Source organism: Xenopus laevis, chromosome 9_10L (assembly GCF_017654675.1).
Source record: "Xenopus laevis strain J_2021 chromosome 9_10L, Xenopus_laevis_v10.1, whole genome shotgun sequence".
NCBI lineage: Eukaryota > Metazoa > Chordata > Amphibia > Anura > Pipidae > Xenopus > Xenopus laevis.
In genome coordinates, this window is record NC_054387.1 from 116,557,469 (window position 1) to 116,660,676 (window position 103,208).

Consider the following 103,208-nt stretch of genomic DNA (forward strand, 5'->3'; position numbering starts at 1 on the left):
ATTATATATATATATATATATATATATATATATATATATATATATATATATATATATATATATATATATATATATATATATATATTGAATAAAGTACCCCCTATTGTAAAATATAAGGATATTATAAGTCACTGAGAAGTTCCATAACCATATAAAAGCACGAGGCCGAGAGCCATGGACCATGAAACTCCGAGGTTACTTCTAATATCCTCATATTTTGCTTTATTTATTATAATACACAAGTTTTATTGAGTCATGTGACAGAAATGACATCAGAACTCACCGTTTATAACTGATGACATCAGAACTCACCATTTATAAGGATATAATTTACAAGATATTCATGGCTTTTGTGTATTATATATATATATATATATATATATATATATATATATAACACTAACAGGTGCAACTAAGATACTTTGTAACAATTTTGAGACACAAAAACACAGTTTAGATAAGGAGAAATATTTTTTCATAACCTGCCAAATTTTGTAAAACAAACATGGTAATTAGGGGGTGTGGTCACAGAAAGGGGTGTGGTCAAAAAAATTGCTGCGCTACGTGCGGGAAAAAATATTTTGCCCCTCTTTTTACTTCCAAAATGTTGGGAGGTATGACTTGATTGGCTGGGAGAAATACAATAGCTACAAATCTGGTGCATTTATACTGCTTTATATTAGTTATCTTGCTGGTTGGTCTCTCGGCACAGATCCAGAGCTAAAACATTACATTACTGACTCTCAGGCCCAAACTGGCATTTAAAATATGCCCAGGCATTTACACAGAGGCCCAAACAGCCCCTCCACCAGCCCAATAAATAATGACTGTCTGTTGCATCTTACAGTTGCCCCTCTGGCATTTGCCAGAAGCTACAAATTGTCAGTTGAGATCTGCTGCCTCTGTGTCTTTCTCTAATGGAAAAAAAAAGACTTTTAAATGTGATACTGAATAGACCTCTGATGTTCATTTCCTGTTTCATTTTATCAGTCATCATCTTTTATTGCTGATCAATCCTACAGACGTGACAAGCCTTGACTTATAAAGATTTCCACAACTATATGTTTGATTGTATATGCCGTTTTGTTACACTTTGCTGTTCATTCATTTAATAAATGATTGGTATTGGAATAGATCTTCCTGCATCAGACACATCATTATATTTCTTTGCTGTCCTGGAATAATCTCAAGTCAAAGACACTATATGGGCAAAAGTATCCGGACAAACCCAACATTACCATGTTCCATGGGCAGTATGAGCAGGAGCGTGTAAAGATCACTGTCATGGGGTCTCGAAGTATTAAATTAGCCAGTGCTTTTAATAATAATTTTCCAATTATTGGTCCTGGACTTTACAAAAAACTCTCTGCATTCAGACCTCTTCCATTCTGTCAGTGCGGTGCCCAACTGATTACTGAGTTACTGCTCTGAATAAACTGTATCCGCTGGACTGGTATAAAACGCGATGCTCTTAAGATGTTTGTGTTAGAAAACCTTGCAGGTCTAACACCATGAAATCAAAAACCCTGGAAAGATTTTTTTTTTGAGTAGCGTTCTTGTGAAATCCTCAGCCATCTTGTTCTTGTCTGTACAAGCTCCTCAGAGGCAAAGGGCCGGGAGCCATCATGGTTTCTCTGCACAGCACCGTGTTTTTGGGTAAGTGGGGGAATATTATCATTTCCAGAAATTGCCAATTGGACAGTGCAGCCTCATTACAATCTTAATTCGACTCTATCCCCATAATTAAGATACAATCCATTGCTCCTTGACAAACTCCCATCAGCCATGTAGACCACTTCCAGTCTTCTCCTGTATTACACTCCTGTAACGGATCTAAATGTCCACCTTACAGTGCGGAGCACCATTTCTAATAGTGTCAGAGATGACCTTGGCTCCTGATTGGCCAATATGGTTCCCCTGCAAGCTGAAAGAGACAAACAATATGTTATTAACCATTGGAAAATGTCCAAACACAGTGTTTTGGAATGTTCTGTCTCATTAAAGGTTCTCATCCCCCTTGCTATATGCAGTTCAAATAAGGGTGAAACGTATGATATTAAAGGGCACTTCTATTTGCTGCAATGTGCTAAATGTCAGATCCAATATGTGGGACGTACCACCTGGAGATTGAGTCAGGGAGCACATTTATTCTATTATGAGAATGCTAACAATGGAAGCCCGGTGGGAAGACATTTTTTACATTGGTGCAGTAGTAATACAAGGTACCTACGAGGACAAATAATAGAGACTTGCTGACAATTATTAATCGGCGTGAAGCTTTTTGGATTATTATTTTTTAGGTCTCAACAAACGATGGGAAATAAACTGTTTTATTTAAGCCTGACAACAACATCAACATGTACATTTAAAATGACTGTGCTTTATATTTACACTAAAAATTAATATAAAATAATATTAACTAAATACAGGTATTGAAATAAATCTGGAATTGCTTTTCACTTTCCTTTCCCTTTAATAATCCTTTTAGGGGGAGTGTTTGAGTATAAATGTTTTTGGCTTTTGATTGGTCAAAGGCTGTCATGTGGTTTTATCATTGTGTATTTAAAGGGATTCTGTCATGATTTTCATGATGTAGTTTTTATTTCTGAATTACACTTTTAACACTGCAAATAATTCACTCCACAAAATAAAATTGCATTCCTGAACCAGCAAGTGTATTTTAGTTGTAATATTGGTGTGTAGGTGCATCTCAGGTCATTTTGCCTGGTCATGTGCTTTCAGAAAGAGCCAGCACTTTAGGATAAAAATGCTTTCTGTCAGGCTGTTGTTTCTCCTACTCAATGGAACTGAATGTGTCTCAGTGGGACCTGGATTTTACTACTGAGTGTTGTTCTTAGATCTACCAGGCAGCTGTTATCTTGTGTTAGGGAGCTGCTATCTGGTTACCTTCCCATTGTTCTGTTGTTAGGCTGCTGGAGGGGGAAAGGGAGGGGTAATATCACTCCAACTTGCAGTACAGCAGTAAAGAGTGACTGAAGTTTATCAGAGCACAAGTTACATGACTGGGGGCAGCTGGGAAACTGACAATATGTCTAGCCCCATGTCAGACTTCAAAATTAAATATAAAAGAAATCAGTTTGCTCTTTTGAGAAACGGATTTCAGTGCAGAATTCTGCTGGAGCAGCATTATTAACTGATGTGAATTGAAAAAAAAAATTCCCCATGACAGTATCCCTTTCAGTGTTTTTGAAATATACATCATTTAGCCTATGACTAAAGGACTAGTTGAGACTGAAACGCGTCAGGCAGCGATGCGTCTTATGTAATTTTTCTAATAATCAACAATAAAGGAGAATGTTTTTAATGGAGGTGCTGTCTATAGCCTTTTGAACTCAGATTAGGGATGCACCGAATCTACTATTTGGATTCTTTCACGAAGGATTCGGGTGAATACGAACCGAATCCGATTTTGCAAGTGCAAATTAGGGAGAGAAAGGAAAACGTGGAAAAAAATGTTTACTTCCTTGTTTTGCGACAAAAAGCCTCTTGATTTCCCTTCCTGACCTTAATTTGCATATGCAAAATAGGATTTGGATTCAGTTTGGCCAGGCACAAGGATTCGGCCGAATCCTACTGAAATAGGCTGAATCCTGGATTTGGTGCACCCCTAGTTCAGATATATATTGGCAAGGTCCCCTAGAGCCCACTAGAGAACCTGGCACTTAGGGCCCACTCACAGCATTTACATAGAAACAGTTGCAAATGGTGTATGTTTTATATAGGCCCTTAATGTACGTAAGGATGGGCCGATGGAAATTGGCTTAGGCTGGAGCTAGGGTTGCCATCTTTTCATAAAATTTCTACCGGCCGGTGGTGGGGGCGGGAACAAAAGGGGCGGGCTGTGACATAAAAGTCACGGGCTGTGATGTAAAAGGGGGTGGAGTCACATTGCATGATGGGCAAAAGGCAGAGAAATGTTATGTTTCCAGTGGATTGGGGGCGGGCCAAGGACTTTTGTTAAGAGTATTACGAATTTACCGGCAACTAGTAGTTGCTGGTAAATTTGTAAAACCAGCCCCAGCCTTGGCAGGAGTTATACCTGCTAGGCCAGTAAAATACCAGCCGGATGGCAACCCTAGCTGAAGGGGTAAGAAATCACTGGCACTCAAAGGGCAGGTGCAAGCAGGGACAAGCCCTTGTGTTTATTCACAGAAAAAGCAACGTTTCGGGGTCAGACCCCTTTATCAAGCATAAAGGGGTCTGACCCCGAAACGTTGCTTTTTCTGTGAATAAACGCAAGGGCTTGTCCCTGCTTGCACCTGCCCTTTGAGTGCCAGTGATTTCTTACCCATTTGATGTTGGAGGGTGCCGACCCCCCATCACCGTGCACCGGGCAATCAACACGAAGGCCAGGGAGTGCGAGAAGAGCTTTTCATCTGAACCCCAGCTGAAGCCCACTAGGAGATCATCTGCTACTCTGATAGGTCAGTCCAACCCTGAGGCTGCCTATAATTGATTCACTGGTAGCCTTATGCAAAAATACTCAAGGGCACAAACCTGAGTGAAGTCAGAGAACGGTTCCCAGACACTGCATTAGCGAGGCATATGGCTCCGTCCAGACCAATGGAGTTTTCTTGCAGACTGCGAACATATACAGTTGTTGGTTAAATGGTGGCAAATCCATGAGAATTACTCACTGTTTATTTTCATGAAACTATTGGGACTCCCTGTGCCAGTGTTGGGCATATGAACAAGGAATTCCATTGTAAACAACAGGCACAGTGATCTCAGCCATTACTTACTTGAGACTCTGCAAAGTGCTGTTAATCTTTAAAGCTCCAGCCAAAGCTTTGGCTCCCCGCAGGCCCATGTTGTTACCTCGTAGGCTGTGGAAATACCATAATGACTATGGTTAAATGCATTTGTCATATTATATATCTCTGTACAGAAGTTTGGGACCTGTTATCCAGAATGCTCTGGACTTGGGGTTTTCCGGATAATGGATCTTTCTGTAATTTGGATATTCATACCTTAAGTCTACTAGAAAATCATGTAAACATTACATAAACCCAATAGTCTGGTTTTGCTTCCAATAAGGATTAATTATATCTTAGTTGGGATCAAGTACAAGCTATTGTTTTATTATTACAGAGAAAAGGAAATCATTTTTAAAAATTTGGATTATTTGGATAAAATGGAGTCTATGGGAGACAGACTTTCTGTAATTCAGAGCTTTCTGGATAATGGGTTTCCGGATAACGTATCCCATACCTGTAGCTGATGATAAGAATTGGGCACTTGTTTACTAGGGCAGCATTTCACATACGTTAGCAAAGGATATAATTAGAAAATCTAAAACAAATGGGTGATCCAACGACTCTAAACCAGTGAACTGAAACGGGCACATTCCCCAGCCTACAGAAACCCTATATAAAGGACTATTCTACATAGAAGTACAAGGGCAATCAGCACTAAACGGGTTGTTCACCTTTAAATTACCTTTTAGTACGACGTAGATAGTGATATTCTGAGACAATTTGCAATTGGTTTTCATTTATTATTATTTGTGGTTTTTGAGTTATTTAGCTTTTTATTCAGCAGCTCTCCAGTTTGCAGTGGGGTTGCTAGGGTCCCAATTACCCTAGCAACAATGCACTGATTTGAATAAGAGACTGGAATAGATGGATGAGAAAGAGCATTTGTTTTTTTTTAGATGGGGTCAGTGACCCGACCCCTATTTGAAAGCTACAAAGACAAGGCAAATAATTTAAAAACTATAAAAGAAAAAATGAAGGCCAATAGAAAAGTTGCTTAGAATTAGCCATTCTATAACGTACTAAAAGTTAACTAAAAGACGACCCTTAGTTTAGCTTTTCTGTTACTGCAACTCTACTGAATAGGATCTTCCCCCTTGGAAATGACATTAGCATAAGAGAGTGGTATAAGTAATAGATTTATTTGCTATAAGGCACAAATCAATGGTTAGAGGTAAGAGCATCAACACAATAGCGTAACCTGTTAGTACATACTCGAGCATCTTCAAGCTTCTGTTGACAGTCAGTGCACTGGCGAGGGACTGGGTGCCACTTGCTCCTATCATTGTTCCCTGCAGGCTGCAAGACATTCAAATAAAGAAGAATTATTATCATGGATTTCTTTGTAAAGACCATCAAAATTCTGTCGGTATAACACTGAAGAAGCCTAATAGCCCCTGATTCAGAAATCATTATCCCAATTGCTGGAACTGATCCCTTAAAGGGGTTGTTCACCTTTGAGCTTACTTTTAGTATGATGTAGAGAGTGATATTCTGAGACCATTTGCAATTGGTTTTAATTTTTTATTATTTGTGGTTTTTGAGTTATTTAGTTTTTTATTCAGCTCTCCAGTTTGCAATTTCAGCCATCTGGTTACTAGGATCCAAATTACCCTAGCAACCATGCATTGTAGTCATGTGTGGGTGGGGTAAAACCCGACCTGAACCCGCCTTCCCTCCACCCACGCCTGCCCAAGCCCCACTTCCGGGTTCCTTTTATAGACCTGCGCCGACCCGCCCATGATGTCACCAAAGGGGGCAGGCGAGCAGGCACACGGCTATAAAATCGGAAGTCTGAAGCTGGCAGTTTAAGGTGGCGGTGGGGAGAACAGGAAGAAGAGCTCGACCTGGACCCATACGCCACATGCAAATGGGGATGCGAGGTCGGCCCAAACACGACCCACACGCGGGTATCGGGTGGGCCCGCACATCACATAGGCTATGATTAAGTGTTGTGAGAACACGAAACGCGTAAGGCTGTAATCCACACTTGTACTTCAATAAAGAAGTTTTTTTTACTACTTCGGCCTGGAGGAAGTACGGAGCTCTAGGACAATAACGAGTTACTGAATGCTTGTGGGGCCCAACAAAGTTGCCTGGCCTATCAAATGGCTTTAAAGGATAAGTAAACCTTTTAAATAAGTGAATGTAAAATGAATGAGGGGGCTATTCTAAGCACTTTTGCAGTGTACATTCATTATTTATTTATTTATGTTAATTCCAAGATATTAAGAGATACATGTACTGTTAATATGAATGAATTTTGATACAACAGCGCCACCTGCTGGTCATTTTTCGACTTGTCTGACCACCAAGTAGTCAAGGAAGTTGTGAGGAAAAAGAAAGAGGCTGCTCTGATGTTCTTCTGTTTAGAAAAAAAATTTGAAATCTTTCTCAAATCCTAAGCAGAAGAACATCTTGGAATTAAAGAAAAATAAATAATAAATGTACATCTGAAACGTGCTTAGAATAGCACTCTCATTAATTTTACATTCACTTATTTTAAAGGTTTACTTATCCTTTAAGAGTTCAGATTTGACTTGGCTGAGGACTCTGGATTAGCCTGTACCCAAATCCTGCAAAAAGTGCTGGAACTTATCCTGAACCAAAATTCACAGCTATTGCTATTCCACATACATGCCATTTCTAATGACCAATTAATTAATTTTATTGCTCGTCATAGAAAAAACCGAGGCCACGTGTTAATAGTCACGTGCGATACGTGTCTCAGGAGTGGGAAACTTACTAGAGCGCTGAGAGGGTGGAGTTCTCCTGCAGAGCATCCGAGAGCACGGCTGCTCCTTCATCTCCCAGAGAGTTCTCCTGCAAGCTAATTGGGAAACGTGTCAGTAGGGAGATACTGTACCTGCTGATCAACGCTTGAGTTTGTTGTCAATTTCAGGCACATAAAAACCTAATTCTATAGAAATTTATAGAGACTCAATTCCTTTTTCAACATTTCAACATCCTTTCTCGAAGACCTCCTGACACTGACTACCAGGGTCGAACTGGAGCCCACCGGGACAATGACTTCAAGGGCCCTCCGCCTTACGTTCAACAAGTCACCACTACCTAGGGTTGCCACCTGGCCAGTATTTTACCAGCCTGGCCGGTAAAAATGATGGTTGATCCCAATGTTATTAATAGGGAAAAAACATAAATATATAGGAAGGCCGGTATTTTTTTCCAGAAAAGGTGGCGTAAAGCTTTGTATTTATCTATTTTGTGGCCTAAATAAAGTTCTCAGTTCTTTTACAAGCCAGTTTGTGGGATCTGTGAGTTGCCATTTCTCTTCTTTGGCCATGAAGGCAAGGGCCCACCTGTTTTTTTTTTATTCTTCCAGTGTCCTGCCAGCTCAGTCTGGGCCACTGACATCATGGACCCACCCTTGAAATGGTGCCACCCCACCCCCTGAAATCATATGCCTGCCCTGACTCCTAAGCAGCAGAAGGTGGCAACTAGGGATGCACCGAATCCCCAATCCTTTGTGAAAGATTTGGTCGAATACCGAACCGAATACTAATTTGCAAATTAGAAGCAGGAAAGGAAACAGTGGGAAAAGAATGTTTTACTTTCTTGTTTTGAGACGAAAAGCCACGATTTCCCTTCCCACGCCTAATTTACATATGCAAATTAGGATTCGGATTAGGTTCGGCCACACACAAGGATTCGGCCGAATTCGAATCCTGCTGAAAAAGGCCAAATCCCGAGCTGAATCCTGGATTTGGTGCATCCCTAGTGGCAACCCTAACTGGAAGTCCTTATGCAACTTAATGGAAGTCTTAAGTCTGGTATCACTTATTAATATAAGAGAGAGACCTGCAGTCTAAACACAAACTTACTCTAAGCAGCGAAGAGCCTTGTTCACACGTAGAGCAGCGGCCAGAGACCGGGCAGACGCCACACGTAAGAAATTCCACTGGAGACTAAAAGAGGACAAACAGGACGTGTAACAATCACCATGGAGACCGTTCTCTAGCATAAACTGTATAAGCTCACGGAACTCCTCAGTGTCTTCTAATATCCTTATATATGACATAAGAGGGGAACAGAATTCCCTATATAACATAGACAGGTACATAATAAATATAAAAGTGCATTAGAAGGACTCACTGTAGGGACTCTAAGCTTTGGTTCTCTCTCAGTGCTCCGGCCAGAGCCTCCATGCCCTCGTCATGAAGAAGATTCGCTGTCAGGCTGTAGGGACACAAACAACATGGGACAGACCATTGGGAATATTGTATCTTGTTATGCTGGTTAATATCGTGTCAGCCATATTAAGTCTTATTCTATATCCCATTACTCACTCCAAATGCAGCAAAGTGTTGTTTCTCCTGAGAGATTCTGCCAAGGCCTGGGCTCCCTCGATGCCAATGGAATTTTCCCTCAAGCTGGAAAAGAATCACAGAAAGAGGAGGTAAATGGAGCAGCCGTGCCAGAGAGAGTGAAGGACTCTCACAGCAAACATCTATAGAAGTTGGGTTACAGCAATCTAATATTATTATTATTATTATGTATTTTTAGAGCGCCAACATATTGCGCAGATAAACGTGTTTATACAAAGAAATCCCATGAATTAAATACATGTTACATACAGAGTTACATACATAATGACCAGTACCAGTACAAAAGGTGAGGAAGGCCCTGTGCAAAAGAGCTTACAATCTAAAGGGGAAGGGAATGAGACAGAAGGTGTGCGAGTGGGCAATATCAGAAATAAGCAGGTGAGAGAGTCGGACAGACTATGGGAGAGAATTCCAGAGGAGGGGTGCAAAGTCTTGAATGCAAGTGTGTGAGGAGTTAATGTCGGATTTTCAAATAAGATGATTATTAACTATAAGAATATTCAGATTTATTAATGATAACGTATGAGAGAAGAGTTGAGGAGCAGGTTAGTAAAGGAGAGTAGTAAGCTGTTGGGTGAGTATATAGAGATGAGATCAGAGATGTAGGGTGGGGCAGAGTTATGAAGTGCTTTGAATGTCAGGGTCATTAATTTGAATTTTATTCTGAAAGGTAGTGGAAGCCAGTGCAGGCATTGGCAGAGGAGGAGCGGTTGCTGAGGTGTATAAGCCTGCCGGCAGTGTTCATTATGGACTAGAGAGGTGACAGTCTCTGGAGGGGGAGGCCAATTAATAAAGAGTTACAGTAGTCTAGACGTGATGTGATGAGAGAGTGAATAAGAAGTTTGGCAGCATCTTGGGTGATAAATGATTGTATTTTGGATATGTTCCTTAGGAGGAAGTGACAAGATTTAAAAAGTGACTGGATATGAGGAGTGAAGGACAGGGCAGAATCTAGGAGAACCCCAAGGCCTGGGGAGATGGGGTTATAGTGGAATTATTAACTACGATAGATAATTATATATCTGATATGTTCAACTGTTAATTAAGACCCAGAAAACGAAGGACTCACTTAAGGTGCTTCAGGCTGCGGTTCTGGCTCAGGCCGCGGGTCAACAAGCTCAGGCCACGGTCACTGATAGAATTACTTTGTAGGCTGAAACAGAAGTGAGAACCGTGAATGAACTGATCCAAGAACCAGCTGATCTCCAAAGTTTATCAGAAGAAGTTGGTCCTGCCCAGCCACCATACATGTGCTGAAAGTGCACAAAACTGATCATTCATCATTACTTACTGTATATGGCCATGTTTACTAATGGGAGTGCTCTAATGGGAGAGCAATTTAGCAGATTTTACTCTTATATATATCATGAAATTGTAATAGGAGACCCTCCCCTGCTGATCAGCCCAGGCATGGGCCACGCAGAATGATAAAGGTTTCTTTGCTTAGTTCTGTCGCTCCTACACATTTTGCTTTAGCAGTGAGCAGGGAAGTGCAAGAGATGCTTCCTGCTTTAGAACAATTAGCTTTTGCTGTATTGCCTGGGACCTGCGCCTGGATGAACAGCAGGGGCCACTCATCTAAAAAGAAAAAATACTGTAAATTATTCATAAGTGGCTCACCTTTAAGTTAACTTTTAGTATGTTATAGCTAATTCTCAGCAACTTTTCAATTGGTCTTCATTTTTTTTTTTATACTCTTTGAATTATTTGCTTTCTTCTTCTGACTATTTCCAGCTTTCAAATGTAACAACAAATTCTCTGTAAGGCTACAAATGTATTGTTATTGCTACTTTTTATTACTCATCTTTCTATTCAGCCAATCTCATATTAAAGATGCACCGAATTCAGGATTCGGTTCGGGATATGGCCTTTTTTCACCAGGATTTGGCCGAATCTTCTGCCCGGCCGAACCAAATCTGCATATGGAAATTAGGGGCGGGGAGGGAAATCGCATGACTGTTTGACACAAAACAAGAAAGTAAAAATGTTTTCCCCTTTCCACCCCTAATTTCGCAAAGGATTCTGGGGTTCGGTCAATCCAAAATAGTGGATTTGGTGCATCCCTAGCTCCTATTCATATTCCAGTCTCTTATTCAAATCAGTTCATGGTTGCTAGGGTTATTTGGACTCTAGCAACCAGACTGTTGAAACTGGAGAGCTGCTGAATAAAAAGCTAAATAACTCAAAAACCACAAATAATAAAAAATGAAAACCAATTGCAAATTGTCTCAGAATATCCCTCCCTACAGATCACATCAACGATTCATTTAAAGGTAAACAACCCTTTTAAGCATACATCTCTTTTGGACTTTTAAAATGAGCAAATATTGATCTCTGGGCTCTAATGGAAGATAAAAGTTGCGCTGATAAAACTTGTGTGAAAATGGAGCTATAAAGACTTTTCCACCCAACAAACAGAGAGAGATGGTCGCAATCAGTAAATGTTCTACCTCACTGAGTTACCTCCAACCACACACACACACACACGGGGACAAGTCAGACCTCACCACAGGAAACCTGCTGACATGTAGCTCTTACTGCCTAACCTCCTCCCCACAGTCACTGGCGTTTACCCATAACGACACAAGCCATTTCTCACAGTCACATACGTCCTCATTTAGTTTCCAGTGCAGCTGAGGTTGTGACCGTCAGGGTGCCAGGCCAAGGTCATGCTGGATTCACCTGAATCGACGTACACACAAAACACCAGGAGAATGCACTGAGCTTGTAAATAAAGTTGAAAGTGTGTATCCATGGCACCTCCCTGAATTTATTCATGTAAACTGGTGCTACCCTGTTTTAAATAGGATTTCTGTCCCTGGTGCATCGTGAAGTGTTGCCATATCATGTGCCAGCAGAATCCATGGTGGACCTTGTCAATGGTGTAGGCCCAAGGTCATGGCTGAGACTGGGCCCCAGGCTTAGGTTATGTGGCAAGTTAGATATACCACTGACCATGGACTAATTTGTACTTTTGCTCCTGATGATTCTCACTTTGCGTGTATTTAATCCCAATGTTTTCCTCTTGCCGCTGCCTTGGAGAACCTTCTTGTGTAGAATAAAGTTCCAACATTATGGCAAGTCCCTCTTCACAGTACTCATTCCTCGGCTGTGCGACCAGCTACCCATATTCAGAGGATTGTTCGGCCCAGTGCACTGCTCAGCCATGTAGTGACTCAATAATAGATTCATCTCTGCCAGGGCTATGCACAAAGATGGCCGTCACCACACCAACCAATTGCCTTTTGGCGATGTTTGAGCACCACTCCATGAGCTCTTGCAAGTGCAAAACAAAAGGGAAGGTAGAAGCACACTTTGTCCAAAGATTTAGAGGCCATATTAGTTAAACCCTTCCTGACAATCAAGTACCTCTACTTACTCCAAGGTGCTCAGATTAGAGTTCGACTTCAGAACTTCGGCCAGAGCTGCAGCCCCCCGGTCCCCAACACTGTTACCCGATAACCTGGAGCCAAGCAACAACAATAAAAATATAATGAGGAGATTAGTGGAGGGACCAGACGTGTACATCAGCTCTATACAATACTTAATTCACACTTCAGCATGAGGCTTTCATTTTCTAAAGGTACCGTACACTATAAGATACACTCGTTTGGCGAGGTTGCCAAATGAGCGTATCTTTTCCCGATATGCACACCAAAGGCATATCAGGTTAATCCTAGGACCAAACGATCTGATTATAATGATGGCAATGGGCGCAGACAGGTTGTAGGACTGCATCAACTAACCAATGTGGTCCTCAATAGCTGGAAAATTCAAAACTGAAAGATCGGCCTTAAGATATGGCTGCTTAAAAGCAGTTTTGAGGTCAATAAGCTGAACATCCCTGGGATAGTCATTCAGTAATGGAAATCGCAGATAAACAGTTTCACTGGCTCTCTGCTTATGGACATATAAATAACTCTGTGGACCAATGCTTCTTTAATATTCACCACAGCTCCTGCAGAACCTGGTTCTGTTTCAGACTCCCAGAAAGGCTCTCAACTCCCTCCGCTCCAATGTTGTTCTTCTGAATGCTGCAAAGACATGGACAACTTGTTAAGTCCTGGCTTGTGCTTTCCAGCAATAGTGCAAAGTCCCTCCTAATACAGGGTCAATAGTTTGCTGCACTGTCACTTCCCACCAGTGGGCCACAGCCCTAGTAGACCTCAGCCAATGTCTATTCTCAAAGTTTTCCTATTACCACTATAAGTATACATATGACACCCCTCTTGATGCCAAGTTCTGTAGTGGGCTCTAGGAGGCCCAGTCCAACACTGCTATGGTAACTGGACAAACTTTCAGATAAAGCCTACTGTACAAGATGTAGACTTTTTGAATTCAAAACCTCTTTGTGGTGGAATTTTTTTGGACTCACTGCAATATCTGGGGTGAAAATGGGACATCAGGGAAGTCCTACAAAAGAGGACATTTGAGTGAAATGTATTAGCAAATCACTGCAGTGCACAACGTTTTGGGGAACATGAACCTTCATCAGGAAGTGTCAGCACTGCTCAGAATTATTGTATTTTCATTTATAGGTGTGCCAAAAGTTGTACATTGTAGTCAAAGCTCAGACATTAAGACAGGCTTCCTGGGCACAGGTGTTTGAAGCTTTCAATAGGTATGCCATGGAACAGCAAGCTCTCAACAAGTGTCCCATTATTTAGTGCCTCCTAAACAACAGCTGTGAGTATAGTACCCCAGTTCCAGCAAGCAGCAGACCAAGCTTAATGCTCCATAAAACGTTGTCTTTTCCCTACTTCCTGCAACAAACACCACTTAAAAGAAATGTATCTGCCAGGTGTGCAGAGGGGTATAGTTTGTAGTCAAATAAATCCCCACCCCATATCTCAGTGGGCTGGTGTTCTTTCCATATAAGATGTACAATTATCAGTAAAAAGCCCCAACAAACACATGACTTTCAGCTGACAATAACCCACTGCCCCAGTCCAAAAACCAATCTCAGCAAATGTTGTTGATGGGCTTAAACGCTGATACTTACTTCAAGGACCTCAGTTTACGATTGGCCAGCAGTGACTGCGCCAGAAACCGGGCACCTTCTGATTTAATCTGATTGTTCTGCAGGCTGTTATGGGGAGATGGACAAAATGGGTGTTAGACCTAGCACAGGGGAAGGGGTCGTATGGAGTCACGGTGCTAATTTGTTCCACCCTACATTAACACAGTGATTCAACTGGATACCCTTCGTGGTTTCTCCATGTGGGCGTGACTAGGACTTCATGTATCAGGTCAAGTCACTGCACAAAATGGTAGATGGGAAAGCTGCAAGGGACAGGGAATGGGTAATGTTTTAGCTGTGGTTCTCAACCATTTTTTTTGTTCAAGTCCCACTTGAAGGTCCAACCTTTGACCAGGCACCACTTGAAGGTATAACCTTTATTTCCAAGTATATCTAGAACAGTAAATACATATTTATCCCAAATTTCACCCTAACTGAGTTCAAGATGTGCTTTCAGGTATATCGAGGAGAGCAAATGTCCACTCTCTCAAATTGTCACCCTGACTGGTCTTCAAAACTGAAGCCATTATTCCATTTCCCCCCAGGGCTGTAACCCCACAATTTCCCAGAGACAGGGAGACTTTAGCTACACAGGGTACACAAGGAAGCTACAATGCACTCACTTCAAGCTGAGCAAGACTTGATTGCTGCGCAGAACTTCCCCCAGGGCCATGGCACCACTGGGTCCGATTTTGTTGCTGTGGAGGCTATATTAAGGCAAACAAGATATTTAGCAAAAGCATATCCATAGACATAAACTTACATGGCATCAAATACAGAAAGTACTTACTCGAGTACAGTAAGTGTGTGATTCACCATTAGCGCTCGCCCTAATGCCTTTACACCTCGGTTACTCAAGTGGTTCTCTGCCAAGCTGAAATAAGACACCAAAAGAAGAGGATTTGGTCTAAGGGACTAAGAAAGGATTCACTTGGGTGACAAAAGCAATATAATATGGAGTGTGATGTGTAAATCCTGACCTATCTGGTCTACATCACGTAAAGATTAAGTGGCCTCCTCTGGGACTCACCTGATCCTCTGAATGGCACAGTCCTTAGCACGCAGGATACTGGCTAGAAGTTCCATTACCACATCTTGGAAACCATTGTTCTCCATCCTGAATAAAAAACAGGTTGTACAATCATAAGTACAGAAGTTCTGTCAATAGTTTTAGGGAGCACCTCAAAAACCTTAAAAGGTCACCCTACCGTCATTTTACGTTCCATATTCATTTTGTACCTACCTGAGGTTTGTACAGTATTGTAACTGTGGTAGAAGTCTTTGCACAAGGTTGAAGCTCAGACATTGAGACAGATTGGCTTCCTGGGCACAGATGTTTGAAGCCTGCAATAGGTATGCCAAGGCACAACATGCCAGTGGATTCAACCTCCCCCCAAGTGTCCCATTCTTTAGTGCCTCCTCAACAACACCTGTGAGTTCAGTGTACCCCAACTCCAGCAAGCAGCACACCAAGTTTACTGCTCCACAAGACACTGTCCTTTCAGTGTTTAGATGGTTCTGCAAGTAGTCTGCTGCTGGCCCACGGTACCCACCAGGTTCCTCCTTTCCCAGAAGACACCCTGCCAGCACCCGCTGTACCTGAGGGGAGAGGAAGCCAGAGAGGAATCGCAGGAAGATGGTCAACTGCACTCCGTCTCCTTGAAGAGTCCGCTGCACTGCACTCTTGTAATGATTGAGAAAGCCCAATTTGGGCCAGGTCATGCCCCCATCAGCAAATAGGTCAAAGATCGCACGCTTAGCAGCAGAGTGGTAGTGGGCAGCAGCCAAGAATTCCTGAAGTGACAGATGACAGAAAGAAAATCCTGGGCATGAGAGAGAATGTTGGCATGGCAGCAGCCGGGCACAGAGACTGCCTGGGGCCAATGGGGTATCGATTCCACAGGATTTTAGGTCGGACTCATAGAAAACCAACCTTCTCCGAATGATACCCTGAAAAGCCAACTTTCCTAAATTGGCAATTGCCCTTCTCACACTTGCAGTTTGCTCTGACCCATCCTTTTCACCCAGATGGGCTTTTAGAAACCATGAGAATATGGAAGTCAATGTTCTTGGTAGAGTTGTATGTGAGTGATCTTGACTGTGTAGCAGAAATCCTAAAGAGAATCCCATTATGTGACACAAAGTAGGAACTGAGCACAGAGCTATCAAGGTACGATGGCCCTGCAGGTGACTCCATACCCGCTCAGCTATACCTTTGGGTTCTGGTAGCAACTGTTTCAAAAACACTTTAATCTCACCTGTCCCCAACCCTGGAATTTCAGTCATCCGGTCAATAAGACCTGCAGGAATCTTGGCAGCTGCACCTGGCCTTGAGGTCACCCACACGGAACAGTCTGGTAGTAGGTTTCCCCGAAGTATGTTAGTGATCAGACATTCAGGTGTGAGCTCCTTCTGGGTGTCAGTGCAAGCTACAGAGTCTGAAAAGTCCAGAGGTGCTCGCAATTTATCCAGTCCATCCAAGATCAGAAGGGTCCCAGGAGGAGACACAAGGTAACGTGGGCAGCATAGATGAACCAGCCGCTCTGCAGATAGTCTATCATGGGCATTCAGCTCCCAGAGACCTAGTGAAAGCACACATGAAATGTTTGAATACACCTCCTTCCGTGCCCACCTCTCAACAAATAGTCTTACTAGGGTGCTTTTGCCAGCTCCTGCCACACCCAGTGTAAGGGTGATCCGAGGGGGCAGGCTGACCCGTGACAGGGGCATCAACAGTTTCTCCAAAGGAAGTTTCTTGAGAGTGCTCCTTCCTCCTTGTCCTAACTCCAGCTGCACAAAATCATGTTCCTGCACTTGGGCATCTGTAAGGCCCTCTACCAGCCACAGGTAATCCAACTGTGTCAACAATGGCGGCTGATTTATGCTTCCAACACTGTCCAAATGCTTCAGAACCAATGGATCTGTGGACATCAGGAAAGAGGTTACATGAGCCATTGCAGTCCTAACTACTTCCAGTTACTAATAGTTTTTATTGGACTATAATGCCGTGAACATTGTCTTACCATAATGACGCATGCGCAGGTACAAGGAACTGGAGCTGTTCTCTATGCAGTTTTGAAGTGTCTGAACTCCACTCTTGCCTTTCCCTTCCAATGCATCCAGTAGGGCTTCTGCTTGGCTGGGGAGATATGAAATGTCTTGCAGGTGCTGGATCTCCTCCTCATTCAGTACCTTGAGGTCCTTCAATTTAACGAATATCTCCTGCAAGGAGTCCGGACAGATGCATTGCACCAACAGCCTCCTATATCGGAGGACCCACAGGCCTGTGACAGTGAGGTCAAATAGTTACAATAACATAATAATATTGTTTGTTCTGCCAAGAGAGCAGGATTCCAACTTACCTTCCATATCATTATTTCACAATGAACTGTCTCTGAGCCAGACCCGAGTCTGTGACACACCTCTGTGGGTTCTGGGCAAAGACGTCATCTTCTTATCATCACCTACAACGTAGAACAAGAAGTCTCAACCTTAATGACCATATCTTTATGTTCAGCATTAATAAATGCCTAGCACCAGCCACACAGGCCGTAATCTGGTGTGTTCAATCTCTCCAACTGGATCAGTTGCCAATGTTGCCATACACGGGACACAACCTTGTTGCAAGCAGATAAAGGGGATTCAACATTGATATCAAACCCCATATTTTTCAGATGAATTTAAGGCCCACAACCTGTACCGTGTCCCACAGATTAGGACATCTATTCAACAACTAATAGTGTTTTGTGCAACTAAGGGCACAAGGATACAGGAGACTTAGTTGGAGACTACTATCATGGAAACAAAAGTCAAAAAAGAATAACATTTGCAAAAGTGCTCAGAAAAGCAATTTTAAGTTGTCTCATAGGGTATACGACCCCCTTTAATGTTGGTTACATTATTTTAAGACACAGCTATGCCCAATTTGTAGGATATCTGTCTATGCAAGGACAAAAATCCCAAAGGACACCAAAATCCCCTATACTGGCCTAAATCAGATGTTGGTAACATTTGGATCTCCAATGTCTTGGGGACCCAGGAAATATAAGGTGCCCAGTGGGACATTTAGTAATAATTAGTGTATCTGATTATGAAAAATTATTTAGTTGGGCCATAAAAAGACAACGGTGTTGTAACTCTCCAGAACCCTATCTCTGCTCAGCAGTGGAACCAGTTCTGTGAATTGTACTTCTGCAACCAAAAGTTGACTATCCCTGATCTAAATCATGTGCCAATGAGCACGGCAGTATGTGGACAGTATGAGTGTAGGACTAGTGTTACAACTCTTGTGTTCAACCTGTGGCTCTTTAACCTTTGCTCGAATACAGTTCCCACTATCCTTCAGCATCCTGAGCAGAACTGCATGGATCTCACAGCCTTCAGCAGAACCCCAACAAGAACTGAAGGACCACAAGTTTGGAGACACCACTAAAATATGTTACTTTTGCCATCTTTACTATTCTGTCTCCACTGTAGCCTACTATAAGAATGGTCTCATGCTCTACTTATCTTTCACTGCTGGTCTGTGGGGCCCCACTATGTGCAGAGCCATGGGCAGCTTCTCCCTATTTAAAAACCCTAAAGTGATCTACTGCTACGATTACATGATAGGGCTTCCATTCCTTCCGGGGGACAAAGAACAGGCCCTAAACAGGCCTGGTTGTATAAAGAAAAGGAGAGGCGCAGGGACAATTATATGATAAATAAAGCGGTATTAGGGTTAGAAAGGAGTAGCACAGGGGGTTACAATATGGAGTACATGGGATTAGAGATACAGTACATGGGAGAGGAGAGAGACACAGGGGCTGTAACAGACATACAGGAATGAAGAGCAGATCTAAATAAGAGAAGAAGGGATTTGCATGGTAAGAATAGATAGGAAAGGAACACAGGCTGTAACAGGAAGAAAGTGCAGGAGATATAAACATATAAATATGAGAAAGATGTTCAGAAACAAACAAACTCACAACAAAAAAGCTGAAATGAAAACCAGCGAGATCGGTCCCATCTTCTCCCTTGTCCTCTATTGGTCTGATCCATTTCTCTACTAAGTTCTCTCTCACTCCATCTCCCGTTCTGTTCCCAGTACCCCAGCACCCTGTTCTTCTCTGCTGATGGTCTTTTCCTCCGACTCCCACTGCACTGTCTGTGTTCAGCCGCCCGCCTCCCCTTTGGTCCAGTGATCTCAGCATCTCACCTCTTCCTGCTCAGCGCTGCACCCTGTAACTTCCTGCTCTGTCTGTCTGTCTGTGCAGTGGGCCATGTGGGTGGGGGAGCCAACAGGTACTACTCAACTCTTCTGTGCCATAAACCCCTATAAATACTGCACTCCAACATCATCACACACCTGAGATTTGGCATAACCACATTATAAACAGTTTATAGGAAAGTGCCTACTGAGTACAGTTATTTCTGGAAAAATATTATTAAACATCCACTACAGTTTTGATACAGAGCTATAATCCCCACTGTTACTATAGGCACCATCTCTCCCTACTATACCTGCTATCCCACAATCACACTCCCTTCCCAGAGACTATTATCCCACTGTTACTATAGGCACCATCTCTCCCTACTATACCTGCTATCCCACAGTCACACTCCCTTCCCACAGACTATTATCCACTGTTACTATAGGCACCATCTCTCCCTACTATACCTGCTATCCCACAGTCACACTCCCTTCCCAGAGACTATTATCCCACTTTTACTATAGGTATCATCTCTCCCTACTATACCTGCTATCCCACAGTCACACTCCCTTCCCAGAGACTATTATCCCACTGTTACTATAGGTATCATCTCTCCCTACTATACCTGCTATCCCACAGTCACACTCCCTTCCCAGAGACTATTATCCCACTGTTACTATAGACACCATCTCTCCCTACTATACCTGCTATCCCACAATCACACTCCCTTCCCAGAGACTATTATCCCACTGTTACTATAGACACCATCTCTCCCTACTATACCTGCTATCCCACAGTCACACTCCCTTCCCAGAGACTATTATCCCACTGTTACTATAGGTATCATCTCTCCCTACTATACCTGCTATCCCACAGTCACACTCCCTTCCCAGAGACTATTATCCCACTGTTACTATAGGTATCATCTCTCCCTACTATACCTGCTATCCCACAGTCACACTCCCTTCCCAGAGACTATTATCCCACTGTTACTATAGACACCATCTCTCCCTACTATACCTGCTATCCCACAATCACACTCCCTTCCCAGAGACTATTATCCCACTGTTACTATAGACACCATCTCTCCCTACTATACCTGCTATCCCACAGTCACACTCCCTTCCCAGAGACTATTATCCCACTGTTACTATAGGTATCATCTCTCCCTACTATACCTGCTATCCCACAGTCACACTCCCTTCCCAGAGACTATTATCCCACTGTTACTATAGGTATCATCTCTCCCTACTATACCTGCTATCCCACAGTCACAGTCCCTTCCCAGAGACTATTATCCACTGTTACTATAGACACCATCTCTTCCTACTATACCTGCTATCCCACAGTCACACTCCCTTCCAAGAGACTATTATCCCACTGTTACTATAGACACCATCTCTCCCTACTATACCTGCTATCCCACAGTCACACTCCCTTCCCAGAGACTATTATCACTGTTACTATAGGCACCATCTCTCCCTACTATACCTGCTATCCCACAGTTATACTCCCTTCCCAGAGACTATTATCCCACTGTTACTATAGGCACCATCTCTCCCTACTATACCTGCTATCCCACAGTTACACTCCCTTCCCAGAGACTATTATCCCACTGTTACTATAGGCACCATCTCTCCCTACTATCCCACAGTCACACTCCCTTCCCAGAGACTATTATCCCACTGTTACTATAGGCACCACCCCTCCCTACTATACCTGCTATCCCACAGTCACACTCCCTTCCCAGAGACTATTATCCACTGTTACTATAGACACCATCTCTCCCTACTATACCTGCTATCCCACAGTCACACTCCCTTCCCGGAGACTATTATCCCACTGTTACTATAGGCACCATCTCTCCCTACTATACCTGCTATCCTACAGTCACACTCCCTTCCCAGAGACTATTATCCCACTGTTACTATAGACACCATCTCTCCCTACTATACCTGCTATCCCACAGTCACACTCCCTTCCCAGAGACTATTATCCACTGTTACTATAGACACCATCTCTCCCTACTATACCTGCTATCCCACAGTCACACTCCCTTCCTGGAGACTATTATCCCACTGTTACTATAGACACCATCTCTCCCTACTATACCTGCTATACTATCCCACAGTCACAGTCCCTTCCCAGAGACTATTATCCCACTGTTACTATAGACACCATCTCTCCCTACTATACCTGCTATCCCACAGTCACACTCCCTTCCCAGAGACTATTATCCACTGTTACTATAGACACCATCTCTCCCTACTATACCTGCTATCCCACAGTCACACTCCCTTCCCGGAGACTATTATCCCACTGTTACTATAGGCACCATCTCTCCCTACTATACCTGCTATCCTACAGTCACACTCCCTTCCCAGAGACTATTATCCCACTGTTACTATAGACACCATCTCTCCCTACTATACCTGCTATCCCACAGTCACACTCCCTTCCCAGAGACTATTATCCACTGTTACTATAGACACCATCTCTCCCTACTATACCTGCTATCCCACAGTCACACTCGCTTCCTGGAGACTATTATCCCACTGTTACTATAGACACCATCTCTCCCTACTATACCTGCTATACTATCCCACAGTCACAGTCCCTTCCCAGAGACTATTATCCCACTGTTACTATAGGCACCATCTCTCCCTACTATACCTGCTATACTATCCCACAGTCACACTCCCTTCCCAGAGACTATTATCCCACTGTTACTATAGACACCATCTCTCCCTACTATACCTGCTATCCCACAGTCACACTCCCTTCCCAGAGACTATTATCCCACTGTTACTATAGACACCATCTCTCCCTACTATACCTGCTATCCCACAGTCACACTCCCTTCCCAGAGACTATTATCCCATTGCTACTTTAAGCACTGCTATGTTTTTTGTACAGGCAAGTGTTTTTGAGCATTGCTATCATCTTGCTCTGTAAAACCCCTTTAGTTCTGAAGAGAGCTCAGCTAAGCTTTAGTGAGTTTTAGCACTGTCTGAATGTGAGGATTGCTTATGCATTTTGCCACCGGTGTATAGCTGTATAAGTGTATAATGTTTGAGTTAGAGTGCTACGGAAGTCATTGCTAGTACTAGTCTGATCTAGTTCAATGTCTGTGGGTTTTCTCTGTATCCCCAGGAAGTGTACGTATGTCTGGTAACTGTGCAGCTCTGCGTCTATGAACAGCACCTACAGTACAGACATCATTAACACATTCAGCCCATGAGGGTTTATCTTTGCATTCTGATGAATAAAAGGTGGTGAGAGGGGAGGTTGAGGTTTTACCAACACCTTTACTTTCCATTGGCAGTGACTGAGATGCGCTTTACAGCAGGGTGAAAACAGCCCCAACTGGTTGTAAAAATAGCTAATGACAAATACCTGTTGCAAGTCTGAAAAGTGCCAATCGTCTCTATGTGAATTGGACTTAACCACCTTGAAGGACAGTTTGGACTCAATACATTCAACAAACCTTCTTTTGATCAGGTAAATATTAATCTATAATTTAGCTCTGAGGCCTTGGAGGATCCGGGGACCAGGAGGAAAATAAAACAATAAAAAGTTGTCCATAATCTGTTATATCCTTTTTATTTCAGAATAAAATGACCCCAGAGTTAGGAGATAGGCCCAACTCTCAGGACTGGTCACTTTACGTCATGGCTTTGGTTCTACTCCTGCAAAGATAGCGCTCTAATATCTCCAACTTCTTCCATGCTGTGTTCTATTGATCCAAAGTGTTCATGTGGAGAGGAGGTCAGAGAGCTGGTTGGAGGAGCCCTTAAGAAGCTCTTTCATTACTATACAACATGGACTGATTGACCCCTGGGCCAAAGAGACAGATATAAAGACAGGGGCCATATTTGTGTGGTACATGTTCAATCACATCAGTAGGAATTGAAGAGTGAGCCGTGCTCAATCAATGAACCAACCGATGTCCATGGCACATACATGTTGGTCAGGATTGTTTGATCAGTTTGATACGTGTATGGTCAGGTTGATGGCGCTAAAACCTGACAGCACCAGTGGCCCTTAAATATCACCTAGAAATCGAATACTGGTATGGAAACTTGCTGCTTCTGAACTAGCCTGAAGCACATCGTAAACCCTTGAAAACCCCATGTTTTCTTTTTTTGTCTTTTAGAAGTCAGTGTATAAAATAGAATCATGGTGACCCAGTGCAGATTCCAGGCCAATCAAAAAGAGCTTTACTGCGGGTCAGAACACCATCTCACTAAAGCAACCGCCTTTTAAACCTCCGATGCATTGAACTGATCTACCTATTAAAAGCCATACAATACTTTTGTCTTCTAAATACATGAGTTTAGTAACATAAAAGACTTAATTAAACATGTACAGTGATTGTCTAGTGAATTAAGTTTAGGGTCCTCACCCCCATAAAGCTCTTCTAGGAGCAGGTGCAGGTAGGAGGCTGGGAGAGCACAGCGGAAGCCTGGCACCTAATTATAGAGAACCAGCAGGCTGACACAGGTCACACTCAGGATGTTACAAACCACTATTCTACAAGAGGAAAGAGACACACAGTTATTGTGCACAAAAGCTACACTGCCTGTGGTAGACTTGCTTGGCCCTATTCAGTTCTCTATTCCTATTTAGTTGCATAGGTTTTCCTTGTACATAGCATGGGGAACATCTCTTGTACTGTACCAGCTGTTACCAATAATACATTGCAAAAGCAACGCCAGATCGTACCAATAGTACAAACACAGGCAACACTATCAGCACACGTGCCTTATGTAGAGCATTCACCTTTAGATATATATCCTGAGACACACACATCATACAGGCCTATGGCTCAAGGCATTTGGAGAACCGCTTCATGCAGACATGATCAGATATCATAGGCCACTTATCCCCAATGCCCTTTAACTAACTCAGACCTTCACAGTTGCCCACAGCAGCTTCCCGTCTTATCAGGCCATCTTGTGAGTGTCAGTGGCACTGCACATGCTCAGTGTGCTCTGGGCTAATGTTGAGAAGATAAGCTTAGGGGCGTCAGAAATCAAGACAATAGTAGAAAGTGAGGTTACATCTGTCATACAAGCTGATGCTTCTATGGCTGTCGTAATGTGAAATGAATTACTAAGATGCCGATGTGAGGCACAGACACGGTTGTGGTGACTTTTGGCTGGTGCTTTGTTGAGCTTTAGTTCAACCCACTAGTATGAAGCAAGCCACAACAGCTTTGACACTTCTACTCAAAGAATGGGTTCTAGGCGTAACACAATCCATTTGCATTTGCATCACTTGCAGGTTTCTGTCCTTAAAGCACCAGGCAAATCCTAGACAAGGGATTCCAATAAGAGAGATGAAGTCTCTTGGACTGACTAACCAATCTTCCATTTCATTATTTATTACATATAAAATACAAGCACAATGCATAGTTTCTCATTTACAAATGTATCATTTTCTGTTATATTTACACCATGATACTACCAATGTATTTGGCCTATTGTCATGTTTATGAACGGCTCATGGCCACTGATGAGTTAGTAACGCTTCCCCGCTTTCCGCCTCCCTCTGGTTTTCTTCTCCTTGCGTGCGGCCGCGGTAGTGAACGTAACACAGTGCGCATCCAGGAAATCCAGCAGTTTCCCTGCCGCCATCTTGATCCCAGCCTGCTTGAGCTCTGCATGCAGTGCCGCCAACTCTAACGGCTGGTACAACAAGATGCGCTTATATAAATCAGGTCGGCTCTCGATGAACCTCTTCACTGCTTCAGCTGTGGCTGCTTCTCGTCCGACCTCCTGTGAAGCCGGCACTGACTCGTCCTCCTCTTCATCTGCAAATGCCCTCTCAAACTCATTGGCAGCAGAGCTAGCGAGAGCAATGGAAAGATGGGTTATAGTTCCTGATAGATGACAAGTGCAATGATACTATAAAAAAAATCTGATCTGTCCTTCTGCTCACTGACTGACTGTACATATATATATATTAGGGATGCACCGAATCCACTATTTTGGATTCGGCAAACCCCCGAATCCTTCACAAAAGATTTGGCCGAATACCGAACCGAATCCTAATTTGCATATGTAAATTAGGGGTGGGAATGGGAAAAACATTTTTTACTTCTGTTTTGTGACAAAAAGTCACAGGATTTCCCTCCCTGCCCTAATTTGCATATGCAAATTAGGATTCGGTTTGGCCGGGCAGAAGGATTTGGCTGAATCCGCATCCTGCTGAAAAAGGCCAAATCCCGAACCGAATCCTGGATTTGGCGCATCCCTAATATATATATATATATTCCAAAACACATCCCTCTGTAGCTCCAATGATCATATATGGCCTTTGTCTAATGGATCTTGTTGGCCAGAGTTAGCCATAGAGCTTTGGGTTCAAAAAGCAGCACATAAATTGGAGTCGTTATGCTGGGTTTCTGGGCTCATGGGGGGAAGGGAAAGCATTTGAAACTGAAACAAACTTTTAAATTGTTATAAAGGTCCTACCAAGCGTATATGTCCAAAAGGTGAAATCAGAAACCACAGGTCCCCACACCTCTTTCCAATCACAACCCCACGCTCCCTAAACCCCACCCATTCTCAATTTAGCCCCTGCCCATCATTCAGGGCTGTTGCAGATTTTCTGGCCCATTATACCAGGGATCCTGACTAGACCCACCCCTCAGTGACCTGGGTACTTCACACGAGTTGTTTTGACCATCATGGATTTCTCAGAGACGATTAATCAGTCTAAACTTAATTTCCTGCTTGCAGCCATTTCCCACTGACAAGAATGACTAGCGAATCGCCTGTGCCAAAAGCCACTACCCTCAATGCTCCTCATCATTAGTATGTTCTCAATAAATGTTTCCTTTCCAGTCTTGTACTAGCCAGGGACATCTGCTATCTGAAGTGGAAGCAGAACTAATGCAGACCCAACCCCTCTGCACTTACCACGAGCAGGTTGAGGTAAGTTGTATCACCAGACCACTAAATGAGCCACATTTCCAGGTTGATTAACGTTATGAGGCTTTTCAGCAACCCTGGTAAAGTGCCACTTTAGTCAATGATCTTGACTACTCTTATGGCTAAAACGTCACTGTACTAGAACAAATTTGGCTGCAGCTGAATTGGATGAGGTGCACCCCTTTAGGGCAAAGGCACACAAAGCGTATCCAACTCTGCTCTCCGTGTAGCCGCAAGCAGGCGGAAGCTATACTTTCAGTGCAGATTGAGGAAGCTGCTGATTAGAGTGCGTCCTCTTCTCTCCACTTGATTAAAATCTGCAAGTCAAGAGAAGACCTGGATACACTTTGTGTGCCCTCCGAGTACTTTGTTGCCTCTCCTTACCTTTGAGATAAGGAAGAGGTGTCACCAGAGGATGATGTTGATTCTTGGGATGCGGTCAGTCGCTGTTCCTTTTCCATTGTATCCTCTTCTGTAGAGTTCTTTGCATTGCAGACAGATGCCGGCTTCCTTGGTTTGTGAGCCTGGGAACTGGCAGGACCCTGTGCACTAACCGAAGGTTTTGGTTTATGGGCCACAGAAGGCTTCTGAATCTGTGCTTTGTCGCCATTGTCTCTTCTGTTCAGCTGCGAAGATGGAACTTCATCTTCAGAATCTGAGCTCATTACTTGGTGAGTGTAACTGAAGATTTCTTTCAGCTTCAGCACCATCTGTTTCTTAGGAAGCGCCCGAACACCGTATCTGTGTATGGCAACAGTAAAACACTTACAATCACATTTATGGCCTGTCCATTTTATGTTTAGCTGCAGCACACCTGTTCTGTCTTGGGAAAAATCCATAAACCCGTGTGCCAGGAAGGTGCCGACATACTTGGGTGCCAAAATGTTGTACCGTAATATAAAATATAAGAGAGTAAAGATATACAATATAACATTTGTTGTCAGGCTCACTTAAAGCGGAACTATCGCGAAGATGAAAATGTAATATAAGTTTCATTATACTGAAAAAAGAAACTTATTCTGCAACGTTTCTGAAATAATCAAGTTTGTCTTCACTATCCCTCTCTCAGGATCTGTTTTTCTTCCTTCTGTCTTCATGCAGCAGTTGGGTGTCAGATATTCATTAACTGTTAGATCCAATATATGTTATAGGAGGGCTCCTTTTCCTAGAGGATGTATTAGAGCTCACTCAAATAACTGATTCCAGTACAAACAAAATCTAACAAAATAACTGCCTTTTGCACAAATCCTGCATGTAGAGAGACATGATGTCTGATGATTTTAATAGAGTGAGCTCTAATACATCTGCTAGAAAAGGAAGCCCTCCCAATAACGGTCAATGACTATCTGACACCCAACTGTTACATGAAGACAGAATGAGGAGAAACAGATGCTGAGAGAGGAATAGTGAAGATAAACTTGATTATTTCAGAAACAATGCAGAATTTTTTATTGATTGTATTTACAAAGTATCTTATTTCAGTGTGATGAAGCTTATATTAAATTGTCATTTTTGCAATAGTTCCCCTTCACGTTTTTCTGCCAGCTTTTTGAAGCCAGCAGAGAAGCAACTAAACCCTGCCATGCAACATGTATGTAATATATTACACAAATTAAATTGGGTCATAATCCTCCTGTCACTAGCAGTGACAGGCATTGAAAGCTAATGACAGGCTGCACAGACTGATTTTGGTGTTTCTCCACCAGCTGAAAATCACCAGTGGAGAATATACTACATGTGGCCTGAGCAGAAATACATGTACTTACCGGTTTAACTCTTTCTTTAGATTTGGAGTGTCCATGTCAGAGTAAGCAGGTAATGGTGTTATAGGGACCTTTGGGGCCAGTTCTCTTTTGCGCACAATAGAAACTGTCAGAAAGAAGATGTGTGACTTGTTACAGGATAATTACATATCACAGTATGTACCAGTGTGGGACTGGGCCTTAATTACATGAGACTGGGTAAGATCCAGTTATATTCACTTTCTATAAAACATGAGAGAGACTAGGCTCTCTACTTTATAATAAGATCTAAGTGGAAGGTATTTGGTGTACACTGTGTGGATGGGGATATTGTACTAAGACTACACAGAGCCACAATGTATGTGTTTCATGTGATGAGAGGATAACTCACCTGGTGTTTTTAACTGCTTCTGCCTCTCCGGGGCTTTGCCCAGTCGTTCTGATAAAGGAAGTATAGCAGGTATATCTTCATCCTCTTCCTCCCATTCTTCCCATGGCTGAGCATTAAGGAAGCTCAAGTGATTCCTGTGTGGAAGGGTACTATCCTCTCTCACTTGTGCTGGACTCCCTCGAAGTGGAGTACTGCTGTTCTGGACTACCGTTTCCTTTTTAGGGGTTCTCTCTATGCTAGGAGGGGTACAAGTCTTGGGAGAGGGATTAGGTCTTTTTGGTGTCTCCTCTCTGTGAAACCACATTTCATCTTCCACAGGAATAGGGGGCTCATAGTCCATTTGAAAGCTGTAGTCAAAGGTGCCCATGTGAGCCTCTGTTTGTGGGCTACCATCCTCGATATTTTCAATCTCAAACACACTGCTACTAGCAGGGGATGCTGGGAGTGAGTGAGAAACAGAAGTCTTAGTATCTACATTGTCACAATTTTCTGGGAGTAATACAGGACCTTGAGTGGGCCTTGTGATTGAGCAGAGCTGGGGGATCATAGGTTCACTAGGGGACTGTGAAAGCAAAAGCTTATTCGAAAAAGTACTGAAATGGGAAGGTGATTGATGGGAGTCACTAGCAGACAGACTGCCTAGCTGACCCTCTGGTACTGGACTTTCATCCTCACTGTCTCTAACCGCAAACACACTACTATTAGCAGGAGATGTTGGGAGCGAGTGGCAAACAGAAGTCATAGTATCTAGATTGACACAAGGTTCTGGGAGTCGTAAAGCACCCTGAGAGAGCCTTGTGGTTGAACAGAGCTGAGGGATCATCGGTTCATTCGAGGATTCTGAAAGCAAAAGCTTATTAGATAAAGTCCCCAAATGGTAAGGGGGTTGATGGGAGACACTTGTGGTCGGACTGCCTAGCTGATCTTCTGGTACTAGACATTCATCCTCACTGTCTCCAACCTCAAACACGCTGATGTTGGCAGGAGAAGTGGGGAGTGAAGAAGGTGCAATGGAGGTCTTGCTACCTAAACTACTGCAAACATCTGGAACTTGTGCAGATCCTTGGGTGAGCCGCAACGTTGGAGATGCTTGAGGGCTTGGAGGTTTGGCTGGGGACTTTTGTGACAACAGAGGAGGAGACATAAAGCTGTAATGGAAAACAGACTGGATAGTGGAGACCTGAGGTGCTTCAGGTAGGCAAGAAGTCTGAAGGCGGGATGCAACTGACATTACTGTTTGTGGCAAAGGTGTAGCGGGTATTAACCATGAGGTCTCTGTGCTGCTGCTCATATCAAGATGAGAATAACCCTCACTGTTTCTTTTTATACTGAAGCTGACGGGAGACTCTTTTATGCCGGCTGAGTTGCAAATCTTGCTCTCGTGTTGACTACTGGGTGATAATAAGCCTTCTGTGTTGGGCTCTGTTTCTTCATCTGATGACAGAATCAGAATGACGCCTGGTTCCTGATATTTGGCAAAGGAAGATGAAATGGATTGGTTGGTGGGATTGTGACCTAAATCTGAATCATGAGAATTCCTGGAATTATTTTGACTACAAAGTGGAAAATATCTTGGCTCTGCAGCAGTAGCATATTTTATCTTGCAGGGAGAGTTTACTAATGAGTGCTGGAGGTTAGGAGAGGATCCAAGCTCAGGAAGAGTTGGCACCACAGTAATGGAAGGAGGGCTAATAAGCATTTCTTCTTGATTCTGTGTTGGTATCACTGTGTCGGATGTCTCTACATATTCTCCGCAAGTCTCAGAAAACATGCGGTCATAACTGTCATCCAAGGGACAGGGGCTGTGTTGGACAAACAAATCCTGCTTGGCTTCATTCACTCTGCTTGGAGATACGGGAGCAATAGATCCAGCAGCTGCATCAGGGCCTGCAGATTCTGCAGAAGTTGGGGAAGGATACTGTGTAAGGCCAGAATTAGCAAACACAATCCCAGCAGGAGACTCACTGCAGCCAAGAGATGGCTTAAAAGAGGAACGTGAAACTAAAGGGGAACAACTAGGATGAGATTTAAGGATGCCAGTAATGGTAGTAACTGGCGAGACCTTAACAAGACAAGGCTGCTGTGTTTCAGGTGTGGTAACATTCTGTACAGAATCAAAGGTGTGTGTTTCTTTGTTATACTCTGTGTTTGTGCCGGTTGGCACCAGTCCGTCAGGCTTACTTCTATCTCCTAGAACACTGTCTTCAGACTCTGGGTTCTGAATATCTAGTTCACTACTGCTTTCATCCTGCTTTTCTGTAATCCTGCGCTGTGTGGCCACAAACTCATAGATCTCTTCCAGTTCACATTCTCCCACAGCTTCAGCCTCCAATTTATTTTCCCCTTGCCCTTCCGTCTCCAGCTCTGCAATACCCTCTTCATCTTCATCCACCCACATGGACTTTAACAGCTCCTGGAATGTTTCTGCACGCATGCCACCATCATCTTCTTCTTCAGCAGCAGCAGCAGCATCAAGGGTTACAGAGTTTTCAGGCTCAGAAACAAGATGCTCACAGATTTCTATTAAACTGCTCACCCCAAACCTGCAGCACGGAACAAGCATAGGCAAAGTCATAAAAACCATAGTGCTTAACTAAGCATAAAAGAAGGAGAAAGTAAAAGATTGAAAAAACAATTAACCCCTTAACTAAAGTGCAATCATAAGCATCACCAGAAGGCACAGAACAAAGAAGAATTCCATAGGGAACATCCAGTAGCTGTATTCTTTGTAAAGATCATTTGTATAAATGAAGGTGGAAAGTTGCTGAAAAGGTTGTTAAAACTTGTGCTCGAGGCTTGTTTTAGGTACCTACCTGCGTGCCAGCTCACAAACATGAGTAAGGCAGCGCATGGGGATAGTAATGGAGGCAGAGTAGAGGAAGCGCAGGAAGCAAAGGGCAGCTTCAGCAGATACGTCATTTAAGAGAAGTCGTCGTACACGCCCTGTGCTGGCCTCGTTGACCCAAAAACCTTCAGAGTGCACCTAATGGGGACAGGCAAAGTACACTATAGAACAGCATGCTACAGATTTTGCATGTAGAATAAATATAATCAGTGCTTAAAGGATAGAACACCTTTAAGTCAACTTTTAGTATATTATAGAATGCCCTGTTTTTAGAAACTTTTCAATTGGACTCTATTTAATTGCCTTCCAATTCTTCCTTGATTCAGAATGCAGTTTGAAGTTTCCGTGACCCCAGCAGTCAAAAAACGATTGCTCTGTGAAGATACAATGCTATTGTTGCCTTTTATTTTTTTTCAAACCCTCTCATTTCTACCAATCTGGCACTAAAATCTCCACCTAGTTGCTGGAGTCATTTGGACCCTAGTAAATAGATAACTGCTGGAATTGCAAACTGGAGGGCTGTGGAATAAAAAGCTAAATAACTCAACTTTTGGCTGGAGGCCTTTCCCTTAATACACTCCTTCATTCTTCATTGAAAGATATTCCCTGAGATATGCACGAGCATCCCCTATTTATAGACACAAACAAAACCTGGAACTCAGTAAGGCACAACATTTTCAATGGGGAAAAACAACAAGACAGTGTTGGACTGGCAAATCCAAAATTTACGACTAGTTAAAGACATCATAAGTGAAAATCTTATCCGAAAATTCCTGTTTCTGTCTAATGACTATCTGCTCTCTATTCAAATTATTCATTTTGCTACAAAAGTTCTACAAAACCTCTCTCAGGTAGATAAAGACAATCCAATAAATACATTATGGGCCAAAAGTAACATATATAAAACCACATCCCAAATATATTGTATAATCCGGACCACGTTACCAATAGAAACATCAGATACCTTTCTAATTAAATTAAGAAGGCAGACGCTTCTCAGATACTTCAATACTTCAGTACCTTAAGCAAGGACAATTGTCTGAGATGTCACCAACCCCGAGCTGACCTTGTGCACTGTCTCTGGCTATGTCCCTGTATTCAACAATTTTGGGGTGAAGTTCAGGAATATTGGAAATCTTTAACACAACAGACAGGTCCTTTCACTCTATCGTGGGCACTTTTTGGAATAGGTAGAAGATTTGTAGATTTGTAGGCCGCGCACTCCTGGGACACCAACACGAACCGCTCGTCTCCAAATGTTTAAAAGGTAAACTCTTTATTATTAAGACATACAGTCAATCAAATAACAATAGCGTCTGAGGTCTGACGCGTTTCGTGACAATACACTTCCTCAGAGACCTCTCTGAGGAAATGTATTGTCACGAAACGCGTCAGACCTCAGACGCTATTGTTATTTGATTGACTGTATGTCTTAATAATAAAGAGTTTACCTTTTAAACATTTGGAGACGAGCGGTTCGTGTTGGTGTCCCAGGAGTGCGCGGCCTACAAATCTGCAAATCTTCTACCTGACCTTTGGCGTTCCTTCCTAGTGACGGACTCGGGGCTGGCTGCACCCGGGTCACCATCCCTGCAGGGTAAGATTCGTAGCTCAGCTTTCACTGTTTAACTACTTGCACAGCAGACTTGAAGAACCCGGTGTTTATATTCAGGAGTGGGGTCCGGGGCAATGTGCACCCGGACCAACCAATGTCTACGGTGAGCAGGGTTTAGTCAGCTCTTAAGTTTATTAGCTGGAATCTATACCTGCACTTTTGTCGTGTTTAGTAAGATTTTAAAAATCTCAGAGCCGGATCTGTTTTCTTTGTAAAGTCACTTTTTGGAATACCCCCACCACAATTGAAACTCACACGTTCTCAAAGACATCTAGCAGATTAAGTTTTATAATTTGATCATTCTTATTATTTGCTAAGATTGTATCAATTATGGAATTTATTTTATGTACCTCCAAACTCCTTAAAATTGGTTATTTTATATTGTTATGAAAACTAAATAAAAACATATGTTAAAAAAAAAAGCTAAATAACTGAAAAACAAAAAATGAAATCCAGACCAATTGCAAATTGTCTCAGAATACCATATTAAAAATTCATCTTAAGGTGAACTTTATATGAATTTATCAATTTCAAATGTGTGCATTACAATGGAAAGCTGCACAGGGGACAAGGAACACATGGGCAATATGTAAGTTATTGATATTTCTGACCGTTAGGCTCACAGTGTAGGGGGTCAGGGTTTTAGATATAGGGTTCAACAACAAGAAAGTAGGAGAATTGTGTTTTGGTCTTAGATTGCAAGCTCCACTGGGGCAGGGACTTATATGAGCCGTGTATAATCTCTGTAAATAATGGAGAATGTCTATAAAGCTTTCTATATAAAATAATTTGGATAATAATTATCTGCTCAAGAATTAACACTTACAGCCTCAACCAGAAGGGGGCAGCGTGTGTACAAAACAAACATATGCACGCTCAGCACTTCTCCACAGTCTGTCTGCAGCTGAGCATCACTCAAATGTGGGTTATTCACCATCTCCATAAAATCAGCAGCGAGTGAAACTAGAGGAGCCTGCAGAAACAAGAGCAGATACTTCAATTCGTAGGAAAATGTCTGTTAAGCAGCCAATAGTTTGCTGAGTATAATGCAAGTAATAGGACAGCCTTTTCTCCGCGTCTTATCCCCCACCAAAGTATATTACACAGTATAAATTATGACTAGGGGATGCACCGAATCCACTATCTTGGATTCAGCCGAACCCCCGAATCCATTGCGAAAGATTCGGCCGAATTCAAATCCTAATTTGCATATGCAAATTGGGAAAACGGTTTTACTTGTTTTGTGACAAAAAGTCACGCGGCTTCCCTCGCCGCTCCTAATTTCATATGCAAATTAGAATTCGGATTCGGTTCGGCCGGGCAGAAGGATTCGGCTGAATCCTGCTGAAAAAGGCCAAATTCCGAACCAAATCCTGGATTTGGTGCATCCCTAATAGTGACCATAGGCAAAGACTTCTGACTGTAATAGGAAGCAGGTCTAGACTGAGATTAAAAATATCATGTATACTGAGGCCCAAACAGACCTAATAAATAGTAACTGTGTTTGGCATTAGCCAGAATCTACAGATTGCAAGTCCAGGCCTGCTGGGAAGACATTAAAAAATGATATGGACTTCAGTATTCTGTTCAGCTCTATGTCCAAATTCCAAGCAGGAGGTGCTACACCCCATATGTTCCCTCCTCCTATTTTACTAGATCTTTATGGTGAGCACTCTTTCCATAAACATAAAGGCAAGAGAGCCAATGAATGCTTACAGAGAGCTGTGGGTGGTCACTCTGCTTACAGATCTCCTCTTGCAGCGAGGGAACAAATCCACTGGCCGGGACACTGCTCACAGATTCTCTTTCTATGAGAACAAAACACTGATTAATGACTGCAAACTACACTTACGTATATTATCAGATTTTATCTGCCCAGGGTTACCTGTCCTGTCCATTGCATGGCAGCTACCGAGCTTCCACTGGGTCAATGTCATGCCCTCTCCTGCAAGCTCTGCCAGATCCAGTAATGCCTGTCTGTCCTTCTGACTGTGGGACAGATGTCCTTCTTGGCTGCAGGTTTCAGTAGACTGTTCCTCGTCACCTGAAGCTGGACACAGAGAGATTGCTGCCGGCTGCACAGGTGTCACTGTACGTTGCTGTGAATTGTGATGGTTGAGCTGGGAGAAAGAGTGTAGCAATGTCTTAAGGGCATATTTATCAAGGGTCGGATTAAACATTCGAATTTTCGAGTTTTTTATGGCCAAAACTGTCAAATTAGACTATGGAATTATTCAAATTCGATTCGAGTTTTTATAAAATCGAATTTCCAGATTTATTATACACTGACCTTTTAAAAACTTACATTCTACTATTTGCCACCTAAAACCTGCCAAATTGCTGTTTTAATCAATGGGAGACGTCCAGGGATCAATTTGGAGTTCTTTGCTGCCTTCCTGACATTTGAGGTTTCTTTCAGAGAAAAAACTGAAATTGAGTTTTTAAAATTCAAATCGAATTTGATTTGAGCTTTCGGGTCAATTACATTCAGTTAAAATTATTATTCAGTTAAAATAATAAAAAAAAAGATTGACGCTGCCCTTCCTACTACATTTGTTTATACATAAACAAGGAAAAGATTCCGCCTCTGTAGCTCCTACCGACCCATCTCTCGAATAGACACAGTTGCCAAAATCCAAGATCCAAGGCAAGGAGGCTGCAAAGGGTCATTACGGATTTGATACATCCAAATCAATCAGGCTTCATGCCAGGCAGATCAACCAACATCAACTTATTCCTATGGGAACCAGGGCTGTGGCATCGCTAGATTCGACCAAAGCCTTCGATTCAATCGAATGGACTTACCTCTGGGAGGCACTTCGAAAATTCAATCTAGGTGAGCAATTCATAACGTGGATTAAGCTACTCTATCAAAGACCCTCTGCACAGATAAGGGTTAATGGGATCACATATACACCTTTTCTCCTCCACAGAGGCACGCAGCAGGGATGCCCCCTAACTCCCCTATTATTTGCTCTAGCCATTGAACCCCTAGTTGCCCTAATCCGAGATACTCCTTTTATTCGAGGCCTCTCTGTAAATGGGAAAATCATGGAGAAGATTTCACTATACGCAGACGACCTATTGGTTCACCTAGCAGACAGATCTTTAACAAATCTCCTTGACCTGGTTAACCATTTTGGTGGATTCTCAGGCCTCCGTATCAACTGGGACAAATCGATCCTATTCCCATTAGATGGAGACATATGGAGACCCCTACACTCCTCAACACCTCTCTGTTGGGCCTCCTCCTCCAAATACTTGAGAATTACAATCCACGCTAACCCAGCACAATTCATAAACCACAATCAAAGACCCTCTGCACAGATAAGGGTTAATGGGATCACATATACACCTTTTCTCCTCCACAGAGGCACGCAGCAGGGATGCCCCCTAACTCCCCTATTATTTGCTCTAGCCATTGAACCCCTAGTTGCCCTAATCCGAGATACTCCTTTTATTCGAGGCCTCTCTGTAAATGGGAAAATCATGGAGAAGATTTCACTATACGCAGACGACCTATTGGTTCACCTAGCAGACAGATCTTTAACAAATCTCCTTGACCTGGTTAACCATTTTGGTGGATTCTCAGGCCTCCGTATCAACTGGGACAAATCGATCCTATTCCCATTAGATGGAGACATATGGAGACCCCTACACTCCTCAACACCTCTCTGTTGGGCCTCCTCCTCCAAATACTTGAGAATTACAATCCACGCTAACCCAGCACAATTCATAAACCACAATTTAGAACCGTTGATCTCTCGCTTCTCGTCCGATCTCAAAACATGGGCGAATCTGCCATTAACACTATGGGGCCGTATTAATCTCATCAAGATCATATACCAAGATTCCTATATCTCTTCCACAATGCCCCAATCTACATTCCCAAAACTTGGTTTAAAAAAAAACAAAAAGCACCTACTACCATTTGGAACAAGAAAGTCCCTAGAATCGCATGGGAGAAACTGACCGCACCATACAATGAGGGTGGCTTAGCCCTGCCTAACTTCTACCTATTTTTTTTGGCATCACAAATATACTACTTACACTGGTGGTTTCACCCGGATCCCTATAACCCCAATATGACTCTCCAATCTCTACTAATAGGATCCTTGGAAGGCATGAGAAACATTCCAGGCCGCTCTCCGGCAGATCTGGACAATCTCCCACCCATCATGACTGCCCCCCACACCTCCTGGTTACAAGCCCTAAAATACCTCAAAAAGAAACCCCCTCTACTTACCATGTCTCTCCCTCTATGGGGCAACTCAAATCCCCCCCCTCAATACCATGTATGAGAAGACCTTTTGTACTAGCCCTCCCAAAGCATCAAATATCTAAGAGTTCTCATCCAGGACTCCAGCTTTGCCTCTTATACTACCCTACAACAGAGAACCAGCACACAATTACCATTATTCTAGATGATGTTACCACCACCAATCAGGCCCGCTTGAGAACCAGGGTATTATTATATGAGGTGTTGCACTGGATGAACCCTAATCCACCCACTAGAGACTCCTGGATCCGCCTGGTAAACTCCACAATCCCTCTCATTAAACTTACCTATGAGGCCAGAGGTATTTACAAAAAATTCGATAAAATCTGGAGCCCCTGGTGGGAATGTGGGCTGGGAGCCTCAACAACTTTCAATCTTGCTGAAGTAAGGACTGTCAATGCCCTCTGAGACTCGCATGGGAATTCTCAGACCTCTACAGTAAACCAAGCCTAACTTTCCTTTTGATCCTTAACGTTAATTCAATGACCAAAACCTTATAGGTTACATAACACACTGTATCTACTGTTTTACCTGAACCCTTTTTTGTTTCTTTTTCTATTATGGTTTTACTTGGAAATAAAAACAATAAACGTTTCCTTTAATAAAAATTTTTTTTTCTTCGATTGGTCGAATTTCGAATTTATGGGAGTTTAGTTGAGTTTTTAAAACGTTAAAACGATGCCAAGCTTTCAGGATAACATTTGTTTGCTATAATATTCAATTACTGTACATTATAATAAAACAATAAAATAATGATGCTGATACAGGAGTGATTTAACCTGGTGAATGCTGGTGGCTCTTTGATCTGCAACACTGAGCAGTTCCACATTATCAACAATGTAGCACTGATGATAGAGCCAATCAGAAAGTAAAACCTTTGGCGCTTTGGAGATTATACTGCCCACCGAACTTGAAAGTTAGGTTTAACCACTAATGTGACATTTTGGTGCAAACCTTAACCCAACCAATGGTCTCAGTTGAGACTTCAGCATTGCTCTTGTGTGCTACAGTTGTTGAGCTTCTTTCAGTTTAAAGACATAAGATTGGAGTCCTACCTGTGAATCCCTCCATGGAGTTATAGGAGGATTCAGCTCCTGGATGTAATAGCTCAGGAAATCTCTATTGTCCATCATTTTGCTGCCTTCCCACAGAGTACATATCTTCTCATCCCGCAATGGCCTGCACCAAGCATAATTTTCCCTCTCCTCTATATTGCATAACCGGCTTAGGGGCAACGCTGTATTACCGATAAGCTCAAGCTCTTCACTCAGGAGAAGGGCCACTCTTTGCTGCAGTCTCTGCAAGGCAGCCTCGGGGGCTTGAACCAGTAATAGCGGAGGAGCAGCATTCTTCTGTTTTCTGCGACTTTTCTTTTCTGAAACAATAAAGACTTGACTCTAAAATTAACCAACAAATAACTATGGAAATCCACTTTTACTGAAGTCAATGGTCATCTCAAGTCACAATTACAACTCTGCCTTCCTTTATGTATTATAAGAAAGTATGCTCCGCCCTTACAATACTTTATTGGAACAAGCCCAAGTTTCAGTCCACCCGCTGGTGCATAAATGCAACTGTCTCTATCCTCTGAATAATCAAATGTATTTGTGTGTTCAAAACTACCATTTATGTATTATAAATTAAAGGGGACCCGGCACCCAAAAAAATTATTCTATTTTATCACATTAGTCAAGCAAAAATCAACTTTAATGACACTATATAAATTATTTGAATCTTGTTTCCTTCAGTCTGGGAATTCATAATTATAGCAAGCAGGCAGGAGCCATTTTGTGGACATTGTTATTAAGACAAGCCTTGTATCATCTCAGAATCTTGTTTGTGCGCCTGATGTCCATCCCCATGCCCTGGCATTAAACACTGAAGAGAACTGGGGGAATGTGTGGAGAGCAGTGACATCTAGGAAGTGCTGAATGGAAAGTGAAAGTAATTGCTTGCCCCGCCTCTATGCCTAAGGCATAGAGGAGGGGCAGACAATATTTGATTGACAGCTGAGATTTTTAAACGAGTTTACAACAGCTATGGATGCTTTAATAAAAAATAGAAATTGGATTTCATGTTTAATTTGAAAAGGACATTTATTATTCAGATTTGTGTCTCTGGGTGACAGGTCCACTTTAGGGTGCAGATTTATCAAGGGTTGAATAGTAAATTAGAATTTTCAAGTTTCAAAAGTCACACATTTAAATGTAATCTGTTATTTGAGTGTAAATTAGAATGTGAGAAACAATCATAATTCGAATATTCGCCACCTAAAACCTGCCGAGTTCATGTACAAGTCAAGCCCTTGATAAAGGGCCTGGTTGGCTCGAAACGTTGCCTTTGTATGCTGTGGGCTAAATAAATTATGCACTTGAGCACTTTTGCAACTTAACAGTGTGCTGCTATTTTTGTCTATGCATGTACAAGTCAATGGGCAGAGGTTTGGTTTGGCATTTGGATATGTTAATAGCCTTCCTGACATTCAAGGTTTTTTTCGGGAGAAAAATTTGATTTGTACAATTCGAATTTGTATCGAATTTTCGGGTTGGAGCCATTCGATCGAATATTAGCCATTTTTATATGGTTATAGCAATTTTTTCTTAAATAACCTCCAAGTCGAATTGCGAGTATATTCGAATTTAAAAAAATTAACATGAATTCAAAATTCGACCTTTGATAAATGGGCCTCTATATGTACCTGACTGATTAAATTTAAAATATTAGGTCAACTCATGGTTGTGTCTTATATAAAAACACTAATAGGTCTGTAGACAAACCTACCTCAAACTATAGAGTTCAGTTAGTGTGAGTAGATGGGATTATGGGTGAAGGATTGCGTTCTTGAATATCCTTGGAACTATAAATCATGGACGACCCCTATTGTGTACAGAGGTAATCACAGAGACCAATACACCCCTGGCTAAAAGTGTAAATGGTTCTATTTTTGGTAGAGGTCATAAAGTGATTTTTTTCTTTGTGTACACTTGAAGGAAATTTATATGTGATACTGTCATTTTTCTAGAGTTGCAACAGGTAGAAACAATAGCAATTTGTTCCGGATATGAGCTGGAAGCCCCCCCACTACATTATACCTGGAACTGAGCTCTTAGTAGCAGGTGCTGCCTTCTGAGCTATATCACACTTTGTTGGATCCTCTTGCAGAGAACGTGACAATGCCATGGCAACTAGCAGGTCCTCCACTTCTGAGCTTGGTTGTACCATTTTCTTCTTTTTGGGGGGCTCCTTTTTCTTGGGCCCTGCTTTCCGCTTGGAATTAGCCGGAACAACACTACAGTAGATGATTTGTATTTATTACAGATTAACCAACTGAGAATACAAGTTAACAAAATGGGACAAAAATCCCTATAAATCGATGTCTAGAAAACACAGGGCTCGGTGTAAATATATCCTTTGAGGTAAAAAATAAATAATTCTTGCCCCTCGCTGCGCACTGCTTGCGCAATGTTGATTTCAAGTAGCACTCTGCTGAATGAATGAACGAGCAGTGTGATTGAGAATATATAAATATGACAATTTAATTGGCTGGGGGGTGTGTATTAAGGTCAAGATTGATGCGCATGCAAATGTAACAAGTAGCACTCCAATGAAGAAGGGAGTAAAGCTTCATATTTTAAGTATGCGCAGAGACCAAATTTCTCCTGTTGCGGATTAAGGCTGCCGCGGGCAGCCGGCGGGAAGTGCAGTGAGATTTGTGTGACGTAACTGGAGTAGTGTACTTGCCCTTGGCTCAGAGCGCCATTCCTTCTAAATGACACCAGGGACATTGGAATTACTATGGGCTGTGAGTGATTACAAACTAGGCCTTTTGAATGAGATTATTTTTTATTAACCTTTCATTGTCCTTTAAGGTAGGCACACAAATAAAGTGACAGTTACACACCATTTAAAGGAGAAGGAAACCCTTTTGGGGCAAACCCCCTCCCGGCAAATGCCCCTAACTTGTTAGTCACCCCTCCGTGCAGGTCTTCTCTTGCCGAGTTCACGGGCCCATCTTCGTCCGAGCGCTCTTCTTGCTGTACTGATTGGCGTTTGGCGGCGCATGCGCAATAGGAGGCATTTGCCGGTTGGATCTACTGCGCATACGCCTGAATTTCACGATTCTTTATCTCTGAAACTTTGTGACTTTCGGCGCATACGCAGTAGATCCAAACGGCAAATGCCTCCTACTGCGCATACGTCGCCAAATACAGGAAGAAGATCGATCAGACAAAGATGGTGCCCATGAACTCGTCAAGAGAGGACCTGCACGGAGGGGTTACTAACAAGTTAGGGGCATTTGCCCGGGGGGAGGAGTTTTGCGCCGATAGGGGAAATTCTCCTTTAAAAGAGTGCATTTGCACATTAGTTACAGCAAAGAGCAGTTAGGGCAACATAAAATCAGTGAACACAACATAGGAGCAACTGCTTGTATGAGTAGTTAGAGCCATCCCCTCTGAGACAGCTCTGGGGTGGTGATCCCTACATAAATCTGAAAAACAGGGCTCAGTCACTGGCAACAGGTTGATTTCGAAGCAGTGTGTTTGTTCTTTGAAAGGTGTGCTTGAACTCTTCCCAAGCCAAACAAGATATGTGAGCTAAGATGTGGCTTGATTTGAATATACAGCACAATTAAAAGTACAAGCACTGGTTTTCCTACCTGTAAGCTTCCAAACCTGAAGCTGACTGTAAGTGGAAAGTCGTTCAAAATGAGTGGAGCAGTCACAACACAAAAAGTGGGAATCTCCAACTAGCAGCTTAGCCAGCAACACCTTTGCTGTGTCAGTTCATTTTTGTATTACCCTGAGAACTGTTTTAAGGAGCACCTTTAAAGGAGAACTAAAGCTTAACTAAAGAAGTAGCTAGAAATGTCGTACATGATGTTTTGGGTTTCTATACCTGCCCAAGACAACCACAGTCCTTTAGCAGAAAAGATCTGTGTCTCCAAAGATGCCCCAGTAGCTCTCCGTCTTCTTTTCTGCTGATTCACTGCACATGCTCTGTGCTGCTGTCACTTACTGAGCTTAGGGACCCACTCACAATATACAGTACACATAGAATAGAAATGTCACAATATAAGGCTGATCAGTAATTAATACAGATAATTACTACATGGCAGCACAGAAACCAGTGCAACTAGCATCAGAATTTAGTAATCAGCCCTGTAGCATCAGCTTATATTACGAGACAAACCTTTATTTTCTGCTTGATAATCAGTGACGACCCCTAAGCTTAGCTTCTCAACAGCTGCTCAGAGCCCACTGAGCATGTGAGTGTCACAGACACTTTCCAAGATGGTGACCCCCTGTGACAAGTTTGAAGTCCTGGATCATTGCTGCTATTGACAAGCTGAAACTTTAGGCTGGTGCAATAAGTTCAGTACATAAAATATGGCATTTTAACCATATTCATTTTAGGGTTTAGTTCTCCTTTAAATGCATTATGAACTGTGCATACTTCTTTCGAGTGTCTGGATCACTTTAAAACAGACCAGGAACCTTTATTGGCAAACCGTGCTTTACCTGTACTTACTGCAGCCCCAGAGCACTAGTCCTTCATCTGATATAGAAACATTTCAGTAGCCAAAGTATAACATAGTCTTCCTTGCACATTCTGCAGTTAATGAGTTGTACAAATAGTGAACACCAGTATAGAGTTCTGTGCCCAAACTCACCAGGTTGGTGCCTCTGTGACTGACTCAGATGTTTGCCTCTGGACTGCCTGCAACAGGGTATGTGCAGGTACTTCCAACTTGGCAGCACAGCGCTTCAGGTGTGAGGCACGGCTCTTTTCTGAATTAAACGGCTTTCCACACAAAGGGCAGCTTGGAACAGTGGGCCTGGATGCTTCTCCTAAACTTTCACTCTGATCCAGGCACCTGTGTGATAAAGGGATATATGAGAAGGAAGCTGTAAGTGTAATGTAACTACGTTGCACCTTTGTGGCAGGACTAAAAAGAGAGAATTAATAGGCTAACAGAAAGAAAGACACACAGCTAACACTACAAACAGAAGGAAATATAAGGTAACACTGTTGCCAAATCTACAGCAAGATCCAAACACCTACCTGTTGACATGCTGCTCCCTCATTGCAGAGTTCATGGCAGTCAGGTCCTTTTGGCAGAGCTGACAGAAGAAGAGTCCAACATCTTCTAGGCTTTTCTGCTGCTCCCGTATGTCCATTTGCAGAGCCGCTGCTAAAGCACTGTCACTTTGTAGATTGTCATTCACTGATGGCAGCAATGATGAGGAGGCAGAGAGAGGCAGTGAATGTAAGAAAATAAATATGTGTTTGTCTGTCTAGGTGAGTGTATAATCAACAAAACATGCACAGTACCTCACTTGAGACATTTAGTTGTGCAAAAAAATCACCAAATTGCTGTGGTGATTTTTTTTGCACAAATAAATGTCTGCATGTTTTGTTGATTATTTACCGAGTGCTGTTGGACTCTTGCAGAGTGCTCACTTGTAGATGGCTCATATCCATAATAATACATTGCATATGTCTAGATGAGAGTATCTGAGAATGTCACTCACCAGCAGGGTCACTTGCTTCAGCATCATTTATTTTCATACGGTTAGGACAGGCCCTCTTGAACTGCTGCATTCGTTCCAAGACAAGATCCTTTGTGCAAAGCTGGGTCTGGGGTCTAACTGGATCTGCAAGGGCTGGGGGTTCATTTTCACCTGAACAACAATGATTGGGTCACGAAAATAAAAAAGAATTCTATTAAAATAAGTATATGGCATGACTTGCACACAAACTGACAATCTGTTACTCACCCATGACTAAAAAAAATGTAGTTTATAAAATGAAAGAATATTAATAATGAATGCCCTTTCTAGAATCTTAGCTCTCTTTTGGACCTTCCCCCTGAAATGTATTAAGACATGATGGAAAATCTTTACAACGGGCTATGGATCAATTTATTCAGTAAAAGAGTCAGAATTAATGAGTGGAAATCTAAAAATAATGGAGCTCTTGGACTCCCAGACCTTTATACCGATTACACAGTGGCCCAATTTGCAAAAACCTCCAAGCCTGGCACTTTACAGTTGGTCAACCAAGGTAGATCAAAATAGAACGGTCCCTCTCCCCAAGCTTTAATCTAACTGATATATTATGAAAACCCATACCCCACCAAACAAGCCTCTCCATGTGTAGCACATTCACTACACATCTGGCTTGCACAGAAATTCAAGGACAAGTTAAGTAAGAAATATACACGAATGACTATTTTTTAATAATTGCCCCCCAGGAATTACCATCTCCCAGTTCCAATGATGGACCCAGAAGGGTAGGCAACATTTTGGTACAAAATAGGATTCAGTTGTTCACCAACTACAGGAGAAACAAAATATCTCAGCCCAAGAGAATTTCCGGTTTTAGCAACTATCACATTGGCTGAAAGCATTCAAAAATGGTGATGAAGTTGGTAACTACCCAAGCTTTGAATCAGAGTGCAATCAAGGGGCTAGGCTGCGAGGTTCTATATCTAGAATGTACCACCATTTCATACATGGAGTTGATAACACCCCACCTAAACTCCAAGCCTAATGGGAGCAGGATCAGAGGAGCCTACTAGAGGAGGATGAATGTTGGGAAATATACGAGAATAGTACCAATATTACCTATATTACACTATTACTTGGCTGAAAATAAGGGTGCTACAGTTAGACCCATAAATATTTGGACAGAGACAACTTTTTTTTCTAATTTTGGTTCCTTACATTACCACAATTAATTTTAAATGAAACAACTCAGAGGCAGTTGTACTGCAGATGTTTTGCTTTAATTCAGTGGGTTGAACCTCTACCAGAATGATGGCAATAAAAAATTATGGAGAAGGTGTGGAACAGCTCATGATCCAAAGCATACCACATGATGTATAAAACATTTGGGAGGCAGTGTGATGGCTTGGACGTGCATGGCTGCCAGTGGCACTGGGACACTAGTGTTTATCCATAATGTGACACAGGACAGAAGCAGCCGAATGAATTCTGAGGTGTTCAGAGACATACTGTCTGCTCAAATCCAGCTAAATGCAGTCAATTGATTGGGAGGCGTTTCCTAATGACCCAAAACATACAGCCAACGCAACCCAGGAGTTTATTAAAGCAAAGAAGTGGAATATTCTTGAATGGCCAAGTCAGTCACCTGATCTGAACCCATTGAGCTGCATTTCACTTGAAGACTAAACTTCGGACAGAAAGGCCCACAAACAAACAGCAACTGAAAGCTAAAATTCAACTGCATCTGAGTTGTTTCATTTAAAATTCATTGCGGTAATGTACAGAACCAAAGTTAGAAAAAAGTTGTCTCTGTCCAAATATTTATGGACCTGACTGTATAAGTCCATAGCCAGATGATACAAGATTTCTCTGAAACTCAATAAAATGAGAGGTGACATAGACACAACATGCTTCAGAGGCTGCAGGGAGACAGGCACATATATGCACTTGTGGTGGGACTGCCCAGATGTAAAGAATGTGTGGGATCTTTCATTTCAAGATAAATATAAATAAATAATAAGAAACCTCTGGACCCATACCCCCAATATAGCATAGCTTAATATATTTCCCTCCGGAGCATAACTATAATGCTTCCCAAATGGTTCTCAGAATATGTTCAGCTACAAATAAGGTTATTGCCAGACACTGGAGGGGTCCTATAGCCCAATCCTGGTTGCCAATTAATTTTAAAATATGTGAAATTATGGTCATGGGACAGCTTATGGCACCGTTTAATAATACAGTTTAAAAAATGCAGAAAGGTCTGGGAATTCTGGCTACTTATCTGCCTTGAGACTCTGTGGGCCAGGCTCACTGAATAGTTGGGATAAAAACTGCCTTTGAGCCACCCAAATAACTGATTATATAGTGAATAAAGTACCCCCTATTGTAAAATATAAGGATATTATAAGTTACCGAGGAGTTTCATGACCATATAAAAGTACGAGGCCGAAGGCAGAGTGTTTTTAGGTTACTTATAATATCCTCATATTTTGAAACTGGGGGTACTTTATTTATTATAATAGACACGTTTCAGTGAGTCATGTGACAGAAACGACATCAGAATTCACCGTTTATAACTGATGACATCAGAACTCGCCGTTTATAAGGATATAATTTACAGGATATTCATAGCTTTTGTGTATTATACCACAATAAATTCTGAGAACAGCCAGAATTGCTTTAGAGAATTTTCTATTTACTGAAATATACTCAGTACCTCACATTCCAGAGCAGGCAAGGCTTTATGCCCCACTCAGCAGAGCCTTGAGTACGTACCAAACCAATATCCCAGACTAAGTTAGAAATGAAGTTATACGTACAAAGAAATCAGACACCTTTCATACCTGTGTGTGTTGTTCCACTTGAAACATCAGACAGATGGGTCTCTGTTTTTCTTTTTCTCTCTGTATCATTGCGGTAACATTGGTCTGTCTGTGCCACTGCTTTCTCCAAGTTCCCTTTTGTTGGGATGCTCTCATCTCCCACCTTAGCACCATCATTGCCAACCTGCTTCTTGCTGGTCGGTTTGCTTCTTTTCAACCTGCTTTTGGCTGTGATGCTGGTCTTTGGGACACCCTGCTCTGCTGGCTTATTCTTTTTCACTCTCTTAAGGAGCTTGGAGCAGAGTTCAGTAAATTCCTCATCAGACTCAACCATTAGTGCGCCGTTACAAGAACAAGGTGTTAGACAAGGGTGTCAGGGCATTCAGGGAACAAAGTGGGTGCTTGTGGTCCTCGTACTCATCTCACCTCCTCATAGTATTCCCTGGGCATCCAATGAGTGTTACCGAGTGAGCTAAAACAAAAATTATTTTTTTATCAACTTGAATTACATAATAAATCTGGATACGTTTAATGAAGTGCTCATTCCTATGGATCAATACTTTTGCAGTGCGATGCACCGAAATGACATTCGGCAAGGTCGCTAACTACCAACTGATCTATATGAAACGCTGGGTTGAACAGCTGACAAGTTATGAACAAGTTATGATACAGCTAACATAGGAAAACATAAAGTCAAAGTTATTTCTTCTGTAACAGTTATTCTTTAAAGGAGACATTTTGTGTAAAAAACATGAATGTACCAGTGTGTTATACTCATTTAGATATAGAAGAATTGTGCTTCAGGCTGATTTATTGAATATTTCTGCAAAAAACCCTAATAATCCCTCCCTTCTCTTCCACTTCCTGCTCCCTGAATTCCCAGGCTGTGCAGGGGAGCTGGCGGCTCTCAGCTCACTGCACTGTAGGACAGGAACCAATCAGCAGCTAGCAGGACCTGATAGGGAACTGAAGTCTGTCTGTGCTTGTGTGACTGCAGGGCTGTGATTGGCTGTCCCCTCCTACTGTGCTTCTGGCAGGGACCGTTAGGACACACCCACCCCTCATTTGAAACATGGACAGGGACCTTTTAACCCCTTTTAATAAAGGGGTTATTTTTAAAGATGATATTAATGTTTAGCACCATGTAAAAGCAATACCATATATTAATTATAATTGCCAACAAAATTAGGGTTTTTTTTCATTTATCCTATATGTTTCCTAAAAAAGTTTTATTTTTTTTATTTTTTTTTACAGTGAAAGGAACACCAAAACATCATGATGTCCTTTTTAAACCAAGGAAACAGAGTAGAGCATGCCTGGATGGAAGCTTCCCAGAAATCATATTGGAATATAACTATTTGTTTATTGGTTGATCCAGTGAATTAATATAACTAAAAATATTCATACAAGCCTGACAGCTTTCTAACACCTTGAAAGTAAGGTGGCTGGGCCACCATAGGAAGGTCAGTCAAACAGTTTTGGAATCATTGGTGTCATGTCACAATTAAAAATGCAGTAACATGTTCAAGCACTAGATGGCAGCCTTGTGAGAATTTCAGCGCCACAAAGAACAGCATAGATATACTTATTACTCACATATATAGGTGTCAAACCCCACTGCAACCCTAGCCAATAGTTTAGAAATGACCAACCACCTATGCACCACTGTATTAGTCAAAAAAAAAAAACACTATGTTAGTATGGACAATTATTTTATTAACATTTAACAATTATATAGTGAATAAAGTACCCCCTCTTTTAAAATACAAGGATATTATAAGTTACCGAGGAGTTCCATAACCATATAAATGTTATGCAGGTGATGGAACTCCGAGGTGACTTCTAATAGCCTCATATTTTGCACAAGTTTCAGCGAGTCTTGTGACTGATGACATCAGTAAGTGCAGATTATAACCCATGACATCACTAAGCACCGTTTATAAGGATATCATTTAAAGGATATTCATGGCTCTTGTGTGTTATAGGCATGTTATAAAGGTAAGAAGAGGCTGCAATACTTCTGCTCATTAGGTCTGAAGCATAGTGGGATACGGTAAGGGTCTTGTATGATCCATAGGGCCCCTGAGGAGACTGGGAGACATACAACTCTTTCAAAACTTTTTTATTGTATATACATACAGTATTTGTTTTCAACCAACTCTGATTTTTGCTTTCAGGTTACAGATACTATCCTATGCAGAGGGGAGCGCTTTCAGCGCATACAAATAAACTGTATATGCAAAAATATTTTGACATTGTTTCATCACATTTCTATACACAACAATAAAACATGTAACCCATATGCCAATAAAAGTTGTCCATTGAACTGTACTGCCTATCTCCTTATTTTCTTTTGTCTTTGTTTATTGGTTTTTCCTTTTATAGCAGTTTACATTTACTTAAGGGTTCCTTTATAGGTTTAATTTGAAGGTTTCAAAACTCTATAACATTTCTTGAAAAGTGATTTCACCCTATATTTCTTTGTGTGTATAGACGGAGACAAACAATTTTTAAAAAAGTGGTTCGCCTTTAATTTAACTTTTAGTATGTTATAGAATGGCTAATTTGAAGCAACTTTTCAATTGGTCAATTTATTTATCGTTTTTGAATTACTTGCCTCCTTTCTTCTCAATCATCCCAGCTTTTGGATGGGGGTCACTGACTCCGTCCAAAAACAAATGCTCTGTGATGTATTGTTGATCTTTCTATTCAGGCCTCTCCTATTCATATTCCAGTCTCTTATTCAAATCAATGCATGGTTGCTAGGGTAATTTCTTTGGACCATAGAAACCAGATTGCTGAAATTGCTAGCTGGAAAGCGGCTGAATTAAAAAATAACTCAAAAAACACAAATAATAAAAAATTAAAACCAATTGCAAATGGTCTCAGAATATCACTCTCTACATCATACTAAAAGTTAACTCAAAGGTGAACAACCCCTCTAAAGGTACCCATATAGTCCACAAGTGTCCAGTTAGACATCCTTCATGTATGGATACTCAGGCCCCTCTCCAATACTGTCCAATGGCAACAAATATCTTTTACTATGATTTGGAATATTGTATTTTTGGCCCACTATTTGGCAAAGGTTGAAAGAATTGCCCGCATCCTAAGAGGGCTCCATAGGCACAAATAACTTTAACCTCACCACCGGAAGGGGCTAATTCACATGCAGATGTTAGAGCACAGATTAGGAGCACTATCGGTGGATAGAAGGGTGCAATACAATTACTAAAGTGCTTAAAGGAGAGATTTTGTGTAAAAAATAAGAATGTACCAGTGCGTTATACTCATTTAGCTATAGAAGAATTGTGCTAAAAAAAAAGTAGTTTTTCAGGCTGATTTATTGAATATTTCTGCAAAAACCCAAATAGTCCCTCCCTTCCACTTCCTGCTCCCTGAATTCCCAGGCTGTGCAGGGGAGCCGGCGGCTCTCAGTTCACTGCACTGTAGGACAGGAACCAATCAGCAGCTAGCAGGACCTGATAGGGAACTGAAGCCTGTCTGTGCTTGTGTGACTGCAGGGCTGTGATTGGCTGTCCCCTTCCTACTGTGCTTCTCCCACCCCTCATTAGAAACCCAGACAGGGACCAGAGAACATCTATAGGGAGCTCTAATAAAGGGGCTATTTTTAAAGATAATATGAATTTTTAGCACCATGTAAAAGCAACACCATATCTTACTTATAATTGCCTACAAAATTAGAGTTTTTTATTTATCCTATATGTCTCATTTAAATGAACAGTAACACCAAAAAATGAAAGTGTTTAAACTCAATGACAATATAATTTACTGTTGCCCTGCACTGGTAAAACTGGTGTGTTTGCTTCAGAAGCACTACTATAGTTTATATAAACAAGCTGCTGTGCAGCCATGGGGGCAGCCATTGAAGCACAGGATAGACAGTAGATAACTGATCAGCTCTGAAGAATCCCATTGTATACTACAGAGCTTATCTATTATCTGCTGTGTATCCTGAGCCTTTTCGCCTTTTTCAGCTTTGATGGCTGCCCCCATGGCTACACAGAGGCATATTTATATAAACTACTGTAGCGCAGTTAGGTGTAATCAGTACATTATTATATTTTCATTATTAATTTTTTGGTGTTACTGTAAGAATAATCAGGGAGAGGGGTTGATCAAGCAGGATCCTTCAGCTGACACTACACATCCCCTAATATGCTTCATTCAAGCACTAAGCAGATTTGCCTCAGCAAAGCAACTCACAGCAGATCAAATTGATCAACACTGATTGGTGCTGCACTAAGGCCTTGTTAGTAAATGAGCCCGAATGTCTAGTGTGCAGGCACCAAAAGGATCACCCATATAATGAACGCTGTTCATTCTCCTGTCAAACTACAGGCAAAGCCACATACATGTAATGTTGTCGCTTCCTGGGCTCCTTTTCCACAATGGAACAACCAGCCCACGTTCAACGCTGTGTTTACATAACGCATTCACTAAAGCCATAAACACCGCTCACCTTAGTACTACAGAATCGCACGAGCCGCCCCGGAACTGCCGCATCATGACGTCAGCACGTTGGCGCGTAGCTGTGACCGTTGGAACGGCGTCTCCACGGTAACAACTGGAATTACCGGAACTAGACTGCCGCGTGACGCTATCACGCCGGAAGTATTTCAGATTGTAAATAAAGAGCCGCTTCAGTAATGTGCTTTTCAATAAAAAGATGGAATTATTAAATGCTGCCCTTGAATAGATGGCAGCTATCCCTAATGTCTGATACCTTTTTAGTTATGACTGAATTCAGGGATTACTTGCTATAAACATTCCTCCCTACATTTGGAAAATGGAAAGAGGGATAAAAACATTTGGCGCCAGTAAATGTTTTATACCACGCCCATTTTATGTCCACACCCCTACATATTGCATCCTGTTTACAAAATATGGCAGGTTATGGAACGTTTGAAACATTTCTGGGGGATTTAGGGTCAGGTTTTATGTGTTGTTACAGTTTTGCTAATGAAGGTGAAATTGCCCTTTAAGCTGCAAGTCAGTTTCCCCAAGAGACCGGCTAATCTTAAATTGTTGCAATTGTTTCTTTGCTTATCTTAAAGTCCTAAGTGCACCTGCCATGCTGAGCTCTCTGCTAAAAGCCTCTGTTTTAGAAGTTTGTATCTTTTTCTGGCTGTTCAGTGCAGGAGATCAAAGAGAAAAGTGGGACATTTCAGTAACAATCCGGGTTGAGCTGTGAAAATCGGGACTGTTGGGAGGTATGGGGATACCACCCTCCGGGGTCAATAGACCAGTCGCTCTTCAGGTGTTCTCAATATGAAACTCCTGAATAGCAGAGATGTAGTTCAACTAGTTTAACTAGAACTAAAAGCTGATAAGTCTGAGATTAACTTTATTTATGGAACATTGCTAGGGTTGCCACCTGGCCGGTATTTTACTGGCCTAGCCAGTAAAACACCTGGCAAGGCCGGGGCCGGTATAACAAAATTGCCAGCAATGTAGCTGCCGGTTAATTTGTAATACACCTAACAAAAGCCAGTGGCCTGCCCCCAGTCTGGTAAAAACTTGTGTCGTGGCTCCGCCCACTTTGGCGCACAATCCACCCATCCAATTGCGTACTATGGCTCCGCCCCATTTGACATCACGGTCCACCCCATTGTTCCCGCCCCCTCCACCAGCCGGTGGAAAGTTTATTAAAAGGTGGCAACCCTAAAAACTGCAAATGCTGTATTTTATTATTTGTGGCTTTTGAGTTATTTAGCTTTTTATTCAGCAGCTCTCCAGTTTGCAATCTCAGTTATTTGGTTGCTAGGATCCAAAAATCCTAGCAACCATGCACTGATTTAAATGAGAGACTGGAATATGAATAGGAGAGACCTGAATAGAAAGATGAGTAATAAAAAAAATTGCAGTAACAATATTTTTGTAGCCTTTCAGAGCATCTGTTGTTTAAATTGGGTCATTTGAAAGCTGGAGAGAGTCAGAAGAAGAAAGCAAAATATTCAAAAACTATAAAAAAAGAAACAATGAAGACCAATGGAAAAGTTGCTTAGAATTGGCCATTCCATAAATACTAAAAACTGGTGAACCACCCCTTTAATATCCCTGTCCTCCACCCAAGCTCCAAGAAAATGTCATTCGATGCAACTTTGCAATAAACAGTCACTGCACATTTTCACTGGTTTTAAAGCTGTTGATTGTGGAATTTGTTTTATATTTATATTCTGTGCACTCCGGCCTGTGTCTCCTAAAAAAACATTGCAGCAGGAGCCAGCTGATTAACAGACCTGGAGAACTGACTTCTGCAACACTGTTTCCACAGTCAGAGCCAGGTGTGCTGATAAAACCTCACAATTACATTTGAAAAGAACTTTCCTTATGCAAGTGCAATATTTGGGTGGAGTTCACCATAGGCATATGTACAGGATTATTATATATTATAACATTATGACGAATTAATTTTTCGGTGTGTGTTGTCGCTGTGTCACTAGTTTATAAAGAAAAAATCCAGATCTGTCGATCATCATTGTTTTCTGGGGGGGGGGGATCCTGCAGCGCAGCAAATGCTCTACTGAAGCCAATGAATGCTACCCCCGCATGCACATATGCTTCCTATGACATCACCCAATGCTTACAGCGCATGCACGCCGGTGGATTCTTGCAAACGCCAGAGAGAGGCTGATGTAAGATGCCATAGACAGTCACTATATAATTTATTGGGCTTGTGGGGGGGACTGTTTGGGCCTATGTGTACTTGAAAATGCCAGGGCCTATTTTCTCAATCTGGGCCTGACTAAAACCACCTTTTTTTCATTTAACGCATGTCATGTGCATTTTCTAAGTTAAAGATGCATTTCTCTGCTTTAATAGTCAGGTATGGGATGTATTATCTGTAATGCTTTGGAACCTGAGGTTTTCCAGATAAGGGATCTTTGCTTAATAAGGATCACTATACTTTAAAAAAACGTTTAAACATTAAACGCAATATCCTCAAGTATAAGATACTGTTTTATTATTACAGAAAAAAATATTTGCTTAAAATGCAATCTATGGAAGATGGCCTTGATTCAGAACGCTCTGGATATCAGAAATCCCAACTCCTGTGTTATGAATGTACATTGCATAAAAAGCTTGCATGTTGCCTTTAAAAAAGATGCTGATTGTTTTGACATGGGTAGAACCAGTCAGAATAAAAAGGAATCAATAAGCTCATACTTTATGTACTATATGTGCTTCCAAACATGAAAAAATTAAAACATTTAAAAAATGTAAAATTGCATGAACATAATCCAAGTAGATGTAATTAGGCCAGAGGTGTGTGTTGGATTTTCAGGAACTCAGATGATAACTCCACTTGCTTCAATGCAGTAGGCTACACTGTACTACCTATCTCTGAGGCTTATCAGGACAGTTAGGTTGAAAAAAAGACACACATCCATCAAGTTCAACCTTGTAAGTCTATTTATAACCTAACTGCCAGTTGATCCAGGGGAAGGCAAAAAAAAGCCCCATCTGAAGCCTCAACAATTTGCCTCAAAGGGAGAAAAATCAATTCCTGACTCCAACATGGCAACCGGACTAGTCCCTGTATCAACTTGTACTAGGAGTTATCTTCCATAACCCTGTAAGCGTCCCTTCTCCAGCATGAACACCACCAACTTGGCCAGTCTTTCCTCATAGCTGATTTTTTTTTTTACAAGCGTTGCCCTTTTTCGGACCCTCTCTAATTAAATAATGTCCTGTTTTGAGTGATGGGAGACCAAAACTGAACGGCATATTCTAGATGGGGCCTTACCAGCTCTCTGTACAGTGAATCTACGCTCCTTTTAATACAGCTCAAGACCTTATTTGCCCTTGATGCTGCTGACTGGCATTGCTTGCTACAGCCAAATTTATCATCTACAAGGTCCAAGGTCCTTTTCCATAATGGATTTGCCTAGTGCAGTCCCATTAACTGTATAAGTCGCTTGCATATTATACATCCCAGGTGACTTTACATTTACAAATTTACTGGCCTATAATTGCCAGGCTGAGATCATAATCCCTTTTTAAATATAAAAATGACATCAGCTTTCCTCCAATTCATAATTACCGTACCAGATGAAAGCAAGGCTGGTCTTAAACTGAACTAAGCTCTCTTAGGGCTCTTACACACGGCCGTTCCGACCTGCGCTCCCCTGCGTTCCGTTTGTTGGCGTTCAGCCGCAGGGGAGCGCAGGAATAGACGCAAGTAATGATTTGAAATGGGGCTGTACTCACTCAGGCGTGTGTAGGCGCCGAACGCAGGTTCAGACGCAACATGCTGCATTTTTCCTGCGTTCGGCGCCTACACGCGCCTGAGTGAGTACAGCCCCATTTCAAATCATTACTTGCGTCTATTCCTGCGCTCCCCTGCGGCTGAACGCCAACAAACGGAACGCAGGGGAGCGCAGGTCGGAACGGCCGTGTGTAAGAGCCCTTAATTTGAGGGTCTGGCCCTGGCGCCTTGTTCACATTAATTTTTACTAAAGCTTTATGAACCATATCCTGACTCAGTCACTGACTAGATTGAGATAAACCAACAGTGCAGCTATGAGGTTGGTCTGGAAACTCTTGACTCCTCTATTGTATACACTGAAGAAAATAACTGATTTAGCACATTTGCCTTTTCTGTATCTGTGAAAAACATACTGGTACCATTATTGAAAGGAGCATCTTTTTACTATTAATTTAAATACTTGAAAAAACATGTTGTTGTTAGTCTTAGCCTCTGCTGCAATGTGCTCCTCATTTCCAATCTGCCTTCCGGATTGCTGTTTTACAACATTTATTATAGTGTTTATATTCGTTACTTTTACTATATTAAGCCACATAGGGTGTATTGGTGCCTCCACATTTACCTCTTAAGGAAATAAATTGAGAACAGTAACGATTTAATATCATTTTAAATGACAATCATTGCTGTTCTGTGTTTTTAGCAGAAAAAAATAATGCCCTGATGCTCTGAGCTAAAATTTGCTTTTCTGAAATTCATGTTTTTTGCACCAGACATTAAATTAGATCACATTATACAGGCTGGCACAAATATACCAAGGGTATCCTGACCTGTGTTTTAAATGTAATACTGATACTTATATGCATGTATTTTGGGAGTGCCCTAAAATTCAACAATACTGGACTGCAGTTCTTCTCTGGGACTTCCAGCTATACGGACACCTGCATTTTGTCTTTAGGGACATTTTGAGGAACTCACTATTTCAACCAGTGACAGATTGTGTCTACAGCAACTTTTACACTATGCAGAGAAAGCTTTTTTGCTCACATGGAAAGCCCTGGAACCTCCTACCTTAGCATTCTGGATAAAAATTATCAATGACATTCTTCCGAGCCACAAATTGATTTATAAAAGGCGTGGATGCCCTAGACAAATTCAAAATAATCTGGGATAGGTGGATTAAAGAAACACAAACCAATACTACTGGCATTTGACTTAGTGGTAACGAAAAGCTCCTAACCTGGTTCTTTACCGCATTATACACTCTATAACATAAAGGGAATGCCCACCCTTCTATCTATCTCTCTCTCTTCTTTCTTACTTTGTGTTATGTTTATAAAATCAATAAAGATAATCTTTCAAAAAAAAAAAAAAAAAAAAAAAAATTAGATCACATTATGGTCACTATTGCCCAGGGGTTCAATTACTTGCACATTTGCTATAAATTCTGGGTCATTAGAGATCACTAGATCCAGTATAGCATTTTCTCTGGTTGGCTCCTCAACAACCTGTACCATAAAACGATCATGTAACAAGTTTATAAACGTGTTCCCTTTAACTGTCCTGGCAGTAATGATGCTATAGTTAATTAAATGGTTAATTATGGTTAATTAAAATCCCCCATGATCATTAATTTCCCTAAACTAGCAGCCTTTTCTATTTGCATCAGGAGCTTAGCCTCCTCCTCTTCACTTACACTTTTGAAAAGTAGTTTGAGCATAATGTTGGGGATAGTGCAGTTTAGCCCTTTCCCCAGCTATATATAAAAGATCAAATGATTTAAATAAAAACACTAGTGTAAACTACATGCAGTAAGTCTAACACTGGAAATAGAGCTTCAGTATGGCAAAAGGGCATCTCTGAGCTTGTCCTTTAATTCACTGCTCACATTTACAAGTTTTAAAACATACAATAAATACAAAAAGAGGGTCTACAGCAAGCAATGACTTTATATTTGCACACGCAATATTTTCTGTTCTTCCGTTAACATTCTCCATTTCATAGATTATTTTTTTTTTTACTGCTATTATCACAGACAGGCTTTGGCATCCCTCTCCTGCATTCCTATTTGGGCCAAATAACTTTATAGCAGTTTAAAGATGGCCCTTTTCACCTTCTACTCCGAGTCATTGCCACATCACATAAAGTAGCAACCCTCAGAGGCGCTCCGACAATGAGGCGAGTTGAGCAACTTGCCTCAGGCGGTAGCGCCAGATAGGTTTCCAGGGGCGGCAAAAAGCCACTCCTGGCACCTCTGAGAGCCGAATTTTCGGTTTTGAAACAGGGAATGCTGCTTTACTAGAGCAAGAGAGAGCAATTGCGATCTCCGTACTAATGTTCCTGCCTCCCCTCCCGATAGGTAAGCCAGTAAGGGGGGGCATTTGAGAAGCCTCAGGCAGCTTCTTCATCAGAATCGGCACTGACAACCCTCATGCTTTACCCTTGGACCTCTATTAATGGTGCTATATCGTTGCCTATCAGGAGACCACTCTCTCCCCCCCTGATCTAACTACTGTGCCTGTCCTAACTGTCAGGGGACCTCCTGGGATACTAACCACATTGTCGACTCCTTGTTGGGGCTCCATTCTGCCCTATCCGGTTACATTCTAACCCAGGCTCCCGACAACCATCTGGGGAAGTGAAAAATACACATTATCCTTATATAACTTATTGGGCCCACCCCCTTCTCAGAAAAACTGCTATGGGTTCGGCTCTGAATCTCCTTCCTGTGGTCCAACATAGAGTAAGTATTAAGTCGTCTCTCAAACTTAAGGCTCTATATTAGAAAACACTAAATCACACATGGTAGTGCCTGTGACAGTAAAACACAGAACATGCTACAAACTGTGACAAATAAAATTTTGACAATTACAACACAAATTACATTTAAAAAAATGGACAGCTGACTTTATATTTGCCTTCAGGGTACTCCAAACAAAAAATATTTCCACTCTTTCATCCCTCGTTGGTTTCTGTGGGGAACTCATATTATAGACAAATCCACCAGTGAAAAAAAAAAAGCAGAGGTTATGGCATCAGTACAATTCAGAGTTGCAGATTGTTTAGATTGCTTTCCATAGGAAACATGGCAAATACTTAAAAGCAAATGTGATGTGATTGGACAGATGAGCATCCCTTTATCCTCAGCTTTGCTTTGCACAGGGCAAGAAAGAAAGTTCCTTAGGTGGGGGGTCAGTATATAAAAAGGCATGTTAGTGTTTGTCGAATGCTTTAGTCAGAAGCTCATTAAGACGACCAATCATCGGCCGGGGATCTTCATTAAGCCCAGCAGCTATCATTGCATTTTCATATATCTGCAAGAAATTTCAAGGAGTTTAAGCGCCAGATATTGGTGATCCACAATATAGATGAATCATATAGCTGGCTTTTAAAATCTTCTGGTGCAATTCATATGTGTCGCTTATTAAACAGCTGGATGTTGGTAACTGTAACTTTGAGAACACGAATGATACATTTAGGCAAACTATGCAAGAAGGTTTAAGACCAGTAAGGATTTCTAAACGTAGCGAGTGAATTTGCATACATCTGTTAAAGTGGGAGATCCAGTATTGCTTACGTTGGCATTGCCCCGTCACTGAGGAAGGGCCATGCGGCCCCGAACCGTTTGAACATTGAAGTGCTGTGAGCACCATGGAATAAAGTTTGGGATTCACCCATTTATTTTTGACTATTTCACTGGCGAGTGGCTAGGCCAGAGCCTCTACCCAATTCCCCTATCTGGACTTTAATGAATTGCCCCACAATCACATCTTAAAATAAATAGGTTTTTATGCTATACTTGTGCTGAAGCAAGCAATATGGCAGCACCGATGCATGCAAATAAGCAAGCAAATATGCAAAGAAATGTTGCTCTGCACAATAAGGTGTGTCATTATAACAGACTGTCTATGTAAAGGCAAATAAATGGAAGACAAGTATTCAACTGGATATGGCTTTCCTTTAGTAAAATGTAATTCTTGGATCCACAGTTTTCTAGGGGGCTCCCAAAGGCTCAACCCACGAATGTACAGTTTCTTTACCTGATCCAGAAGTAACTTTGCCAGCTCCTGCTCACCATCCTTTAGCTGCCATAACTTCTTAATAAGAGGGTGCCTAAAAACAAAACAACACCCAGCACCATTCATTTGACAGTATGATTGATAAAGTTAAGGAGTAAAAAAAAAAAAAAAAAAAAAAACAGCAACAAAGGCAAGAAAACAGTGAATTTATTAAACTCACCCGGTGTTGATTTCCAGTGTGGGCTGTAGGATCTGTGCTCGTTCTTCACTAGTTTTGGCAAGCTGTTGTGTGCGCAGGAAGTGTCGAGCTGCTCCCATTTCCAACACTGTGATCATAGCTGGGTGCGTATCCAGTCGTGGTGTAACCTGCAGGCAGAAAGTTTAAACTGCTCAAAACCCTCCATTGAGGAATGATAGTTAGGAACTTAATAGTCCTGTCATATCTGTAAAATGTTTTATTCAGCTTTGATAGACTTATCACCTGCACTACAACTGTTCACCCGTTTTATAATTTCCATACTTTGCAACGTAATTGTGCCACAAACCATGGTTCATTTCTGCAGACAAATATGATGTTTAAATGGAATAACTTTAAAAATGATGGCTCTGCAATTGCTGAGGGGTTCTGCATATTAATCAACTCAACATATATCTTTGTTTATGAAAAGCAGGGGGCGCCAACTGGAGGCCGGTGGACTGGAGGTAGCCTCTTGGCCCTAAGAGCTTCAGAAACATCTTGGAACAACAATTCTACTTTAATTCAGTCCCAAATGTGTATTTTAGAATACATTCTGTCCTCTGCACTGGTAAAGTTAACTGTACTGTCGCAGAGGAGTCGGAAATACAACCTAAAATATTAAAAAACAGTAACACCAACAAATAAAGTGTTTTAAAGTAATAAATGTTACTGTTCCTTTAAAGGACAAGGAAAAGAGGAGGATGCAGATTTGTTGGGATCCCCCAGTGATTTAAATCACCAACTTATTTCTCAGTGCATGTTAGTCTATTGGGTCAGTGCAATATTTGCCCCCAAATATAGAGCCTAGCAACAGAGAAGCAAATGAGACAGACAGAGAAACAATGTGAAGACAGAGATAGAACTCTGCAACCAAGTACGGAGTCATTCTATAATTATAGTTATTTCTTCTTCCAAGTATAAACACAAACAAATAATACAGGAAGTGACCCGTCCACATCATTCTGCTTCTTACCTTTACATTGGTTATTCGAGTTCCTAAACCATTCCTCATCCAAGCCATAAGATCCTCAGCCTCTTTCTCAGACAGGCGCTCTGATGCTGGCGGTGGGATCAAGACAAAAAGGTGTCAACTAATGAATGTAATACTTTTCCCGCTCTAACCCAGGGAGTAACAAGATACCTGGTATACTCTCTTCAAATTTCTCCTCTTTGTAATGATCCACCACAATGTCCGTCTCCACAGAGATGAGTTTTTTCTTGTCGAACTCTCGCAGGTGCAGCATGGTGAGCTCATCGAATTGCTCGTAACAGAAAAGGACCTGGAGAGATTAGGAAAGAAAAACTAAATGAGCAATGTTCCTAGCCCTCCACAAAGGAGCTCAACAAGAAGTTCAAATAATAAAGAACAAAAGGGTTTCTGGTTTCACACCTCTGTTTGCTTCTTTTTCATAGCCTCATAATATGGACTGTGCTCTGCAAGGTGGCGGTTGGGTGCACACAAGTAGTAGATATTTCGCGTTCCTGGCTGCATGCGGCTGGCGTATTCGGTCAAACTGGTTTGCTGGCCTTCGGGCAATGATGAAGACTCAAAGCGGAGCAATTTTGCAATATCCTCCTAAAACAGTAGTCAATAAAGAAGTTTAATTATACACAGAAATATCATTTTTGAAAACTTGTTGGCAGTAAAAGGGTCTTTAACTCCCTGGTCTTTACAAATACACATGCACAGAAACAGAGTAACACTACTTGGGGTGCAGGAGGTAATAAATACTAAAATACTATTCTTGGAACCTGATGTAGGACCATGTTTCAAGCAGACATTATGTAATAATGGCCCACAATATTAAAAGAGCAGATAGTATCAGTATGGACTTCATATTGTGGATAGACAGCTGTAGCCACGGTTTTGCCACCCATCCTTATTTCATCACTGCACACGAATACAAATTGATTTTTCTGTTTCTCAGGGGACCCAAAATGTAAAAAGACTGAGGGATAATGTGCCATAGTGAATAAGCACAAGGGTGAACGAAAACAAACCCCAGTATCAAGGGGATACTTTAACTATATCAAAGTGCCATTTGGGTTGGTGCATATATTATACCCAGAATTTAAGTTAAGTTTTGTGACCCAAAAAAGGGGTTTACAATGAGTAAAACATCTCCTCTGTATAGCATAGAGGTCCTGACCCAGAGGTTAGGAATCACAACCCTACGTGGCATCTCACCTTGACTTCTTGCTCTGCTGTGGTCACTATTCCTTCTCGCATGAAAAGCCCGTAGTCCTCAAAGAATTTGCCATATTTCTCTGGATCCTTCTTACTCCGATCAATGAAGAATTTAATCAGCCGCTTCTGTAAAACATCACGTAGTTTCCTGGTGGAGACGGTGCAGAAGGTGAAGAATGAAATCAAAGTGAAAGACTAATGGGATCAAAGTCTCACAAGGTCCTGTTTGACTGAACTGATCTCTCTGTTGTACCTGAATACCCCCATTAACTGAAGCACTATTAACTGGCTGAAAGGTCTACCGGTTGAAATATGGCGTTTTATTTGCAGATTTTGGCCTAAAAACGATGCATTTATGAACTAAGTGTGTGCACTAAGAGAAGGCTGCTCACAGAACCTGGGTAGATTGTCTTATTCTCCTTCGGCAGAGAAAACACCTGTGTGTCTTTAGCCTTAGGTTGGAGTTGTAAAAATGGTGGAACTCTGCTCCTAAATTACTATGTGCCATATTGCATCCTCTTTATTCAGGGTAATGTAATAAAAAGATGCAACGTTTGCACAAGTCTAGTCACACACAGCAATCAGATGTTTGTAGGTGACCAGTAAATGCTATCTGCTGATTGGTTCCTGTGGAAAACTTTTCACTGTTTATTATATTAGCCCACCCGTTTTTTTCCTCACCGAATTAGGACACTTTCCTGAAGCAGCTCACGGCTCAAATTAAGTGGGATATCTTCACTATCCACAATGCCTGGAAGGGAAGAATGGATAGAGGTAGTTGGAAAAAGTGGTGTTAGGAGTCAACTTTTAGCAATAAAAGGAAAACCATAAGCATTGATAGATATGTAAATATTCTTAGCTATATTTGTAAATGTAGCTCATTATTGTAATCAATTGACAGACCTCGTACCAACTAGGGATGCACTGAACCCCCTATTTGGGATCTGGCTGATTCCCTGACTGAATCAAATCCTAATTTTTATATGCAAATCAGGGGCAGGAAAGGAAATGTGGAAAAAAAAAAAATCTTCTTTTGTGACTTTCCTACCCACCCTTAATTTACATATGCAAATTAGGATTTGGTTCGGCCAGGCACAAGGATTCAGCCAATTCCGAATCCTGCTGAAAAAGACCGAATCCCGAACCGAATACGGGATTCGGTGCATCCCTAGTACCAACGTAGTTTTATAACTGGCAAGACTTGTATAGGTTAGACATAACAGTACATGCATAACATTCAGGTAATCGGTTCCCTAAATGCAGGAGCATATTTCTTACTTACCTCTCAGAAAGCGCAGCCATTTGGGTAATATATCTGCAGCTTTGGTTTGGATCAGAACCTTGCGGCTGTAAAGAGACACGCTGGAACCCATTTCTCTGCTTACATCAAACATGGATGGTTTCTGTAAAGGTGAAAAAAAAAAAAGCATCAGTTTATTGACTTGATCCAGTGATCCCCACTAGGCGGATCTAAAGCACTGGAACGAGGGACCAAGGCCAAAGCCAACTAGTGTTCAACTAACACTTTAACAGACTGTAAAAATGTCCAGCAACCACCTCCAGTCTAGTTATTCATCTATAAGCCAATGCGACTAGCTCATTCATATAGCTACAGAACTACAATACTCAACATGTTCAGATTATTAGTTATAGCTGGAGAGCTGAGCATTTTAACTGTACTATGACTCTCTGATTGCAGGTGCAGTACATTCCCAGCCCACACCAAAGCCTCAGTTTCTAATTCTATTTACGGAGCCAGTGCAAACACACACTCACCATCTCTGGAACATAGAAAATACTGCGGATATTGAGAGGTGCATCTGCCTTGTAGTGAAGCATGTAACGTGGCTTGTCATACGCCTGAGCGATGAACCGGTAGAACTCTTCATGCTGCCATTCCCCAATCTCCTTGGGATCCATCATCCAGAGAGCCTGATAACCAAACATTAAAGAAAATAAACTATTAACCATGCCGAGTGTGCAGCGGAGTGTAAAAGTTGGGCGGCTATTCAGTGATGGCAAAGGTGTTGCTGCCACTGCTCCTACCTGCAGAGTGTTGATTCGCTTGCCATTCAGATACAGGGGAAAACTGACAAAATTGCTGTACTTGGTTATTACTTCTGTAGGTTGATAAAAGAGAAGAATTATGCTAGCATCACTGCATGTTCAACAAATATTCCTACTATTAGACAAGCAGAACTATATAAATATACAGTGTAGTATATCCCAGCCTCTCACCTTTTACTCTGTCCTCATTGGCAAATTCTTTACAGTCATCCTTGAGATGGATCACAACCTTTGTCCCTGGGCGCACGCCGTTGGCCTCTACAATTTCAAAGACACCAGATCTGCAATGGAAAGAGATTTAACATCCGTGTGAAGATCTGCAGCCCTTACCCAAGTGACATAGCATATGAATTATCTGCCAGTGTTCAATATGAGACCAATATCTAAAAGAAAGCAAAATAAATTGGGCAGAGGAGTCTGGTGGGTGCTGGGTCTGGTATTTAGAGCAGATGAAAAGACAAGACAAATGCAGATTATATGCGCATATGTTCTTCTCACCCATCTGAACTCCAGCAGTATCCAGGGCTCCCTGCCTCCGATGATTGAGAGTAAACAACCACTTTGTCTGCCACCATAAAGGCCGAGTAGAAGCCCACACCAAACTGACCAATGATCTTAGAAGAGCTGTCTGCCTGGTTCTGTAAAGCATCCAGAAAGGCCTGCAGGAAAAAATCAGGGAACAATGGATCCAAGGCAGAACTATAACATATAGAACATGCTGATAAAGCAGAGGATCATCAAAGCCCCCCCGATTATGTTATAATCTTAGAAAATAGACTGACAGCAATATGGAGTCGTCATATAGCCAGACAGAGCTGCAGACTGAATTTCTCCATATCAGGTAGGTGTTTTATAGCCTGTACAGATACCGTATTTCTATGCCATGATAGGTATTACAAAGTACTAATTATAATTACACAGAAAAATGTATGTAATGCATGTCAAGGAGGTACAGAGAATTCATGTGCTAAAAATGTTCTGGCTGCTCTAATAAATGCTTCTCATAAACAATATCACAATGGTGAATTTACAGACGATTTTTGCAACAGCGCCTTAAAGACTAAGGGTTACGGTGCACTAATTAATTTAGTATTTATATAGAGTGCCAGCATATACATTTGTACAATAGAAAGGTATACTCATCAAAAATAACATAGTAACCAAAATAGAAGGTATAAAGAGTACTGCTCATTTTATGCACACGTCATGTTACCTTGGATCCTGAGCGAGCAATAGTGCCCAAATTGGAGATAAGTTCATCCATATTCATGCCCACCCCTGTATCCTAAAGTGAAAGGGATAAAATTACAGTCAAGCAAGGCTGCATTTGAAAAGAATTTTCCAATTCAAACACACTAGCAAACATCCCTTGTGTCAATGCAAAGGAAGACAGGTCACAGAGCATAGCACATTGGAACCCATTGGCAATGGACTTGATAAGAACATTAGAACATGCTATTTTGCTTCCATGCTCTCTGCTCACCTGGATTGTGAGTGTTCCTTTGTCGCCGTCAGTCTGCAGGTGGATTTCCATCTCGGCAAGGGAGCTTCCTTGTGCCAGATGTTTGTGTCGCAGCTTCTCCAAAGCATCGCTTCCATTTGAGATTAGCTCTCTGATGAAGACCTAAAGCAGTAGAAGCAAGGGAAGCGGTATAAAGAACACGATAGGCAAACCTGCGGGCAATGAACCATCAAAACGACAACTAGGAAAGCTACTTAACAATAGGGCGACAATGTACCTGCCACCAACAAAGGACCTCAATAGGCAAGGACCTACCTCTTTCTCAGAGTACAGTGAACGGGCAACAATGTCCAGAAGCTTTTTGGTCTCAGCTTGGAACTCATGCTTGGAGGCAGCACCTAGAAACACAACATTAAAAAGCAGCCTGGATTGAGGTTTAGGGGAACAACGGATATGGGGAGTTGCAAATACTGACGTCCCATAATACGTTTTAAGCAAAGTACAAGTGCGCTCACCTTGCACATTCTCAGTATCACAGATGATTGTATGCAGAAGCTCCTCCTCCTTGGTCTCAGAGGCCTGCGTGGTGTAGCTTCTCCTATCTGCAGCACACAGTGTAGGTGGCCCTGTTCTGGAGACAGTCAGAGGATGCCAGGCGGCAGTTGGACCTCTGGAGCTGCACACTGAAGAAGCAGGGAATCACAGAATGATTATTACTTCTACTACTGTTCTAACAATATAGACAAAATATCCATAAGGCCAAGCAGGCCTGGACTAGGAGTCAAAAATAGGCCCTGCCATTCCAAGTACACAGAGGCCCAAACAGCCCCCTACCAGTCCTACCAGCCCACCATATGGTAACTTTCTATGGAACCATATAGCAGCCCCTCTGGCATTTGCCAGAACCCACAGAATGCCAGTCGGGCCTGAGGCCAAGCTCTGTGGCATGAAATGCACAATAACACTCATACGAAGAAGATAATTATAGGGTTGCAAGTCCCGATAACTAAATTACCGTAATTTGGTGCAGCCTATTTTTTATGCACATAACCAATATCTGCATTTAGCAAGAAATGGTTTACAGGCTGCTCAGTACAGCAAGGGGCACCCTATGAGCATACTACTGCTTTACAGTTCTGCCACACTTGCCCCAACAGGACAAATGAGTTTAAAAAAAAAAAAGAAAAAAAAAAGAAATCCGATTTTCCGAGCCACTAGTGACGGACAGGCTGCCCTAAAACTCGTGGACCAGACAGTTTGTGGTTGAACGGAGCCACATGACTGAGGATATAATTAATTGGGATGCAGAATGCATTACGAAGCAATATATATATCCATATACATCTTGTTCACCAAACCCTTTGGATGTTGCTCCCAGTGGCCTCAAAGCAGGTGCTTATTCTTGAATTCCAGACTTGGAGGCAAGTGTACCGTCAAACAGAGTCTTCTGTAGGCTTCCACTCAGTATAGGGGCTACCAAATAGCCAATTACAGCCCTTGTTTGTCACCCTTGTGTTGATCCCCAACTCTTTTTACAATTGATTGTGGCTCACAGGTAAAAAGATTGGGGACCCCTGGTTTAGAGGATGCCAATCCCTTTTCACTATACACCAGGCTAAATTGCTCTGAAAGGCCAGGGTTTGTGAGAAAGGTCTTCCGTGCCCAAGTTCTTTATGCCAGGGTCAGAATAAAGGGGTGGCTCAGCTTTGAATTAACTTTTAGTATGATGTAGAGAGTGATATTCTGAGAAGGTTTGCAACTGGTTTTCACTTTTTATTATTTGTGGTTTATTTAGATTTTTATTCAGCAGCTCTCCAGTGTGCAGTTTCAGCAATCCGATTGCTAGGGTCCACATTACAGTAGTAACCATGCACTGATATGAATGAGAGACTGGAATATGAATAGGAGAGGCCTGAATAGAAAGTAGTAACGACAATAATTGTGTAGCATTACAGAGCATTCGTTTTTAGATGGGGTCAGTGACCCCCATCTGAGAGCTGGGAAGAGTCAGACGAAGAAGGCAAATAATTCAAAAACTATTTAAAAAAATGAAAGCCAATTGAATGTTGCTTAGAATTAACCTTTGTTCACCTTCCAACCACTTTTTTTAGATTATTCCCCAGAAATAAAAGACTTTTTTCAATTACTTTTCAATTTTTTTTTTTCTGTTTTTCCAAAATCTAAGTTTAAAGTTGAATGTTCCGGTATTTTGAGTCTGGCGGCTCAGTGATTTAGGTGCAGACTCTGAATTGTTTCAATGTTGCAACATTTAGTTGATACATTTCTCAGCAGCATCTCTGTAGTATTAGCAACTATTGTATCAAGTCTAACAGCTGCCTGTAATGAAACTCAGGGATTCTGCTCAGCAGGGACAAAGATAAGAAATGTATCAACTAAATGTATCAATTTAGAACAGTTTACATTGTCGGCGACCCCCTTCCCATAGCTGCTTTAGGCTAAGGCCACACTAGGCGATAGCGCCGCGATTTGACTCGCGGCGACTTTTCGCCGCAATCGCTGGGGAAACTTTTGCGCTGGCGTCTATGGGGAATCGCGAAAAATCGCCAGCGTAAAAACACACGCGGCGATCTTTTCTCTACTGTCGCTCGAAATTGCCTCGCTAGGCGATTTCGAGCGACAATAGAAAAAAGATCGCCGTGTGTGTTTTTACGCTGGATTCCCCATAGACGCCAGCGCAAAAGTTTCCCCAGCGATTGCGGCTGAAAAGTCGCGGCGCGGCGCTATCGCCTAGTGTGGCCTTAGCCTTAGAAGGCGAAAAAAAAACGACACTTTACACATCAATATTAGAAAAAACTGTCAAACATAGAAAATAGAAAGTAATTGGAAAACGTCGTTATTTCTGGTGAACTATGACACCAACTAGTTGTTTGAAGGTGAACTACCCCTTTAACAATGTGGTGGATGAAGCCGCGGCTCTAGGCCTTTTGCAAATATAGTCATAGGAGTTTTATTCAGCAGCTCTCCAGTTTGCAATTTCAGCCATCTGGGAGACTGGGATATGAATAGGAGAGGCTTAAAGGACCAGTAATGTCAAAAAAGAAATACCAAGACATATTTATCATTAAAATCGCAAAGTCTTTATTAAAAATAACTTTGCTTACACTCCTCTTCAGAAAAGGCGGCGATCCATCATGCGGCGCTCGATTTTGCCTCCCTGGCTATCTCCTATAGAAGCAGGGGAGGAGAAATCGAGCGCCGCACTGTGGATAGTCGCCCTGTTGCCTTTTCTGAAGAGGAGCACAAGCAGAGTTATTTTTTGATAAAGACTTTGCGATTTTAAAGTTAAATATGTCTTGGTGTTTTTTTCCCCCCTGTTATATACAAACAAATTTTTAAAAAATGTTTTTGAAGTTACTGGTCCTTTAAATAATAAGATGAGAAATAACAAGTAGCAATAACAATAAATATGTAGCCTTTACAGAGCATTTGTTTTTTTCAATGTGGTCAGCGACCCCCCTTTGAAAGCTGGAAAGATTCAGAAGGCAAATAACTTAAAAGCGATTTAAAAGAAAAAATGAAGACCAATTGAAAAGTTGCTTAGGATAAGCCATTATAGACATACTAAGTGTTAACCTGAAGGTGAACCACCCCTTTCAGGTTTTTGAGTTATTTAGCTTTTTATTCAGCAGCTCTTCAATTTGCATGTTAAGCATTCTGGTAGCTAGGGACCAAATTGCCCTAGCAACGGTGCACTGATGTGAATATGAATAGGAGAGGACCTGAATAGAAAGATGAATAATAAAAAGTAATAATTTATTTGTAGCCTTACAGACCATTTGTTTTTTTTTTTTGAAGGGGCCCCATTTGAAAGCTGGAAATATTGAGAAGAAAAAGGCAAATCATTTAAAAACTATAAAAAATAAATAATGAAGACCAAATGAAAGGTTGCTTAGAATTGGCCATTCTATAACATACTAAAAGTTACCTTAAAGGTGAACCGCCCCTTTAAGGTCATACCATACCCCCTCCAGAGTGCCATGTAACCCAAGGACCAACAACAAAACCCCATCAGTCCCTGGCCACAAACAACTCACCGCTCACGCTCCTCCCCTGTTTGCGTGACAGTGGCAGGCAACGGCCTCTCAATGCCCGACTCACAACTCCTCTCAGCAGAGCTCCGGTGGCCATGCTTCTCTCTTGCGCTTATGCCGACTGAGTGACGTAGAAACTGTGCGCCGGCAAGGACAGTAACGTGACCGGAAGTGTCCTGCTGAAGAGTGTTTGACCCCCAAAGAGAACGCTCCAATGTCACAGAAATTTTCTGTGTATGTGAAACGAGTGGGTCCCACGTGTCTCGGGAGAGAGTTATTTTTCTTTTCCTTTGCGGCATAATAGACAGTAGACTAATGAAAGCGATTCTGCGGCAGCAGTAGCAATACGAGTTGCTGCTTTGGGACTTGGCTGATTTAATTTACCTCTAAGAAGACTGTTGTGCGATCATCACAGATACCAATAGTCATTCAGATTGGGAACAAACCAATAGCCATATGTCAATCCAAACAAATAAACGTTAGGGAGATTAGTCACCCAGCAACAAATCTCTTCTGGCAACTAATCTCCCTGAAATGCTTTCCTGTGGCACGAATGTAAGTTGCCGGTGGGCTGGCACTCGGAACGCTTCATTTTCTGAAGTCGCCCGAAGTTGCCTCATAAATAAACTTCAGGTGACTACGGAAAAGAGTGCCATCCCGCTGGCGATTCACATTCATGCCACAGGAAAGCGTTTCAGGGAGATTAGTCGCTTGAAGAAAAGGAATCAACTTGTGCCACCACCCTAAGGGGTCAGGGCACACAGGCAGATTCGGAGAGATTAGTCACCCGGCAACAAATCTCTTCGGGGCGACTAATCTCCCCGAACTGCGTCCCACCGGATAAAATGTAAATCGCTGGCAGGATGGCACTCGGAACGCTTCATTTTCTGAAGTCGCCCAAAGTTGCCTCACAAATAAACTTCAGGCGACTACGGAAAAGAGTGCCATCCCGCTGTCGATTCACATTCGTGCCACAGGAAAGCATTTCAGGAAGATTAGTCGCCGGAAGAAAAGGAATCTTAGCCACCCTAAGGGGTCAGGGCACACAGGCAGATTCGGAGAGCTTAGTCGCCCGGAGACTAATCTCCCCAAACTGCCTCCCGCCGGCGAAGATGTAAATCGCCAGTGGGATGGCTCTCAGAACGCTTCGTTTTCCGAGCCAGCAAAAGTTGCCTCATGAGTAAACTTCAAACGACTACGGAAAAGAGTGCCAACCCGCCAGCGGTTCACATTCATGCCGCAGGAATGCACTACAGGGAGATTAGTCGCTGGAAGAAAATGAATCTTAGCATGTGCCACCACCCTAAGGCTCAGGGCATAAGGCAGATTTGGGGAGATTAGTCACCCAGCGACAAATCTCCTCTTCAAGTCTACTATTCTCCCTGAACTGCCTTCCCACCAGCTAAAATATAAATCGCCAACAGGATGGCACTTGGAGTGATTCGTTTTCCGACGTTGCATCACGAGGAAACTTCAGAAAACAATCGCTCCGAGTGCCATCCCGCCTGAAGCCGAGCGTGTCTCTGCCTTAATAGGCATTTTTTTATTTTGGGGTTCACTCCCCCTTTAAGAATTAGGTTGACCAATGTATGGTGCACTTTGGATTGCCTGGGTCGTCACCAGATAATTTCGATTCTTGCACCAAACGTTTCAATTACAATGGCAGGTTATCAATTTCAATCACTATTGTGGTAAGGTGTAAATAAATCATTTAAATCCCTTTTTGATCTGATCTGTGTAGAAGTGCTAGTTGCTCTGGCCTTATCTCCAGGAGAGTGACTGGCAGACCTTTCCTCCTGCCTACATACCCCTGGCTGCTGAGATTAGTGTACCTGCCTCCATGTGCATGATGGATAACAAAAGGGGCCCTGTTCAGACTGAGATCACCACACCGTTGGCACTGGTCTATGAAGTTCAGTTCTAGCACAATCTGCACCTTGGCGAGTTCCATAACAAGACATCAGCAAGTGTTACCCCACCAAAAGCAGTGCAACCAGGCTGCTTAGCATAGTTACAAATGGGAGTGTTTTGCACCCTGGTGCCCTAAAAAGTAGATCTGTAGTACAATTAAGAAAATGCTCATCTTGACCAACTGTAGCACCACAGGTGTTTATATCTTGTATAATACACAAAAGCTATGAATATCCTGTAAATTATATCCTTATAAACGGTGAGTTCTGATGTCATCAGTTATAAACGGTGAGTTCTGATGTCATTTCTGTCACATGACTCATTGAAATTTGTGTATTATAATAAATAAAGTACCCCCAGTTGTAAAATATGAGGATATTAGTAGTTACCTTGGAGTTCCATGACCTGTATAAAAACACTCGGCCTTCGGCCTCGTGTTTTTATATGGTCATGAAACTCCTCGGTAACTTATAATATCCTTATATTTTACAAAAGGGGGTACTTTATTCACTATATCTTGAGGCATGTGACACAGATAATGGCAGTCAAGGGAATGATAAGCTGCTCATCCCTAAAACTGGCAAAGGCCATGAAGGAGAGCTGCTGTGTTGGCGAACACTTACCTCATTTACTGCACTGCTGAAGTTGTTTTTTGGTGTAAAGGAGGAGGTTGGTAATGCTGGGCTGCTGGCACCATAAGCTTCAGTTGTACCTCTGCACCACATGACAGATTTAAGTGTCGAATTGAAAATTAAATATTTTTTTTTTGGTAAAAACTGTCAGATTCGACTAGGGAATTAACCAAACTCAATTAGTTTTTTAAAAAAAAATAGATTTTCGAGATTTATCATATTCTGGCCCTTTAAGAATTCGACTATTTGCCACCTAAGGGCAGATCCTCTACCTTCATGCCCCAGGTGTCGTTACTCTAATTTACGAAGGGTGCACGAGAGCCATAGTAGACACACATGGAGATTCTAATCGCCCAAAAAAGAGGAGATTTGTTGCCTGGCTACTAATCTCCCCGAACTGCCTTCCTGCTGGCTACAATCTAAATCACTAAGTCTCTGCCCTAAAATCTGCCGAATTCATGTACAAGTCAATGGGAGAGGTCCAGGGATCAATTTGGAGATGTTTGTAGCCTCTTACACAAGTTTTTTTTTCAGAGAAAAAACTCAAACTCGTTTTGTATAATTCGAATCATATTTGATTCAAGTTTTCAGATGGGTAAAATTTGTCTGAGTTTTAACAATTCGATTTTTTAAATACCTTTCCCCCAATCGACTGAAATACGACCCATGATAAAATGTGCCTCCAGGACTACTAAAAATCATTTAAACCGAATAGGATTGTTTTGACACCAACAAGGAGTCAGCTTAGTTAGAATTGAGTACAAGGTACAGATATGGGACCTGTTATCCAGAATGCTCGGGACTAGGGGTTTTTCCAGATGAGATCGTCTGTAATTTGGTTCTCCATACTTTATCTACTAATAAATCATTTAAACTTTAAACCCAACAGGATTTTTTGCCACCAATATGGATTTCATGCAGCTTAATTACCATCAAGTACAAGGTATTGTTTAATTATTACAGAGAAAAAAAACGAAATAATTTGAAAAAAATGTGAATTATTTAAATAAAATGGAGTCTATGGGACATGGCCTTCACGTAATTTGGTGCTTTCTGGATTCCAGTTTCTGGATAAGGATTCCTATACCTTTTCTAATTTAGTAAAAAGAGAAAAATTAAATATTAAAATATATAACTTGCTTTAATTCAAAGCTTTCTGGAGAACAGGTTTCAAAATGAGGGATCCCGTCCCTGTAAATATAAACTAAGGAATATTCTGAGTAAATTTTTTTGTAAAGGGAACATGCACTAAAAATAACCCCTCAATAACTGGTTAAATTTCACATTTAAAAGCAATTCTGGACAATGAGATATATATATATCTATATATATCTATATAGATATATAGATAGATGCGTGAAAGATTCGGCCGAATACCGAACTGAATGCGAACCCTAATTTGCATATGTAAATAAGGGGTAGGAAAGGAAAAAGTGGAAAAAATTATTTTTGGGCGAAAAGTTGTGATTTCCCTACCCGCAACTAATTTACATATGCAAATTAGGATTCAGATTGGCCAGGCACAAGGATTCGGCCGAATCCTGGATTCGGTGCATATATATATATATATATATATATATTATTTTTTGCATCTTCATCATATTGTCTTTACTAGCAAGTGTGAATCCAGACACAACACTGACAGCATTCTGAAAGTGCATCTTCTATCTGACTGTTGCCTGCTATAAATGTGTATTGAATAAACCCTGTTCAGTTACCGGGTACTTTATTTATTTCATTTTTAATTCATCAGATTTGAGGAATAACAGAAAGGAGCAGATTTTCATGGTTTAGGCAATTTATACAGAATCTCAGTGCGCCCTTGCAGTTAGAGTTGCACACGTTTTCATGTCATATTCCCAACCCGCATCTATCCCCGCACCTGAAAATCTCACCCTCATTCCGCAGGTTTTTTGCTGGTACCCGACACGCTGCAGGACTCCTCTGTAAGTGCCTTAATCTTGTATACTCATATTTTGTGTGTCCTGGAGACTATTGTGTCCGACTAACGCCTGACTACCTGGGCATGTATGTAAAGTCTGGGGGGTTTCCATAAATAATCATGAAATTAGAACACATCAAACATTTCCGTGGTTTGGCTAAAAGGAATTGAAATGGAGTCACAGTTCCTCTCACATAGTTCTTCTGGCCATAACTCATTAGATTCACACTGCAATAATTCCAAGAATATCCAGAAGGCAAAGAGGTGTTCAAGTCTTTCCCTAATTAAATATTAGGCTGACCTGCCAGCAGCATTAAGGCGTTCATTCTCACCACAGCTTTGGCCCCCCCCCGGCACAGCCAATTTGGAATCTTCTGATATAGACGGTGAGGGGGGAAATCAAGAAAGTTTAAAGGGGAACTCCATCTTTCAAACCAAAATTTGATAAAGAGGTCCACATAACACAGAAACCACTAATATACCCATTACAGTTACCGGTTTCTTCAAAAAGTATGACTAAATGGCATTTTCTATGCGGAAATCCAGCGGTTTAACAGTTCTTCTCTTTCTACAGCATTTGAAATCCTGGCAGGGAAGGAGAATTGTGGGGTTTGGAGGATGCAGACTGAGGACAGCTGGCTGTTAATACAAAGTAGTCAGACAGATCAGCAGGAGAGCAGGGGGCTAGGCTTAGGGAACTGTTCTAAATCGTATATTGCAAAGTTGCTTGATATTAGGTTTACTTTTCAAAAAGCTTAAGTTATGCTTGTGTGGAGTTCCCCTTTAAAGGGGTTGTTCACCTTTAAACTACCTTTTAGTTTGATATACAGTGAAATTCTGAGACAATTTGCATTTGGTTTTCAATCGTGTGTTTTGAGTTATTCAGGTTTTTATTCAGCAGGGCTATTGAAGCAATCTGGCTGCTAGGGTCCAAAATTACCCTAGCAACACTGCATTGATTTGAATAAGAGACAAATATAAATAAGAGAGGCCTGAATAAAAAGATAAGCAATAACAATACATTTGTAGCCTTACAGAGCAGTTGTTTGTAGATGGGGTCAGTGACCCCCATTTGAAAGTTGCAAAGAGTCAGAAGGCAAATAGTTCAAGAAAAATGAAGACAAATTGAAAAGCTGCTTAGAATTGGCCATTCTTTAGCATACTAAAAGTTTAATTCAAAGATGAACAACCCCTTTAACATTTACTTTCATAAGGTCATGGTACAGCAAGACAGAATCTCACTATTAAAATAAATAAATGTAGCTAAGTGATAAGCTCCCCTTAACAGATGTGGCATCCATAAGCTGAGCATCAATGAAGTCCTCTTGCACCCATGGATGAAGCCACAATGCTAGTTCACAGAACCCCTGAACTGACTGACTGCGTGTCTTGTTTCTGATAGGATCACTCTTACAATACAAGCATTCCCAAGTCATATGCAAGTTCCATGTAGCTGCAGAGATCACACTAGTGATTTCTAGTTCTCTCTTTACAGAAGGGTATATTATAAATATATAACAGTGAAGGGTGCTCCTCTAATTGAATTTAACCAGCACCTGAGCCGATCTCTTGATAGTTGGTTCATCACCCGGTAAACCAATTGGTTTAGGTGTACAGGTATGGGAGCGGTTATCCAGGATGCTCGGAACTTGGGGTTTCCCGGACAATGTATCTGTCCGTAATTTAGATCTTCATACCTTACATCTACTAGAAAATCACGTAGACATTAAATAAACCCAATAGGCTGGTTTTGCCTCCAATAAGGATTAATTATATCTTAGTTGGGCTGAAGTACAATGTACAGGTAGGGGAGCTGTTATCCAGAATGCTCGGGACCCGAGGTTTTCCGGATAATGGATCTTTCTGTAATTTGGATCTTCATACCTTAAGGCTACTAGAAAATCATACATTAAATAAACCCAATAATATTGATTATATTAGTTAATTACTGTATATCTTAGTTGGGCTGAAATACAAAGTACAGGTATGGGAGTGGTTATCCAGAATGCTCGGGACTGGAGGTCTTCCGGATAACGGACCTTTATGTAATTTGGATCTTCATACCTTAAGGCTACTAGAAAATCATGTAAACATTAAATAAACCCAATAGGCTGGTTTTGCTTCCAATAAGGATTAATTATATCTTAGTTGGGCTGAAGTACAATGTACAGGTAGGGGAGCCGTTATCCAGAATGCTCGGGACCGGAGGTCTTCCAGATAATGGACCTTTATGTAATTTGGATCTTCATACCTTAAGGCTACTATAAAATCATGTAAACATTAAATAAACCCAATAGGCTGGTTTTGCCTCCGATAAGGATTAATTATATCGTAGTTGGGCTGAAGTACAATGTACAGGTATGGGAGTGGTTATCCAGAATGCTCCGGACCTGAGGTTTTCCGGATAACGGATCTTTCTGTAATTTGGATCTTCATACCTTATGTCTACTAGGAAATCAAGTAAACATTAAATAAACTCAATAGACTGGTTTTGCCTCCAGTAATGATTAATTATATCTGAGTTGGGATCAAGTACGAGGTACTGTTATTATTACAGAGAAAAAAAGAAATCGTTTTTAAAAAGTGGATTATTTGGGAAAAAAAATCAAGTCTATGGGAAACGGCTTTCTGTAGTACTATCTAACCTGATGGAAGTGTGGTGGTCTGGGCTGTAAGGAATAGAATACATGGTAAAAATTTCAGTAATTTATATCAATTTTTAAGCAATACTTTATATACAATTAAAAAAAAAAAAAAAGAAAACATGCATAGTCCAGCGTACAATGTTGAAAACAGCATTTTCATTAACAAAAATAGAAAGAATGAAAAAACCCAGAACACTGAAGTTTTAATACCATGTACACTTTTACTCAGCAAGAAAATAGCTGCTGTCAAGACAGAATTTCCACTCCGCTGTCAGAGAGGTCAAATGAAGCCTGGCCCCTCTGGCAGCAAAAGAGTTAATGTCATCGCGTTAACAAATGCTCCCATCGTTTTTTTGTTTTTTTTTTGTGTCTCGCGCCTTCTACCATTCTGTACAGTGATTCGGAGTCTCTTTGCCAAGCTCTTCTTATTTAGACGGGTAGAACTTGCATGATTCAACATTGTGATTGCTTGGATTTTTTTTTTGTTTTTTTTCGTTTTAAATACAACCGCCCCAAAAAAGTTTGCAGGAACTCTTCTCTGTCTCATGCCCCAGCCATAAACACAAAAACAAAATAATAATAATAATAAAATAGAAATTAGAGTTTTCGGTTTGAGGCTGAAATCAGATTGCACGACTTTTCCCTCCGACTCCTTTTTAAAATGTAAACAGAGGGGTTTGGGGGGGATTTGGTGGAAGAGCTTTTCTGTAGTCATACGTTAGAGCAGAGAAAAAAAGAACCCCGTTTGTTTACAGCGCACCTGCACCCCCCTTTTTTTATTTAGACGTCCAATGGAAATGTAGATATTTCTGGATTTGGAGAATATGATATAGTTACAAGTGGTAAGACAAACCCCCCCCCTCCCCAATTTTCCATTGTTTTTGTTTTAGGCTCTGCAGCTGCAAGATGAAAAAACACCCGAGACAGTCCTCAAAAATGAAGAAATATAAACAAATTACACATAGATCAGCGTAATTACACTTTGCCCTTTCTCTCTGCCAGAACAAGATGGCTGACCTGACAGATAAGAGGCCAGAGTGAGAATAAAAGAAGGGCAGTTAACCACTATTGCTGCCAGACCTACCTCCCCCCCCCCCTCCCGGCCGTGCAGATAAAAATCCAAAATGACCCAAAGGAGCAGGTCATTTTCACTGCCCCAAACACAAATCTGTCCAGTTGTCATAGCAACCACTGCTAGAGAAGGGGCGTGGCGATGCTCAGCAGCGCACTATAAAATTTCTCTGGCAGCGCAAGGGTTAAACAGGGGGAGGTGGGAGGACAGCGGTCTCAGTCCAGACTGAGCCCCCGTTTCCCTGATGTACAGACCAGCAAATCAACAGGCAAACAAAAATGTATTTTAAAATAATGTCCACTGAGGGGGTAGATAAGATATTTATATATTTATATTTATATATAACAAAATAGGAGATGTGTGGGGTTATAAAAACCCGACCTCCGTTATTGAAGTTCCTCCAGTTCGTGGCCGTTTTGCAGATGCTACAACCCTTCAACAAATTTTTCCAAGGTGTCCCCTGAAGTGTCTCCAACCAGGGACAAGTCATTTGTTAGGGCACTACGATTGGGGGGGTTGAGCTGCGGAAGCATGGCGCTCTGCTCTGGATTTCCCAAATGACCCTGGTCTAGGGAGTTAGCCATAGAGGCTGCCAAGCCAGGGTGGGGAGAGCCTGTCTGGGGTGAAACATGGTGCGGGGAGGGCTGAGGCTGTACACGGGGTGAAGGACTGGAATGTGGAGGCTGTGACTGAGGCCGAGGTGATTGGACAGGGGCTGGTGAGCGCACCTGATTACTTAGAGCAGTTGCAATTTGCTGGCCAGTGGCTAAATGGGCAGAGGGGGGTTGGCCAGTCAGAAGGTGTTGCTGTGGGCTCATAGCATTAGCCTGTCCTGAAGCAATTTGTTGCTTGATCTGCTGCTGGATACGTTGATGCAAAGCATGCTGGAGACTTGCCTGTGAACCTTCATTGCCAAGTCCCGGCTGTGCCATCTGTGAAATCTGTCCCATGGTACCTCCCTGGATAGATAGATGCTGCTGCTGCAGGCGTTGCTGTTGCAAGGCTTGTGGTTGCGGGTATGCTCCCTGGGGTTGCTGGAACTGCCCATGGGCTGGCAATCCCCCAGCCATACCTACTCCACTCTGCTGTTGCTGCTGTTGTTGTTGTTGTTGCTGCTGCTGCTGCTGCAACAGTTGTTGTCGTCGATGATACATCTCCCGGTACTGCGGGTTCATATTTGCCAGGTTAGTATTATGAGCGGTGTTCATCAAGCCAATACCTTGACCTTGTGGAGTCATACCTGGCTGTTGCTGAGGAACAGCTGCCCTCGGCACTCCAACCGGCATGGGGCTCATGTTCTGCAGGCCAGCTTGTGGATGCATGCCAGGTTGTTGCGGCTGCTGCTGGGGTGCTTGCTGGGGCTGCATTGCAGGCTGATTGGCCACATATTTAGCAGTCCTTTGCTTAATAAAAGCTGCCATTAGGTGTGGATTGGACTTCAAAATATTAAGCACCTGCTGCTGCTGTTGTGGAGAGCTTGGTGATTTGAGGGTACGCAGCAGATCCTGCAAGGCATTGGGTGCAGGTGCTATATTACGTGCCTGCTGTGGGGGTACGCCTGCCAAACGAGGTCCTGCAACTGCCTGCTGTGCAGTGGCCATTTGCATCACTGGTCGCTGGATGTTCTGCTGCATTTGAGGTTGCTGAGGGAGTTGAGCTGCCGGCCACTGCCCAGGCTGCATTCCTGCAATGATAGGGGGTGCACCAATGGGACTGGGGCGTGGCACATTCATACCCATTTGCTGCATGGGGTTCACAGATCCAACAGATGGGTTGACCATGCCAGGACGTGCACTAGTCATCCCTTCTGCAATGCCGGTCACCCTGTACAGCTGCTGCTGTTGTGCCTCTAATTCTATTTGCCGGGCAGCTGCCACAGCAGCTGGTGGGGGCTGCACAGTGGGCTGAGAGGGAGGCACAGGTGGAACTGGATTTGTTGGCTTGCCCTGTGATGCTACAATTGGAGGCTGAGTCCTTTGAACACTGGGGAAGCTTGGGGAAGCTTTGCTTACTGGAGATGGTTGTGGAGCAGGCTGTGGAGTTTGCGGGGTGCTCGGCTGCTGTGTAGGTGTTCCAGGTGTTGCTGAGGTAGGGGATGGGAGGCTCTGCTGCGGAACAGCTCGTGTATTCATAGTGGCCATCCGTCGTCGCATAAGTTGAGCCTGCTGCAGCCGGTGTTGGATCTGTTGCTGTCTTAACTTTTGTTTAATGTTTAGACAGAAGGGCACTGGGCATTTGTTCTCTTGGCAGTGCTTAGCATGGTAGCAACACAAGGCAATCAACTGCTTGCAAACAGGGCAGCCACCATTCGTCTTGCGCTTGCATCCCTTGGTGTGCTGTACCACCCGCTTCATCTTCTGGCACGAGGGAAGGGAACAATTGGCATTGCGACACTGACAGGCATGCACCAAGGACTGGATGCATCTCTGAATGCTAAGCCGACGGGACTCCTGTGGACTCTTAGACTGTGCATCACCCTGGCCGTTACTTTCATCATCCAGCCCAAGACCCCATTTCACCATCTTGTGCTCATGGTTCTTTGCACTGTAGCAGTTCACACACAGATCATAATCCTGGCGGAAACAAAGGGAAAACTCAGTCTCAAAAAGATGGAAGCAATTTTGCAAGTCTGCCTTGTTATTAAGACTTTTGGTGGAAAATGAATAGCAGCATTAAACCCACACTCACCTCACATACTGTGCAGTGCCAGCGTGTCTCCACATGATGTTTGCATTCATTGCAGGTGTAGACAAAGCGGTCCTGGCCTTGCGTGTGTAATTCCACCAGCATGCAAAGAGTGGACCACTTGGAACGTCGCAGAGATGAGAACTCCCAGTGCTTATCACGGGCTAGAGTCAGGAATGCATCCCTTCCGTCCATTAGGTCACAGCTCAAGAGTGGGTCCGGGTCCACAATGGGTGGGAGGGAATTAATAACTGGCCCCGCATAGAAATGGATCACAAAAAACACCTAAAGAAGAATTAATAAATGAATAAACTAATGAATGAATTTAAAAAAATAAAACTCCCTTGCAAAGCCCTGCTTACAGCTTGTGCAGAAACCATGGTCAATTTATTTAAAACATTAATAATTGTCTGGTTACTTGACCTTTAATACATACAGTATATTTGAAAGCCAGCCTTAATAAAGGAAGAACTTTCAGGAAAGATACCAATATGTAGCAGTTCAGCTTTTACCAGTCCAATCTACTCTAACTTTAAAGGGGGTTGTTCACGTTCCAACACTTTGGTTGGTTGGTTGGTTTAAAATAGTTCACCAGAAATAAAGACTTTTTCCAATTACTTTTGATTTTCTATGTGTGGTCGTTTTTCTAATATTGAAGTGTTAAGGTGGCCATACACGGATAGATCCGCTCGTTTGGCGATGTCGCCAAACGAGCGGATCTCCCTCCGATATGCCCACCTTGAGGTGGGCAATATCGGGCTGATCCGATCGTGGGCCCTAGGGCCCAACGATCGGATCCTAGCGTTCGCCAAACGGGCGGTCGGATCGCGGGACCGCATCAACGAACAGATGCGGCCGCGATCCGACGGGATTTTTAATCCCATCCGATCGAGATCTGGCCGACTTTCGGCCAGATCTCGATCGGGGAAGCCCGTCGGGGGCCCCCATACACGGGCCAATAAGCTGCCGACACGGTTTGTCGGCAGCTTTTATCGGCCCGTGTATGGCCATCTTAAGTCTAATTTTTCACCTTCTAAAGCAGCTCTGGGAGGAAGGGGGGTCACGACCCTGTAAACTAATCTAAATGGATACATTTAGTTGATACATTTCTTATCTTTGTCCCTGCTGAGCAGAATCGCTTGAGTTTCATTACAGGCAGCTGTTAGAATTGATACAATAGTTGCTAATACTCCAGAGATGCTGCTGAGAAATGTATCAACTAAATGTTGCAAAACAAGAACATTAAACTTTAAACTGAGATTTTTGAAAAACTGTAGTTTATAATTGAAAAAATGTCTATTTCTGGGGAACAATCTGTAAATCTGAAAAAACGTGTTTGGAAGGTGAACAACCCCTTTAAGAAATGTATAAAGAATCCAATACGGTACCTCTTTATGCTTCTCCATAGTGGCATAGAGCTTCTGGCTGAGATCGTTACAAACATTAGGCATGATGATTTTTTTCTTGTTGGAGCGACTCATACTGCTTTTATTTTTGTTGGTCTTTTTGTTATTTTTTTTCTTGGCATTTTTGCTATCTCCTTGGCAGCCCTGTGTTCAGAACAGACAACAGTGTAAGCACAATCGCACAGTATGCATTTTTTTTTGCAGGGCACAATAAGGCAAAAAACGTTGCCAAAAGGGGCATGCACAAAGTTACAAAGGGAGACAGGCCTGTTATCTGCTAGCAGATCCGTACCTCAATGGTCTCACAAGCAGCTGTACTCTCTTCCTTCTTTCTCTCCTCTTCTTCCTGCTCAAGTTCCTTGATGCTCTCCTCTAACACATTAGGCCAGAAATCTCCTTCAAAATATGAAAGTTCCTTGGCACTAGTGAGACGATCCTCGGTTGCTTGCTTAAAGATGTCCTATAAAAGGGGGGGGGGGAAGTAAGCAGGGAATTCAGTTTATACACACTCTGGTAAAATAATGGTTGAACCCTAGCTAATAGTTTCTTTCAGGATAATGATTGTAGCAGCCCCATGTCCAGCTTGGTCTGGCAAATCTATGATTGTCATTGCTGCTTCAATATGGAAGATGTGCCATTTGTCCAGGGCACAGCCCAAGACATAAAGCCCACACTCCCATGCTCAGCTATCAATGTTTCTTCCTCATGGATTTAACACTTTAGGTCAAAGATGATCTATGTACAGGTATGGGGATCAGTTATCCAGAAACCCGTTCTCCAGAAAGCTCCAAATTACAAAAAGGCCAAATAATCCAAATTGTAAAAAATGATTTCCTTTTTCTCTGTAATAATCAAACAGTACCTTGTACTCGATCCCCAACTAAGATATAATTAAACCTTATTGTCGGCACAACCAGCCTATTGGGTTTATTTAATATTTACATGATTTTTTTAGCAGACTAAGGACCAGTAACAAATTTTTTTTTTTAAAAAATCGGTTAGTATACAAAAAAAACCAAAAAAAACACAGAGACAAATTAAACATCACGAAGACTTTATTAAGAAATAACTTACCGAAACTCTGATTGCGCTCCTCTTCAGAAAATGAGATCAGGTGATCCATTGAACGGCGCTCGATTTCTCTTCCCTGCCTTCCTTATAGGAGATCACCAGGGAGGTGAAATTGAGCGCCACACGATGGATCGTTGCCCGGTCGCCTTTTCTTTAGAGGAGCGCAAGCGGAGTTTCAGTAAGTTATTTCTTAATAAAGACTTCGCGGTTTCAAAGTTTAATTTGGCTTTGTATTTTTTTGTATATCACGAATTATTAAAAAAAAAAAAAAAGGTATGAAGATTCAAATTACGGAAAGATCCCTTATCCAGAAAACTCCAGGTCCTGAGCATTCAGAATAACAGATGCTATACCTGTACTCTGCATTTACAGCAAAGGTATATTTTAATGTTTTGTCGCTTAGGGCATTTAACAGCTCTATTGTAGGGCTACAAAATGTTCAAAACTACTATACATTGATTTGAATAGCAATCACCTGACAGGTGATAATCATTCAATATAACTGGGAGGAACATGATTGGCCTTCTGTAACCCATCCCTGGATCTATTAATTCCATGGGGCAACAAAACATCCAGAATTGCTTTATGTGTCATTGTCTTAAAGGGTTTGTTCACCTTCCAACACTTTTTCCAGTTCAGTTGATTTTTTTACCAGAAATAAAGACTTTTTCCAATTACTTTCTATGTGTGATTATTTTTCTAATAAAAGAGTGTAAAGTGTAATTTTTCACCTTCTAAAGCAGCTCTGGGAGGGGCGGGGGTCGCCGACCCTGTAAACTGTTCTAAATTTATATATTTAGTTGATACATTTATATTTTTCCCTGCTGAGCAGAATCTCTGAGTTTCATTACAGGCAGCTGTTAGAATTGATACAATAGTTGCTAATACTCCAGAGATGCTGCTGAGAAATGTATCAACTAAATGTTGCAAAACTAACAGTTTAGAGCCGGCACCTGAATTACTGAGCTGCCAGACAAACACCAGAGACCTATATTTTGGAGAAAATGATAAAAAATAAAAAATGGAAAGAAATGGAAAAAAAGGTCTTTATTTCTGGTGAACAATCTGAAAACAATTGACCTGAAAAAAAAGTGTTTGGAAGGTGAACAACCCCTTTAAAGGAGAACTAAACCGCCCATTGAGATAAGTCCCCATTGCCCCCCTCTCGCTGCCTCCCCCTGTCTTACCCCTGAACGATTTCCCCTTTAGAAATAGGACCGCAAATGCAGAGTAAGCGCAGCGGAGCTCACGGGCGCCATCTTCTTCTCTTCAGTAATGTTCGTGAAGTGATCGGCGTATTGGCGCATGCGCAGTTGGCGCAATTTTCCGTTTAGCGACAACTGCGCATGCGCCGAAAGAGACGGAAATTGCCGAAGGGGAGGAAGAAGATACGAAGATTATCGAAGAGAAGAAGATGGCGCTCGTGAGCTCCGCTGCACTCACTCTGCATGTGCAGTTGCTATTTCTAGAGGGGACAGAATTCAGGGGTAAGGGGGAGGCAGGGAGGGGGGCAATTGGGACTTATCACAATGGGGGGTTTAGTTCTCTTCTAAAATTTAATGTCATATTTTCCCAAATTACAGAACTATATGCAGCCATTGCTATTCCTGGGGTCGCTGATGGTGGTGGCACCTTACCTATGTCAGCAACATGACTTGGACACAAATTCATGGGGATAGAGTCTGAAAAACAACAAGGCTCACACCCCTGTGCTTTATGCCACAGAAAGCAGTACATCAAATGACATTTCTATACTTAGCAATTACAGGAAATAACCTATAATGACAAACACACCCTAATACAACTCTTGCCAAAGTACAGGCTGATAATTTTCATTATTTTCAAAAAGGGGTCAGAGAGTCTCCTTTACCTTATAGTCATGAATGATGCGCTCAGCAAAAGCCTTGTCCAGCATCTTTTTATACCACTCCTGCAGACGCTTAGGCTTGGGGATTTTTTGGTCAGCCGGATGGCAATGGAAGATGTAGTCGTCCCCTTCACTTGGTGGGCAGGCCCAGATATGCCCTGTGACATAGCTTGGAAAGCAAAAGGTTCATTCAAACACATGCAAATCTGAAGAACAACTGGCATATGGTTTAAACATCCCTTTCGTTTAGACCTTCATTACTTTACAGAATTTCAACCATACAAGGTCAAGACATATTTGTAGAAGGTAGTAGTGTTAACTTAATAGGGATGCGGCAAATCCACTATTTGGGATTCAGCTGAATGCCCGAATCCTTTGTGAAAGATCCGGCCGAATACCGAACCAAAGCTGAATCCTAATTTGCATATGTTAATTAGGGGGGAGAAGGAAAAAGTGTGAACACTTTTTTTCACTTTCTTGTTTTGTGATGAAAAGTCACGTGATTTCCCTCCCCGCCCCTAATTTACAGATGTTCGGCCAGACACATGGATTCGGCCCGAATCCAAATCCTGCTGAAAAAGGTCAAATCCCGAACCGAAATCCAGGATTCTGTGCATCCCTATAACTTAATAAGAACATGTTAAAGTATACAGTCATACACTCAAGAAAGGTCTTGGGAAGGTCTTCAGAAACTCACCCAAGTTTTTTCACATATTCCAAGTAACCAATGAGAATCTCATGGTAGACAGCAGTTCGAAGGCTACGTGGCCTGAAGAAGTGAATACTGTCCAGATAGGAGATGTATACCCGTCTACAGCAGAGAAAAACACATTGCTATAAATTATACTGCAGCTCAAAATGAACATATATGAAAGTACTATATAGCCAAGTATAATACAATCAGAATAAGATTGTTAGATGGCTGTACCTGGTGTTGGGCATAGGACAGTCAGAGCCGTATTCTTGTACGTGCATGCCAAAGAAACACACGTCTACACCATCAATCTCCTCAAAAGCGAACAGAGCTTTTGTACGGTATGGGAAGGATTCAGGCATCTCTCCAGTGTCTACAAACCTAAAAAAAGAAGAAAAAAAAACAACAAAACTTTGTTGTTATGCAGCCTGATAATACCTATATTTTATTAAGCCATCTCAATGGCTGAAAATGTGGGACAGTCCTGGAGAAGAAATTGGGGGAGACCTCAGGCTGAAGAAGGTGTAAGGCAAATAAGATGTAGTTTACAAGACTGGCGGGAGGGTAGAGACAAGCAGGGGTAACAAGCAAGATGAGACACCTGTTACATGGTGTCTGTGTCTCCTCAGAGTAAACATGAGGATTACCCAGTTTGATAAAACAATAGCAGGTTGTAGATTCAAGCCAATACAGGGTACTCGACCAAGAGCTATTTTCAGGGTAAAGCATCTTGGAAGACTTGTCTCTGTTGCTACACAGTTCCATGACCAAACCGAAGTATGCTGAGGATTAGTGTTTATGCTCTATTGCCTTTCCCCTTTAAGTAGGTTACTTCTGCAGCTATTGCTCTAATGCAGGGGTCCCCAATCTTTTTTACCCGTGAGCCACTGGAGAGCAACATGTTACTCACAAGCTACTGGTTGGGGATCACTGCTCTAATGGATCATACCTGGATTTCATTCCAGGTTTCACTTCCACAATCTTATCCGAACTTGCCACAACCCTTACGGACACTTCCCCAGCCTCTGGATGATTCTGTCTCCGCAAGAACTTATTCACTCGATCTTCCAGGTGATTTCCTAGCCGGGTGGTTTGGAGCCCTAAGGAGGGAAAGTACAAATTCACATTTTTAAAAAACATAAATTAAGGCTAGGAGGTTGTATTTAAGATGAAGAGCAACCAAATGACTAGAGAGCACCAAAGGGGGCAATGCAAAAAGGTGCAAAGTCTGTTGTTGGTCTAATCACCTATTAGCATTTACTGGTCCCCTGTTTGAAAGCAAACAGCTGATCTGTAGCTATGAGTTAGTACACCTGGGCAGACTCTGCAGCTTTTCTTACATTCCTCCAGAAGTGCTGGCAATCATTGAATTAATACAAGTCAAAACATGGTTTCAGGCAGGAGAAATTTAAAGGACTCACTCTTTGCACAAAACTTGTTTTCTTTTCGTGTCCTCCCTGTTTTTTTCAAGCAGTTATCACAGACAAAGCTATATTAAAAAAAAAACATAAAAAGCCAATGAGTAAGGGAACAAAATATTAATTAAATATCACATAGCAAACAAGAAAACTCACAAACAATTAACAGGAAGTAACTGCAAGTGATTTTTTTTATCAAAGTGTCTCCAGAACAGAAACTTCTGTTGCCCCCACGTTGCAAACTCCTAGCAATCAGCCAGCAATAAGCTTTTGACTGGTCAACCAAATTGCAGCAAGGCATTTGTCAGTGGTTTCTGTATTTAGTCTCCTTTGTGTTACTGTGTCGTCGCCCCCCCCCCCAACTCAAATGAGAGAATTTACAACTACAGTTTAATGTGGCTGCAAAAACTCTTACCCATCTCAAATTGCCTCCAAGAGTCATAACAAAAACACCTGGAACACAATGCTTTAGCTTTAAGGATTTTTGGGAGCCCACTTACGTCACACAATAAAGCCTGGCTCACAGTTTGAGTGGCATCAGAAAAATGTAGAAAGAGTTTCCTGTCAATGAGTTATTGCACGTATGAATGCATTAACAGTTAAAATAATATTCGATTCTAAACAGCCTGGCAATGTCCCTGACTTACCCAGATGGCCAAATAATATCGTAATGCAGGACGCAGATCTGATGCATCTTCCTTCCACACTCTTTGCAGTCCACAAAACTGGTGGGAGAAACAAACAGTTAAGATGCAAGTCTGAGTTAGGATTCTTAGAATGAATGAACTTTTGCACCCAAGACATACACATATTCTAGTGCAACGCATACAATTCACTAAACACTGTTAGGACCTTGATATTGGCAGAATATTAAGAAGTGTACATAAATTTATGCGTGCCAAATAGTGATGTGCAGGTCGGGATTTCCCCAACCCACACCCGACCCTAACCCACGCCCTCCCTTAGCAAGCGCCCGCCCGCATCCGACTTCGGGGTTGCTTTTATAGACCCACCCCATCGATTATGTCACAAAAGGGGCGGGGCAAGCAGGTGCATTGTCTATAAAAGGCGAACCTGGAAGTCTGAAGCCGGCATGTGATGGTCACCCGCAAGGAATAGTGCGAGGTTGGCCCAAACCCACAGGTCCCGCGGGTATCCGGCCGGCCAGCACGTCACTAGTGCCACATATATGTAAATAAAGTACGGCTTAATACTAAAAGCTACTACCAAGTCTGAGCAAGGACCAGAACGGTTCACAATTCTAAACAATGCATGCATATAATACGCCAGAGCATGTGATAATAGCTGCTACTTACGGCTCTGAGTCAAGCATATCGTTTTTCTTTTTCTCAAATTGCTCCTTGGATATCGTCCTAGATGAAAACAAAATACGAAACAAGGTTTTTTATACATGTTGCAACCCGTGCTGGGCCAAGGACAAGAATGTTGCAATGACATGTTCCACATGATGGCATACTCACACTGAGGGCCGCCATCGGGAAGGGGACAGGCCGTCGTCCTGTCGGGGCCCAAGATTTCTGATGGCGGCCCTGCTCACAGTATATATAACAATCACACAAGAGAAGAAAGCCTATTTTATTGAGCAGAAAGCATTTACTGACATTTTCTTTGACCAAACATTTTGAAATACAAGGTTAACATCCCAGTCCCAGGTAAGGGGGGGGGGGTGGAAGGGTAGGGTAATTCAGTGGTTACATTTAAAAAAAAAACAAGCAAGCTTTCCTGTCACAAAGCACTGGATAACATATAGAAGTACAGAATTCTGGCACTATTAAAGCAAAGATTTGCAGGGCCATGGACGTGTTAAAAGTTTTACATGAAATGCCTTGATTTCAAAAGCAATAAAGACATGGGGTATATTCACTATGAGACATGGGGTATATTATTTTTCAGCAGACGGAGAAGCACCTTAATGCATCTGTGCAGCCTCTCATTTAGTTTTAGTGGAATCTGCCGATCGCTTAAATAACTGCCTTAATTAATTGATTCATTAGTGGATACATTGCTCAGCACAAAAAAAGCTTCAGCCTCCCCTGAGCTACCTATGCTTTAGTTTAGTCTGTATGAGACTTATGATACAATAGTTGATGTTTTCTCTGATGCTGCAGAGAAACATGTCTAATGTTTTAATATTCTGTAACTTTTACGTTAACAGACATCATTAGTAAAGCTCTGTGAGCGTGCCCAGGAGGAACGGAAGCTTCTCCAACAGGTGTTCAATGTAACCAGTCTATCAAAATGAACATGTAAGAAAGAATCAGTGACTTGACTTATGAGAGCCCCCTCATGCTGTTACACTAACGTTACATGGACATTTGACAATAAAGGCTGTCACAGATCATAACAGTTCTTGAGGGAACATTCTTCTCTACCTGTCTATGTATACTGGTCAGAAAAACCTTTTAGTTGTCCCTCTGATAGCCTAATATACACTTTGGTGCAGCAATAAGCATAAAATAAACATGGCTTGTATTTCCAGGTGCCAATTAAGGATGTGCAGTATTTACTCACGTTTGCGATTGGGAAGGATCATCTCCTAAAGTTACATTCTCCCCTTGGATTTCTGTGAAGCACTTTTCACAGAAGTGGTATCTGCAGCAAGAGGAGACAAGCAAGACCAATTTTGCAGAATAACACTCAGTCCAATTTCAAAGTACATTGGGAATACTATTACCACAGCGATGATCAGATAGGAACACTAAATTCAACACTGGGGAAATCAGCCCCTCCCTCCACCTTCAATGAACATCAATTACAATATAGAGAGCAAAACTGACCTTGCCTGTTTGCCAGCACTCTATGGCAAGCAAAACAGTGGAACCAGACATTCTAATCTTGCAATTTAACTTATGATGACAACACATGCTCACCTATTCTGATAGCTGTAGTAGGCAGCATCACGTGAAATGGTACAGAGCTGCTTCCCATAGCAGCATAGTGTTTGAGGAGAGAACTCAAACTACAATGAGAAAAGACAAAACTTACTTATTAACCATACACAATTCCCAAAATAATCACCTGCATATTTTTTTATCCCCCCACATACACAAATACACTATAAAAAAAAGTTCCTTGTCCCATACCTTGCGCCCACAGCAATAGCCAAGAGACTGCATGACGGGATCTATCTCCTGTTCAAAGACTTCGGCAAGCTTAGTGCAGTATTTGTAGACGCGGGAGGTCTTTCTATTGTACAGCCAGGCATTGTTAAACATTAGCCAGACATCCTCAACATACTGCCATGGCTCCTGGTACTGTCCAGTGTCAAGCTTTCGTTTAATGGTGGACAAGTCCATAGGGTTTTTCACAATGTCAAAGTAATCCTGCAGCAACGATGGAAGAGATGGTCAGAGAGACAGGAATGGCTTAAGGGAAAACAGCAAGCATGAAGGTGAAGTGATCTAATTAGATAGGGAATAGTAAAAATAACGAAAGAGGAGGCACTAGGACAGGAAAAAGAAAGCACAAGTGTAAATAAACGTGACACTAACTGGTATTCCCAGCAGCTGAGGATCAACAGGCTGACGAAAGGGTAAGGATTCTGGATCCTGTCGATATAAGGCTTCAAGTGTGGGCATCAGAGCTTGGCGCAGTTCTTCAGGCTTAAAAACTGAAATGAACACAAAACACACATGTTGGTTTATTTTTAAGCTGGAAGCTACTACTACAATTTATACACAGACAAAGAAGTAATTAAAAGAGCTGCAATTTGAATAAAAAAATAAATAAAAGGCATACTTATCCTTTAAGGTGATCCAGAGATTGCCCCATTGATCACTTTAATATAAAAAAAAAAGAAAACGTTGGTCTACTCAATGCTTTAAAGACAGGCAAGAGCTACTTACTCTTCTTCCGCGGCTGAGAAGGTGAAGTGGACTGAAGGGAACTGTTGGCGCCCCCGTTTTCTTCCTCCTCTTTGTTCTCCGTTTTTATTTCAGTTTTCTTTTCCTCCACTTCCATTGGCTCCGATTTCATCTCAGGACCCTCACTCACAGTTTCCTTCACTTGAGATGGAGCTTCTGGTTCCACCTGCAAAATGTAACGCCAGTTTATAAATGGCTTCCAGTCACTGCATATTTAATGCTTTCAAGAATGGTCATCATACTACATCATTCTGAAGACTTACCAGTAAAGCATAGATGGACCATAACTGAATTCCCTTCTTACCCCCCCATAAAACTGTTGGGTAATTCCACCTATAAGGGATGCAACATCCAGGATTCGGTATACCTAAACCTATATACTTTAACCCTGAGATTTAGAAGTGTTAGAGAAGAGCCAACTAGTCCACTATAGGTGAGTCTTTACAAGACAAATGAGCTTTTATCACCACCTCAGCTCTTTTTGAATGTTACAGTTTATACATTTTACAGCAATATGGTCGCAGCTTGGACACGAGTTATGTATGAAGCCATGTCTACCCGATACTGATATTCCGTTATATCTTAAAGGGGTTGTTCACCTGTGAGTAAAGTTTTAGTAGGATATAGGGAGCGATATTCTGAGACAATTTGTAATTGGTTTCCATTTTTTATTATTTGCGGTTTTTAAGTTACAGAGCTTTTTATTCAGCAGCTCTCCAGTCAGCACTCTGGTTGCTAGGGTCCAAATTACCTTAGCAACCATGCATTGATTTGAAGGAGAATATGGAATATTAATAGGAGAGGGTCAGAACAGAAAGATATAAAGTAATAAAAAGTAGCAATAACAATAAATGTGTAGCTTTACAGAGCATTTGTTTTTAGATGGGGTCCCCCCTTTGGAAAGCTGGAAAGAGTCAGGAGAAAAAGGCAAATAATTCATAAACTATAAAAAATAAATAAATATCAATTGAAAAGTTGCTTAGAATTGGCTATTCTAGAACATACTAAAAATTAACCTGAAGGTGAACCACCCCTTTAACAGCTTGCAGTGGCAGATCTTCCCTAATATGCCATTTTTATACTAAGTCAAATTGAAAATTCTAATTTTCTTTTTTTTTATGGTGAAAACTGGGAAATTTGGAGATCTCTAAATTCGATTCGAGTTTTTCAAAAAATTGGAATTCTATTTTCGAGATTTTTCATACTCTGGCACTTTAAGAACTCAAATTTGGCTATTCGCCACTTAAAACCTGCTGAATTGCTGTTTAATGGAAGAGGTCCAGGGTTCAATTCTGAGTTGTTTGCAGCCTTCCCGACATTCGAGTTTTTAAAATTCGAATCGAATTCAAGTTTAACAAATTTGATTTAATAATACATTTCGATTGGTCAAATTTCGAGTTCATGGTAGTTTTCAAAAAAAAAAAACAACTCACATGAATTCGAAATCCGACCCTTGATAAATCTGCCCCTAAATGTAGCTAGTTCATGAGCTTAAAAATAGGGTAGAGATTTCATTCTGCTATTGTTTCAAACTCTCATGCTTGTCAGTTTATTTGTTACCTCTGTTTTGGGCTCCACTTGGTTTTCACACACCTCTGGCTCCTCCATTTTGCATTCTACTTTCACTTCCGTCATAATATGATCCGGAGCTGGCTGGTTTTCAGTGCTGGCAACAGAAGCTGGGGTCCGCACATGATTGTCTACACTTGCTGCTGCCTGTGATAACTAAAAGTGGGATGAAACAGTAGAAACCAAATATTGAAATGTTATTAATCAGGCCAGTGGGACCTTGTGGTCCTTTGAGACATTTTATGCTTATGTATCCCCCCCGAAGACTTGTTGAAATTATATTTTGTTTATATGGTTCTATACCAGTGTAAATCTCTTGAAACATAAATCTAGCTTCCATAAAAAAAAAAAAACAAGTTAGATTTGGTGACGTTACATAAATAATGCTTATGCTCATCTGTCATAGTGTTCTCTGAAAGATTCATAAGGTATGAAAAAAATGCATTTCTTCTGCTTCAGGGATAAGGATAAAATATGCCTACACCAAAGAAAGAAAGAAAGAAAGAAAATCCAGACCCCTCCCTGCTCATAACTAGGCAGTGTCTAAGGGCAGAGACAGACGCTCAGATTTGGGGAGATTAGTCGCCCAGCGACTAATCTCCCCGAACTGCCTCCCACCTGCTAGAATGTAAATCGCCCCCGGGATGGCATCTGTGTGCTTTGTTTTCCAAAGTCGACTCACGAGGAAACTCCGGGCGACTTCGGAAAATGAAGCGCACAGATTACCATACCACCAGCTATTTAGATTCTAGCAGGCGGGAGGCAGTTCGGGAGGTTAGTTGCCCCGAAGAAGAGGCAATTTATCGTTGGGCGACTAAATCTCGCCGAATCTTAGCGTCTGCCTTTACCCTAAACCTGTTTTAGCTTCAGTTTTTGTTTGAAAAGCACAGTAGCACAGTGAAAGGAAAAAGAAGCCAAGAACGAAGCAATCCAATTCCAAAAATCGCAACGTAGTGTGTTGACAGGGCCGCCATCAGGGGGGGACAGGGGGGACAAGCGTACCGGGCCCGGGCATGAAGGGGGGCCCGGCAGCGCTGCATTTTTTTGAAGATCCGGGCCCCCCTTACGAGCGCCCGAGCCGTACGTCATTCCTCTTCAGTGCCGAATGCGGAAGTGCCGAAAAGCCGAAGCCGATGCGCCGAAAAGACCCGAAGTCACGGAAAAAGCCGAAGTCCCGAAGTCACGAAGCGCCGAAAAGACCCGAAGTCACGAAAACAGCCGAAGCCGAAGTCCTGAAGCAGCGCAAAGACCCGAAGTCACGAAAACAGCCGAAATTGAAGTCCTGAAGCGGTGAAAAGACCCGAAGTCACGAAAGGAGGCGAAGTTGAAGTACTGAAGCCATGAGTTCAATTCTACTGAACACCAGTTTGTGTTTTTTTTTTTAATCCCCTGGCCACCAATGTATTATTTTAATATTCTATAGGCCCCTGCCACCAATCTTTTTTTTTAAAACTTTTGTTTTTGGGGCCCCAATTTTTTTTTTAACTCGTAAGGGGCCCCTTGCCACCATTGTTTTTTTTTGGGGGTTTTTTTTAAAAAAAAATTTATTTTCTTTTTGGTGGCCCCAAATTTTTTTAACTTGTAAGGGGGCCCCTGCCACCAGTTTTTTTTTTTCAAAAAAAAATTATTTTTTTTTTAAATTTTTTTTTGGGGCCCCAATTTGTTTTTAACTTCCCCTGCCACCATTTATTTTTTTTTCAAAAAAATTTTTTTTTGGGGCCCCAATTTGTTTTTAACTTATAAGGGGGCCCCTGCCACCAATGTTTGTTTATTTTTTAGTTTTTTTACATTTTTTTGTGTTGGGGCCCCAAGTTTTTTTAACTTATAAGGGGGCCCCTGCCACCAATGTTTGTTTATTTTTTAGTTTTTTTTACATTTATTTTTGTTGGGGCCCCAAGTTTTTTTTAACTTATAAGGGGGCCCCTGCCACCAATGTTTTTAAAAAAAAAAAAAAATTTAATTTTTTTTTTTTTGGGGCCCCAATTTTTTTTATAAGGGGGCCCTGATCATCAATAGCTTTTTACAATTTGTGTGGGGGGGGGGGGGTTACTTTTTTAGCGCTGATGTCTGTGTGGTCTTTTAACTGCGATGTGGGCGGGATATGGGGCGGAGCTTGGTCGTCAGTGTGGGCGGGGCCCAGGGGGCCCCAAAAATTTTGCTGTACGGGGCCCCGTGATTTCTAATGGCGGCCCTGTGTGTTGATCAGACGGTCGTCCATGGTTTCCTAGACACTGACAAATATTTATATTTATATGTGGGACTTTTTCCAGGCAGCATGAACAGATTACATGTGGGGAAGCCTTCGTTTTGGACTGATAAACAACAGGCAGGCAATATCAGCCCATGAATGGCCAAGCTTTAGCATTGTGTTTACTAGACACATCAATTAGATCAGCTTCACCTGTATTGCGTTGAGTGATATTCACAAGCCAGGAATAGTTATATTCTCTTGCTTTGTGTCATCTTTTTTTTTGTTCTGGTCAAAAGCCAGGTCATTATAGGCAGATTAAATGAGATTTAACCCAAATAATACATTCCTGTAAACGTGCTCAAAAGTGGTCCTCTGAGCATTTTTACACCCGTTAATTTTCTGTTATTAGCAGTTTGTAATTTTAGTAGTTATGGACTGTTATTAGACTGCTAATACAGAGCTTTCAGCTCAACAGCTCTCTATAAAGGTCTGAGAATCGTAACACTAAGGGGTCTGTTTAAAAAGTGGAGTAAAACATTGCCAGTGATGCTGCTCATACATACAAACCAATCCGAATCTTGCTTTTGTTTTCTTTTCTTTTTTTAACAAAGCTTTATTTAAATAAAGTACATTGACATGGTAGATATGCAGGTTTTCACAGCATTTTCATAAATCACGTTAGTGTTTCTTTTGACGGTAACAGTTTAAATTTACATCAACATATTACTGCTTCATTCCATGCTTGTACGGTTATTCATTTTATGCATTCACATTATTACCTTGCTAATAAAGAACTTCAATAAACCGAACATAAACTTGTACATTGCTTCTTTATGTATGTGCCAAGCTCTACTTATATCCCTCCCTATTACTGAGAATTGTTAGGGTTGATGCCTTAGTTTTCAGTCATGGCCATCATGTATGTCTATCCACGGGGACCATATTTTTTTAAAATTTCGCAGGGCATCCCCTTCTTGTATAGAGAAGTTTGTACAACGGTACTGCATGTATGATCTGAGCTTCCCAGAAACATATATTTGGGGCTGTTTGTGCCTTCCATTTCATGGTAATGGATTTATGGGCATAAGCAAACATTATGGAAATAAATGTTTTCTCCGCTACAGTTGGTGCTAGGTCAGTTACTTGATTCAGCAGCATTCCAAGGGGTTCTACTATAATTGCAATGTCCATCATATCAGAAATATATTGTGCTCTTGCTTTTGTTTTCTAACAGTTGAAATCGAAGTGCCCATTGGTTGCTCTGAGCAGCATCACAGGTAATGCTTCACTCAATGTGTTACACAGCATGATAAATAGACCCCTTAAAGGAGAACTAAAACCCCCATGGTGATAAGTCCCCACTGGCCCCCCTCACAGTCTTAACCCTGAATTCTGTCCCCTCTAGAAATAGCGACAGCACATGCAGAGTGAGCACAGCGGAATTCACAGGTGCCATCTTTTTGATAATATTCTTGTCTTCTTGCTCCCCTTCGGCAATTTGCTTCTTTCAGTGCATGCGCGGTTGTCACGAACCGGAAGATTGTTCAACTGTGCATGCACCAATACGTCTCTCACTTCATGAAGATTAACGAGGAGAAGAAGATGGCACCCATGAGCTCCACTGCGCTCACACTGCACGAGCGGTCTCTATTTCTAGAGGGGACAGAATTTAAGGAGGGGGCCAGCAGAAACTTTTCACCATGGGGGTTAAGTTCTCCTTTAAGGCCCAAGCATTTTCTATGCACTTCCTGTATTCAGTTAACCTAAACTAACTTTCAGCCTCTCAACTCTGTTCAGCCAAACGCCTAGAATTACCAGCCTCAAACAGCTCATATCTCAGAAACCACTAAAAATAAAATTAATGTAAATTGCACAATTTTGGGTTTAGATCCCCTTTCTTTGCACACTACTAAGAATTGTTATCACAGATATCCATGCTACTTGCACAATGATATCAATGTCCAGCATGTTACAAGCAAGCAGCTAGAGTACTACAATGGGTCAGTCACCTGTAAAATACCCATAAATACTCGGGTTTCAATTAAAAAAATCCTGGATACCCTGGTCATACAGGCAGTCCAAAGACAACCTGTTTATGTACACTGGTAAGGCCAGATTATACAATATACTTTACTTGGCTGATTTGCCTCCCAGATTGCCATCAATGCAAGTTCAGTGAGGTCACATGTGGGATACTTGGTCAGCAGGTATTGCCATATCATTATTGCCGTAGAACACCATGATTGTTAATAAGTGACTGACTAGTGTTACATTCATAATACCTACGGTTTTAAAGCGGTCACCTATACTTATTGCAAATTAAACTTGGAACCCAAATTTTTTTTTTTCTTAAAACATATACTCCTGTTATAAAGATGTTTAAATATCTGAGCGGTCAATCAAATATTACCTGCCCAGCCTCTATGCCTGAGGCATAGAGGTGGGGCAGTCAATTACTTTCACTTTCTATTTAGCAATTCATTGATGTCACTGCTCTCCTCACATTCCCCCTTCCCTCCTAGCACTCTATAATTTGTCTCAATAACAAATTACCACAAAATTGCTCCTGCCTGCTTGTTGTAATTGTGCAATTCCTAGATTGAAGGAAACAAAATTTAAATAATAAATATAGTGTAAGTAAACATAATAGAAAAGCAAAATACACTTACCGGAGTGCCAGGAGCTGGTGCATGCACGGACGTAGGTTGCAGCTGAGCAGGTTGTGGCGTGGGTACAGACTGAATGGGCACAGGTGTTGACGGCTGTGGAGTGAGCTGCGTTTGGGCTGCTGCTTGCACTGTTGGGGTGCTTTGTGACTGCATGGAATTAGGAACAGAGCCAGGCATTGGAGCAGGTGTCTGCCCAGGAGTAGGCAGCGGAGTGGATGGCTGAGCAGGTGCAGTGGGTTGGGGAGGGGTCATAGCAGCTGGAACAGGGTGCTGTACTGGGGGCATGACGGCAGAAACAGTAACAGAAGGTGGAGTTTGATGAAGGGGCGACTGGGAAAGTGCTGGTCGCTGAAGCTGACTCGTCTGTGGGCCCAACATGTTCATTGAGTTGCTGATAGGCAGAGATGCAGTGGGTGCTTGTCCCTGCTGTTAAGGGTGGAATGAAAAAGAAGTGGACATTAGAAACAATGCACAGACAAGTCATACTACTTGTATTTAAATGAACAAAACAAACGAATTACCTGAGAAACTGCAGCTGCTGCTCCAGTCTGCCCCAGTCCCACAGATATGGTGCCAGTGCTTGCTGGGAATTGATTCTGTTGCAAGAATTGGCTCTGTGTTTTTGTCGGCCCTATCATACTGCCTGCATGTGCACCTATTATAGTCTGCGGCTGGGACATTCGGGATGGAGACATGGCCATCTACACATACAAACATATAATTATAATTAAATCAGTAATGCGTGACCAAACAGAACAAGTACAACGGCAATTAAAATTATATTGACATACTCCTATAACTAGAAAGAATGTGTCTGTATTAAAGGGGTTGTTCACCTTACAAACACTTTTTTCTGTGCAGTTGTTTTCACATTGCTCACCAGAAATATAGACTTTCTTCCATTGCTTTCCACTTTTATTTTCACTCTTTTTCCAAAATCTAAGTTTAAAGTTGAATGTTCCTGTCTCTGGTGTTTGCACCTGAATTACTGAGCTGCCAGACTCAGAGTCTGAATTTTTTGCTACATTTAGTTGATCCATTTCTCAGCAGCATCTCTGGAGTATTAACTATTGTATCAATTCTAACAGCTGCCTGTAATGAAACTAAGTAGTGATGTGCGGGTTGAGATTTTCCCGACCCGCACATTAACCAGCCCTCCCACATATGACTTCTGCGTTGCGTTTATAGACCAGCGCCACCCCACCCATGATGTCACGAAAGGGGCAGAGCGAGCAGGCGCAGTGTCTATAAAAGACGAACCTGGAAGTCAGAAACCGGCATTTGACAGTAGCCAGACCGGCCGTGAAACGTTAATTGAAACTAAAAGCAGTAAACATCCCTTTCTGAAGAAGCTCGTTCTCTGGGTGTGTTAATCAGCTGACTTTCGCTACACTGTTTCAAGAGTCGGATCCAGAAGTGCAGAAAATATAAATGGACACCTCCTGGTTTTCATAGCAATTGCAATCACAAATAACTTTTAAGCTACGGCCAATGTTTAATAACGAAAGGGGAAAAAAAATAGAGGAAAATCTCTTAAGGTGGCCATACATGGAGAGATCCGCTCGTTTGGCTATGTCGCCAAACGAGCGGATCTCCCTCCGATATGCCCACCTTGAGGTGGGCAATATCGGCTGATCCAATCGTGGGCCCTAGGGCCCAACGATCGGATCGTAACGATGCCCAAACGGGCGGTCGGATCGCGGGACCGCATCAACGAATAGATGCGGCCGCGATCCAACGGGATTTTCAGTCCCATCCGATCGAGATCTGGCCGACTTTCGGCCAGATCTCGATCGGTGAAGCCCGTCGTGGGGCCCCATACACGGGCCAATAAGCTGCCGACACGGTCTGTCGGCAGCTTTTATCGGCCAGTATATGGCCACCTTTAGAATTACAGGTTCCTTCATTGCGCAGTTTTTGAAGTTCCCCTCTAAGCCTCGGCAGAGCATTGGGAGGAGTAAGTGCAATCAGGGACAGCTTAGGGGCAACAAATTAAGTGCTGCGTGATTATCATTACAGACACGTTATGCACATGCATACATATTAACATGCTAGCAAACTTACATCTCGATTAAGTATTCCTGAAGGGATTGATAAATTTCACATGATCCCATATACAGCCAAGGCACAACTGACAGATAAATTATAACTTGTATGTACTCTCTTGGTTGCCATCTATACCAATTCCTCTACTGAGAGTAGCCTGATTCATTAACATATACACCTCCATATGCACCAAGTTTGCCCAGGAGTAGTAACCCATATCAACCATTAATATGCATGATTATAAACAGGTGACTAGTAAATTTTACCTGCTGATTGGTTGCTATGAGGGACTGCTCCGGGGCAAACTTAGTATCCCTTATAAAATAAGCCCCATAAAGCCTTGACTACGTTTTCCAAAGTCCATTACCAGCTAGCAAAAATGTAAGGAATTGGCAAGATCCCCTCCCAACCCGATCAAAATGTCCCTAATGTTCAGACCACACAGGGAATTTTCTGGTGTTTTATCAGGTGAGTAACACCTGCATATGTCATCGCTATGGCTCCCAAGAGATCTTTTTCTATTTTCCAACAATTAATATGGATTTCCCATTCTGGTATTGCTCAAAATTGCCAATGGTGTTTAACAAACTTAAAGGAGAAGGAAAGGCTAAAATTAAGTAAGCTTTATCAGAAAGGTCTATATAAATATACCAGTAATCCCTCAAAGTAATGCTGCTCTGAGTCCTCTGTCAAAAGAAACACAGCATTTCTTTCCTTCTATTGTGTACTCATGGGCTTCTGTATCAGACTTCCTGTTTTCATCTTAAACCTCCAGGGCTAGGGCTTGAGCATGCTCAGTTTGCTCCCCCTCCCTCCCTGCTGTAATCTGAGCACAGAGCTATATGGAGCAGGGAAAGATTCAGGTAAGAAGTGATGTCACACCAAACAAATATGGCAGCTGCTATCCTTAAACAGAGAGAGCTTCTGGAGCTTTTTACTTGGGTATGGTAAAGCATTCTACAGAATAAATATAGTGTTCTAGCTTGTGCTATTGTGGCTAATCTATTGGCAATAAACTCCCTCAGTAGCTTGCCTTCTCCTTTAAAAGTGGGTGTTACTTACAGCTGGTACCGTTCCCATGTTGTTCATCTGTGTAGGGTGGTTGAGTGGAGATGCTGCACGGGGACCCATAGGAGCTGTGGGCATTTGAACATTCCCAATGGTCATACTACTGAACTGGTTCATCCCTGGGGATGCACATCAAAACAGAAAATATGTGTTATATTAGCACTTAAAAAACACCCTTAAAGGGCTTCTTCACCCTTAAGTCAACTTTTATTATGATGTAGAGAGTGATATTGAGATAATTAGCAATTGCTTTTTTTTATTGTCTGTGGTTTTTGAGTAATTTAGCAGCAGCTCTCCAGTTTGCAATCTCAGCAATCTGGTTGCTAGGGTCCAAATTACCACAGCAACCATGCATTGACTGGAATATGAATAGGAGAGGCCGAATAGAAAGATGAGTAATAAAAAGTAGCAATAACAATAAATGTGTAGCCTTACAGAGCAATAGTTTTTAGATGGGGTCTGTGACCCCTATTTGAAAGTTGGAAAGAGTCAGAAGGTGGCAAATCATTAAACTATAAAAAAAAATAAAAAAAACTCAATGAAGACCAATTGAAAAATTGCTTAGAACTGCCCATTCTATAATATACAAAAAGTTAACTTAAAAGTGAATTGCCCCTTTAAGCAGGAAAAAAAAGTGACCATATTATTGAACAATTAAAGAAATTGCAAACGTTTCAAAAAGTCATTTAAGGGGTAGTTCCCCTTACAATTAACTTTCAGTATTATGCAAAAGTTTTTTTTGGTTGCAAGAGTCAGCATCAGCCAGAGATTATTTTAATCCAAGTTGAAAAATGGCAAAACAGGAAGGCAAATAATAAGCCAAACGAAAAGGTTGCTCAGAATAACAGGAAGACAACTAAGCAAGACAAAGTTTGCTAATTGCCTGCTAAAAGTTAACTTGAAGGTGAGGTGCTGCTTTAATTCATTTAGGCAACAATAACCATTCTGATAGCTAGAGAAATGACATTTACCTGAAGCTACCTGCATGCGGTTCATAGTAGGTACTGTAGACATGGAGATTGGGCCATCTATAGAAAAATAAAGATGGGGAACAACATAAGGAATAAATATTCTGTATCAATGCAAACTTCCTCTTTAAGTAGCCAAATATTAAGCCACAACATAGTGTTATTTGCACTCACTGGTTGGCCGCACAGATGGAGTCTGTCCCAGTGCAGCTGTGGTCTGTGTAAGGGCTGTAGGTTGTGTTCCAGGGGCTTGTAAGGGTGTCTGGCTGCTCACAATTCCTTGTTTCTGCAAACGCGACCTTCGCTTCTCCTCAAGTTCCTTTTGTATTTTATATATTTTCTCAGCCAGTAAATGATAATACTCGTCCTGCAGAGGGAGAAGACAAGCTGAAACTGACCGAAGCTCAGTCAGCCATGTATAAAGGCACCTAAACCTTGGCAAGTACATATTATTTTTAAGCTATATCTGCACCAGCAGCGTAAATACATGTTTCTGGGCCCCTCCAAAAAAAAAAAATCTTCAGAGGGGCCTGGTGCAAACAACCACCGCTGACCCGCCCCGGCTACCCGATCACTTGCATCCCCTGCTGCTGGCAAGCTCCACCCACCCGCATGAATCCACTGCTGCTGGCAAGCTCCACCCACCTACTTGCACCCCCTACTGCTGGTAAGCTCCACACACCTACTTGCATCCCCTGCTGCTGGCAAGCTCCACCCACCTATTTGCAACCCCTGCTGCTGGCAAGCTCCACCCACCTGCTTGCTTGCATCCCCTGCCTCCCACTCCCCGAGAAGGGTGGGGGGGGGGGATTTAGAGGATGTGTACCCCATCATCTGGCCCCCCCTGTTCCCTGGCGTCTACTTCCACTATAGATATGCCACCAATCTGCACTGGCCATCTTATTTGCTATATGTGCTATATGTTTTTTTAATTGGCACACATTGCCCCTAGTGCAAAGTTATCCTCTCTCTAGTATATTAGCGACAAGGATTAAAGGAGAACTAAATCCTAAAAACAAATATGGTTAAAAATGTCATATTTTATATACTGAACTTATTGCACCAGCCTAAAGTTTCAGCATCTCAATAGCATCTCAATAGCAGCAATGATCCAGGACTTCAAACTTGTCACAGGGGGTCACCATCTTGGAAAGTGTCTGTGACACTCACATGCTCAGTGGGCTCTGAGCAGCTGTTGAGAAGCTAAGCTTAGGGGTCGTCGGCAATTATCAAGCAGAAAATGAGCTTGGCCTGTAATATAAGCTGATACTACAAGGCTAGTTCTTAAATTCTGCATCTAATCACACTGGTTTCTGTGCTGCCATGTAGCAATTATCTGTATTAATTACTAATCAGCCTTATATTGTGACATTTCTAGTCTATGTTTACTGTATATTGTGAGTGGGTCCCTAAGCTCAGTAAGTGACAGCAGCACAGAGCATGTGCAGTGAATCAGCAGAAAAGAAGATGGGGAGCTACTGGGGCATCTTTGTAGACAAAGATCTTTACTGCTAAAGGGCTGTACAACAAAATTTCTAGTCTACTTCTTTAGTTAGGCTTTAGTTCCTATTTAGGGCTCCACAACAGCTGATGCACTAAATGTTGCCTATGTATATTTGTTACATTGTAATAAAAATGACAAAATTAATGACTAGATTTCAGGTTTCTTATGCTGAATGAAATTGTTTGAGAACCATGTTAAATACAAGGTTACATCGATCTTATTCTGCTCCTTATAAAAGAGGATACATTTGCCAGCACAATGCTGTGGGATCCCTCTGGACATGCTATGAAAAACCGTAACGGGTATTCCTGCTGTACAGAATTCATTTACTGCTAAAGCCTAGTCTACCCATGCCATGACAAAATTGAGGACTACAGGATCCGTTGAAGGGGAACTATGGTGAAAATAAAAAAAATTAATACAAGCTTCATCATACTGAAATAAGAAACTTTCTAAACACAATCAAAATTACAATTAAAAAATTCTGTACCGTTTCTGAAATAATTAAGTTTATCTTTACTATTCCTCACTCAGCATCTGTTTCTCCTCATTCAGGAGTTGGGTGTCAGATGCAAGATCCAATATATCTTATAGGGGCGGGGAGATGTATTAGAGCTCACTCTATTAAAATCACCAGAAATCATGTCTCTCTACATGCAGGATTTGTGCTAAAGGCAGTTAATTTTGTTAGATTTTGTTTGTACTGGAATCAGTTATTTGAGTGAGCTCTAATACATCTTCTAGGCAAAATGAGCCCCCCCTATAAGATATATCGGGTCATTCATCTGACACCCAACTGCTGAATGAAGACAGAATGTGGAGAAACAGATGCTGAGAGAGGAATAGTGAAGATAAACTTGATTATTTCAGAAACAGTGAAAACATTTTAATTGATTGTATTTAGAAATTTTCTTACATCAGTATGAGGAAGCTTATTTTAAATTTTCGTGATAGTTCAGACTGACTCAACTGCAGTTCAGGCAAGAATAAAATGCACTGTGAGCAAGAAATATTTTATAGAAGCTGTAGAATGAGACTATGAAAGAGAAATAATCATACTATTGTCTTTTACTTCCATTAGACAATTGCAAAGGAAAAATAAAAAATGTACTAAGTGCAGCCCTTTCCTCCACCAGCCAAGCCAAGTCTAAAATGCAACTATTAAGGACAGAATATTAAGGGTAGTCATGCTCACCATGACATTCTTATATCAGTTCCTACATGAAATGTCTT

The 103,208-nt window shown here is 41.9% G+C and overlaps 4 protein-coding genes across 13 annotated transcripts in view; all 4 read right to left on the minus strand.

The window, feature by feature from the left end:
• Positions 1–561: 561 nt before the first annotated feature.
• nlrc3.L (NLR family, CARD domain containing 3 L homeolog) lies at positions 562–19,331 on the minus strand. Its single transcript, XM_018236918.2, has 19 exons — positions 19,109–19,331; positions 17,504–17,605; positions 17,165–17,425; positions 15,385–17,062; positions 15,172–15,258; positions 14,932–15,015; positions 14,765–14,848; positions 14,124–14,207; positions 13,072–13,155; positions 12,501–12,584; positions 10,191–10,274; positions 9,083–9,166; positions 8,889–8,972; positions 8,618–8,701; positions 7,522–7,605; positions 5,991–6,074; positions 4,764–4,847; positions 4,519–4,602; positions 562–1,924 (listed from the first exon to the last, which is right to left on the minus strand). The coding sequence occupies exons 2-19, from the start codon at positions 17,508–17,510 to the stop codon at positions 1,834–1,836; spliced, it is 3,216 nt and encodes a 1,071-aa protein (XP_018092407.1). The 5' UTR covers positions 17,511–17,605; positions 19,109–19,331; the 3' UTR covers positions 562–1,833.
• Positions 19,332–24,703: 5,372 nt separating this feature from the next.
• On the minus strand, positions 24,704–51,095 carry slx4.L (SLX4 structure-specific endonuclease subunit L homeolog). 4 transcript variants are annotated; one of them, XM_018234280.2, is made up of 15 exons: positions 50,961–51,095; positions 46,499–46,949; positions 43,677–43,826; positions 43,207–43,369; positions 42,815–43,018; positions 40,236–40,432; positions 38,199–38,518; positions 34,750–34,984; positions 34,581–34,672; positions 33,691–33,837; positions 31,218–31,387; positions 28,405–30,947; positions 28,038–28,140; positions 26,656–27,012; positions 24,704–25,183 (listed from the first exon to the last, which is right to left on the minus strand). In XM_018234280.2, the coding sequence occupies exons 2-15, from the start codon at positions 46,809–46,811 to the stop codon at positions 24,856–24,858; spliced, it is 5,322 nt and encodes a 1,773-aa protein (XP_018089769.1). In that variant the 5' UTR covers positions 46,812–46,949; positions 50,961–51,095; the 3' UTR covers positions 24,704–24,855.
• A 5,466-nt stretch (positions 51,096–56,561) lies between these two features.
• trap1.L (TNF receptor-associated protein 1 L homeolog) lies at positions 56,562–68,891 on the minus strand. The gene is made up of 18 exons (XM_018236530.2): positions 68,737–68,891; positions 65,197–65,364; positions 64,997–65,079; positions 64,703–64,843; positions 64,433–64,504; positions 63,718–63,878; positions 63,391–63,500; positions 63,199–63,272; positions 62,929–63,084; positions 62,435–62,555; positions 61,834–61,903; positions 61,153–61,300; positions 60,355–60,540; positions 60,106–60,244; positions 59,938–60,023; positions 58,947–59,092; positions 58,748–58,820; positions 56,562–58,021 (listed from the first exon to the last, which is right to left on the minus strand). Exons 1-18 carry the CDS (start codon positions 68,828–68,830, stop codon positions 57,920–57,922), a joined length of 2,130 nt encoding a protein of 709 aa, XP_018092019.1. The 5' UTR covers positions 68,831–68,891; the 3' UTR covers positions 56,562–57,919.
• Positions 68,892–75,909: 7,018 nt separating this feature from the next.
• The window catches only part of crebbp.L (CREB binding protein L homeolog), a 64,287-nt gene continuing 36,988 nt past the window's right edge, over positions 75,910–103,208 (minus strand). For 4 of the 7 annotated variants that reach the window (XM_041575718.1, XM_018234546.2, XM_041575717.1 and 1 more), the window contains 23 exons: positions 100,646–100,838; positions 100,475–100,531; positions 99,498–99,622; positions 96,911–97,090; positions 96,390–96,815; positions 91,521–91,685; positions 89,943–90,126; positions 89,589–89,707; positions 89,181–89,420; positions 88,968–89,056; positions 88,609–88,689; positions 87,558–87,626; positions 87,393–87,449; positions 86,724–86,801; positions 86,080–86,147; positions 85,608–85,758; positions 84,893–85,039; positions 84,662–84,775; positions 83,968–84,133; positions 81,319–81,486; positions 81,009–81,170; positions 79,624–79,905; positions 75,910–79,508 (listed from right to left, as the gene is read on the minus strand). In XM_041575718.1, the coding sequence (XP_041431652.1) occupies positions 77,361–79,508; positions 79,624–79,905; positions 81,009–81,170; positions 81,319–81,486; positions 83,968–84,133; positions 84,662–84,775; positions 84,893–85,039; positions 85,608–85,758; positions 86,080–86,147; positions 86,724–86,801; positions 87,393–87,449; positions 87,558–87,626; positions 88,609–88,689; positions 88,968–89,056; positions 89,181–89,420; positions 89,589–89,707; positions 89,943–90,126; positions 91,521–91,685; positions 96,390–96,815; positions 96,911–97,090; positions 99,498–99,622; positions 100,475–100,531; positions 100,646–100,838 (5,469 nt within the window). In that variant the 3' untranslated portion in view covers positions 75,910–77,360. 7 annotated transcript variants of the gene reach the window in all.

Bases quoted from the DNA above. Each gene is read 5' to 3' on its own strand.
- trap1.L (XM_018236530.2), bottom strand. From the start codon at position 68,830: ATGGCCACCGGAGCTCTGCTGAGAGGAGTTGTGAGTCGGGCATTGAGA. The intron at 63,085-63,198 runs GTAGGAGCAGTG...TTTGGTTATCAG, and splicing joins AGCGAATCAACACTCTGCAG to GCTCTCTGGATGATGGATCC. The intron at 60,541-61,152 runs GTGAGATGCCAC...CTACTGTTTTAG, and splicing joins CAGCAGAGCAAGAAGTCAAG to GAGGATATTGCAAAATTGCT.
- nlrc3.L (XM_018236918.2), bottom strand. The intron at 14,849-14,931 runs GTAAGTACTTTC...GCCTTAATATAG, and splicing joins CACACACTTACTGTACTCGA to CCTCCACAGCAACAAAATCG. The intron at 12,585-13,071 runs GTGAATATTAAA...GCTTGGCTCCAG, and splicing joins CAGGTTCTGCAGGAGCTGTG to GTTATCGGGTAACAGTGTTG.
- slx4.L (XM_018234278.2), bottom strand. From the start codon at position 46,811: ATGGTTGAGTCTGATGAGGAATTTACTGAACTCTGCTCCAAGCTCCTT. The intron at 31,388-33,690 runs GTAAGTGTTAAT...TGTCCCCATTAG, and splicing joins GCCCCCTTCTGGTTGAGGCT to GTGCACTCTGAAGGTTTTTG. The intron at 27,013-28,037 runs GTAAGTACATGT...TGCCATACACAG, and splicing joins CTAAAGAAAGAGTTAAACCG to ATACGGTGTTCGGGCGCTTC.